The sequence below is a fragment of the Hemicordylus capensis genome, chromosome 6 (assembly GCF_027244095.1).
Source record: "Hemicordylus capensis ecotype Gifberg chromosome 6, rHemCap1.1.pri, whole genome shotgun sequence".
Classification (NCBI taxonomy): Eukaryota; Metazoa; Chordata; class Lepidosauria; order Squamata; family Cordylidae; genus Hemicordylus; species Hemicordylus capensis.
In genome coordinates, this window is record NC_069662.1 from 66,053,982 (window position 1) to 66,198,160 (window position 144,179).

The 144,179-nt window shown below is 45.2% G+C and overlaps 1 protein-coding gene and 1 long non-coding RNA gene across 10 annotated transcripts; both read left to right on the top strand.

The window, feature by feature from the left end:
• The first annotated feature begins 5,372 nt into the window (after window positions 1-5,372).
• On the top strand, window positions 5,373-78,739 carry VSTM2A (V-set and transmembrane domain containing 2A). 9 transcript variants are annotated; one of them, XR_008309970.1, is made up of 7 exons: window positions 5,373-5,951; window positions 8,108-8,274; window positions 12,425-12,475; window positions 17,439-17,772; window positions 64,977-65,115; window positions 67,546-67,738; window positions 78,386-78,512. XR_008309970.1 is itself a non-coding variant. In XM_053262477.1 (5 exons), exons 1-5 carry the CDS (start codon window positions 5,873-5,875, stop codon window positions 30,431-30,433), a joined length of 744 nt encoding a protein of 247 aa, XP_053118452.1. In that variant the 5' UTR covers window positions 5,376-5,872; the 3' UTR covers window positions 30,434-30,875. The 9 variants fall into 9 exon arrangements, 4 of the variants coding, with proteins under 4 accessions (XP_053118452.1, XP_053118455.1, XP_053118454.1 ...); XR_008309971.1 differs by lacking the exons at window positions 64,977-65,115; window positions 67,546-67,738; window positions 78,386-78,512 and adding exons at window positions 36,851-36,999; window positions 53,184-54,556 and having other exon boundaries at window positions 5,379-5,951; XR_008309972.1 differs by lacking the exons at window positions 64,977-65,115; window positions 67,546-67,738; window positions 78,386-78,512 and adding exons at window positions 36,851-36,999; window positions 53,322-54,556 and having other exon boundaries at window positions 5,379-5,951.
• A 48,364-nt stretch (window positions 78,740-127,103) lies between these two features.
• Window positions 127,104-135,973, top strand: LOC128330136 (uncharacterized). Its single transcript, XR_008309976.1, has 2 exons — window positions 127,104-132,218; window positions 133,030-135,973. It is a non-coding gene; the product is annotated as an uncharacterized LOC128330136 (long non-coding RNA).
• The last annotated feature ends 8,206 nt before the right edge of the window (window positions 135,974-144,179 follow it).

A 144,179-nucleotide genomic window follows, 5' to 3' on the forward strand; every position in this document is an offset into this window, starting at 1 on the left:
TTACTGATAGCGAAATGGTTACTGCTGGCAAAATGCATAGTAATGGCTATGGAATTTTTTCTATTTGCTGACATCTTATTAATATATGAGTTGAAGATTTGAAAGGAGTTCCTCTTAAATGCTTGAAAGGAACCAAATATTTGATCCAGCTCTCTGCAATTCCTCCAACAAATGATAACCACTTTTGACTGAGGTGCGAGCAAATTGGTGCCAACCATTTTTTTCAGGAGTGGAAGTGCCTTTTGAATGAAGTACATATTATTTAAGGACCACCACTGGATGCTGTGAGAATATAGATCTACTGCATGGTATGGATGGCATATTATCTTAGCAGCCTATTCATGGGATGCCATGGTTAATGCTACAATGCATCAGGCAGAAATCAAACAATGGGTGAACAACCATCAAACCATCCAGTCTGGAATGCTATAACAATTCCTTGCTCTGAGCAGCGAATTGGACTAGAAGACATCCAAGGTCCCTTCCAACTCAAAAATGCTTTATCAGGTGCATCCACAGGAAGTGATTTTGGATAGTTTGTGGATGCTGAATTTCAATCAGGATATTTTCTATAATAGTGTCATGTTAGAGAAGCACTCTGCCTTGCAGAGATGAATCAAGCAGACATTCATCAGGTGCATCTCCAGCAAATGAGGGGGGAAACCACAGTTGAACTTCTACCTGAATTTATTCTCTTCAGTCCACTGTTGAGCTGAAAGACCAAAGGAAAGTGTGAGTACATGGAGGCTAAGTTGTAAGCTTAAGAATTGGAGTGCCCTCCCAGAAAGTCTTCATCAATCTCCCTCTTTGACTAGTTTTTAAAAGAAGCTTTTAAAAACAATGCTATTGTATATTATTATTTTATTGTCATTTATTGTTTTATCATGGATACTATATTTTAAATAAATAAAGACAAAATGTGAGACTGTAGAGTGTGTTGACTAGAGGCACTTTAACTTACAATTCACATGCTTCTTGGTGCATAAGTGATTTTTTATTTATAATTTTATATTAAAATTAACATAAATATAACAATAATTAGAAATAAATAAAAATAATTCTAAATGAATGCATGAATGCATGAGTTAATAAATTAATAAACATGAGATGTACCAGTTGATTAACACCTGCAATATTTGAAATTAACAGCCAAAATCAAATAAATACATAGAAAATAAATGAATCCACACTGTGGGCTATTCACATGCTAGTTGGATGGGTGGGTAGTTGGGTCGGCAGGCGGGTGGGAGGAAGAAGGTTTCAACCTACCTTCCCCCAGATGAGCGGTCTGTGTTCCTTCGGCATGCGAGACGTACACGCACATGACCCGCGCTGCCGGTAGCAGCGCAGAGCACTATCCATACTGCTCCTGACAGTGAAGATTAACAGAGGCCAGGACATTTCCCCCTGGCCTCTGTGTATCCCACAAATCACCATGCAATAAGCATGGTGCCTTTGGATATTCCACCCCTCCCCCAGAAAGAACAGGTACACAGTCTGGGAGTGCTTGTGGATTCGAACCTCTCCCTGTTGTCCCAGGTTGAGGCAGTGGTTGGAGGTGCTTTTTATCATCTTTGGCTGATATGCCAGTTGCGTCTGTTTCTTGAGATGAATGACCTCAAAACGGTGTTACATACACTGGTAACCTCTAGGCTAGATTACTTCAGTGTGCTCTATGTGGGGCTGCCTTTGTATGTAGTCTGGAAACTGCAATTGGTCCAGAATGTAGCAGCCAGGTTGGTCTCTGAGTTATCTAGGAGAGATGATATTACTCCTGTGTTAAAAGAACTACACTGGCTGCCGATACATTTCGATATACAAGGTGCTGGTTATTACCTATAAAACCCTAAACAGCTTAGGCCCTGGATATTTAAGAGAATATCTTCTTCACCATGAGCCCCACCATCTGTTAAGATCATTTGGAGAGGTTCATCTGCGGTTGCCACCAACTCATTTGGCAGCTACTCAGGGATGGGCCTTCTCCATTGCTGCATCTGGACTTTGGAATGCTCTCCCTGTTGAAATAAGAGCCTCCCCATCTCTGGCAACTTTTTAAAAGGCACTGAAGACACATTTATTCACCCAGGCTTTTAATTAGATATATGGTTGTAATTTATAATGTTGGTTTTAAATGATTTGAATGTTTAAATGATTTTAATTGTAAACCTCCTGGAGATGCAAGTTTTGGGTTGTATAAAAACATGTTAAATCAATCAATCAATCAATCAATCAAACAATCAATCAATCTCTGAAAGTTCACAGACAGTGCATGAGATATGACCCTTGCTGTGTGTGACCCTTGCACTCAATACAGAAACATTCTACTGATGATGGGGCTTTATTTAACTACCAACTGCTAGCTGTTAATGAATCTATCTCCCATGCAGCTTTCTATTTTTTTAAAGCCATCACTTCTAGCATATCTTCTGCTAGTGGATTTTCTGTGTTAATTTTGTGTTGTGTGCCAAAATACTTCATTTTGCTTGTCCTAAAGTGACTGTAACATCAGTTTGACAGTAACTCACTCCTAAAAGGATCGTGTGGGCAGATTCCACATCATAAAGACAAGTCACGGTCCCTAAAGGCTTACAGTCTAAAAACAGAAAGAAGGGGAAAAACAGAGGAAAGGAAAGGAAGCTGAAGCAAGGATAAACTAGGAAAGAATATGCAGTTATTTCATGTGGAAATACATAAGCTTAGTTACAGTATAGCATAGGAACTAGGGGATTGGCCAAAACGTGTAAAGCAAATAAGAGAGCATGCATCACAGAGATGTTAAAGGAGGCAGTCCCAAGCATAAGGAACAGTAATTCCTTATAGGATTATACAATGTTTGCAACAAGCCTTGCAGAAATATCTATGCTATATTGTGCTTGTGCCACTGAAGCCTCTGATGGGTTGAACTAGTACAATGGCATGGAGTGTTCACAAATGCTTCACTGATCTGGGGGCCATATGCCTGAATATTTGCAGTCATTACTCTGTATGGAAAGAAAAGAAGTATCTGGTATCTAAACTTCACACAGGGTCAAAAGCATTTATTTAAAATATCTCACCTTTCAGCCCCAAAGGGCCCCACAGACTGTTTACAAAGCATCCATTAAAACAACAAATCAATAACAAATTCATCCTGACTGATTTCAAATTGTGCATCTTCAGTCTGAACCATTACCTTGGAAGAAAAAAGTAACTGATTATATAATAAGTTTATCATTCCTCTGTAATACCCTTTATGTATGAGTGATTGTTCCTGATTGATCTGAAGTGGTAAGGAAGCAGATGTGGCACATTTGCAATAATGATGATGCAGTAAAGAGAATTTACCTCTGTGAAAAATAACACAGAACAGCAACAATCATATCACTATTCTGAAAAGAAGAATTCTACAGTACTTTTCAATCAAATCAGTAGAAAGGAGCTATACGTCAGGTAGACAAGTGGTGGCAATTCTTTTCTTTTTTCCCCTTTTCACCTGTATGCCACAAATCAAGTCCAGAGTATGGCAGCCTTCCTTGGAATGGATTTACACGTAGTCTATTGAACCAGCAGAGCAGCAGAAGAGCACCGCAATACTGTAGAGTCAGGCAGGACTGTAAACTCAAACTTAGTCAATAGCCCTACTGCTCTTCTCCAGGTGTTCCACAAACTCTACTTCATGTACTACTCTGGGAATGCCCATGAGGTATCCAAGCCTTCCTGGTCTGAGGCAGGATTGTCCATCTGTTTATGCATGCCTGCACTGCACTGCACATGGATCTATCTATTGAATAATCAACCATCCAGCTTATACTGAGCCTTCACAACCAGAGAGAAAAAGAAACAAGCAGCTCTAATTAGAACAAGCGGAGCCTGCTTTCTTTTTTCAGCATGGTGACTCTTACCTAGGATTGCCTTTCATGTGCTGTGAATTTGGTTTGTATTGTTTATTAGAGGGACACACACACACACACACACACACACACACACACACACGAGAGATGATTTCATAAGCTTTCCCCCCTTCATAAAGAAGGCTAAAAATGGTACCCAACACCAGAAATAGCTGCATGGTTTAGCAAGCCATTTGGTAAACCAAGAACCTAAGTATAAATTATATGAGCCCAGAAACATGCATACAGTTCAAACATGATATGTTTAAATTCAGAATTTTTTATTTTATTTTATTTTATTTTAAAATGTGTAGACTTCTGTCCCAAACTTCTGTTGCCACTCTTTAACTATTATCATACTCTTTAAATATTATCATAGTTAAAGAGTAGTTCAAATATTTTCTCCCTTCTGGTGCTCACTGTGGTCCTGTTACTGGGTATTATTTAAAATGAGAAGAGTTGTTAGTGCTCAAAAAGTCTATTCTAACCCAGCCCAGCTTGACTTAGGCTGCTTGTGTGCTGCACCAGGAAAGGGGCTGATCTTGGTGCTGCCACCTCACCTAACTCAGCTTTTTACCCTGGCCTTTAGCTAGGGTTAATGGCACAAGGACATCCTTAACCCTGGCACAGGGGTTGTGTGTATGATTGGGCTGCCCAAGCATACACAGAGTCTGGCGCCTAGAGTGCCCAACTCCCAGGGGAATGCCCCAATGCACCATGCTCATTATACAGTGCACTAAGGGATTCCCAGAGGCCAGGAAAACAAGTCCCGGCCTCTTGTGGTCCACACACTTGGAGCAGCACAGATTGTGTGGGCATGCAGCAGTGCACTGAAGAGGACCTCAGCAAACATCTCCACCACCCTCCCCGCCCTGGGGGAAATCATCTGCATGATCTTATTGTCTTGGATGCATAGGTGAAAGAACATGCTCAGATGTGCTCTCAGTCCTTCATTCACACATTACAGAGTTGAGTTTTGGTGAAAACATTTTCTGAGATGGAGATCTGCTGAATCCTATTTCAAAATTAAGCTTTTGCATTTGTGTAAAGTGCGGGATTCCAATCTGCATTAGCAGTTTCTCATGTAAGACCATGTGGGACTAAATCTAGGTTCATTACTTTGAAATTAGAAGTTGTGATATTTTGTAGGTATGTGGGGGAAGGGAAATAGGACATAGCCCATGTCTCAAATAGCAGTGTACATACGTCAAACATCTGAGAATCCTGAGTTTTGCAAATCGGAATACATAACACCAGAAAGGAAAAAGAAAGCAAGCTCCATTCATTTTAATTATTCCCTCCTTGAGCTGTGTTTGTTTATGAAAGGGAGGAAGAAAGAAATAGAATAGGAGATATGATCATCAGTGAATTCACCGCATTGTCCTCTCACTCTGAGGTGGAGAGGTGGAAGATCCCCCATTAGCGCAATGGAAGCCGCTGCCCTCCACAATAATCCGCATCTGTATCTTCCCTCTCGCGTATTTTTCAGCACCATGGACAGCCGGCGGGGGGGGGGGCGAGCACACGCCACAGAGGAGCCAGCGTTAAGGCGCCATCTCAGCCATTCCTAGCGCGAGAGGAAAGAGGAAAAAAGTTGAAGTGCGGAAAGCGCAGCTAAGCTCCCTCCCTACTTTTTCCAAGCTGGCTAAATGTTTAGGGAGGGCACTCATCACGCAGTCCTGAGCAGCAGGGGCTGACGGAATTGCCAGGTAGCAACAGAGAAAGGCGCCTGTGAAGAATCCACTTTCCAACCACTGGGAGGGCTGGATCTAGACTTCAGGCATCCGACACCGCCCCCCCGCCCGCCGCCGCCTCTCTCTCTCTCTTGCCCATCGGAACCCGATCTGCCCCCTCCAGCTTTGCCAGGAAAATGCTGGCAGTGGCGCAGCCGGGGCTCCAGTGCCCAAGCGCCTTGTAAAATCCGTTGCTTTTCATTTCCTTGCGGGATTGTGTGTTTTATTGGCATTACCCTGATGTGACTCCCTCCCGCCACTTGCTCTGGAATGATGGGGGTCTTTTGGGCTTATGTTGGATACCTTTTCTTGTCAGTGTTGTATATTCAGCAAGGACTTTCTTCTCAAGGTAAGACCTGAGGGTTTTCTTTGCAAAAAATGTAGCCGGAGGGTCTGTGGTTGAAAGAATGGGGCTCTTTGTGTGTGTGTGTGTGGGGGGGGGAGACTGAAGCTACATACCTTTCTGTACAAACCTCACACCACTGGGGGTGGAGAGAAGTTTGCCCGAAGTGAGTATTACATTAATCTCCTGCAGTTGGTTTGCAAACATAAAAGAACGTAGCCAGCTGGATAGGTGCAATGTCGTTTATTATTAATAATAATAAAAGATGTGTGTTTGGATTATATATAGCGTATCGCACTGTATCGCCCATTCTTGTCTCCAGGATTCATACAGTCATAGATAGAGACAAGGAAAGGGAATTTTTTGTCTCCCCAAATCATGCTATCTTTTCAGAACTTCATGTTCCACCCCCACTCTTTTTTCCATAATCCTGTTGCCCATATCCCCAAACCTTGATTTTCATTCTTTATTTCTGCAAAAACAAAAAACCACCCTGCACGCTCTCCCCAATCACCCGGTCAAAGGCACTCCTTGCATTCCAAGTAGCCGTTGCTCTGCAGAATCCATCCAGTTATTTGAGACTTTGAGGGCTGCAGTGATCATTTTCAGCATCGTGGATAGATTCTATCGCGAGGCACCAGCAACCGCGTAAACACTGTTAGCTTTTCTCAGCTTGTTTATCCATTCTATCTCTAGACAAGGGTGGCGGGGTGGTGGTGCTGAGAAGACAGACTGAAAATGCAGAAACGTGATCTCTTTTCTTATTGATGAGGTGAATAGATATCACCAGCCAAATACTGTGTGTGTGTGTGTGTGTGTGTGTGTGTGTGTTTGTGCCTGTGGTGTGAGAGAAATATAAACATAAAGAGAGTCATAAAAAAGCTTTACACGTATTCGAAATGTAAGTACTTAAAAAGTAAAGGCTGGTTGGTCTAGTATGTTCTCATATAACACAGTTATGAGTCCCAGAATATGAGTCAACTCACATAAATAAAAAATTGTCTCTTAAGCCTTTTCAGTATGCCTCCAATCAACCTATATCAGAACAGAGTTGAAGGAAGTGGATAAAGTGGTGAATTATTACTTGTTTCTTATCCTTTATGGTTACCCTGAAAACAGAAAGGAATAATAATAATAATAATAATAATAATAATAATAATAAGTTTTGCCTATCATGTTATTGAGGGTTTCACAGTGGTTCACATTCCTTAAGTTCCTTATATGCATCAAGAAGGTTATGGCAATGATGATTTCTACTAAGGTCTCTTCTGGTATCCTGAAATATGTTGTTGAGATGCATACAATGGAAAAGGTAACCATACTGCAGTGCTAGGATTTAATTAAGGGATGAATTATTTTCAACTTGGGAATCTCCTAGACTAAAATATGATTCTTGGCTTGACATTGCAAGCAATTTTTTAAAAAAAAGATAATATAGAATAAGGAACCCCAGTAGTCAATGTGAAATGTACATCATGACAAACAGTGAATATAACCCACTCCTTAGACCATTCATCATTCAAAAGATCTATTCCAGTTACCTACAATGTATTTAATAATTCACAGGCTAGAACCTTACCTATGAAATACAATAATTTACCTGTTCTGATTTTCAAAATGGCTTTGCCCTGTATCCTTAAGTGAAAATGCTTAAATATTGCCTTCCACAGAATATTTAAATCTAATTAGCTGTAACTTCAAAAACCCAAGGGAGGTGTTGGTAGGGTGTTCAGCCTTTCCATTAACCAGATTGGAGGGGAGTATGGTGATAAGGATGGGGGAATATGGATTAGGGGAGGGGAAAGGGGGAAGTACAAAAATGTAAATCATGGTGATGAAAATATATATGAAAATTAGGACAGAAAAAGGAACTGGGAAAGAAAAGAAAAGACTGTGATCCTATGCACACTTACTCAGAAGTACATTCCTCTAAATTACTTGGGATGTACATTCCTCTGATCAGGAAACACCTGTCTGATCCTATATATGTTTACTTGTATGTAAGGCCAACTGAATCAAATGGTATTTGCATCCAGGTATGTGGGCACAAGTATGCAGTTGAAGGAACAGAAGCTAAGGGAGGAAAGAGAATTGAAATAGAAGAAAGAAATTCAGAAAACTGAGAGAGACCAATCCCAACAAGATATGCTTCTCTTTTGCAGCCAAATTTACTGAATTCCCTCGAAATGTCACAGCTACTGAGGGGCAGAATGTGGAGATGTCTTGTGCATTCCAGAGTGGCTCTGCCTCAGTGTACCTGGAAATCCAGTGGTGGTTTCTGCGGGCAGCTGAGGACCAAGAACCTGGAGCTGAGGTGACGGGCACTCAGGTACCAGTTTGCTGCCCCTGCAATTCTGTGCAAGCCTGCCATTCCCCAAAGGAGAGAGAAAATGGGGATTGAAAAACAGGGAAAGTTCTGGGTTTCCCCTAAAGGTTGAATCTCCTCATTGAATGTCAGCAATAGAAATTTACCCAGAAACAGGCACTGCTAGAGCCTTGGGCTTCCTTGCAATTTTTTGTTAGAGTTTTTGGTAGCTATTAAAATGTGCACATGTGGGTAACGTATGTTTTATCTTAAGGAATTATTTTTAATAAAGCAAAAGGTGTAGTGCACATATCCTCTTAGCAATGAATTCAGTTGCATGTGTAAGCGTAGCTGTGCAGATGTGCCATTGGACAAGAAGTCCTCATTTTATCCTACCATGAAGAAGGCTACTTGCTGTAATCCTTTCCCTTCAGGGAATCTCTTTCCCACCTGCATTACTTCAGAATGAAAAACACAGAAATAGTATTACTAACATACCATGCAACAACCTGTCATGTATATGATTTCTGAAAACCGCAGAGGACTACTTTGACTCAATACTAGTTTTGGAAAGAAATAATCTCATTACTTGGAAAGAAATAAACTCATCTGACCCCTCCCCCCCGAGGGCAGAGAGATCTGCCTTTTTGTGGGAATAATTCCTTGGATATACCCAGAATTCAGGTGGGTTTTTTTCCAGGGGTGGGGGGACATATGAAGGGAATCTGTTCTCTTGTTTGGTGTGATGCCCCAGTCTTGTAAGGCTGTCTCCAGTGATTGGTTTCAATGCAGTTTTACTTAATGCCTGCTTCCATAGAGCAGTCTGGTTAGAGTATCTTTCTGCCTATAGGTGGCAGGCACTGCATGTGAGTCTTTGTTAGGAAGTATCACCAGGCCTGATTTTAATCAGTATTTGCACAGCAATTAGTCCTCAGCTATGGGCTTGCTATGCATTACTATGTGAAGTTCATTTCTATGTATCAAAAGTTTGCAGCAGTGTTTATCTCTAGGTAAATGTCTAAGCAATTGTCTTTTAGTGTTAAGCAAATAATCTCTGGAAGACAACTCAACCCTTTCTCTTTAACGGGGGGGGGGGGGGAGGGAGCAAGACACCTAGGTAAAATACCACCCAGGGACTTTTTTGCATGGGGCAAAATAGAAATGTAAGAAATAAAAGTGAAATTTTGCAAAACCTAATGTCTGCAAGGCTAAAATTAATTTGCCTTCTTTGGTCTATCAGAATAAAATCAGGGATGAGCAAACTGACCTGGATTTGCTCTGACATTAATCCTGGATTCATTTCGAGGACATCATTTAGATCAATAGATTTTAGCTATTTTAATTTGAACTTATATATGTTTTAAGTTGTTTTAAAAATTGTTTTAATGCTATAAACCGTCTAGAGACTTTGGTAGTGGGTGGTATACAAATATGATAGATAGATAGATAGATAGATAGATAGATAGATAGATAGATAGACAGACAGATAGATGTCTGGAAATCTGCTCTGGACTCCCGATTGGATGCGGTGTGGACTGAGACTCTAAGTTCTGGTTTGTGGCAATGACAACACTGCCATGCACATCACCAAGGGAACTTAGGCCCTTATATGGAGTTACTTCAGGGAATAGCCTCCCCCCCCCATTATCTCTTCTTTAAGAATGTTGTTGTTAAAAAATGATATATAAATATTCTGAAGCACCATCATCATTGTCCACTAAAATGTTATGGCTGGTACAATAAGTATATTTTTTTGGACTGTGCCGGCATCCATATGTTCTGGGGTTCAAGCTGAAATGGATCTGGGAGAACATCTACAATTCAGTGTCAATTCAGGCTAATTTGCTCAAATTCTGGTAAACATGTCAGTTTAGAAGGAGTAATTGACATGAACTCTGTCTCTCACATACATACACATAAACATGGACCTAGTTTCTCCTTCCTGGTTAGTTCACACAATTAGTTTAAATGATAGCAACATAGGAAGGTGCCTCATTCTAAGTTGGTCCATTGGTCTGTCTACTGTAGCTTAGTATTACCTATACTGATTCACATGGCTTCTCCAAAGTTTCAGGCAAGAGTCTCTTTCAGCTCTAGCTGGAGATGCCAAGGATTGAATATTGATTGACCCTTCTGCAGGCAAAACATATACTTGGCCACTGACATGTGGCCACTGATGTGATAGACCTAGCCCCCTTTCAGTGTGCTAACAATGAGATAATTACCTATAATTAGATAATTGTTTCATGTGATGAGAGTTGGTTACCTGTGGTAGTTGATCTATGACAGTAGTTTCACATGTTGAGGGATGGCCAAGTCACCATCCTATATCTTGCTCCCCTCTCTCAGTGTGCTTGCTCTCGCTCTCGCTCTCGCTCTCGCGCTCGCGCTCTCTCTCTCTCTCTCTCTCACACACACACACACACACACACACACACTCTCACACCACCCGTTTGAATGTGCAGTATACAGAGTAATATTAAAGGGAAGTTGCACGTCAGAATAAAGGAGGTGAGATCTTTCTCTTTATTTCCTGTAGGATTTTTTCAGAAATAGGTTTTCCTTTTTAACTTTGTTTCTGCTCTTATCTTCCAAAGCTTAGTTTTCTACTGGGAGAACCTTCCACAGAGACTAGAGGGACATGGAGAGTCAGAGGGAAGTCCTTTTTCTCTCTCCTAGAACTGAAGCAATGGGAAGAAAAACCCTATGGGGGCGGGAGAGTCCAGAGATTTTGATTTTGACCCTGAAATGTCCTATATGGCTTCCAGAATTGAAATCTGAGATATTTCAATAATCCTTGATGTTTTTGTTTTACCACCTGTTCAAGGAGATTTTTTTAAATAGAACATTTTGACCAAATAACATTTTGACCAAATGCTATTACGTGTAAGGAAACCAGTATCTAGTTTGCATTTAGTTCTATGGCTTTGAGAAGACATGTTCAGAGAGAAAAATCTGCAATTGCATTCAAAATAATACATTTATGCAAGATTATCTGCTTCTATTATGATTATAATTAATAAAAACATTGAATTTTCATTTAACACTTTGGGGAGGAAAGATTGTAATAACAATTCTGGGGTGGAGGGGTGTATGTAATTGGGTTTTACCTAAGTGATAAACTATACAGGTTAAGGAGTTTCCTATGGTAGGTCAGAGGAACTAAGTGATAGCACAGCTGCCTAGTTCTCATAGTTCCAGAGCTTCCAGGAGCTTGCCTAGAGTTCACTAGAATTGTAAAAATCACCCTCAGAGGACATTTGTCTGGGCTGTGATTAATATTGAAGACTTGGGTGCAGAATGTGTTTAGACTAAAAGCATATTCCATGCATGTACAGAAGAAGAGCTGGTCTTGTGGTAGCAAGCATGAATTGTCCTACTTTGCTAAACAGGGTCCACCATGGTTTGCATTTGAATGGGTGACATGTGTGAACACTGTAAGATATTGCCCTCAGCGGATGGGGCCACTCAGGGAAGAGTATCTGCATGCTTTCATGCAGAAGGTTCCAAGTTCCCTCCCTGCCATCTCCAAGATAGGGCTGAGAGAGACTCCTGCCTGCAGCCTTGGAGAAGCCACCGCTTCATGTAGAACATGAAGGCACATCCTAGCACCTGATTTTCAGAGGTATATTGCCTCTGAGTCTGAACACAGAAGCTTCATTTAGCTATCATGGTTAAAAGCCATTGAGGTATCTATGCTCTCTAAATCTTTCTTAAGATCCATTACCACATGTTGTGGCAAAATCATCAAAATAGCCATGGGATATAGGTCAGGCACCTTTGTATCATGCTTAATAGAAGTCCTGAAGTCCCCCTGGAATCATTTGATTAAGAAAGCCTTCAATAATTATATCACCCATAAGCCTATTTCTGTTGACAGGAGCAACCTAACCACTATGGTCAATTCAACAGCCTTTGACTCAACTTTCATAATCAAGTCATCCTTCACTCTGGAAACTTCCTGAACAAAAATACTCCTGGCTCCCTGGAAGCTCCTACCCTGGCTCTGATATCCCATCATGGAGCTGAGGGGGAAATAGGGTGGTGCCAGATTACAAGAGGGTATGGAAGGTTACAAGTGGAGAATTGGAAAAGAAGAAAATAAATGATTTAACCCTTACACTGAAAGTTCCTTACCTTTGGGATGCAAAAACAGTTATCCATTCCTTAACAGGTGGAGCTCTTACCAGAGAGAGATCTGGACAACGATGGAACAAAGATAAGTGTAAGTGTATTGCAAAATATAAATCTCTAATACATTTTACATTGCTTTCCATTTTCTTTGCTTTCTTTAATTAGCAGGCACCCCAGAACTCACAGATCATGGATTGACCACATTAATAGCAATTACTTTCTGTGGCATTCCCCATACCCTTGAGATTACTTTCTGTGGTTTCCACATGCCCTTGATATTAGATTGCTTTCTGAAAGAGGAAAGCTGTCTCTTTACTACCTCCTAGATACACCACATCCATGTAGATAGTAGGGATGTGTGAATCAATTTGGGTACAAAACGATTTGTATCCAAATCTACCTGTTTGGAGTGATTTGTGGACAAAACAAATCACCCCTGTGCTAGCTGGCCAGATTCAAGTCCAAAACACATCACCAAGATTTTGGACTTGAAAAATTCTTAGATTCAGATCTCCATTTTGTGGCCTTCTCTCTCGCTGTCTCCATTTTGTGTCAGGAAATCTTTTTGAAAATCCTGCCCTCTCAAGCTTCCGATTGGTGACTTACAGTTTGTAACAATTGGCTGGCAATTCCCCCTTGGTTCCAGATTGGCTTGTTTCCATTCAAATCTTGTGTTGCCAGGGCTGACTGACAACACAATTCCCCGCATTGGCTAGTGGAAGGGTCAAAGAAGGGACATGGGTGCAGGGAGTTCGAAGGAGGGATGTTCAAAATCAAAACAGGATCTACCTGTTTTGGGAGATTTGTGGACAAAACAAATCACCTCTGTGCCAGCAGGCCAGATTTGTACCCAAAACAAATTGGGGGTGATACGATTCAGGTACAAATCAAATTTAAAAAATCGATTTGTGCATGTCCCTAGTAGATAGATTGTCAAGCAGAGTTGCAGGAATTCCAAAGAAAACAAAAGCTAATACCCATAAACATACAATGTTTTAGGGACTTTTCACATCCATACCTGGGACCCGCAGATCAATGCAAGTGGTTAGTCAAACTGAGTTTGGGTGTCACTTGCCTGTCACCAGAACTCCAAGTCTTTGGGGGAGATCAGGCTGGTGAAGGAACAGTCCATGCTGTGCTTCATTAGACAGAAGATATTACTGACCCCACAATGTGCTATATGCCTGCAGATGCATAAAATCTAGCACAGCTGTGAATGTCCCCAGGCCTCACTTGGCCATGTTGCATATGCACAAAGCTTCTGTAGCATGATGATTCCTTTGTACAATGTGACCTGGTAGAAGCCTCTGCAGTAAGGCCAGCAGCAGCCCCAGCATTTACTGGAACCTACTCTTATAGCCTGATAAGACTTGTTTCTGTTCTGGGACACCAACCAAATGTAACCAAGAAAGTTGGTGCAAATGCCTGTTGAGATGCAATGAAGTCAATCCTGACAACTTATGCAGCTGGCATATACATTTCCAGCTAGTGTGATGAGGAGAAAATATGGATCCATTTATCCATGGTCTCCCCTCATGGATACATTTTTTTATTCCAGGTAATAAAATTCTATCACTTCCCCTCATGGATAAGTATTTCTTTCCAGTAAATTAAATAGGTCTGAGTGGGATCCTTTTCCCACTCACTCAGATATATTTAATTGCTCTCTTTAATGATGGAAAGGAAAATCAGTATCTGCCTCAACACTACCCTTTCCCAGTTTCTTCATTCAGTTTTCTCTCCAGCTGACATTTTTAGGACCGTGCAGAATCTATGAGAAGTAGACTTGGCTATGGTGTCTCATCACTACTGCCAGCAATACAATGGTGTCCTGGGTAGAGGAGGTTTAAGAGAAGTCAAAAAGATTTCATGAACACAAGTGAAGTGTGTGTGTGTGCGCGTGCGCGTGCATGCATGCATGCATGCATGCATGCATATCCTTAGGTTGACACCAGATTTTGCTGAAAGCAAAATGTTGAAACAAAATTTTGTTTGTGTGTGTGCATAGAGAGAGGTGTTCTCCTCAGCTGGAACACTTGAGAAATTTTGAGGGAAGCCAAAACAAATGGATCATAGAACAAATGAATCCAGAATTTTCACTTGAGGCACAAATGACTGGGCTCAAACTATCATACTTCTGACATATTGTGTGAAAAGCCAGCTCCCTTGAGTCCATAATGCTGGAAAAAATTGAAGGAAAGAGAAGAGGACAACAAGCAGCAAGGTGGATGGACTTGATTACAACAGCAATGAATGCACCACTGAGAGACCTTAAAGGCCAAGTTGAAGACAGATCATCCTGGAGAGAATCTATCTATGTGGTCACTAAGAGTTGACGCCAACTGGACAGCACTTAATCAATCAATCAATCAAAACAGTGTAAATAAGAAAAGTGAAATTCATATGTTCAGCCAGTGGTAGTGATCAGGAGATAAGCTTAGTGCATCTTAGTTTTATGATGTGATAATTGGCATGTGGTGACCATTTTATATGAATGGTTATTGCAGTTCCTACAGTAATACTCACTTGCTGTTCATTCCTACTTATTCCATCAGAAATTACTTAAAATTGACTTGGAATTTATGTTTTGCCTAAAGACTTACACACAAATAAACAGACAGAAACATCATCACCACCACCACCACCACCACTGGACACCAGAATTAATATTTTAATGAATCATTTATGACTCAGTAAGTCTTTTAGACCCTGGCTCCTTTCCAGTGACATCACTAGAAACATTCCTGAATGTGTCGTGCCTCTCCTGGCACAGCTTGCCTTCCCAATTCTCCCCAGAGAGTCATCAAAGTGGAATACTTCAGGCATTCTGGAGTACATTTGATGGTATAATCATCATCACAGTGATTATATGATTTGCAAGTCTATAGCCTTTGGACATTTTCAGCCCTATTTAGGAGTTTCTAGACTTCACACAAACTCCAAGTTTGGGTTAAAAAAACGGGCCCAACAAATCCAATGGCAGATCCATCATTTTCTCCATAAGTTGTGGGACAATATTTCTGCTATGCATTAGTAAAAGATATACCAATATTGAGTGCTGCCATCTACATTTACTATGAAGTTTAAATTTAGTTGGTACCAAAAGGAGCCTTTTTTTGCTCCTGGATTCACACATCAAAATTCCATTAGCTTTAATGGAATTTTTACCCAGCATGAGAAGAACAAGGCCTTCAGAAAAGTTGTAAATTTTTAAATCAAGAAATAGGGAACATGCAGGACCTAGGCTTGCTTTCAATATTCTTTTATTACCTAGCTGAAACCCAATTGCATTTAATACAAGAAGTGTTATTTTCAAGGAGTTACAATGGCATGGGAAACACACACTAAATCTAAATAATGGAGAGACGTGGAAAAGTGAGGTCAAATCAAATCAAGCGGATTCAATTCAAACTCAAATCTGCAAACTCGAATCTGATCAGATTCAATCCAAGTTGGATTCAATTCAATTTAGATTCGGATTGATTTAGCCCACTTCTAAAGGTCCTAGGGGCACCATAATTTGATGGTGGGTAGGTCCCCATGGGTGCCACCAACTACCCAAATTTGAAGGCTGTGGGGCACTTGGTTGATTTTAATTATTATTATCATTTTAAGTTTTTACGGATTTTGTATATTTCTGCCATAGGAAATAATGGGGATTCGAAGTCACCCTATCCCTAACCCTAATGTGGATCCCCAGTTTTATTATATATATATTTAAGCTAAGCTCTAGCCCTTGTAGAAGTGGAACTATGGAGCAAAATGTGAGCCACTATTTTTCTAGTGTTTGGATTCTTTGGTGTATAATAACTTTTACTCATAATGAATCCTTATGAATCCATTTTTTCTGTTCATTTTGACTGTCATTGGACAGTGCCAACTACACCCCCCTCCACCTGCAAGGCAGTGAGATACTCAGTTTATATTTTAGGAATATTGAAGTGTTTAGATTCTTTAGCTTCTAATAACCTTTCTTCATAATGAATCCCTATGAGGATTCATTATATGCCTTCATTTCTTCTCTTCATTTTGATTGTCATTGGACAGTGCCAGCTGCCAAGTGTCAGGTGTCAACTACACCCCCCCACACACACACACTGGGGTACTTAGGATTTTTTGAAGAATTTAGATTCTTTGATGTCTTCATTACACACCTTCATTTCTTCAGTTCATTTTGTCCCCACTGGCCAATTCTGGTTCATTTTCAGTTCATTCTGTCCCCACTGGTGGATGGGGGTGGGGAATTAGCCCATGTGCCAACTACCCCCAACCCTCAAGCCACTGGGGTACTCAGTTTATAGTTTAGGAATCTTTAGGTGTTTAGACACTTTGGTGTGTCCTCATAGGGATTCATTATGAGGAAAGGTTATTAGATGCCAAAGAGTCTAAACACTTTAAAAAATTCCTAAAACATAAATTGAGCAGTACCCCACTGCCTTGCGGGTGGGGGGCGGTGTAGTTAGCACATGGCAGTTTACAGTTGGCACTGCCCAAAGACAGTCAAAATGAATAGAAGAAATGAAGGTGTGTAATGAAGGTGTGTAAGGAAAAGTTATTATACACCAAAGAATCCAAACACTTGAAAAATAGTAACCACACGTTTTACTCCATAACTCCACTTCTACAAGGGCTAGAGCTTAGCTTTTTCTTTTTCTTTTTTGATGAAAGCTGGCCAATCTGGCAGCCCAGCAACGAGCGATGGTTCGTGCATGGGGACAGTGGGCTAAGCCCACTTTCCCCGCACAAACCTCATCTGGCACTTCACACCAATCGTGTGAAGCACCTCATTCTCTTGCCGCACTGTAGTTACACTATTGCTCAACATCTCACATTGGCTATGAGCCTGTTAATGTGGTTTTAGCCCAGTGACCATCTCTCAGCTTCAGCCCTCCATTCATCTGCAATGTGAGGATAATAATAATGAAGTACTGTATAAAATATAAATTTAATATATGTGAAATGTTTGATGCTGTGGGGTGGGGGGAGTGTTAATCAATTCTCAATATTATCATATTGTCAGCATCTGAGATACGTTGTTTTTGGACATTTTGCAGACAGTGAAAGTACAAGGGAATGACATCTCTCACAAGCTGCAGATCTCCAAAGTCAGGAAAAAGGATGAAGGGTTATACGAGTGCAGGGTGACCGACGCCAATTATGGAGACCTTCAGGAATACAAAGCCCAGGCCTATCTCAAAGTCAGTGCAAACAGCCACTCTCGGCGAATGCAAGCCTTTGAAGCTTCTCCCATGTGGCTGCAGGATAAACCTCGCAAGAACATTTCAGCAGCCATCCCTAGTAGCATCCATAATTCAGCCAGTCAGCGTATGCACCCCACCTCCAGCCCTCCAGCAGATGCCAAAATTCCCAAACAAAGCCCACAATCAGGTATGAGAAACCATTTTGAGCCCTTTAAGGATGTTATTACAAATGACCATGGGATGTGAGTGGGTGCCATACTAAACTCTACTCTCATTGCCCTGATTGGGCCCTGCATGTTTGAGTTTTCTATCATAAATGACGCATCTGGGGCCCCTAATCTGTACTGGCACTGTGGCAGGTGAGAGGGAACACCGTTTGGTGTTCCCATGACACCAGTGGGAGATTTCTCCTGAGCCAATAGCAACTGTGTGGGAAGCTGACCCAGATTGGCACCACACTGAGGGCAAGTTAAAGAAAGCCTCTTACCCCCTGCCATGGTCCCAGTCCAGCTCCTGTGGAGTGTGATGTGAGAATAGTGCTTTAATGCTGATCATAGTCCCACTGTCATGGTTAACTAGGATTAAACTACAATCAGTAACCAACGGTAATTGAATCGTGATGAACCAGTGGCAATAAAGCATGCATTATCATGTCATGCTCCATGAGTCATGTCATGCTCCTGGCTCAACAATTATAGTTAATCCTTTAACTACTACTCTGCAGGTCTTGAGAACGTACAAGTATGGGGGTCAGCATGGGCTTTGATAAACCTCATGTTCTTGCTGCCTGCCTGGGGCTGCAAAAATAGGGCAGAAATGGTCAAGCACCTGACAGGGCAAATATCATTACCTGATCATCACAAGCTGCTGGTTTAAACAAAATCACAAAATAACACATCTCAAGGTCTTAAATAAAGGTGTTGTAGTGGATATAAACAAATATTGAGGTCAGACCCAGATAATTGCTCCCAAAGGTGTTTGGGATGTTACTTTTTTCCTAAAAATAAAATAAAAAGTGGCTGACATCCAGAGCAACACTATGGGGATGCTGCAGAGCTGCATCCATGCAGAGAGAAGCTGCTTATAAGGCAGTCAGGGATGGACAGGGGAGTGATTTTCACTGCTCTCCTCTGCCTTGGTAAGTGCTCTATGCTTTCCAAAAATATGTCCCTGGGGGCTGTGAAACCTTCATGGCAAAGGACACTTATGGGGCAAGGGAGAGCAATGGAAATCATTCCCCCCCTTCTCCCTGGCTGAATATTTACTTACTGCTTGGGAAGACCCTGGTTGAGTCGAGAGCATCCTCTCTGTGCAGGGACACAGCTTTGCTGCATCCCCAGATTGCTGTCTGGATGTCAGACACTTCCACGCCTTTCCACTTACCTGTTTATGTGTTTCTTGAGCATGCCAAGCTGAATCCAGTCCACCAACTCTGTTGTCTCCTGTGAGGTGCTTGATAACCCCTCCATCTGCTGGTTTTGCAGTTTCAGGCAATAACATTGGAGATTTAGCAAGTGCTTGATGGGCCACACCATGTGGATGGTAGATTGTGTTTGACTTGGTGGGCCACAAGTTGTGTAAGTCTGCTTTTGCTTACCAATTCCTATCACTTGCTGGCTGATGACTGTCTTATGTGGACTATCTTATGTGCTAGAATGCCTCTAGAAAGTTAAGTGGAGAGAAAGAAAGTTCAATGCTCCTTTGAAAGAGTTGAGAGGAGAGAGAAAAAGGCCCACTGAAGGTTGATATTTTGAAATGCATCAGTCTTCTAAGCACACACTTGGCTTCCCTCTGTCTTTGGATGTAATTCCTCTTGTTTTGGCATTGGATTGGTGTCCTGTCCACTTACTTGTATGTAACCACATGATTGGGCAAGGAAGTATGATGACCTTGCTGGAATAGCGTAGTAAATAAAAGACTGTATGATGACCTTGCTGGAATAGCGTAGTAAATAAAAGACTGACCTAGGAACCTGTTCTGCCATAAACTCAACAGTCAATGAACACCCTCTCAGCATCATACCCACTCCCATGGAATATGTGAATTAATAATAAATTTAGCATTCTCCTCACCACTCGGTAGGACACTCAGTTTACCAGGTGGTTGCACACATATGGGAAGTTACATCATGACAATTTGTATCCCTCTTTGAAATTTGGCTATATTTGTTAAAAACAAATTGCTATTTGGGCTTGGATTGGTCTAATAATGGCAGTGCCATGCTTCACAGTGCACAGAACTGATATCAACTGAAATGTGGATTTTTCTTGGAGATGTCACATTCTATTGCATGAATATAAAAGACTCATGCTATCTATCTATACTATACTATACTATATACTATACTATACTATACTATACTATACTATACTATACTATACTATACTATACTATACTATACTATACTATACTATACTATACTATACTATACTATAGCACCTTCAATTAGGGATGTGCACAAACCAGAAAATGTGGTTCAGTTTGAGTCAAACCAGACTTGAGCCGAATTGGGTCCAGTCTGGTTTTGTGCACACCTGAGCCAGGCCCAGTTCAACTCAAATTTGAGCCCAGTTGTGGGGCGGGGTATGGGGTGGGGTCGAGGCTGTACTGATAAAGTGGAATCCAGTAAGGATTCCCCTTTATAAGTAGAGGGAAAGAAGGAACCAGGGGCTTAAATAATAAGAATTGGGGTGAGAGAAAAGTAAAAAATTACCTCATAGTTGCTACCACCAGCAGTGGCTGCAGCAATCACAGGGGTGTTCAGGGGTGGCAGCAGGTCTAGTTTGGGCCTCTGTGTGCACAGAGGTTTAAAAAAGACCTTTTAATTCCTCTTCCACCCCAACTCTCTTTAGCTAAGCCCCTAGGTCCCCCCTTCCCCTTTACTGGTAAAGGGGACTCCTTATCAGATTCCCCTTTACCAGTATGCTCCAAGCCTGTTCAAGCCAGGCACGGTTCAGCCCTACCTGAACTCATTCAATCAATCAATCTTTATTACAGTCACAGACCAGCATAAAGTATAAGGGTGATTACAAGTTAAAATGAGAGCAGGTAAAAGTGATTACATGTAAAATGGTGCATAATAATACTAAAAGGACTAAGAATACTAAAAATAGTAAAAACAGATTTATGCTTGAGAAATAGTAAAATAGTCTATGCAATCATAAAACTGCATAAAAAGCATAAAAAGTTCAAGGGGGGGGCATAAAGTTGTATGAAGGTTAAAAGGCATAAAAAACCAGAAATATATAAAATATATAAAATCCTGAGTAATAAAACTAGAAAACAGACAAATTGAGGGTTAGGAGGAACATTAAAAGGGAGGAACGTGAGCAATTGCAAGGCCTGCCCAGAATCACTGGGAGTCAGATTAAGGCTGATAGGACTCACTGCCCGTCATCCGCCGACAAATACTGATCGCAGCCGCACAGTACTTGGTTATATGTGATGGCAGGCTTAGAGTCAGAGAGTAGCAGGGAGCTGTAGAATTAGCTCAGACAACCTGGATACTTGCTTAGCAGTGAGCAGTGATGAGAGAGGCATGTATGTCTCTATAGAATGAGCAGTATAGGAAAACATGCTCTGTAGTTTTGATCTGCCCTAAGCCACAGGGGCATAATCGCTCTGCAAGCGGGGTCCTTCTATTTATTATTTTTATTTATTTGATTTATATACTGCCCTTCCAAAATGGCTCAGGGTGGTTTACAGTTAAAACAAACCACTAAAAACAGTAATGAGCTAAAACAAATTAAAAACAATATAACAACTAACAATTTAAAAACATTTTAAAACAGCAATTAAATCATTACAGTGATTAAAACCCCTGAAATCGGGTTTTAAATTTTAAAATAAACCAGATTTTAAAAACCCCAAAATTTAGGATACTGAGTAAGCTTGGGTGAAGAGATGGGTTTTCAGGTGTTTTTTGAGAATTGCCAGAGATGGGGAGGATCGTATCTCAGAAGGGAGCGCATTCCACAATCTTGGGGCAGCGACTGAGAAGGCCCATCTCTGTGTAGCCACCAAACGAGTCGGTGGTAACTGGAGATGGATCTCCTCAGATGACCTCAATGGGTGGTGGGGCTTGTAATGAAGAAGACGCTCTCTTAGATACCTAGGGCCTAAGCCGTTTAGGGCTTTGTAAGTTATAACTAGCACTTTGTATTTTGTCCAGAAACCTATTGGCAGCCAGTGTAACTCCATCAGTAAAGGAGTAACATGGTCTCTCCGAGATGACCCAGAGAACAACCTGGCTGACGCATTCTGAACCAACTGAAGTTTCCAAACTACATACAAAGGCAGCTCCACGTAGAGCGCATTACAAAAGTCCAGTCTGGAGGTTACCAACAGATGTACCACAGTTTTGAGGTCATTGATCTCGAGAAACGGGCACAGCAGGCATATCAGCTGGAGCTGATAGAAAGCACCTGAGAAACCTCAGGTTTCTCAGGAGCACCTCAACCTGAGAAACCAGCGAGAGGTGTGAATCCAGAAGTACTCCCAGACTGCGAATCTATTCCTTTTGGGGAAGTGTGACACCATCTAGAATAGGTAGATCAAAATCGTCTCTGGAGTTCTGACCCCACACAATAAATACCTCCGTCTTATCTGGATTCAGCTTCAGTTTATTCTCCCTCATCCAGCCCATTACTGCTTCCAGGCAGGCATTTAGAGAGAATATGCCAGCTTCTGAAGAAGTTGGCATGGAGAAGTAGATCTGAGTGTCATCAACATACTGGTAACACCCAGCTCCAAATCCCTTGATGATCTCTCCCAGCGGTTTCATGTAGATGTTAAAAAGCTTTGGAGAAAGTACGGAGCCTTGAGGGACACCATACTTAAGCTCAGATCTCGAAGAGCAGCAGTCTCCAATAGGGGTGTGCACAGAACCACAGAGCTGCAGTCTGGCACTGGGGTGGGGGGTCCCCTTAAGGGCGGGGAGGGTTTACTTACCCCTCCTGCCGCTTTCCCCCCTCTGGTGCCCGTATTTCTTTGAGTAATTGGGGCAGCAGGATACCTCCCTGCTTCCCCTTCTCCGGCACTTTGGCAATTCTTTTAGTAATGGGGTGGCAGGATACCCCCCTGCCACCCCTTCCCCCGCTTGGCATGCAGTACTGTGCAAAAGGCTTTAAGAAGCCTTTTGTGCGTGCGTGCATGCATGTATTTCCTTGAGTAAATGGAGCGGCCGGATATTTCCCTGCCGCCCCTTCTCCCAGTTTGCCGCTCAGTTTACTCAAGGAAATACATGCGCGCACGCATGGGCACAAAAGGCTTCTTAAAGCCTTTTACACAGCACTGCATGCCAAGCGGGGGAAGGGGCGGCAGGAGGTATCCTGCTGCCCCATTACTAAAAGAATTGCCAAAGTGCTGGAGAAGGGGCGGCAGGGAGGTATCCTGCCGCCCCAATTACTCAAAGAAATACAGGTGCTGGAGGGGGGAAGCGGTGGGAGGGGTAAGTAAACTCTCCCCGCCCTTAAGGAGACCCCCCCACCCTGAACCACCCGAATCCGAACTGCCCATGTCTGGACCAGTCCGGAGGCCTATAGAATGGTCTTCGGACCAGTCCGGGCACATCACTAGTCTCCAATCAACATCATCTGGAATCTGTCCGAGAGGTAGGAGCAGAACCACTGTAAAACAGTGCCTCCCACCCCCAACACTCTCAGACATTCCAGAAGGATACTATGGTCAATAGTATTGAAAGCCGCAGAGAGATCCAAGAGGACCAACAGAGTCACACTTCCTCTGTCAATTACCAATTGGAGATCATCCATCAGGCCGACCAAGGCAGTCTTCACCCCATAACCCGCCCGAAAACCAGTTTCAAATGGGTCTAGATAATCAGTTTCCTCCAAGACCGCCTGGAGCTGAGAGGCCACCACCCTCTCAATTACCTTGCCCAGCCATGGGAGATTAGAAACAGGCCTATAATTGCTCAACTCTGAGGGATCTAATGCAGGCTTCTTTAGAAGGGGTCTAATGATTGCCTCCTTTAGACAAGGAGGCATCCTGCCCTTCCTCAGAGAAGCATTTATGATTTCTACCAGGCTGTCTACAACAGCCTCACTGCTAGATTGAACAAGTCATGTTGGACAAGGGTCAAGAGAACAAGTGGTAGGCCTCACCGCCCCAAGCAGCTTGTCCACATCATCAGGAGTCACAAACTGAAACTGAGCCAGTCGAATCGCATAAGAGGAGTTGCTGGACACCTCCAGTTCCGGCATGATATTAACTGTGGAGTCTCCATCTAGATTGGCCCGAATCCGAGAGATTTTATCTGTGAAAAACTCTTGCCAAAATAGCAGATTTTATCTGCAAAAAACACATCACAGCGGGTAACTGATGACTCCAAATTCTGGTTCAAGGAAGGGGGGGCGGATACCAGTCCCCTCACAACCCTGAACAACTCCGCTGGGCGTGAACTCGCAGATGCAATACGGGTAGAAAAGAAACACTTCTTTGCAGTACGTATTGCCTGAGCATAGATCTTTAAATGTGCTCTATGTCGTAGTCTGTCGGATTCAAGTCGAGTCTTTCTCCACTTGCGCTCCTGTTGCCTACCTTGCCACTTCAGCCCCTGCAGATCTTCCGTATACCAAGGGGCCAGTTCTGAAGTGGGTCGGAGGGGATGCTTGGGGGCAATCGTGTCTACTGCCCTGGTGAGCGAGTTGTTCCAGTTCTCAACCAGGGCATCAACAGGATCACCAGCAAAGCCAACACTGAATCCCTTCAAGGCTTCTTGGAATCTTACTGGATCCAATAACCTCTTCGGGCAGACCATTCTAATAGGCCCCTTGCCCTTGCAGAGGTGGGAAGTGGTTGTAAGTCCCACCTTATCCAGATGGTGGTCTGTCCATGACAACGGGGAGATCAAAGGAGTCCCCACCCACGAAACACCACCTTGATCAGAGTAGAAGACCAAATCAAGTGTGTGACCTGCAATATGCGTCAGTTCAGAGATCACTTGCCCCGGACAAATTGGTCCCAAAATGAACATTGAAGTCCCCCAGCACCAAAAGTTTGGGGGACTCCAATGTAAGTTCTGTGACCAAGTCTGTGAGTTCAGTAAGGGATTCTGTTGGGCAGCGGGGTGATCGGTACACCAACAGAAGTCCCCATCTATCCCTGGTCCCCAAACTTAAGTACACACATTCAATATGGTCCAATACCCTATCAGGGACCCTATAACAGCCTTCTAGCACTGCTGAGGGGAGGCCATGGCAGCGAGCTACAGTGAACACCCTTCTGTGGTTTGGAATCTCCAGTTGGGTGAGGTATGCTGCTGGGGAGGCAGAATATCTAAGCCCGTCACTGATATGAAATTTTGGAACTCTGCTGAGATCAGTTTGGTGCTCAATGTCTATAATGCGCTGCTTGATGGTTGCTTTTGCCTGATCGTGGCCCATGTTGAGCAAGGTCGGGGTGGAAGAGGCCCAGAGTAGCTATTTTAGTCTCAGTTGTCTGAATCCAGTTAGATTGGTAGTCATCATGTAGGGTTTGCGGGGCAAGACCAATTGAGCAATAGGATAATCTGAGCCAATAACAGAGAATAGCCACCCACACCCTAGCCTCCAACTTGATCAAGCCTGTCTCCAGGTGCATAGTGGCATTGGAGACACATCTCAGTACTTGGAGCTCTGCCCTCAGGAATTTAGATTGTACAAGTTCGAGAGTCGCAATGTTGGGGTAAGGGCCCAATTGAGCACCACAGAGAAGCTGAGCTATTGACTTAGCTGTGAACAGTTCAAGAGCCGTGGGTACATAATGGCCTCTTCTTGTCTGCAAGAATTTTAGAATGGCAGAGGAGCTTCTCTGGGCATTTAAAACCATGTGTTCTCCATGAGCTTTCCTAGAGCCACCAGAATGTAAAACTACTCCCAAGTATTTAAAGTGTGCAACTTGCTCAATCTTGTGTCCCTCAATCCACCAAGAGTGGATCTTGATACCCGAACCCTATCAAGCCAGCCGGTTCAACATGGAACCAGTTTGCACATCCCTACTTCCAATAACAACATCACCAGGGGCGTAACTATAATAGGGCAAGGGGAGACAGTTGTCTGGGAGCCCACTGCCTTGCCCCCCCAGAAGCAAGTCACATGACTGACTCCCCCAGGCACACACTTGCCCGGGCTTCCTTCAGTTGTATTCATCCTCCGAAATTGATGTGAGTGTTAAGACCTGGAGCTACCAGAACAGCATGTCTTTCTCTAGTACCATTAAATGACTTTCATCATCCACAATTTACAAAACCATATATATTTTACTATGCTTTTTGTTACTACTATTCAGCCTCATTTAAGGTTTCTTTACTTAATGAGCTGAGCTTCAGTGGGGGGGGGCGTATTTTAAAATCTTGTCTCTGGGCGCACTCCAACCTTGCTATGCCCCTGAACATCACAAATGGTGGTCTGCTGCCCTCTGCTAATATTAAGGTGGGATTTGAGAGGCAACCTAGTGACAGAAAGAAAAACACAAGAATACTCTCTTGTGGATGGATTAAAACTGTCCCACCCCAATCAAAATCATTGGTGTTTGAGTTGGGGCATTTGAAGAAGTGAATTCCCTTGCTTAAATGCCTGCATGTAGGATTGGGGCAAACAGAGCCCTGATCACAGCCTTCTGTGTATAGAGAAACAGGACTGTTCCCACCTGAATTCTGAGCTCTGCTGCTGTCTTCACTGCCCCCTGCCCCAATATCTCCAGAAGCTTACTTGGGCAAAAAGAAAGTAGTGGCAGGTGTGGTTGCATGCACTCCAAGCTCCAGAAGACCATCCTTTTTCCCCATGGGGAACTGGACTGGGACTGCAAGTCCAAGCACCTCCACTAGGATAATGACACTCCAAGTACCATTCCCAGCTAGGAGCTCTCACCTTGCTGGGAATGGCATGCAAAGAATCATTTTTCCACTGGGGATGCTGGAAGTTCCAATGAGTTCCCATTAGAGGGGAAAAACTCTACCAGGGCCTAGAGTGTCTGTCATAATCATTGCTGCCATTTCCCCCCTTTCCCATTGCAAGTTTCTGGGGGCCTTGGGGCATGGGAAAAGAGAGGCATTGGCAGAGGTGATCTGGAATGACCACAACTATCTCTGCTCCAAGGTAACCTCCCCTTCACGGTAACCTTGTTTCAAGGTTATCTTGATTCAAGGTAGCCTTCAGCTTTGGGATAGAAGGAGTGGGAGGTGGCAGTAGAAGCAGTAGAGGTGGTGGAGGAGGCGGGCACTTTATGGGCACTTTGTAAGAGCCTGCATTGGTCACTCCCACATCCTCTAGCACTTTCAGGAAGAGCAGAGGGATGCAGCAATATATGTTCTTTTAAGTCAAATGTGCAAGTTAAAGATGTGCAAATTCCCATCACTTTGCAGAGGGAGGCTAAATTCAACATCATGCTAAGAGCTATGTCTAACTTTAATGACACACATATGATTCTATTAATGCCAATGGATATAATTAACACTTTCATAGCAGATGCTCCATTTTTATTGATTTATGAACTGATATCATTAAGTGCTCCCAGTAAATGGTAAGAAGCTTTAAGGCCAGTACTACAGGGTTTAGTTTCCCTTGTATAAGCGAGCACTGGAGACTTATGGGGTCTTCATGATATTTGCTGTCCCTGTTCAGCAACTGCCCCTATTCAGCCCAGCATAGTGTCTCTCCAGTGGTTGTTACTGGTATCTCCTTTGTTATTTTTTTCTTTTCTTTTTTAAAAAGATCACTTTTGGAACAGGGAACCATTGACTCACAACATTTGCTATGTGAACTGCTTTGAGGACTTTCTTGAAAAGTGGTATATATAAATACGTCCATAGTGGCCCATATGATACACAGTATTACACCTCCAGAATGCTGCGCACCAGGGCTGCTGTGGACTCCTAAGCAGCCCTGACACTACTCTGAACAAGCCAATGCACAAGCAGGGCTACCACTGCTTCTCCTCATTGTTGTGAATGGGGGAAACTGGTGGCAGTGCTCTTTGCAGAATCACTCATTCAGAGCGGCATCAGAGCTGCTTAGGAGATCAGCAGCCCCACTGGAGCATAGCATTATCATGTGGGCCACTAATAATAATAAATGAAAATAATTGGCTGACATACAGACTAAATTACACCTAAGTAGTCTTATTGAAGTAAACCATCTTTTAGAGTAACTCCTGAGTAGTAGTATTTAGGGGTGTGCACGGATCAGTTCGGAGGCCATTCTACTGGCCTACGAACCGGTCTGGAGAAGGGGTGGTTTTGGTTTGGGAGGGTTAGGGTGGGGGGTTCCATTAAGGGTGGGGGGGTTTACTTACCCCTCCCACCCTTTCCCACGTTGGCGCCGTAAATATTGTAAGAAATCCGGGCGGAAGGATCCCTCGCCGCCTGCTTCTATTACCGATTATGGCTCTGCTCCTCTGAATTTTAAACATCGGGGGGCGGCAGGGTGCTTCCCTGGCGCCCCCTCGAAGCCCCCTGCTGCCGCTGAAGCCCCTTTAAATCTCACCCGGACCGGAGATTCCGGCGGAGAAACGGCGCTCGGGCGGGCGGCAGCGAGACGTCCGTCCTCCCGCCCGCTCCCTGCCTTGCCGAGTGCAAAGTGCAGGGAGCGAAGAAGGAACTAGGAAGAAGGCTTCCTAGTTCCTTCTTCGCGCGTGCGCAGAAGGCTCCCTGCACTTTGCACTCGGCAAGGCAGGGAGCGGGCGGGCGGACGGACGTCTCGCTGCTGCCCGCCCGAGCGCCGTTTCTCCGCTGGAATCTCCGGTCCGGGCGAGATTTAAAGGGGCTTCAGCGGCAGCAGGGGGCTTCGAGGGGGCGGCAGGGAAGCACCCTGCCGCCCCCCCGATGTTTAAAATTCAGAGGAGCAGAGCCATAATCGTTAATAGAAGTGGGCGGCGAGGGATCCTGCCGCCCGGATTTCTTACAATATTTACAGCACCAATGCGGGAAAGGGCGGGAGGGGTAAGTAAAGCCCCCCCTGCCCTTAATGGAACCCCCCACCCCAGCACCGAACCGCAGCTCCGCGGTCCGGTGCACATGACTAGTACTATTGAGTAATTTAGTCTGGATGCCAGCCATCAAAAGTAATTAAGAATCATTACGTTCTTCTGCCAAATATCTGATTCCCATCAGGTGATGCTTTAGGTAATAGCATGATAAAGTAATTAGTACAGCTGAGAATCACACTATTGGTATGCCCTGCCCTTCCTGTGGAAAGCTCAGACTGGATTATATAGGCTTCCAGTGGTCATCTATCCAGGCATTGTTCAGGCCCACACCCACTTAGTTTCAGCAATGTTAAAGCATTGACTACTCTCAGACCATTCACTGCCTCCTCCACCAAAAACAAAACAAACAAAAAACAAACATGGCATTCTATGACCATATAAATTTTTTGCTACAGAGCTGATTTCTCATTGTTGCTAATTATCAGTGTGGTATCGTTGCTTGATTATTCTTCTAAAGTGGGTTATTTTAAATAAGAGTGCCTAGATACTTTGATCTGTCAATGTTTTGTTGCAGAAAAGGTGTCAGATGAGTATGGTGGTGGTGGTGGTGGTTATAAAGTACTACCAGTGCCTGACATTTAGAGCAAGGAAGTGTTACTGCAGCAAAAGAGCAGGCTAATGGAACTCCCCAACTAACTGCACCACTTCAGTGGGGAAGTGGCAATTCTTGATGCCCTCTCTTTCCCAAGGAAGCCCCATGAACCATGTGAAAATATGTGCCTGAGGGTTGCGCAACTCAAGGTGTTTGAGTAGGCATCAGAGTCACCAGGGGATATGAGGGTTGTGGGGAAATGGGGTTCTCCAGTGCCAGTGGTCCACACTCGTTGGCCCCATCCTCTCCAGCTCTTCCATGGCCTGCAGTATTTGGGCCTTGTCACTCCCCCAGAGCAGATCTTGTTACTCTCTCCGAGAGTGGATCCCACACCCCTGCTTGTTCCCACTGACTCCACAACAGCAGGTTAGCGGCTGTCAGGGCAGAACTCACACCAGTCCCCAACTAATTGGCGGGTCTCTACTTGACCCATGCCACTCTCATGCGCAAGTCCACCAGCATCACCTGAATCTGCCGTCAAACAGTTCAGGCTAGACTGAGGACTCTGCCTAAAGAGTCTCTCTTCCTTTTCAGCAGAACCATCCTTAACCCCACCACTGAAATGACCAGCTAGAACACAGCCAAGGTGTATGCATAAGCCCAGGAAGCTCCCTTGCTCAAGCAGCAGATCTTTCAAGTGCTTGTTGCTGCACCTAAGCTCCAACTGAATATCATAAAATGGTCACTCCGATATAGCTCCAGCTTCCCCACATCTCACAAGGTTTTGTGAGGGGTGGAGGCAGTTGCTAATAACAAGCATAATCAAAACAAGACATCTACCTTTTCCTGGCTCTATGTAAAACTCCTCCTCTCTCACTTTGAGAAGGCCCCAATCTGAGAGAAAGAAAATGAGAATATACAGAACAGGACATTTCCATGCATTGTTCAATGAGTGCAAACTATTAATTGCCTGTCATTGTAGAAAGGGATAGAAAATACAGGGCTACATCACATATTTTGTAACTCAAGGATTTTTTAAAAAAATCAGCAAGAAGGAGGGGATTTCCCCCCCAAACACACTCAAAAACACTAATGAAAAACTAAATAGTTTTGGCAAAACCAAAATACAAGGTTTAGCATTTTATTTGAACAACTAAGCCAAGTGTGCAGCCAGGATCAGTCACTATCCAAGTCTTCCATTTCATTTGGTCACACTATAGTAAATGGCATCATCCACAACATTCGTCAAAGGAGAAGGGAGGAGGGAGGAAGGAAGAAGAAGAAGAAGAAGAAGAAGAAGAAGAAGAAGAAGAAGAAGAATTTTTCAGGATGATGATGATTAAAGCTTCCTCCTCCTCAGCCACCCTACTGTACTCTATCTGCCCAGCAGGAGTCCAGTTGGCTTTGATTAAATAGATCACAAATGGCAGGTAAAATGTGAGGGGAGGGAAGAAAGAAATTTAAGTGGGCACCCTGAGGAACTAAAGGATGAAGAGAGACTTCACAGAATCAATGCTCAATGCTTCCTGTCTCGGGGAAAGGAAAGAGGATCTGATTATATCATTAAATCCAGAGTTTAAATCCAGAGTTTCCTGGCCTGGGAGGACAATGCTCTTGGTCTTCTTGGCATGCTATTAGGCATGCTAGCAGTAAAGAGTTAGACAGAGTTACTCTGTCCTGGTCCAGCACACAGAGCCCAGTTGGTGTCATTTGTGAACCAGGCCATTTGTGATCAGGGGGGAGCTGGCAGGGGGAGGTGGAACCACTGGATACCCCCCTCTCCCATGGCAATGGCTGCACCCCCCCCAGAGGCGACGAGTTAAATGTTCTTTAATGTTAGAACCCCAGAAACTTCCCCTAGCTGGCTGGAGTGGGGTTCTGCTTGAGGTCAAGCCAGACCAGTTCAATGGTGAACTGGTTCGACTTTGAGCTGTTTTGCACTTCCCTACTAAATACCATTTGTAGCAGATCAATTGGTAAGCAACTGGCAAGCCCTCACTCCCAGCCTGTGGAATTCTTGGAGGCATCTGGTGGGCCATTGTGTGAAACAGGATGCAGGACTAGATTGGCCTTGGACCTGAACTAGCAGAGCTGTTCTTATGTTCTTAAGGTGTGAACTCACCACCTAGGAACTCACCTTAGAATTCACATAGATGGCCTTTCTGTCTGCCAGTGTATAAAACTCGCTGCACCAGAAAATGAGAACAAAATGTAGTATTCACTATGAAGAAAATGTAAAGGATTGACTATTCAAAATAAAATGACTAATGGAGAGGACTAAAGGGCAGGTTTACAAAATTATGTATGCAGAGACAGAAGAGAAAAGCATTTTTCTCCTACCCTCCTAATTGAATTTGGTTGGCAGTAGGTTCAGAGCTGAAAAAGTACTTCACACAATGTGCAATTAAATTCTCCATCCACGCAATGCATAATTAATGGGATTCACTGCTACAAGGTGTGGCAATGGCTATTAGCTGATATGGCTTTCCAAAAGGAATAGCCAAATTCATGAATGTTAGACTTCTCCATGACTATTCAACAGTGTGCCTGTTGGTACCAGGTGCTTTGGAAAACTACAGGAAAAGACCATCCCCCTTCATGCCCTGCTTGTGAGTTTCCTAGAGATTGCTAGCTAGTCGTTGGTGATGGAATGCTGACTAGGTCGACACTTGGTCTGGTACTGAAGGACAATTCTTATATTCCATCATTCAGTGCCACATACCTATGATGTTGCATTAGCACTGAGGAGATCCCTTTCTCACAATCAGGGACCTGGGCAGGTGGGCGGGGACAAAGGCCACAGAAGCTACCCCACAGATAACTGGGTCCCAGTTGCTGGGTATGTGGCTCATGCACCAAGCTGATCTGCTGGTGCCCAGGTAGTGTGGAATTGCAGGGGTCAGGATATGTTGTATCCCCCCTGGTGACAGGCAGGTGCCCCACAGAGTCTCAGCACCGGGTAAAAGTAACAAGCATTGACATATAGTCAGTTAAACAGGGTTAAGGCAATGCTCGCTCAAAGTTGTTTAACAGCTGGGCTTCATGGCCGGGTCTGCCACTGAGGTGCCACAGGGAGCTGTGAGGCCATGCCTGGGTTTGGCTGCTTTAGCCCTGTCTTGGCTGCTCATGAGAACAGCTCCACTGGGTTCTAACGGTGCAAACATTTTGGACTGTGTGTGGATCAACATAAATGATCATCCGATCTCACCATTATGATATGGTTATTAAATATTTAATATCATTTGTCTTTGGCCCTCCTCTCAATGTACCCAGAATATGCTATGTTTTGTTTGTTTGTTTCATTTTCACCTCAGGTTGTATTCAAGGCTTTTCATTTACAAGACACAATTGGATATTTCCGTTTCTGACAGTTCAATGTGTGCACTATAGTCTGCTTGGGGATTGTTTTCCCCTAATTTATTTCAAATGAATGAATTATGTTTCTACAAAAAAGTGTATAGAGGTAAACAAAAAAATTGATCATGAATGTGCTATGAACACAGCTCCTGTTCTGTGCTCTGCAACATTACAATATAATTATAAAATGAGAACAAGTATAAAATTAGTGACTATAAAGAGGGAATGCTCAAAAAATAATTTCCTTTTAACGAATCCTCCATCCTCACAACAAGCAGCAAACCAAGGAGATGCCTAGAAAGTGCCAAGGGAGAAATTAATAACTGGTGTGAATTAAAATTGCTACGCAGATTGCAGTAGAACTCTTCAGAATTCCACCTCTAGAAGTAATTGCCCAGTTTTTAACTCCTTGCTGCTGTGGCAAAGGGAAAGTTCTGCACATTTCCCACTAGAGCAACAGTGAAGAATACAGGGCAAATTAACCCACCCACCCCTGTTATCCTTGATGTCAGATGGCATAAATGTTGATGTTGAATATTATCCAGACTTCTCTGGCTACTCTTACATTCACCAGACATTTGCATCTGTATTCACCTTCCACTGATACTTGATTTCAATATCGGATATGTGACAGTTCACATTTGAAACTGATATAATTTGATCATCACTGTTAGGCAATTATATTTTGTATTTGACAGTACAGATCGCTGATACACAAGGATACATTGCTGTGCTTTTCAAAATTTCTGCTTTCAGAGAACATTTCCCACATAGCTTGGTCTGCTGAGGAACAAAGAGGGAAGGGGGAGAAAAATGATGCCGCACCAGCAATCAGAAATGAAAAGTGAAGGATGGGGGAGGGAGACCCAAAGGTACTGGTAGATTTCAATGGATTTATTTAATATATATTTTTACTGATGAAGCAAACAAAACTTTTTGTGGTCAACTTTATTTACCTCTGAAGATATACATCTCTGAAGTATATCTTTTCAGCTCAAAATGCCTTAGGCAGTACTGAATTTATTCATATGAAATGCATCAGTAAAAAGATATATTAAATAAATTCATTGAAGTCTACCAGCACCTTTGAGACAATTCCCCCCACCTTTTAATTACACTGAGGAACCCCTGTGCATTTGTCCCCATGCCCTGGAACAGAGACACATGGGATTTAAAAAGGGCCACAACTTCATTGTAGCTTAAGGCATTTGAAACAAAATAAACATGCCACCAAGAGTCCAACAAAACAGTGTGGGCTTCCTACAACACAAGGCAACAGATGGGAAGACACAGTCATGCTGCATACTTTACACAAATGCTCTTAGGAGTGTGCATGAAAGTGGTATTCCTAGTTCTGTTGAAGTCTGAATCAGACTCAAATGGAACTAGGCATGTTTGGTCATAATCCCCAAATGTAATGCACCTCGCTCCCCGCCAGTTTGGCTCAAATTCTAGCTGATCCAGGGGTTCTAACAATGTTTTTAAAAGAAACTCACTCCCTCTGAGGGGGTGCTGCTATGGCTGTGGGGGTTAGGGTCTCCGGTGGTTCTCCCTCCCCCTGCTGTCCTCCCCCCAGTCTCCAGGCAGCTGGTTTTGGGCTGGTTTAGTCTGTTTTTGGCTGATTCTGGGCCTCTTTGCACTGGCAGTGGCCATTTGGGAGGCTGCCGTGCATGTGCACTGGCCATCTGTGTGACCCTGGTGGTGAGGTGGTGATTTTTTAAAAAAATCATTAAACCACCCGGAATCTGGATTTGGCTAGAGTTCAAGCTGAACAGGGTCTGTTTCGGCTAGAGGGCAGCTGGCGGGGGGTGAGTCCTTGAGCTGGCCAAGTTGGATGGCAAACCAGTTCGAGCTTGAGTTGGGACTTGAATAGCAAGCCAGAAGTTGCCAGTTCAAAACCCCGCTGGTATTTTCCCAGACTATGGGAAACACCTATATCGGGCAGCAGCGATATAGGAAGATGCTGAAAGGCATCATCTCATACTGTGTGGGAGGTGGCAATTGTAAACCCCTCCTGTATTCTACCAAAGACAACCACAGGGCTCTGGGGTTGCCAGGAGTCGACACTGACTCGACGGTACACTTTACTTTAAAATGCCCCTATCCTGGCTCAAAGCACTGAATCACTCCTTAAACTGATCCATACTTTTTACAACCAGTTCACTTTAAAGATGTGCCAACGAGGCACTTGAATAATACAGTAGCTTCCTTACCATATCTCCCAAGCATGTCTCCTAAAGGCAATTGGCACTGAAAAAATCCTACTCAGCCTCAAAAGGCAACTAATCCCACACTGTGAGATCCCAAGGAAAGAAAGTGGAGCTCCCCCTGGACATGTTCCTAAAGAGGGGCAGAAACTGGCTTTGAACTGTGCCCCAAGCAACTTCTGCTAATAGCCAGAGCAGTGCTGCACTAAGAAAGGGCCTTCTGGCTTCTTGCTTATCTTGTATTCCTGTCCAGCAAAGGGTTGGACAAATCGGCCCCCACCCACAAGCTGCAGGGGAGCAATGTTGTCACAAAACTTGTGCATATTGTAGAGAATTCTGGGTGCATGTTCTAAGATATCTGCTTCATACTGGCCCTATCCACCCCCAGCACAGTACCTCCAGTGTCTGTTGCTGGTGTCTATCATATGTTTCTTTTTAGATTGTGAGCCCTTCGGGGACAGGGAGCCATATTATTTATTTGTTTGTTATTTCTCATTGTAAACTGCTTTGGAAACTTGTGTTGAAAAGCAGTATATAAATATTTGTTGTTGTTGTTCATTCAGGAACAAGAGTGTGTCCTAGTTGAGTTCCAACATTCCCTTGTGGCTGATCTTTGCAGTGGTGAGAAGTTGTCTTTTGTGGAAACATTTCCCCACCATTATTGATCTCATAGGAACATAGGAAGCTGCCATATACTGAGTCAGACAATCGGTCCATCTAGCTCAGTTTTTTCATCACAGATTGGCAGCAGCTTTTCCAAGATTGCAGGCAAGAGTCTCTCTCAGCCCTATCTTGGAGATGCCAGGGAGGGAACTTAGAACCTAGATGCTCTTCCCAGAGTGGCTCCATCTCCTGAGGGGAATCTCTTACAGTGCTCACATCTCTAGTCTCCCTTTCATATGCAACCAGGGTGGTGATCTCCTCACTGAATAATCTTTTATAAGCTTCCAAGAACCCAGGCTTCTCTGGAAGACATTTTGAAAGCCACTGATCTATCTTATGTGTCAATATTTGATATCTGTCATGGAATGCATCTGATAGCATGAGATAATGTGCAGTGACAATGAGTAGTTGGTGATATAGGAACATAAGAAACTGCCTTATACTGAGTCAGATCCTTGGTCTATCTAGTTCAGTACTGTCTACACTGACTGGCAGCAGCTCTCCAAGATTTCAGGCAGGAGTCTTACCCAGCCCTACCTGCAGATCTCAAGGATTGTACCTGGGACCTTTTGTATGCAAGGTTGTGCCACTGAGTCACTGTCGACTCCTGGTGACCACAGAGCCATCTGGTTTTCTTGGTAGAATATAGGAGTGGTTTACCATTGCCTTCTCCCAAGCAGTACCTTATTTTATCGCTGCTGCCCGATGTAGGAGTTTCCCATATCCTGGGAAACACACCAATGGGGATCTGAACCAACAGCCTCCTGCTTTCTAGGCAGGTTGCTTCCCCGCTGTGCCATTAGGTGGCTTTTGCATACAAAGCAGGTGCTTTACTATTGACCTATGGCCCCATCTCCCTTAACCATTGACAACTCATGAGATGTTAAATTCTGCCAAAACTTTGAATTCTATTAAGAGAGGGCAAAGAACTCTTAAGCAAATGTTTAAATTGCACATTTTAGGGGTACACATTTTTAAATTTAAAATGCAAGTTTGATTTCTCTCCCCCCCCCGCCCCCAGGTTTGCATGGTGAACTGGGAAAAAATGTAAATTTCAAATATTCATTTCAGCCCTAGAAGACTATGACAACACTTCAAACATTAAAAACAAGTGTTAGGTTTTCAAAAGTCATTATAGTTCTCACCTTAGCTACAAGAACAATAGATTCAGAGAAAATGAGAAGGGGGAGTAAGGTTAAGTTGCTCCATATGATGTTTTAAGGTGCCAGGGCTCATATTTAATAGTAAAAATAGCAGGTGCCTGGCTGCCCTAATGAGAGATAACAGCACTAGCAGTAACTAGAAAAGTTAGAACACTTCTTCTTGGCCCAGTTCAGATGCAATCTGACACATAAGGATGGCAGCCACATGACCACCTGGGAAGTATGAAGAGCAGCCAGAGAGCTTGTGGCTCTTCCTCATACCACCACCAATATAGAAATTGTGGTTGTAACTACAACACACCTGTGGACTTGCCAGTTCACACTACAACTGTATTAAGGACATAATTGTTGTGCTTCCAGGGGGAGGGAATTCCACAGTTTAGCACCACCAGAGAAAGGCCAAGATTCAGGGACCCTCCAAGAGGACTCCTTTGAGGAATCTTCACCAAGGAATCTTCACCAAGACATTAGCAGTAAGAGGAGCTAACATGAAAGAAAGTCCTCCCAAGGTATGTAAAGCCCAGACTGTACATCTTTAAAGATGATAACCAGCACTTTGAGTTTTGTCTAGAAGTATACTGACACCCAGGGAACTTGGCCAAAATAAATGTAAAATGGATTTTAAGTGCAGCTCATGTCAATAAGCAAGCAGCCTCGTTTTTATCCAGTAGGAGCTTCTGAAGGACTTTCAAGTTTAGCCTCAAAACTCATTTTCAGTGACAGGGTTCAGTCTGTAACTAAATAGAATGACAATAAAGGAGGCGGAGCCTCTGTAAGATACAGTCCCTCCCTCGTTACTGAGTAACAAATTGCCCCTCCATGTCTGGGCAAAGAGACAAAAATTCCAAGGTTGAACACATTATTTCAAAAAAGTCTTAAGATCATCTGAGAATCAGGGAGAAGCTTCAAGCAACTGCTGGGGATCAAGGACAATAGCCTGTTTGTAAATGGCATATCAACATACTTGTGGATTTAACCAGAGCAAATTCCCTTTTTCAAAATGTTCAAAACACCTCTCATTTTCAGTAATGCTTCAGAACCCATTGAAAACACATGCACCTTGTTTCAGTACTATTCCTCTTTCCTCTTCTCCACCTTCAGAATTCTTGGCTTCATATTCAGACTATTGTCTTTGAATCCTGTTGGTTGTGGTGACCCACACAAGTAAGATTTTGTCAATAACATAGCAGTGTCTTTGATGTTGTGGGTGATCATACAAATATTGTATGGGTTGCTACAATGAGTTGGATTCTATGGCAGCATCACCAAATGGGGCTGAGGATTGTGAAGCAAGGAAAAAGAAGGATGCTGAGGAGAATCGGCACAGCAGTAGGGGGAACAAAAGAGCTGCTAACAGCAGTGAAACAACATGAAAAAAGTATTATTGACAGCCAGTGAGGCACTGTGAGGTCTCCTGCTGCTAAGATCTTTTTTCTCTCATTTCAGAAAATGTAGCAATCAGGAGTGTGGGAGGAAAGGAATGGGTGCAATTAAGCTGTGTTTTACAATCTTACTCACATTTCTGCAACTAATCTGAAGGTCTCATAACCATCAAGACTCTAAATTGTTATTATTGTATTTTTTCACTTTAATTGTAAGGCAGTGAATATTATTTTCAGAGGCAGGGAATGAAAAGATTTTAAATCTTTCCACAATAATAGCCAGATGCCATGAAACTCCCAGAACAGACACACTAAGGCTGTTTTCACAGTCAGCCAAGCCTAGGCTTAGGCAGCCATGCCTGGGCTTGGCTGCCCGTGAGAACCAGTGGGATACATGCAGATCCCGGGGGCCACATGGTGCGAAACCCTGTGACGGAGCCTGGCTCATAGCCGAGGTGAAGGACACAAATGCACCCTTAACCTGACTGCCAGGATCACGTCAGCACAAGCTGCTTGCACACAATCCCGCCAGCCAGGTTAAGGGAGCATTTGCCTAGAGCACCTGTCTTAGAGCACCTGTCGCCTGGGGGAATCAGGGAGGAAAGGAGTTATGTGATCGACATCTCTAATTGCACATTATTTTAATACCTCCTTAGGTGCCCTTGAGCAAAGAGGCACCCTTTAAAAGTACTTAAAGGGGGAGGAAGCACAGTGCACTTTGGGATACTCAGAGGGCAGAATAATGAGTTCCAGCCTGTTTATCTGTGCAGCCAGGAGCAGTGCAGTCATCCACACTGCTTCTGGCAGCATGGGTTGTGTAGACTTGTGTGTGCCACAGGGGCTGCCAACAATTGTCTGAGAGAAGGTAGTTGAACCCTGCCTCCCTCCCCCGCACCCACCCACCTGCCTGCATGTCTGCATGCAGTCATGTGAATCCCCCTCTATGTGTTAACCTTGCCCTTCCAAGATGGCAAACTCCTACATAAATGCAACCCTCTGTGTTCATAAGAACTCATTGCACAGTAACTGCAGCTGGGATTCAGACCAAAGGAAGCCCTTCTTCACACAACACATAATTAATGGATAGAATTCACTGCCACAAGAACTGGTGATGGCTACTAACCTAGATGATAAAGGGGATTAGACACATTCATGGAGGGCAAATTTATCAATGGCTACATAATACTGTAAAAATACAACAATAACAATTTAGAGTCTTGATGGTTATCAGACCTTCAGATTACTTGCAGAAATGTGAGTCATAATGGCTATATTATTATTTCTTGTTTACACAGTCAGACAGGTGTTATTGACTGGTTTGTTTTATCCAGACATAGAGTCCTTCCCAAGGACCTGGGATGCCAGAATTTTATTGTCAGTTGTTATAGATATTGTTGCAGAATATAGGCTGTTCACAGTAAAGCTGCTTTTTGTAATTGGCTGATGGTGATTTCTGTGGCTCCTATGGTGTTGAGGTGCTCTTCAACTGACAATAAAATCAGCCAACTTTTGGAACTGCACCCAGGGCGCCAATTACCACTGGGATTATTTTGGTCTTTTTCTGCCACAGCCTTTCAATTGCAATTTGTAAATCTTTGTATTTGGTTATTTTTTCTATTTCTTTTTCTTCTATTTTGCTATCCCCTGGTATTGCTATGTCGATTATTTTCACTTGTTTTTCTTTCTTCTCGACTACAGTGATATCTGGTGTATTGTGTGGCAGATGTTTGTCTGTTTGTACTCGGAAGTCCCATAATATTTTTACATCTTCATTTTCTACCACTTTTTCAATTTTATGGTCCCACAAATTTTTGGCTACAGGTAGCTTGTATTTTATACAGATGTCCCAGTGTATCATCCCTGCTACCTTGTCATGCCTTTGTTTGTGGTCAGTCTGTGCGATCTTTGTACAACAGCTGATTAGGTGGTCCACTGTTTCATCTGCTTCTTTACAAAGGCGGCACTTGCTGTTTGTGGTTGATTTTTTGACTTTTGCTCTTATTGCATTTGTTCTTAGTGCCTGTTCTTGTGCAGCCAGTATTAAACCCTCTGTTTCTTTCTTCAAGTTGCCATTCTTAAGCCATTGCCAGGTCTTGCTGATATCTGATTTTCCACTTATATTGTGCAAATATTGACCATGCAGGGCCTTATTTTTCCATTTTTCTGCTCGGTTCTTGACTTGTTCTTTCTTGTAGGCCTGTTTTGTTTCATTGGTGTTGAATAGTTTCACGTTATTGACCATTTGAAGTGCATCTTCTTCACTGTCCTTAATATATTCTTCAAGGCCTCTTTTCTCCTCCACTACTGTTTGATGGACTTGCAGCATTCCTCTTCCACCTGAGCTGCGAGGGAGGTATAGCTTATCGACATCACTGCGGGTGTGCAGAGCATGATTGATGGTCATGATTTTCCTGGTCTTATGATCCAGCGTCTCTAGCTCTGCCTGGGTCCAGTCTATTATCCCTGCAGTGTATCTGATAACAGGTATAGCCCAGGTGTTTATGGTTCTATGGTGTTCCCACCATTGAGTTTGGACTTGAGGATTTTTCTAACTCTCCTGATGTATTCACTTCCATTTTTTCTTTTAACTTCAGTGTGTGCGATGTTATCAGCCTGGAGAATGCCCAAGTATTTGTAAGGTTCTTTCTCTTCCAGGTTCTTGATGTTGTTTCCATTGGGCAGTTCTATTCCTTCTGTTTTTGTTACTATTATTATTATTATTATTATTATTATTATTATTATTATTATTATTATTATTATTATTATTATTATCTACCTCCAAGTTCAGTTGCATCTGTTGCATGAGTATCAGAACAGTGAGGGATGGCTATTTGCCTACATTACCTACTTTTGGGCTTCCCAGAGACTTCTGGTTTGCCATTGTGTGGAACAGGATGCTGGAATAGATGAGCCTTTGTTCTGATCCAGAAGGACCCTTCTTTGAACTTGGAGTCAAACTATACATGATGCTAAAAGCATAATTGTGCTTCCTTCTTTTTTAATAGCATCCTTAGAGGAAGGACATTCTGAACTAGGATTGTGGCATGGCTAATTCTTTACCCCCACTGATGCTAATCTTCTCCAGCTGCTATTTGTTCTAGGAGAGAAGCTGCTTTTGATGTTAGTGGTAGCTTCCATCCCAGGACAAATAGTAATTTTTGCTGGACAATATTGTGGTGATTTCAGCAATGGCTGGAAGGGTAAACCCCAGGCTCTTCATCATTGTATCTGATTTAGAACAATCCCTTATGAAATCATTTTGCATTGAATGGTGCAACACCTTTTACCAGTGTTGCACCATTACACTAGTTGTGATCCTTACTAGAAAAATGTGACCTGACCCTACTTATTCCTGTTCAGATACATGGGTGGATCTATCACTGTGCAACTGTGTGCAGAGGACACAGGCCACCCAGTGGGACCAGGGCAGGGGGAGCCATACACTACATACAAAAACTTCTGAGGTGTGAATTCTCATTCTGTCATAGCAAATGAGATTTTTTTCAATTAAACAACTCTCATGACCCCACTTTCACTTTTTCACACTCTCAATTACTATGAATATGAGGAAGTGATCAATTTAGCACACTTCACCTTATGAAGACAAACCTCAGAAATTCACCAAAATTCACCCCCCTGCCCAATCACTCTGAAATTGGGGACAGGTGGTAGCCTTCACCCATTAGGCACTATCTACCAGCCACCCCACTCCTTTGGGGCAGATCCACTTTCTGCCCCCAATCTGCCCCAAGACACCAAAACTTCAAATATTCCTCTGCCCAATCCCCCTGAAATTGGGGTGGTAGCCTCCACCCATTAGGCACTACCACCCCACCCCACTATTCTGCCCCAGTCCCCACTTTCTGCCCCAATCTGCCCCAATCTGCCCCAATCTGCCCCAAAGACATGAAAAATTCAGAAATTTTCCAAAAATCAGCCCTTTGCCCGACCCCCCTGAAATTGGGGTGGTAGCCTGCACCCATTAGGCCCTACCACCCCACCCCACTCTTTTTGCCCAGATCCCATGCTATGCCCCCGAACTGCCCCAAAGTCACTAAAAATTCAAAAAATTCCCCAAAATCAACCATGAATCGAATCACCCAAATTTTTCAGGCCCGAAATTCGGGTGATTCGGCTCAGGCCCGAAAAATATCGGGGGACATCGGGGGTGATTCGGTTCGGCCCCGAATCACCCGAAATTGCTCATTTCGGGCACAGATCGTTCTGTGCCCGGAATTTTTTGCACATCCCTACTGGCTAGCCTCATTTGCCAGTGGCAATTGGATCTATTGATGCCACAGCTTGGTACTTGTCTTGTGGTAGCAAGCATGAATTGTCCCCTTTGCTAAGCAGGGTCCGCCCTAGTTGCATATGAATGTGAGACTACATGTGTGAGCACTGTAAGATATTCCCTTTAGGGGATGGAGCCACTCTGGGAAGAGCAGAAGGTTCCAAGTTCTCTCCCTGGCATCTCCAAGATAGGGCTGAGAGAGGATCCTGCCGGCAATCTTGGAGAAGCCATTGCCAGTCTGTGTAGACAAAACTGAGCTAAATGGACCAATAGTCTGACTTGGTAAATGGTAGCTTCCTATGTTCCTGTAATTAGACCCCAACAGTCAGGGAGGTGGTTAGTCCATGGCCAAATGAGGTCCAGGGATACAGGCAGGGAGGGAGGGAGGCAGTTGGGTGGAAGCTATCAGTGGCAGTGATGGCAACAGCGGGAGTCACAAAGAAAAAATCTAACTGCAGACTGCTGCCAACACCACTACACTAGTGCTCAGGTAACTTCTCAGCTAGATTATGATGATACACTTTATGTGGAAGTGTCTCTGAAGACTTGAAATCTTCATCTTGTTCAGAGCACATCTATTCATGGATGTATCTTGTTAAGGGGTTTGATGGGCTGCCAATATATTTCCAAGTACAATTCAAAGTGCCAATTCATTCTTTAAATTCCTAAATGGTGTGCAACTGGTTTTTTTGTGGGGTTTTTTTTTTGAAGGACCATCTATTCCCATATACAGAGAAGAGTTAAAACTGCTAACCAGGGAGAGGGCCTTTTAAATAGTGGCATTTCAACTTTGGATCTTCCTCCTCTTACCAATTCTCCTGGTGCCAGATATGACATCCATTAGAGAGCAAGCTGAAATGTTCCTGTTTCTGCATGTTTTATGTGTTCAAAGATCAAAAGTTGATATCCAGACTGAGGAAGTTCTGGTGCTACATGAGAAGCAACAAGGCTTCTGATGAGTTCCTGACTAATGAAGCACTGGTGTTCACACAGAAGACATGAATTTTACTATCTCTCCTTCCCTTAGAAAACACTCTGTGCAACTCTCAGGGACAAATTTTCATGCGACACAGTGTGCTCCTGGAAGAAAAGGAAGTTGTCAAAATTTGCCCTCCCCCATGTGATGGCCACCGCTCAGTTAGTCAAAGCCACCATGAGTGTTGCCATTTCTCATTTAGCATCAGTGCTTCCTTAGAGTGGACATCAGCTGATGTTGAGATCTTTTTGATGATAAGGTTGCTGTTTTAATTATTAATATTACTTATTACTGTTAGCCACCTATAGAATTTGTTAGTCACCTAGTGACTAAAATTTTATTTAAAATACTTTAAATAAATAATAAAACAGATGAAATAAATAATAATATAGTTGACTAGTGAAATTAGTAGGAATGTGCATGACACATTTCGTGCACATCCGGGGGATGGGGGAGAGAGTGGTCACTTTAACAGAAGGAAGGCAGGTCTTACCTGCCCCTCCATTGCTCCTCCACTGCCCCTCCCCACTGTTCGTATTAAGCAGCTGCGCTGTCTGTTTTGAAAAGCCACACCACCTGGCTGCTTCTTGCTTGGGAACAGAAATTTACCTGTTCCCAGCAGCCAGTGGGCAGTGTTGGCACATAAATGGAATCTTTGCATGTGTGGACTCCATCTTGAGTGGTCAGTGTGGTGTCAGACCTACCATCCACCTGTTAAAATAACCTGCTTGCCCCCACCAAAATGATTTGGCTGGAGCAACTCAAAGCATTTTGGCACCTCAAAATAGAGGCACCAAAACATTTCATGTATATCCCTAGAAATTGGTTCTGTTTTCTTGTGGCACAAGATGTGGAGGGACCAAAACAGGACTATATTGATGGAATCAATCTCTGTGGGGAAGAATCATAGCCTTTATAAACCACTTAACAATATATGAAAGGTAGAAATGCTAAATGCAGTTAAAATTATACTGCACCTGTTTATTTTTTCATCATGTATACCAGCCCCAAAAGGAAAGCTTTCGGTTATTCTTTTCATTCTTTGCAAGCATAGCTTCAGTACTGTTCAGTGTCCTTTTCCTCTTTGTCTCCTGCTTGTTGTTGCCATTTGTTCTTTGTCCTAGTTTTCTTCAGCTTGATTTACTCTCATTGCCATTTAATTTGACTTATTGTGTTTACTCATGTGATCCTCATGTTAGGTCACATAATGAAGATTGTGGCCCACAGCAGCCAAACTGATGAAATGGCGGAGCAAATGAAGCCAATGAAGACTGGCACACCCCTGTGTGTGAATGCTGGCAAAATATATAAAACTGGGGATAGAAAATATTTGGCTGCAATTCTATAGCAGGTTATTGTACATGACCTACTTCTGCAGAGACAGGGCATCTTCAGCTCTCCTGTTGAACCACAGAGCAGCTAATCTGCTGAGATTGTGTGGACTTCAGCTTGTGCCTCACCACAGCTACATAGGTGGACATGTGAGAAAAAGAAGGCACTGATCCCCAGGCAATAAGAAATTAGGGTAGGAGCAGATCAGCATCCAAGTTATAATCTGTGGAATCTCCCATACATTTCACTGTATAATGAAATGGTGCTCATACATTTCACATGTGCTATCTCAAAAATCCTTTCAACACCCTTGCAAAAGTTTTTATGCCCACGGATTACAGATCAGGGGCTGAGGCACAGAGATCGTGACTTGCATATTTTTATCCATCTCTTCCTTCAAGCTGCTCAAGGTGGTGTATATTGTCCCCATCATTTTATCCTCACAACAACTTTGTGAGATAGGTTTGGTTGACAGAAAGGGAGTGAACTAGCCCAAACTTCTAACCTTCTCCACTTTTCTGAGCTAAAATATCTCAGCCCTGAACCAAGGACACTCAAGATTTGTACCAAGAAATGTAAAATCCCACACTTTATGCAAATCAATCAGTTCATTTGCTTGTTCTGCATAAATCTGCATGCTTTGTTCCACTTAAGTTTGTTGGGCCAAACTGGGCATTGCTTCTAACGTGTGGCCACCACCACCTCTTGTCTCCTTCTCAGTAATGTTTTGCAGACACAGACACATGAAAGTCAGTGTGAGGATGTCATATGACATATCTGTTTTAACAAAACATTACCAGGAAACAGAGGTGGGAAGAGAGTGAAGAAACAGGCACACTTTTAAAGTGATATATAGTTTGGCCCAGGGATTGAAGTCCCCCCCCCGCCCCACCCAGTGATCTGTGTAGACACAGAACTCTACTTAATAAACAGCCCCACTGACAGAGCCAGCCAAATGGTGTCCCATATCCCGCCCTGCCTGCAGCCCCACCAGTGATGCCCAGTGTGCATGACGTCACATGCATGTGGGCATGCCCAGGATCTGGAGAGCTTTGAGCGAGCTCTCCAGAGCTCATTTCCAGCCAGTGTTTGCTGGCTGGGTGCATTTATTTCACTTCCTCTCCCTTGCTGCAGAGAAACAAAATAAATGCAGCAACTGGCAAACACTGGCTGGAAATGAACTCTGGAGAGCTCGCTCAGAGCTTTCCAAATCCCAGGCATACCCATGTGTGCATGATGTCATGTGCAAAAGGGGTGTGACCTGGGCTCCACAGAGCCCAAACAAACTCTCCAGAGCTCATTTCCAGTCAGCTTTTGCTGGCTGCTGCATTTAGTTCGCTTCCTCTCCATAGAGCAAGGGAGAGGAAGCAAAATAAATGCACCAAATACTGGCTGGAAATGGGCTCTGAGAGCTCACTCAAATAACAAATAAATGCATTTGGGAGGGCTGGGGTGGGCCCTCTGGTGATTGGGCCATGTGACATCATGTACACGGGGCATCTTGAACCCTATCACTCAGTGGTAGCTCCGCCCCTGAACAGCCCTGTAGTCAAGAGTGCTCTTCATATGCTGGGAGTACTATCGAGCAAATATTACTGGAAGTGGAGAAACACCCACACTTTTAAAGTGGTATATAAATTGACCCTATTGGGGCTCGTTCTTGAGTATACACATAACTTGTTATTTTCTCTTTAAAACTCATGAAGAAAGACTGTTTTGCTTTTATTCAACAGTGGCTGACATCTACACAAGAGCATGTTAGCTTAGTAACTTCGCATTTGTGCAATTTGCATAAGTTGTGCAAATGCAAAATGTGCACAAATCGCATTACACAAGAGTAAGCCCATTGGAAATAAGAACACAATTGGTGCAAATGCAATGTTATTAGGCTTCCATACTCTTGCACAGTTTGTCAGCCAATATGTTTATAACTTCTAAATTTCTCAGTTCACATAATTGCAATCTTGTTCCTAGAGACCCAAGCCTCAACATGAATACCTGAGCATCTAAGAATGTAGGCTACAGTTGAGGAGACTGTGAGCACTCAGGGGTTTCAAAGCTGATCATGGGAAAATCATGCTCTCACACACAATCTTCTGGATCACAGCAATATCACAAAAGCAACCATTAGGTATTCTAATGATAACACACTAAACATGTCCTGGACAATATTATCTCAAAGTAATGTACATTAAATGCTTCCCAGAGTTAGTGAAGACTACTACTACAAATATTTATATACTGCTATTCAACCAAAGTTCTCAAAGTGGTTTACATAGAAAAATAAATAATACTTAAATAAGAGGGTTCCCTGTCCCCAAAGGGCTCACAGTCTAAAAAGAAACCTAAGGCAGAAACCAGCAACAGCCACTGGAGGGATGCTGTGTTGGCATTAGATAGGAGCAGTTGCTCTCCACATGCTGAATATAAGAGAATCACAATTTTTAAAAAGTGTCTAAAAGGTTGAAAATAACACATTTATAATATATGAGATATCTTAGACATTATGATCTGAAATACAGGTATCATGAACATAATCTAACACAGAGTTCAGCACACTTCAGTTCACTGGCAGCTTCCAGCCTAAGTTAATCATGACCACTGGAATATATATATGTCTATTATATTTGTATACCACCCCAAACTTCCATCTCTGGGTGGTACAACAACATAAAACAAGTTAAAACATAAGTAGAAACCTTAGAACTAATTTATAACCACAGTCTAGTCAAAAAGCCATGGGGGGGGGGAGTATCTTTAAAGACTTTTTAAAAGTTGTTAGTGATGGGGAGGCACTTAATATAGCACAGAACACATTCCACAGTCTCGGGGAGGCAAGAGGTGCGTCACTGTGAGAAACAGGATGCTGGACTAGATGGGCCTTGGGCCTGATCCAGCAGGGCTGTTCTTATGTTCTTAAGAGAGAAGGCCCATTCCTGAGTAGCCATCAGACAAGCCAGTGGCAACTGTAGACAGACCTCTCCAGATGTTCTCAATGGATGATGGGGCTCATAGTGAAGAAGACACTCTCTTAAATACCCTAGGCCTAAGCTGTTTAGGGTTTTATAGGTTATAACCAGCACCTTGTATTTTGTCTGGAAACTTATCAGTAGCCAGTGTAGTTCTTTTAATATAGGAGTAATATGGTCTCTTTGAGATGACCCAGTGACCAAACTGGCTGCTGCATTCTGTTCCAACTGCAGTTTCCAGACTGCATACAAAGGCAGCCCCACATAGAGCACATTGCAGTAGTCAAGTCTGGAGGTTACCAGCATATATGCTGAGGTAGTTTATTTTAAGATATGGATGCAGCTGGAGGATCAGCCAAAGCGGATAGTAAGGTCCTCTGGCCACTGCCTCAACCTGAGACACCAGGGAGTGGTTTGCACCCAGAAACTTTCCCTGTTCCTTCCTTCTGGGGAACAGTACTGTGTACCTTTTCCTTCTGGGGAAGTGTGACCTCATGCAAAAGCAGCAGGTCCAAATTGTCTCCTGAGTTCTGACACCAAATAACAAGTTCCTCCATATTATTTGGAATCAGTCTCAGTTTGTTATCCCTTATCCAGACCATTACAACCTCCAGGCAAGCATTTAGAGAGGCTATGCCTTCTCCTGATGACTCTGACATGGATAAATAGATTTTGGTGTCATCAGCTTACTGATAACACCCTGCACCAAATCTCCTGATGATGTCTCCCAGCTGTTTCATGTAACCGTTAAAAAGCATTGGAGACAATATAGAGCCCTGGGGGATGCCATATAAAAGTTCACATTTCGAAGTACAACAGTCCCAAAGCGACACCATCTGAAATCTGCCTGAGAGATAGGAACAGAACCACTGCAAAGCAGTGCCTCCCACTCCCAACCCCCTCAGATGCTCCAGGAGGATATTATGGTTGATAGTTTCAAAAGCCACAAAGAGATACAAAAGGACCAACAGAGTCACTCCCTCTGTCAATTCCCCACTGGAGATAATCCATCACGCTGACCAAGGCAGTCTCCACCACATAGCCCACTCAAAAGCCAGTTTGAAATGGTTCTAGATAATCAGTTTCCTCCAAGACGTGGCTCCAAGAGGGCCACCACCAAAACAATTATCTCACGTAGCCATGGAAGGTTGGAGACAGGCCTGTGGTTGCTTAACTCTGAGGGATCCTAAGTGGGCTTCTTCAGAAAAGGTCTAATGATTGCTTCCTTAAGACAGGAAGGAGGCATCCTGCCCTCGCTTATAAGCATTTATGCATTTATATTTATTTTTACATTTTATATCCCGCTCTTCCTCCAAGGAGCCCAGAGTGGTGTACTACATATTTAGGTTTATCTTCACAACACCCCTGTGAAGTAGGTTAGGCTGAGAGAGAAGTGACTGGCCCAGCTAGTTTCATGGCTGAATGGGGATTTGGACTTGGGTCTCCCTGGTCCTAGTCCAGCACTCTAGCCACTACACCACGCTGGCACCATTTATAATATCTTCCAGGCCCTCCTCAGTAACCCCTATCTGATAGTATAAGCCATGTCAGACAAGGGTCAAAAGAACAAGTGGTAGACTGCAGTGTTCCAAGAAGCTTATCCACAGCATCAGAAGTCACAAACTGAAACTGATCCAGCCTAACCACATAAGAGGAGTTCCTGGACATCTCCACATTAGACTCTGCAATAATTGTGGGGCCTGAGTCTAAGTTGGCCCAAATACAAGATATTTTCTCTGCAAAGAACTCATTAAAAACATCAAAGCAGGTAACTGATGGATCCAAATTCTGATGCAAGGGAGGAGGGATATATATTAACCCCTCACAAGCCTAAACCACTCTGCTGGATACGGATGCACCGAAACCAGTCCAGAGGCCATTTTAGATGCCTCCGAATTGGTTTGAACGTAGCCCGGTCCTGCAGTTCGGTGCCGGGTGGGGGGTCTTGCTTTAAGGGCTGGGGGGTTGTACTTACCCCTCCCACCGCTTCCCCCCCTCTGGCATTCCATTTTCTGCAAAGTTTTGAGGGCGGCAGCGTTCCTCCCTGCTGCCCCTGCCCCTGTCGTTTGCAGGAAATAGTGGAAGTAGCCGCTATTTATATAGCGGCATGCACCTGGCATCGCTGCACGTGCGTCTGCCTCGCACGTCGCACATTGCGTGCACATGTCACACACGCAATGTGCAACATGCGCGGTGGATGCGCGCGCATGGCGCCAGGCACATGCACGGTGGCTACTTCCGCTATTTCCTGCAAATGACGGGGGCAGGGGTGGCAGGGAGGAATGCTACCGCCCCCAAAACTTTGCAGAAAATCAGAGTGTGGGAGGGGGGAAAGCAGCAGGAGGGGTAAGTACAACCCCCATGCCCTTAAAGTGAGACCCCCCTCGGCGCTGAACCGCACTTCCGCAGTTCCGTGTACATCCCTACTGCTGGACATGAGCTTGCAGATGCAATACGAGAAGAGTTAAAGTTTAATTTTAAAAGTTAAAGGGATTATTCCCAAGCCTGCAACTGCTTCTCAGCTGAGAAGTGGAACTGGCTCCTCATTTTCTTTAGCTTTTAGATTCCCAACCCCACAAATGAGCAACCAGTGCTGCTTCTCAGCTGAGAAGTAGTTGCAGTCTTAGGGATTAGGCATGTGCCCGAAACGTTTCGGAGGCCATTGTAAAGGCCTCCGAAACGTTTCAGGCTAGGGGCTGCTTCAGCATTTCAGCACTGGCAGGGGTAGAGCTTTAAGGGCGGGGGAGGGCGGACTCACCCCTCCCGATGCATTTCCCCCGCCGGCGCGCTGTCGGTTTTAAGCCCCTCGGGGCGGCAGCGTTCCTCTCTGCCGCCCCATTTCTGCCCTCGACCGGAAGTGGACGGAAGTCGCGAGTGCGCATGCGCACACCGTGCACACGCGCACTCGTGACTTCCGGCCACTTCTGGCCGAGGGCAGAAACGGGGCGGCAGGGAGGAACGCTGCCGCCCCGAGGGGCTTAAAACCGACAGCGCGCCAGCGGGGGAAATGCGGTGCGAGGGGTGAGTACACCCTCCCCCGCCCTTAAAGCTCTACCCCCGCCGGCACCGAAGATCGTCGTGCACATCCCTATTAGGGATAACCCCTTTAACTTTTAAATCTCCAACTCCTTCTCAGCTGATAGGTGGCAATGACTGCTCATTTGTAGGGTTGGGAATTCAAAAGTTAAAGAGGTTTAGCTTTTAAATCCATACTGTATGAAAGGGAAACTGCCTGTCAGCTGAGAAGAGGCTTCTCTTTCACCTATTTGGGATTTAAATCCCCAACATTGCAAATGAACAGCTCATGTTGATTATCAGGTGCTGGGGTGAGGATTTAAAAGGAAATTCGGCCCAAATAAAAGAGATTTTATCCACAAGGAACTCATTAAAACATCGCAGCGGGTAACTGATGGTTCCAAATTGTGATTCAAGGGAGGAGGGGCATGCATTCCTCTCTCACAACCCTAAAAAACTCTGCTGAACATGAGCTTGCAGATGCAATACAGGCAGAAAAGAATATCTTCTTTGCTGCATGTATTGCCTGAGCATAGGTCTTCTTGCACTTTATGTTGTAATCTGTCAGATTCAAATTGAGTTTTTCTTCACTTGTGCTCCAGTCATCTACCTTACCACTTCAGCTCCCATAGTTCTTCCATATACCAAGGGGCCAATTTTGTAGAGGTTTGGAAAGGACGCTTAGAAGCAATCATGTCTACTGCCCTGGTGAGTTTGCTGTTCCAGTTCTCCACCAGGGCATCAATAGAATCACTGGCAGAGCCAACACTAAATCCTTCTAAGGCTTCTTGGAATCCTAATGGATCCAATATTGGTTCTCGAGCAGGCCTCACCCCTGTGGAGATGGGACATGATTGTGAGTTCAACCTTAACCAGGTGGTGGTCCATCCATGACAATGGGGAAATCACAGGAGTCCCCACTCACAGAACACCACCCCGATCATAGTAAAAGACCAGATCAAGCATGTGACCAGCATCATGCATCAGTCCCCCTTGGGATAGGCCCATAGTTGAAATGGGATGTGCACGTTTCAAGCACACTAGGGATGTGCTTGAAACAAAATGTAAAATGCTTGAAATGTTTCATCAAAACAGCAGCCAAGCTGGCTGTTTTGATGAAACAAACTCAAAACAGTCCTCTGAAACAGGCCAACATGCCAAGTCTGGAGCGGAGGCCTGGTCTACCCACTATCCCCAATTGGTAGACTCTCCCTGGAAAAACAGCCCTCCAAAATGTTGCTCGAAACACTCAAAACATTTTAACTTGAAATGGGGTTGTTTTGTTTCGAGCTCAGAACAGGCCCTTTATTTTAAGGGTGTTTTGTTTTGAGCTCGGAACACTTGAAACAACATATGTCAAGCTCAAAATGTTATGCACATCCCTGCTATGAACTCCTGAGCCACCTTGGACAAATTGGTCTCAAAGTGAATATTGAAATCCACCACCACCATAAGTCTGGGAGACTCCAATGCCAACCCTAAGACCAATTCTCTCAGCTCCATTAGGGACTCTATTGGGCAGGGGGGTGATCAGTACACCAATAAAAGTCCCAGTCTATCCCTGGTCCCCAAACCTAAGTATGCACATTCAATATGGTCAGACAGGCAGTGATCCTAGTAAGGGAGACGTTATTCTTATAGACCACAGCCACTCCACCTCCCCGCCCACATCCTCAAATTAATGGGACTTTAGTCTTGACTCATTTGTCTCATTGATTTCAATGGTGCTTCATTATGACTAACTAGTCTGGATGCTGTCCACTGATTTAATTGGGCTTCAGTGCATCTCTGTTTTGGCTGTGTTTGAATTCAGCTCAGCATCTTGAACGGTGGCCTGCCAGGTGCTTGACACACACCTCTTCCTCATTTTTTCAGTCTCAGGCAGGCAGTGAAACCATGGGACATATTGAACCACTCATGGGCCACAAGTTGTGTAGGCTTGGTGTAGAAGTTGGCCATCCCTAATACAGAGTAGCATAAGCATTCGTGACTGCCATGTATTATTTGACCTGTGGTTATCTGCTTTGGCTAGTTGTGGCTCTCTGAAGCCTTGGGTGGATGGAATTTTTCCTTCCAGTCTTAATAGTTGGGTCCTTTTTAGTTTGTGAGGCCTGAGAGTGAATCTTTCTGTTTGTAAGCAGGCACTTTCTCAAAGAGCTTATGCTGCCTCCCCTTGAGCATTTTGAAACTTGTTTTAATAGATGGGAAAGGCACCTAACCTGTAACAAGGGAAAATATGCAACAGATGCCTGTACACATATTATTTTTGTCCAATGCACTGCCATTTTGTTTAAAGATACACAGTCCTGCTCATCTTGGCTTTCACATACAGCCCACCAGCTATATATGGTTGATACAGGGTTGAATAAAGTTTCCATTTTTGTAACCTTCTTTGAGCTGCAGAACTGGAGGTAAGGGTTTGTCAAGGACATAACAGGACACAATTGATGACTGCTGGACTGTGTTCAGCTCCATGTGTCACATGCCTTACCATCTCTTTAATTTTTGAAGGAAGTGTTTTCTAGTTGAAAAGAAATTCTTTGACAGGAGTTGACACCGCCTTTGCAAAATGACTTTTGTAACAAATACTTTGAAGTAGAAGGTGTTTCAATTTGTTCCTCTTGCCATATAATAATTTGATTACATTGCTGAAAAAAAAGATGTACTAGAAAACAAAGCAAAGAATCTCCATGGGACTGAAATATTTTGTATGTGTTGTTATTTGCAGTGCATGCCAAGACAGTCATGGGCACAAGAGCCAAGCTGGCGAGCTTATTAAGTATATAAATGTATATGTTTAAACAGCCTTATAAAGGAGCATTGGAAATCTGCAAGATGAGCGAATATCTTATAACTTCTTCCGCAGGTGCGAGGATAGCTACAAGCCATGGACTTTCTGTCCTGCTTCTTGTTTGTGGCTTTGTGAAGGGTGCTTTGCTTTAGTCTAAAAGTGCTGACTTTTTCCAATATCACTTTCTCTTCTTAAAGCAAAGAGCAAATCGCCTGTAAAACCTACGGAGCGGACAGCAAAGTTGACCCTAACTTCCAACCACCACCCTGCACCCAATGTACTCTAACTCTCTACACAAAGGAGCACCTTCTTCAGGACATACACACAAAAACAAAACAAAACATTAAACCAATTTTAAACAAGGAAAGAAGAGGCTATCACATGGTTTCTTCATGTATTACTTTCTTTGGAACATATCACTGGTCTTTTCTTTGAGAGGAACTGGCATGGTATAATAGAACATTGTTCAACTGGACATTACAGCAACATATTCTTTTCTCTTTTTCATTTAACAAAGAGAAGTGTTAAATTCCCTTGACTGTTCAGGGGTTGGTTGCAAATTTTCAGTGTTATCAAACTGGACATTTGCTTTCATATCTGGAAAAGCACCACTCTAAGCAGAAGACAAACAGAGCCCAAATCCCAACTTCAAACTTATTCAGCATACATACATGATGTATGTATCCATCTCCATCACAATGGATGGAAATATAGGTTTCCCCCCCCCCAGGTGACAAAACTTAGAATTCAAAGCTGCTAATTGCACAAGATGGACTATTTCTGGAAGACATGCAAGAAAGTGTTGGAGCCTCTCTTGGGCATTCTACTCTCATTTGACTTTTCCTCCCCTTATTGTTTCTTGCTTTTTTCCTGTTTGATGGTGGCAGTTACTGGCTCTGGCCAACCCCTGTGGAGCACGAAGGTTTCTATATATATATATATATATACATCTTTTATTTTTGTGTGTTCTCTACTAAGATGTGTTTTCTCTAATTTTGCAACTCTGTATATGCAAATCTAACTTCAATTCTGTAAATTGCTTACAGTATATGTGATATAATAACTTCAGAATAGACATTCCATGGTCCATCCTGCAAGCCAGTTTTGAATATTATCTCAATGTTGTGCCACCAACGGACATCTCTGTTTCCTTTTCGATGAAGCATTAATTTTAATTTAATTTGTAATTCAGTACTGTGTTGAATTTTCAGTACTGTGTGGAAAAATGCATTCACTTTTCTCTGGTCTGAGCCCTTGCAGATGGCAATGCAATCCTCTGTTTACTCTGCACATTAAAATTTGTTATGGTCTCCAAGCTGTGAATTATTTGAGCTGTGAATATGTCATATTGGAATTATTTGCTGAATGCCCTTTTAATTTATAATATGTATTAGAGATGAAGTGATTTTTTGACAGGAAAATGTATCTTCACAAATATCCCACTAACTGCAAAGAAAGAGCAAAGGAAAAATTGATTCTATGGGTGGGTGGCTTTTGCCCCCGAACCCCAGCCACAAGGAAGACACAGACACAATTGCATTTGGATTTAAGAGCCACAACTTTTATTAATCAAATAATTGAATAAGCGAAGTGCATGTGGAATAAACTCCACCCCACCCCCTAAACAGTGTGGACCTAACAAAGGCCGGGTTCAGACATCAAAGTCCTTCACCATGCCTTGAATCGGTGACACACCCTGGGGCTATTCTCACGATCAGCCATTATTTGAATAATTTTAGCAGTCCCTGCTGCACCGTAATCAGTCTTCTCTTCTCCATGCTAAACTTACTCCATTCCATACATTGCCCCACACCCCAATAAAGACACAAAAAAAGGTAACTGAATTGTAAAAGGACCACAACTTTATTAATAGAATTGAATATTTCCAGCAGGTCCTAACTGACCCACAACCTCTCCTTAAAGCATGATTACCTGCATCAGAGGTCAGAGCTACAAAGGGAGATCCATCACCCTCCATGTCAGGAGACCCCACTCTGGATATGAGTGGCATATCAGTTTTATGCTGCTCTAATCTCTTCCACTAGAGCCCTTTTTCATGATCCATGAGAAGGGCTCGAAGGAGTGAAGAGAGGAAGCCTTGAAAAGCTTACCCCCCCCCCCCACAGACAATCCTCTTCTTGTTGCTGGGTGATGATTGCCAGGTTCTGCCAATAGTTCAGAGGGTCGGGAGCCGGGGTGTGTTGCCCTGTGTCACCCTGCCCCCGGAACTCCCATAAAGCACTTCATGAGTGCACGGTGCATTATGTAGACCCCCCTGCCCTCCCCAAAGCTGGCTGGGAATCCCACGATCAGTAAAATGGGATTAAGAGAGTGCTCACTCTCCTAACCCCATTTAAAAGGGTGGCTCCGGAGGCGGGTTTGCCACCAAGGCACCACCAAGATCTGAAACGATCCCAGAGGTACACATGTGCATGTAAAACTGAACTGGGCTTCATTAAGCAGGTTTTGCCTGCACATGTGAATAGCTTCTCAATTTTAATAAAGAGTTGAGGAAGCTTTGGGAAGCATCTCCCTAAGGATATCTCCCACAGGATATCAAGCTTATGAGGTAGTTGATGCATTTAATACCTAAGGGCTAGCCCTTCTCATGCTGATCATGAGGGAATCTGAAGTGTTATAACTTCCCAATCTCAAATCTTCCAGAGTAAATAACTATTTTGGTCTGTGGATGTATGTGCCATTTTAGTGTCTACTCCATTCAAAACATTTAGGGCAACTACTCTACTCTTGCACAGTGCCAATGTTCAGGACAGGCCGTGATCCTGGTATCTCCTAGACACAACTTCTAAGCTGTCTTGTCAGTGCCCTCTCCGAGGCCTTTGACCCTGAATGGGTGGGTCAGAGAGAGGGGTTCTGTTCACTGCACTCAGAGGCCTCTAGCCCTAAGAGGCTGGTCTTGAGAAACTTCCTTTAGCAATTAACTGATGCCTCAGGCAGCCCACCAGACCCTATAATTCCTATTCCTCTACACTGCAATACAGGTGACCCTGCTAATTGTTACCTAATTAGTATTGCTTCCTCCTTGGCCCCCATCAGCAACTAGCTAATGTTACACTTAATCAAGAATATTTCTTAATTCTTCTCTATTCCCTCCCCCATGCCAAATCTTCTCAGTTAATATAGCTAGAATCAGGGCTGCCTCTAGAATAAATAGCACCCTAGACAAGGAGGCTATTCTCACGCATAGTGGGAACTGGGCTAAGGGAGCCCAACCCAGTTCCCACTGCGCATGAGAACTTCTAGGAACCGCACAGCTCATGGCGGTGGCAGCACGGAGGCAAACCCTCCTGGGTAGCCCGACACTTAACCCGGGTTTGGGGCACAAGAGCACCTGAAAAGCAGGTTAACTGCTTGTGTGTCACCGCAGTGTGGCTCCATGCCCCAGTGATCCAGAAGAAGCCCCCCGACCGGGTGGCCTCAACAAGCCTCCTGGCATCAGGGGGCACCCCAGAATGCTCCACACACTCACGCAGGTCATTCTGTGATTTCCAGGGGTTGGGAGGCCCACACACCCTGCCATCCCAACTAGCTCTGTGATGGAGCCAGTAATTGTCTGGGTGGCCGATCTGGCTGCCCAGGGAGGGCTTTTTGCTTGTGTGTGGGGAGAGCCTTAAGGAATTGTTTTACCATGGTTAGGTTTTCCCTAGTTCACTGATGAGAATACACTCAGTAGCAAGATGCCAAGCTCAGCGTGGCACCTACTATAGGTAGGGCCCTGGGTGACTGCCCAGCTTGCCCACTTCTAAGGCTGCTCCTGTCTAGGATTCACTTCTCTGCTTCTATAGACACAATCAGACCTTTAATTAATCCTATTTTTATTTCCTATTTTACATTTGTGTAACAACCTCCCTGCTTCTGCTCTTAAGTATCTTCATTCTGTCTGAAATACTGCCACTTATTTGATAGTTTCTGACAGACTTGTTAATATAAATATTATTCATTTATACTTCTGGCTTCTCACATTCAAACCTAAAACAAATCTGTTCACCCTGGCTTTCCTGAATTCACTTTCCTTCCCATTGACTTTACTTTTCCTTATCCCATCATGTCTTGTCTTTAACTGCAGGCAGGATGTGTTTTATTTTTTAATTTTTGTATAACAACAAATAATACTAACAATGCATGTAACAAAAGCACCCACTCTGTGACCTGGGAGCAATACCACCCTTTTACAGGCACCTGCTATGGAGTGTTCCAGGTAATGTAAGGCTTCATGGAAAGGCTTCATGACATTCATGGAAAAGGAAGAAACAAAGGCTTGTGGGCATAGCTCATTTGGACTGGCTCAGGAACCACATGGCATCTTCATTTCAAGTCTTGGACACAGATCTTCCTCTATATACCTTCCCCACTCATAGCAAGACTCTGACAAAGGTCTCTTTAACAAATAAACACTCACACCAGAGGGAATAACAGAGGCTTTGGCAGTCTTCTCCAATTATGCATTGGAGCAGACTTCCTTATGCGAGCCAAGACACAGACAAATGGGAATGAGCAGTTCCTTGCCAAAGGAGGGACTGAGGGGTGCTTTGCCCTCTGGCTTGTGTGGAAGATAGTTATGGGTGGAACAACAGTGCTGGTCCTTCAGAACTAATGCACTTCAAAATTCATTAGCTGTTGTTTAAAAATACATAATGCTATTAGCATTAGCTGCTGTTCAGAGCTGCAAAATTGGAGTGAACTGATAGTTGTTTTGCTATTTAATACATTAATTACTAGTAAAGTGCAAATGAAGGAAGGGCATGTACATTACAGAGAAATATATGAGAGGGGTTTGTAAAGCCCCAGTAGATCCATGTTGAGGAGTGTTACGCAGGTGGATCAGAATAGCCCATATTGCTGCAGACATCCGAAACACTGCCCGTGATGTGGTGGAACATCTCTGTTCCACTACTACTTAAAATTGCACAATCGTAGTTGCACAACAATATATCCACTGTTGTAGGATGTAGCATCAAGCAAGGGGTTCTGAACCAGTCGCATTATACTGCACAACATGTTAGCCAGTGTCTGGAGGTAGGGGCAGTTTTCCCCCATTCTGAACTGTCTCAGACTGCAGCCAATTTATTTTGTCATATAGAATTCAATGGGAGCCATTGAGAGTCAAGTTAGCCCACCGTCAGTTGTATTGCTTGACCATGCTGTAGTATAACAGAATGTGGGCAACTGGTTTATCTATCTATTAATCAATCAATATAACAACAAGTATTGTTTGGTGGAAGTTGACTAAGCCTGCTTGTATGAAGACCCTTGAATATTGTGGGAGTGATTTTCCATGGAAGTATCATGGAAGTTAAAACAGCAGTATTCAAAATTTAAATCTACCCTGGAAAATGGGGTTAGGTTCCTGGGTTAGATTCCTTTAACTTTTAAATCCCCATCCCCACACCTGATAAGCAGCATGAGCTGCTGATTTGCAGTGTTGGGGATTTAAATCTCAAATGGGTGAAAGAGAAGCTGCTTCTTAGCTGAGAGGTGGCTTCTCTTTCATGAAGTTCGGATTTAAAAGTTAAGCATCTTTAACTTTTAAATCTCCAAACCAGTAAATGAGCAGTCAATGCCACTTCTCAGTTGAGAAAGAGTTGGAGGTTTAAAAGTTAAAGAGGTTATTGCTAAGCTTGCAACTGCTTCTCAGCTGAGAAGCAGCACTGGTTGCTCATTTGCAGGATTGGGAATATACAAAAAGCAAATGAGCAGCCATTTCAATTTATCAGCTGAGAAGCAGTTGCAGGCTTGGGAATAACCCCTTTAACTTTTAAAATTAAACTAACTCTGCTTGTATTGCATCTGTAAGCCCATGTCCAGCAGAGTTTAGTGTTGTGATGGGGGCTAGTACATGTCCCTCCTCCCTTGAATCAGAATTTAGAAACATCAATTACCCTCTGTGATGTTTTTAATGAGTCGTTTGTGGAGAAAATCTCTTGTATTCGAGCCGACTTACACTGAGACCCCACAATTATTGCAGAGTCTTATATGGAAGTATCCAGGGAGTCCTCTTAGGTGCTTAGGCTGGATCAGTTTCAGTTTGTGACTCCTGATGTGGATAAGCTGCTTGGAACACTGCAGTTATCACCTATTCTCTTGACCCTTGTCCGACATGGCTTTTTCTAATGGGCAGAGTGGTTGTTGTAGAGGGTCTGATAGATATTATAAATGCTTCTCTGAGGGAGGGCAAGATGCCTTCCTGTCTTAAGCATGAAATCATTAGACCTCTTCTGAAGAAGCCCACATTGGATCCCTCAGAGTTAAGTAACCAAAGGCCTGACTCAAACCTTCCATGGCTGGGCAAGGTGATTGAGTGGTCTGGTGGCATCTCAGCTCCAGAAAGTCTTGGAGCTAACTGATTATCTAGAGCCATTTCAAACTGGTTTTCAGGTGGACTATGGGATGGAGATTGCATTTGTCGGCCTGATGGATGATCTCCAATGGGGAATTGACAGGTCCTTTTGGATCTCTCAGTGGCTTTTGATAGCATCAACCATAGTATCCTTCCAGAGCTTCTGAAGGGGTTGGGTCTGGATGTCTCCAGGAGCTTTCCCAGACAGCAGGCTTTACCATGGATTTTCTGTGAGGCTTTACTGCAAGTTGGAAGTTGCCCCCCAAAACCAATGTAAAAAGTGGATTTTTTTTTCTCTGTATACAAATCGGGCTACACTCTGATGAAAAACCTGAATTGTGTGTGATGTGCTCCCTGATGGCTTGCAGGGACTTTGGGGTAAATTTGGCTGATATGTGAATGCACACCTCCATTCCAGAAGAGATGTGAACTAAAAGCTGGGTGTGAAAAACTTCCTGGAGATTGGGGGAAAGCATATATGTTGTGCAAGCGGGTGTGTGTATGGTGCACACACATACACACACAAGTACCAAGCACACTGAGGAGAGAAGGGGAATATTTTATAGGGATTCTTTGCCCTAGAGGCAGAGTTAGGTGGATGCTGCTGCTGAAGTGACCCTCAATGGTTGGTAACAAAAGGCTTGATGGGATTTAGGGCAGTTGAATCCCCACTATTCCATTCAGGTAGTTGAACAGACAAAAGGCAATTATTCTCTCCCTCTTTGGTGATATTTATTTGACACATTTCTACACTGCCCCATATACAAATCTCTGGCTGGTTAACAATCTAAAACAAGTAGGCAATTCTTGAAAAATCTGCTTTACTTTCTGTAAAAGGAGGAAGGTATGCTGACCTTGAGTACTCCCTAGAGACTTCTGCTACTCTCATTGTTCAGATTTGGGTCCTCCCAAATTACTTTCAATACCTGTATTAGCCCAGGGTATTCTCAGATGATCAGTTCAGAACTAATCTTAGCCCTTTTGAATAATATTTTCCCCTCCAGGGTCACTAGGAAGGCCAAATCATGCTGATCATGTTCCCATGCTCAGAGGCCAATCATGGTTACAATGTGTAGAGAGACATACTGCCTTTAACAATAGAAGTGGTCATTCACAAGGCTGGGGATTTAAAAGTTAAAGGGGTTTTTTTTGGAAACACCAACACTACCTTGGGACAACTAAATTTGTATACTAGCAAATTGCCCATGAAAGGTCAAAAACACGAAAGCGAAATCTGAGGTTTTCAAGGGTCTCCTACATTCATGCCAATCAGCCTGCACAACTTGTGACCCAGCCAAGTCAAATGCAGTCCACCAGGAGCTCAATATACTTTTTGGTTGGCCTGCACGCTGTGAAAAATTTGATATGACCAGACCTGACAGGGAAATTGTCAGAAGGGCCAACATGGCCTTCACAAAACTGTCATTCATCAAAATTCCCAACATGTTCCCAACAGCATGTCAGTGGTTTTAAGGACTGCACAATAAATGGGGAGAGGGGGACAAAGACAATCTCCCAGAGGAAACCCATAGGGCCAGAGGATTCCTCCACAGAGTGTTTCTGTTGCCCCTTCCCTCCATTTCCAGGCAGCAGTACCTGGAGAGCAGCCCAAGTAAGGAAATTTCTACCTTGGCTGCTGAGCTGCTTTTTGGGGGACTACACCCTCGAAATCGTGGAGAGGAGGGACCTCTGGACCTGTGTATCTCTTGTGGAGGGTTGCCTTTGCCCACCCTGCCACTGATTTTGAAGGTTCAGTCCCCCAAAAGTAGCCCGACGGCCGAATTAAAGGTTACATGGCCCGTCAGTCTCTCAGCTGGCCATTTAACATGGTTCAATGCTACTTAATTTCCCCAAGTGGCATATCTGAAAGCCTCATTTAAAAAATATTAACACCCCCACACTGTGTGTGTGTGTGTGTGTGTGTGTGTGTGTGTGTGTGTGTGTGATATCTATCAACTGAGGATATTATCTCATTCATTTGACAAGGTGGGCATCAGCCCATATATGCTACAAGAAATGTACCCTCCTTTAAGGTGCTATGAGAGTGCATGTCCTTTTTACTACAGCAGTCTAACAAGGCTACCCTTCCAGAAACAGATAAAAGATACAGATCTGAACTTGCCCTACAAAGAGCCCTTTTTCACAATCTGTGAGAAGGGGCTTGAAGGGGCAGGGCAGGAAGCCTCAAAAAGCTGACCTCTCCACAGATGACCCATATGCTGTTGGTCTGGGTGTAGAGATTATGCGCCTAGATGTGTAGCTTCCTCCTCAGGCAGCACGGAGGTTAATGGGCCTGGACATGTTGCCCTGGCCCCCAGAACCCCCATAATGCACTGCATGAGCACATGGTGCATTGTGGGGATTTCCCTGATGCCAGCTGGGAGTCCCACAGTCGGGACTGGCAGATTAAAAAAATGTTTAAACTGGCGGTTTAAAAAAACAGGGCTAAGCTCTGTGCTAGCTCCTGTGCTAGCTACCTTAACCCCATTTAAGAGGGAGGCTGGCTTGTTGGGTTTGCCACCAAGGTGCCGCTGGGATCAGGTGTGATCCTGGTGATTCTCATGTGCGAGCAAGACCAGGCTTGGCTTTGTTAGCCCTGAAGTTTTGCCTGCATGTGAGACTGCCTCATAGTTAGGCAATCATTTAAACCGGGTTGCATATTTTAAAAAATGACTGCTTTCCCTCCTCCCTCGCAAGTGAAAATATTTTTTTTAAATGCGGTTGAGAGGAATATTTGCACTTGACTGTAAATGCCAGCTGTTGTTTACAGAGCTACGAACACAATCGAGGAATGATATCAACTTACACATTTCAAAGGTCATTTTATCCCAAGTAGCTTAACCAAACAATGCTAAGGATGAATAAATTGTTTAACATTTATCACTACAAATTACTTAAGCAATTTGATCCAATAGTGCTTTAAGATAATTTATTTCCTACATCTGAACCTTACACCTATGCCATCTTATTCATCATTACTTGAAGAGAAAGCTACACATGTTTCCCATGTGTTCTTCAAGGATGAGTTCCTTAGTTTAAGGCAGGCCAGCACAATCTGTGAAATTCTGAGCCACTGCAGGGCCAAGTCATATGGCAATACACAGGGGCATAACTACCATTAGGCAAGGGGAGGCAGTCGTCTTGGGGCCCCACAACCTCAAGGGAACCCCCAGAGGCACATCACATGACTCCCCACCAGCCCATGTTGCACCCCCTATGAATTATGCTGAGTTTCTTGGAGATCGGCAGGAGCAGAGAGGGAAAAAACTAGATTCAATGTAAACTAGATATTCACCTTATTCATAATGGGGATGTGAGTGTTAGTGCACTATATATTGTGAAGTGTGTTTGTGTGTGTTTATCAGCGAGGGGCCCATTTTAAAATCTTGTGTCTGGGCCCCCTCCAACCTTGCTATGCCCCTGGCAACGCACCATGAGTTTAATCAACCTGTTTTTGTTGCCCACCTGGTTGGCTGACTCCAGAGGGTGGCAAGATCAGGCATTATGCTATAAGCCCTACATAGGAAACATAGGAAACTGCCATATACTGAGTCAGACCATTGGTCTATCTAGCTCAGTATTGTCTCCACAGACTGGCAGCGGCTGCTCCAAGGTTGCAGGCAGGAATCTCAACCCTATCTTGGAGAAGCCAGGGAGGGAACTTGAAACCTTCTGCTCTTCCCAGAGTGGCTTCATCCCCTGAGGGGAATATCTTGCAGTGCTCACACATCAAGTCTCCCATTCATATGCAACCAGGGCAGACCCTGCTTAGCTATGGGGACAAGTCATGCTTGCTACCACAAGACCAGCTCTCCTCTCCAGCTATCCAAAAGAGTCCATCAGTCAAACTGTACTGCTGGTCTCATTTTCTATGGAGCACCCTAAAACGTAAGAGACAATGAGGCGAATCTCACAATCAGTGAGACCCACCGGAGGGGGTTCTGCAGGGAGAGCGGGCTTAGCCTGCTCTCCCCGCAGACGATCAAGGCTGCAGCCCTGGGCAGCCAGATTGGCCTCCCACACGACTGCTGGCTCCGTCATGGAACTGGTGGGGTCTGCGGGTATTGGGGGCATCGCGGCCCCTGGAAGTTCCAGGATGCCCTGCGCAAGTGCATGGGGCATGCTGGAGAGACCCCTGAGCCTGGGAGGCTGCTTGCAGCCTCCTGAAGGGGGTCTCCTCGTTTGTTGCCGTGGCACAGAGCTGCGCTGCAGCCATACACAATTGGAAAACCTGGGCTAGCGGAATGCTCGATCCGCTAACCTGGGCTAAGGGGAGGGGTATTTAAGCAGGTTACCCGCTTTGGTGAAACCAGGCTCACCTACAAGCCTGGTGGTTCCCATGGTCCGCGGAAAGCGGGCTAAGATCCCTTAGCCCGCTTTCCACTTTTTGTGAGAATCGCCTCAGTGTGAGAGAATTCTCATTTGGCATGTTCCACCTCTTCTTGGTTGTGAGTTTATGTGTGTGTGGTGGGGGGAGAGGCGTCAAGAGAGCCATATTCAATGACCTCAGAAATCTAGAAGCTGGCACTGCAGCCTGGGATTCCTAAAGCATGGAAACCAAACACCTAACAGACCACCATACATTGCTGGTGATCTCTTTAGCTTTTTGGTGGTAGGTGTACAAGTGTGGCCTTGTACAGGCCTGATCTAGGGCATGAATTTGCTTTGGTGTGAAAGACCCTGGGTTCAAGTTCCAGAGAAGTCTACGGCCTTGTGGAAAGGAAGGAACACGTTTTTCTTAACTCACTAGTGCAGCACATTCTTTGCAACCAGAAGGAGGTTTTCCAGAGGGTGATTTATTGTCGCAGAGTGTTCCAACAACATACAGCTAGTGTTTATCACAGTTCCTCCTCCAATAAACCTCCTCACCTCGAAAACTTCAAATTACAGTTCCAAGTTAAGTGACTGGCATCTTTAATTAATGGTGTCAAGGAAAAGACCCTTCTCTGCCTAAAGTCTTGGAGAACCTCCACTACAGTAAACAACACTGGGCTAGGTGGACTCTAAGGTATGTCTCAGGTTGTGACCAATTCAGCTATTTATGGAAATGCAACCTTCTGAAATAGAAGAGCTAAACTGTCCACTTGTTATGGTTTATATCACAGTGTGATCCACCATGGCACACTTAGACACCAGCTTGCCAATTGTTTCACAGCAATCCTGCTCTCCCCACCCCCCACCGCCAACAATTCAGACAGGCTACAAAAACGGGGAATGGGCAGCAAGAAGGGGAAGCTAATTGAGTCTCCTGGGTTCCTGGAAACCTATGAAATATGATCAAATATTAGCATTCATTTTTAAAATGTCTATGATGTTACATTTTTGTTGTTACTTCACTATGAGATAAGGCCACAGAATGTACTTCTTTTTAGATTTGACACGTTTCACACTGCACGTTGGTGGAATTAATTTTTATTGGAAAGGTCAGTGGGAAAGGAGAAGTGGATATTCCAGTGCTCTCTACAAGGGTCCATGTGAACATATATCTAAAGGCTGCAAAAAAAAAGGCGGGTAAGTTGTTTATGAAATGTTAGGAAAGAAGCAACAAAGGTAGGTAATTAGATGGCACTATGGAGGATGGCACCCAGTCAATAAAAGCCACCTAATGGCACAGCGGGTAAATGACTTGATTAGCAAGCCAGAGGTTGCCAGTTCAAATTCCTGCTGGTATGGTTCCCAGACTATGGGAAACACCTAAATCGGACAGCAGTGATATAGGAAGATGCTGAAATTCATCATCTCATACTGTGTGGGAGGCAGGGGCACACCAAAGTAATTCAGGCACCTGGACCACCCAGCCGTGAGGCCCCCCTCCCCCACATGCCCCCCCCAATCTCCTTTGGTGGGTCCGCCCTGCTAAAGCTCAGCTTAAAAAAAATGCTTACTGTGGCCAAGGGGTGGCTGTGGGGGGAGAAGAACAGTCCTTCTCCTTCCCTCACTCCCCTGGTGGTGGCAGAAGCAACCAGGATCGACACTGGACCCATCTGTTCAGGCCAATGTTGTTAAGAAACTGCAAGGCGCGCCTGCACAGTTTAGAGATTGCCGCAAGCCCGCGACAATTTCCTCTGCACAGGCGAGGCTCACAGTTTCTGGATGCTGTGAGATGGATGGGTCCAGCATCTCTCCTGGTTGCTGCCACCGCCACCGGAGGAGTGGGGGAGGGAGAAGGACTGCTCTTCCAACCCCCCCGCCCCGCAGCCACCCATAGTCACGGTAAGGATTTTAAAAAGTGGTGCCTTGGTGGGCGCAGGGTGTAGGGCGGCTGCCAGAGGCCCCTGGCCCTGGCCATTTGGAGGCACCCCTGGTCCTTGGAGGACCAGACCCGGTCCCCGAGGACCGAACCCAGTCCCCAAGGTCCGAGGTTTAGTATGCCTCTGGTGGGAGACAGCAGTGGTAAACCCTTCCTGTATTCTATCAAAGACAACCATAGGGCTCTGTGAGCATCAGGAGTCAACACTGACTCGATGGCACACTTTACCTTTACTTCAGTGCCTTTTAGCGCAAAGCTTCTCGCCTGTTCAGATACATGTTAGGGTTCTGATGTAACTACAGTCACTCCTAAAAACACAAGCATATCCCAACTTAGTGCTGGTTTGTAGCAGCCCATTTCAACACTCTCAATGAAGAGGGAGTCTGTGATTTATAAACAACACTAGCTGACCCGTCTGGCCGCCGCCGCCCTGCGGGGGCCGAGTGCGGCCACCGCCACCTCGCCTCCGCGGCCGGGCCCGGCCAGTCCCGCCGCCTCGCCTCCGCGGCCCGGCCAGTCCCGCCGCCTCGCTTCCGCAGCTGGGCCCGGCCAGGCCAGGCTACCTCTCTCTCTCCTCCCGCCCCCCGTCTCTGGTGGGGCAGAGTGCGGCCGTCGCTGCCAGCGGGCCTGGCCGGCCCCAGAGTGCTGCCGCCGATGCCACGGCCGGCCCCAGAGTGCCGCCGCCTTGCCTCCGTGGCCCGGCCAGTCCCGCCGCTCGCTGGGCCCCGCCACCACGGCCTGGCCCGCCGCCATCGCTCTGGGCCCGCCGCCTTGCCCCGCCTCACGGCCGGGGCCGCCGCCACCTTGCTGGGCCCACCGCCTCGCTGGGTTCCGCCGCCGCGGCCCTGGGCCCGCCACCTTGCCTCCGCAGCCGCCCAGCAAGCGAATTCTCCTGGGTGTGCTGCCAGCCAATCAGGCGCCCCCTGCAGCCCAGCCAATCAGCTGGGCTGCCGGGACGCATTTCTCCTGGGCACACCCAGGAGAATTATATATATAGATAGATAATCGCATTTAGAAAGTTACTGTTTTGAATCTATAATAAATAACCAAAATAGTGCTATGCATGAAATGTGTGTATAATTCTCTATTAACATTTCAATAGGCTAATCACATAAAAATGAATACATAACATGAACATGGTCTATGTCAGTATTGACCAACCAGTGTGCTGCCACAGAGATACTGGTCACTGTGTCCAACACATCAGACAAGGGGGGGAGGCAAATGTCCCTGGGCCACTGGAGTCAGGTGGCAGCTAGGGTTTTCCCTCTCCCTTCTTCCAGGGCACCCCCTTGTCCACCTCTTACACCCAGATGGAGAACAACACTTGCTGACTGGGAGCGCAAGGTACCCCTCACCTGCCCAGCCAGTGTTGTTCAAGTGCAAACTGACTCAGTGCTTCCTTCTCCGCCTCGCTGAAAGGCAGAATGGGCCAAAACTTCTAGGGATAGTAGACCCCTGTTTGGGTTGAGGGTAGACCCTTGTTAGACCTTGATAGTACAGGTTTCTGAGAAGCAGGAATCCCTGCTTCATATTTCTGCTTTTCTTATATGCTTGGATACTAACTTTACTTGGGTGCTTGGCAACATTGGTAGTTCTTTCTGAGAGGATTTTGTCCCCCAAAGTGCAGACTGGGGGTTTCCAAGAAGGAGGCACACCCAACTTTCACTTTTCTGCTTTGCTTCTGCAAGGACCCTGCTTCTCCTAAGAATCACGAGCCAAAAGCAGTGTTTTGCCTGAGACAGCAAATCCATTCTCACAACCAGAAAAAGGAGGATAGGAGCCAGTATCAGGATTCATGTTCATGTGAACCCACAGGAATCCCTCCAACCCTGCAAACTCAAATCTGGATAACACAGATCGTCCACCCTGCTCTTAACCCAGGTAGGACAAAAAGCAGCTGCTCCTACCATGATATCTAGGTGTGTTTGCCTTTGATAGTAGGTCTTGGGGAACAGCAGCAGCCATGTTTGTAATAGATCAATGTGACTACGGGGCTGGCTTCTGTGAATGTGCCACTGTGCAAAGCACACTCGATCCTTTATTTACAATGCCTTCAGTAGGGCTGGTCTTGCCTCTTCATGGCCAATCAGGGAACAGCTGATGAGATAATGAGGGTTCCTGGTCTCATGCTGGGATAGCTCTTTGGGTCTTCAAAGATTTTTTAAAAGATGGAGATCAGAGTTGCTTTTCTAATCTGGGTACTGGGCTTCCAGACCCAATGGAAGTTCTGCTCATCTGTGGAGACCAGGGTAGGAGTTATTTACACACACACACCCAAACCACCCCCATATGACTGATTGTGTGAATTGGCTCAGAGTCTAATATATTATTTCTGTTTACCTCCCCCAAAGTACTGTGATTGGAAGAGGACACAGATGCTTTCAGCAGCTGCAAGCCTGATATGACATTCAAGCAATGGCCTGTAACAGATGATGTCAATCAGATAACTCTTCTCCTCTCCCTCTCAGCATTTTCCATTTATGAAACATTAACCAATTTGAAAAGATACAAGCTTTGGGACCAAACAACAGAAAAGAAATCTGATCCTTTGATGCAGCCTGGTACAATACGGAAAATAATGGCCAGTATTGTGTTGGATGAAGCTTGCTATTAAGAAATTTGCATCAGAACAATATGATGCAAAAAAGTGTACAATACAAGCTGTATTAACTCAGGAACAATAATTGTTCTGATAGGCTGCAGAGCCATACTAAAACCAATGAATACTGTAATTCCCATTGATTTCAATGGGACTTAGTCATAACGGACATGGACTGGATTTTACCCATTGTCTATTAATTTTACCAATACTTTCAGCAGGAGTTGGTTAGAACACTGTTGTTTTTTTCCTGAAGAGACAATGATTTAACAATATTTAGAAGAGGCCAACTGCCATGGAAAAAGTAGCAAATGAAGTTTAATGGTGAAGTACTCAGGTTAAAACAAAATCAAACAAGCAAACATCAAATAACACAAATAATTAAACCTTAGTTCACTTTTTCTGTGATTAGTGTTTAAGCTAGGAACATCAACCGATGAAAGAATGTTAACTTTGCTAATTACATTCTTTTTAATCAAGCCTGCTCAACTCAGCCCCCCCCCAACTGTTTTTGGACTACAACTCCCAAAATCCCCAGCCACAGTGTCCAATAGCCAGGACTGGCTGTCAATAGGCTTCCAGGCAAAATAAAAAATGCTAGTTATAAGCACTTAAACAAGCTTAGGCCCTGGGTACCTAGGAGAACATCTTCTTCATTATGAGCCCCACCGCCCATTGAGGTCATCCAGAGAGATCCGTCTCCAGTTGCTGCCAGCTCGGCTGGTGGCCACACGGGGACACACGGGCTTTTTCGGTTGCTGCCCCGAGACTGTGGAATGCACTCCCTACTGAGATACAATCCTCCCCATCTCTGACAATTTTAAAAAAGCATTTGAAAACCCTCCTCTTCACCCTAGCTTTTTCAGTTCTTTAAAATTCTAAGGTTTTAATTTGTGGGTGATTTTTAAATTGTTAAATTGTTTTAAGTTTTTGTATATGTTTTAACTTGTTCTATGCTATTGTTAACTGCCCAGAGACGAAAGTTTGGAGCGGTGTACAAATTTGATAGATAGATAGGTAGATAGATAGATAGATAGATAGATAGATAGATAGATAGATAGATAGATAGATAGATTTGTAGGCCAACATCTGCAGGAGGGCCAAAATTGAGTAGCCGTTCTTTTAAAAAACTAATTGACATATTTGAAAAGAAGTATATGCAGAACTCTTTCAAAAGACTAAACTTCCACTGATTTTAAAGGATGTAGGGAGTGGAGCAGGAATGAATCCATTCCCCTGCTCCTCATCCTAAATAGTTAAATGTACACTTAGCCCCAGCTATTGTATTAGTGAGACGATCGCTACACAACTCACCCATTTGTGAATCTGGCTCCCGCTTCCAATTGTGCACATGCATATGAAGCCTGTGTTCATGTGAAGTGTCCCAGCTGGATAGGGGTGGCAACAGGGGCGTTGCTACACCCTCAATGGATCAGGAGCCTGGGCTCCATAAATGTTCTCCACCTTGTTTTTTGTTCTTGTCAGGGCCCAGGCTCCTGAGCCACCATGGGGGAGGCCTTTGTTGCTCCTACCATCACCGCCTTGGCAGCCTTCAGTGCTCCTGCTGCTGCCGCCGCACACCACCATGGAAGGGCCATCTCCAGCACTACTTCTGCCACTAGGTCCTCTGCTACCATCTTTGAAGCAGCAAAGTAGGAGGAGAGGCAATATGCAAGGTGGGGGAGATCTGGCCACCCCTCACAAACATTGGGAGCACATGCCCCTGACCCCATGAAACCACTGGGTGATAATATCTAGGTGCCATGAAACTGAAGTAAATGTAAGATTTACTTAAATGTGAAATGTGAAACGTGAATTTTATTTTAAAATCAAATACTAATTATTAGAAAGGCCATCTTAATAATTTTCTCCATTCTCTTTTATATAAACATTCAGAAATCAAACAGTATTTTAAAGAAGTATGCCTTTAACTCTGAGCCTCGATAAAAAATTTCCATTCCAGATTAAAATTTGCTGCCCAGCAATTACTGCTTTATTTTATTTAATACATTTCTATTTAATACATTTATTTATTTAATACATTTCTATACCGCCCAAACACAAGTCTGATCTACAAAAAACCAGTTAGAGTTAGATCTACAATAAACCAATTCAAGGATACAACCCAAGAATAAATGTGAATAGGGATTTTTCTTAGCTCAGATTTCTGCATCAGTCCCATAACTGCATTCAGTCACGTAATTAGGAGGTAGTGAAAATCAATTAAAGGAAGCTGTACGAGATAGGACGGCATGGAGTGCATTGATCCATAGAGTGACTGAGAGTCGGACACGACTGAATGGATAAGAAGAAGAAGAAACAAAAATCATTGTTTTAACTGGTGTAGGTTTCAAGAAAAGACACTTTAAAGTTAGCCTAGGAACAGTGGAAACTGAAAATTCACTTAGTGGCTGATGGAATTATGACATCACTTCCTTGTTCTTGTTCTGCTCTGGGGCGAGATACTGCAGCTTATTCTGCTGGGTTTTCTCTGCCTTTTTTGCTGTCAACTAGCAGTCCATAAAATTATTAAGGTGAGCAAACTACAGGACGGCGGGAGGTGGATTTACTACCAACTTTACTACCAAGTTACAAGGAGGTTGCAGCTCTGTTTTGAGTGGAATACTGCGGGGGCAGGAGAACTGAGAAGCTATCTGTGATACTGCAGTTGTTTGGTGTGTGATTGGAGGGGATACTGGAGAGAGCCTGAGCAACTCTTTCTCTACCACCATCTCTAGTGATCCTGGGGGTGAGGTTGTAGTGATGGGGGAGCAGAAGGCAAGCTACAGACAGCATCTTCACAAGGGAGTGCTCATTTGATTACACTGAAAGTCCAAGGAAGCTGTGTTTCCTGAGTCTGTCCCATGTTCCTAAATGGAAAATACCCTGAGCTGAGAGAGAGCTGGCCAGGAAATGTGTGGAGAGTGAAGTGCCTTTTACATGTTGTGGGTGGGGTGGGCAGGAGCCTGGAACTTCAGCTCCAGCAATATCAGGCAGATCTATGGTATCACTTAAATTAAGGTAGGGATAAAAGCACACCCACCACCCCTGCCAGTCACCTTAAGTAGCACATCAGGGAAATGCTTGACTAACAAACAGAAGGCTGCCGGTTCAAATCCCTGCTGGTATGTTTCTCACCTATAACACCTATATTGGGCAGCAATGAGATAGGAAGGTGCTGAAAGGCATCGTCTCATACTGCATGGGAAGAGGCAATGGTAAACCCCTCCTGTATTCTACCAAAAGAAAACCACAGGGCTCTGTGGGCACCAGGAGTCAAAATCTACTTGACAGCACACTTTACCTTTTACCACCCCTGCCAAGAAAGATTCCATCAGTGTTTGAATCCCTGCTCTTAAATCCTGGGTGTATGGTGGGAGGACGCTCTGCGGTTAACAGTAAGGCAAGAAACACAGTTCAACAGTTAACAGTGGGAGAAAGAAAAAAGCACTCTACACATGTGTTGGCATCACTGGTAGTTATTCTTGGACTGTTTCTTTCTTCCACCATTAACTGGAGAAGTGTCCTCCTAGGATTCAAGAGCAAGGATTGATTCATTTGACAAAGGAAGAATTTGAACTACACAAATTCTGTCAAATTTTGATTCATTTCTGTTCTAGTTTGAAGGAAAGAGGCAAGGATTTTCTTCAGCAGCAGTTGTTTGTGTTGTTGATTGATGGAATATCCAACCACATGACAGCACTGCAACAGACAGTTAATTGCACACAGAGAATTATCCAGCATCAGCACTTCAGTTTAGAGATTTTCCCCAGAAAAGGGCATACACCAGCATCTATTTAGCAAAATCAATCAGCATCAGCACCTGGAGCTACTTACTCTGTTGTTCTGATATTTCTTATTCTGTGGCTGTGGAACACCATAGATTACAATGGCAGATATGTGGGTAGATGATCCAGTTTGTTCCCAGGGGTTGAGCTGTGTGACTTTATAAGATAGACAAGACACTAAAGTTTTACCAAATGTGAAATTTAAAGCTAATTTGGTGGTTAATCTGTAAGAAAAACAAGGCCCTATGATATGCAGGGTATGAAAAAAAAGCTAGGGAACCAATCAGACTCAGAACTGTGGGGAAACTATTATATACTGATGTTACAAAACAAAATGAAAATAATAATAATAATAATAATAATAATAATAATAATTATTATTATTATTATTATTATTATTATTTATTAATTCAATTTCTATACCGCCCTTCCAAAAATGGCTCAGGGCGGTTTACACAGAGAAATAATAAATAAATAAGATGGATTCCTGTCCCCAAAGGGCTCGGAATCTAAAAAGAAAAATAACACTACACATAAAACTACAGTTAACTGGAATTTTTGAACAGATAGCAACAAGGGCAACCAGAACACAGAATTTAACTAAACAAAGGACTGGTTCAGATGATACTTTTCATACTCATGTGTCTAAGTGGAGGATACTCCAAAAGTACAATCATCATGTTGTTTTTCACAGACGTCCCAATGCCTTCCCGATGCATTCCTTTATTGTGTGCGTTCCTGTCTTAGTTCCTACCAGAGACAGGGGTGGGTCAGGGGTGAAATTTTTATGTTAAGCACCTGCACAATTAGTTCTGTTCCTCTGGTTGCAATACTGGGAAGGAGCTCTGCTTGAGGCAAAGAGATGCTACCAGATGCTGCCTATCAGAGCAGACATTACTAAATGAAATGAACAAATGGTGTGTCTCAAGAATAAGGCAAGCTTTCTATGATTTACACTATATGCTTTAGGAGGCCCCAAGTTCAATCCCCAGCATCTCTGCCTGAGATCCCAGAGGGATGCTACTGGTTAGGTTAAACAAGGTGAGGTCCTGTCACTCAGTTTTCTATGCAGAAGATCCCAAGTTAAATACTCCGGATCTCCGATTCAAAGTATCTTGGGTAGAAGGTGCTAGGAAATACATTTGTCTACAAATCAAGAGCCACAAGAACCAGTCTGAGCCCTAACTATGAGCCAGTCCTAGCCCTTAGGCTAAGAAGAACAATGGTCTGACTCAGTGTAATGCAGCTTCATATTTTCAAATTTTAAAAAATTCTGCATGTAGAGTGATATGTGTGGGAGAAAGGTTCTAAACTAACTTCTAAGTTGACGTGCTAATTTTTGATGTCCAGAGAATATTCTTGTATGGAAGTTCATTTAAAAACATAAGAACAGGTATTCTGGATCAGGCCCAAGGCCTATCTAGCCCAGAATCCTGCTCCCGACAATGGCCCACCAGATGCCTCTGGGAAGACCAAAACCAAGAGAAGGCATGCCCCTTCTGCTATTGCTCCCTTGTAACTGGTATTCAAAGGCATCTTGCCTCTGAACTCAGAGGTAATCTATAGCCATCAAGATTGGATCAGCTCCGCCATTCAGCTGGCCTCTGGACATGTGAAGGCCATTTGCTGAGTGGCAGAGCCAATCCTCTGACATAGTGGGTGCTGGGTGGCGTGCCGCTGCTCCAAGCAGCTTTCAGGTATGGCAGGAGGAGAGGTAAGCACCTACTTACAGTTAAAGGTACCTCCCCCCACCCCACCCACCCCCCACCCCCGAGGCCCCTACACCAGCCGCTGCTGCCATTGATAGATTTGTCCTCCATGAATTTGTTGAAGCCCTGCTTAAAGCCATCCAAACCGCTGGCCATCACCACATCACATGGTAGAGAATTCCATAGATTAATTATCAAACCCCACCATTTAAAGTCCACTGTACCTAGTCTGGTAAAGACCAGAAACATAAGAACAGCCCTGCTGGAACAGGGCCTATCTAGTCCAGCATCCTGTTTCACACAGTGGCCCACCAGATGCCGCTGGAAGCCACAGGCAGGAGCTGAGGGCATGCCCTCTCTCCTGCTGTTACTCCCCTGCAACTGGTACTCAGAGGCTTCCTACCTTTGAGGCTGGAGGTGGCCTATAGTCCTCCAACTAGTAGCAGATGATAGACCTCTCCTCCATGAAGTTATCCAAACCCCTCTTAAAGCCATCCAGGTTGTTGGCTGTCACCACATCTTGTGGCAGAGAATTCTACAAATTGATTATGTGTTGTGTGAAAAAGTACCAATGTACATCACTTTACACCTGCCAACATTGAACCGCATTGCCACTTCGTCGCCCACTTACTCAGTTTGGAGAGATCCTTTTGGAGCTCCTCACAATCCGTTTTGGATTTCACTACCCAAGAGTTTGGTATCATCTGCAAATTTGGCCACCTCGCTGCCTCCCCCTACTTCTAGATCATTTATGAATATATTAAAAAGCATCGGTCCCAGTACAGATCCATGGGGGACCCCAATTCTTACTTCCCTCCATTGTGAAAACTCTCCATGTATACCTACCCTCTCTTTCCTGTCTTTCAACCAGTTAGCAATCCACACATGTATTTGTCCCATTTATCCCATGACTGCTAAGTTTCCTCAGGAGTCTTTGATGAGGAACTTTGTCAAAAGTTTTTTGGAAGTCCAGGTATACTATATCAGCTGGATCACCTTGATCCACACACTTGTTGACACCCTCAAAGAACTCCAAAAGGTTTGTGAGGCAAGATTTACCTTTGCAGAAGCCATGCTGGTTCTCTCCCAGTAGGGCCTGTTCTTCTATGTGCTTTACAATTTTATCCTGGAGGATGCTTTCCATCAATTTGACTGGAATGGACATTAAGCTAACCAGGTCACCCCTGGATCCCTTTTTGAAAATCAGTGTTACATTGGCTACTTTCTAGTCCTCCAGTACAGAGTCCAATTGCAGGGATAAGTTATATATGTTAGCAAGGAGGTTGGCAATTTCATATTTGAGGGCTGTTGGATAGATGCCATCCAGCCCTAGCGATTTGTTAGTTTTCAGTTTCCCCAGACAGTTTAGAACAGGGATTCTCAACGTTGGGTCCCCAGATGTTATCGGACTTTAACTCCCATAATCCTCAGCCAAAGGCCACTGGGCCTGGGGATTATGGGAGTTGAAGTCCAATAACATCTCGGGACCCAACATTGAGAATCCCTGGTTTAGAACATCATCTCTTGTCACATCTGTCTGACTCAGTTCTTTAGCCTCCATCCCCAAAAAGCCTGTTTCAGGAACAGGTATAAGCTCATGCCATGAAGACAGACGCAAAGAACTCATTTAGCTTCTCTGCAACCTCCATATCCTCCTCAATAATCCCTTTCACTCCCTCATTGTCTAGTGGCCCAACCGCCTCCCTGGCAGGTTTCCTGCTTCTGATGTATTTAAAGAAGTTTTTGTTATTCCCCTTGATACTTTTAGCTAACTGTTCCACATACTCTCTTTTCGCCTCCCTTATTGTCACCTTGCATTTCTTTTGCCTGAGAAGTAGTGATGTGCGGTTCGGTCCGGATCCGGACCAGTTCGTCCCAAACCGGTCCGGATCCGGCGGTTCGATCCCGGACCGAATCGGGCCCTTCTGGGACCGATCCGGACTGAATCCGAGCCGGTTCGGTACCGAACCGGCTCGGGTTTCCCAAACCGGTTCGGGAGTGCGATTGAGTGTCTGGAGTGTCCCTTTAAAGTTTCAAGTGTGTCCTCCATTTTGTGTCTCCTTCCCGAAACTTTTGCTCCTCCTTGCATCCATTTTGTGATGCTTTTTCCAGGCATTGTATTGGCTGCGCTATTGATCCTTGATTGGCCAGAATGAGTCCTTTGGTCTGGTAGGCTGCTTGGCTGTTGCACTGTTGAGAGCTGGCACCCTGTTGGCCATGGGGGGAGTGCAAAGGTGGGGGCTCCCAAAGGAGGGAATTTCAAACCTATATAAACCCAAGCCTCTTCTCTGGAAACTTCTCTTGGTTGCATTTGTGGGATCATCTCTGAGACCTTGCTTGCTCTTTTGCTGCTGGTGTCTGCTGTGAGACCCTGACTGTGTGTCACATTAGTGTGTGTCTGTCTCTCTGCTCTCTCTGTGTGTTGTTGTGTGCCACCTTGTCCATCTGCCCTCTGTCTGTCTCTGTCCAAACCTCTTTAATACTTTCCCCTCAACTTTTTCCAACTTTTCCTGTTGTGTTTTCTGTTCTCTTCATCCTTTCTCTCTCAACCCTTCTCCCAAAGTTTTGGCTTGCCCTCCTCCCCCCCCACCCACCCCCCACCCATCTTCTGCATTGCTTTCCTGTTTTTGTGCCTTGCCTGACTTTTGTTCCACTTTTTGAGTTTCATTCAATTATTGCTTCTGTTTAAATTTATATATTTGCTGATTTTGGTTTTTAATTAATAACTTCTGCTATTGTTATTGCTGGCTGCCTGTCTGAGTTGTGTTTCTGAGGATTTAGTTTATATTATTGCTGCAATTTGATTCCTTGTGTTCTGATTTTGATTGTTAATTTGTTCCCCTCTGGCCCTGCTCCTAGCTTCCCCCCTCACTCCCTTCCTCCCACCCAGATAAGATTGTTTCCCTCCTGTGCTGCTGCCTGTTGAGTCTTGCATTCTTTGGATTTCTTTGTGGAATTAGGTTCTGGTTTTGGTTTTGCTCCCTGTGTGTGTCCCACCCACTCCCCCAGTCCCTCCCCCTGGTAGTTGTTACCCCCCCCCCCACGCCCTGAGACTTTCTGGCTGCCCTTTGGTTTCCTTTTTTTTACTTTGTGTATAGATTGTTTTGATTCAAATTTGATTGTTCCCCTGTGTGGTCCTGCTCCTAGCTTCCCCCCTCCCTCCCCTCCAGAAACCCACTCCCCCCACTGCCACCTCCTCCACTCCTGCCCTGCCTGCCCCCTCCCACCCAGACTGAGTGTTGTTCCCCATCCTCCCTGGTGCTGCTGCTGCCTGTTGAGTCCTGTCTTAGTTACTTTGGTTTTTTGTGTGAAATCAATTAGCTTATTTTGGTTCTGGTTTTGCTGTGTGTGTGTGTGTGTGTGTGTGTGTGTGTGTGTGTGTGTGTCCCATTCCTCCCTGCTGGTTGTTGTTGGTTCCTCCCCCGCCCCCCAGACTTTCTGCCCATTGGTCCCAGGTTTTCTTTTTTGGACTTTTTTTCATATTGTTTGGTTTGCTTTGATTGATTCATTGATTGTTCCCCTCTCTGTGTGGCCCTCTGCTCCCAGCTTCCCCCCTCCCTCCCCTCCAGAAACCCACTCCCCCCACTGCCACCTCCTCCTCCTCCACTCCTGCCCTGCCTGCCCCCTCCCACCCAGATTCATCCCCCTTTGCGCATACTAATCCCCCCCAAACACACCCTGCCCTCTGGTCTCTCCCCCTCTTGCCCCCCAACTCCCTGCTACATACCCCAGACCCCCTGAAACACACTCCACCCCCCAAACACCCTCTGTTGGTCTCTCCCCCTCTTGCCCCCCTGACTCCCTGCTACATACCCCAGACCCCCTGAAACACACTCCACCCCCCAAACACCCTCTGTTGGTCTCTCCCCCTCTTGCCCCCCTGACTCCCTGCTACATACCCCAGACCCCCTGAAACACAGTCCACCCCCCAAACACCCTCTGTTGGTCTCTCCCCCTCTTGCCCCCCTGACTCCCTGCTACATACCCCAGACCCCCTGAAACACACTCCACCTCCCAAACACTCTCTGTTGGTCTCTCCCCCTCTTGCCCCCCTGACTCCCTGCTACATACCCCAGACCCCCTGAAACACACTCCACCTCCCAAACACCCTCTGTTGGTCTCTCCCCCTCTTGCCCCCCTGACTCCCTGCTACATACCCCAGACCCCCTGAAACACACTCCACCTCCCAAACACCCTCTGGTCTCTCCCCCTCTTGCCCCCCTGACTCCCTGCTACATACCCCAGACCCCCTGAAACACACTCCACCCCCCAAACACCCTCTGTTGGTCTCTCCCCCTCTTGGGACCGTCACCGCTGCTGCTGCTGTCCTCCCACACCCGAATCCCCCTCCCTGCTGCTACATTACAGCTCCTCCTCTCTTCTTCCTCTTTCTCTTTCTCTCTCATACCTTCACTTCTTCTTCCTCCCACAGCTGCAGCCACACAGTATCCTACCTCCGACCTCACCTGGAGGTCCCCGCCATCGGTTTTTTTTCTTTTGAAAGTTGTTTTATTTCATTTGTCTCTGCTTGGGGGTGCGTTGAGCAACAACACATAAATAGTGTGGTCTCCTCACTTCTGCCCCTCCATCGTTGAACTACCCCGGTTGCCTGTGCCTCGTGCGGCCGCCCTGTTGTGTCCCAGCCCAGGGGGTTGGCTGGCGGCGGCGCATCCGTGACCAGCAGTGAGCGGCAGGAGAAGGACCGGAAGAAGAGGGGTTAGTGCATGTGCAATTGTGCACCTTTTGTTGCCCCCTTTCTCTCCCTAGCTGGTGGTTTTAAATAGGGACACCCCTATCTTGAAATGCATTTGGGTGTGAGGAGGAGGGAGAGGAGATGTACCATTGTAACTTGTGTCTTCATGCCCAATAAAGAAAGTGCTGCTGTGTGTTGTGTTGCGTTGCATTGCATTCATCTAGCAGGTGGTTTTTGAACAGGTGCCTTCTTCCAGAGTGTTTCCTTGCCTCTGGGGCAGTCTGAGTGGGGTCCTGGGCTCTGATGCTGCCTCTCCATGCTGGGCCAATGCCATGCCAGAGTGCTTCCTTGCTTCTGGGGCAGTCTGAGTGGGGTCCTGGGTTCCGATGCTGCCTCTCCATGCTGGGCCAATACACACATATGATGATGATCATGATGTTCAATCCATGAGGCTGCCATCAAGTGTTTGCTGCTGCTTGCTTGCCATGGCATTGGGCAGGCAGAGTCACAGAGTGGGTGGGTTCAACCTCTGTGTAGGTGCGACTGGGTTCTGGTTTTGGTTGTGTGCAATTTAGAGTCACTAAATAGGCTGCATTGAGTTTGATGCTCCCCCCACAGGAGCATTACTTGAGAACCACCCCCCAGAACCCACACTTTGTGTTCCAGTTCACTACATAAGGGTTTCCTCCTTTGATCTGCAGGTTCCCAAGCGTTGACTGCGTCCCTCCCCCACCCCCGGTAGGTGCTGTGCCCTCCCCCCATCCACTCTCCCCCCCAAAAAAATGTTAAAAACTTGCCACCCACACCACAACTACTCCACCCAACTGCCCGTGCCACCCACACCAGGGGTCCACCCTTTAACCCCCTATTTTTTTTTAAAAAAAAAACCCTCCCAGACCCATCTCCCCGATTGGCTTGGTTGACTCCCAAATTCTAAAGGGACAGGCTCCCCCTCACTTCAATTGGCTTCCCCCCCATATCCAAAAATCTTCCTTTCCCCCCAATTGGCTTCCTTTTTTAAAAACAAACTCCCCCCCCCCCCCCGCCGTCTCCAAATCAGCTGCCTTTTTTTTTTGGCCCCTAAGCCCCTCCAAATTATTTTTTTGACCCTGTCTGGCCTTCCTCCTAAAGTCTCCCTCCTTCTTACCTAGCAGCATGTCTGAGCGCCGTGTGGCTGGCAGGGCTCGCTCAAGCTTGACAGGCAGAGGTGGGAGAGGCCAGGTGTGGGGTGTGCCTGCGGCACGGGGAGGGAGAGGATGCGGGGAGCCTGAGGACACCCCGGTTCTCCCCATTGGAGAATTCTTCGCTCCAGCCCCATCTTTGGTGCGCAGGACTCAGTTCCCCCTGCCTGCTGCCGCCAATCGCGGCAGAGGCAGAGGCAGAGGCACCGTTAGGGCTGTGGCGGGTCCCTCCTCCCCGGCGGCACCAGGTGTTGCTGAGGTACCGCCAGTTGTTGTGGTGGAGGAGACTGTGGAGTTGGAAGAGCAGGTAGAGGGCGGTGAGGACTGTGCAGCCAGGTTCTCCCTCCCTCTGGGGCCCCTTCCCCCTATCCTTTTGCCACTCAGTGGGGCCCCCCCTCGTGAAGCCTGACACTCTGGTGGGGAGCGGTCTGGCGAGCTGGTGGAGGAGAGGCCTGCCTCTCCAATGCTAGTTGAGCTGGGCCCTTCCTCCGCTGTGGAGGGCGGAAGGGGCGGGTTGGGTGGCAGCAGTGGGCAGGCAGCGGTGGCCGCCCCCCCCGGACTGCAGCCACCCCGCGAGAAACGACCTAGGACGGCGCCCAGGGCGCAGGAGGCCAAGGGCAGTGGTGTATGGGTGCATTTTGAGGTCCCTCAAGATGCCCCATTCCACGCCCGCTGTGTCCACTGCAGGATGCTTGTCAGCCATGGAAGGGACCCTGAGCACCTGGGTACGACGCCTATGTGGAGACTTGTGCATCTGCCACTAGGGCGGGCAGCGGCAGTGTGCCAGCCAGCAGGCAGGCTACACTGCCCGTCCAGCGGTGGACGCAGTCCTCGGGCAGCCAGCGTATTGTTCGCGTGGACCATCATCACCTCACCCGCCTCATAGGGGAGATGATTTCCACCGATGACCAGCCGTTTCAGGTGGTCGAGAATAACGGCTTCCGCCGGATTCTCCAATACCTGGCTCCTGAATACAGTGGTCCCTCGACTTACAAACTACTCGACATAAGTATTTTTCGAGTTACAAACGGCAGTTTTAGATCCGGTTTTAGATGCGGTTTTTTCGACTTACAAATTTTTAGATGGGGTTTCCTCGACTTACAAATTTTTAGATGGGGTTTCCTCGGCTTACAAATTTTACATGCGGTTTCCTTGAGTTTCCTGCCTGTTTACTGCCTGTTTATTCTTGAAAAGAAATGTTCCTGTGCAGTTTGCAAGCCTTACTGGGGTTCTGGGTCTTTTTTCTAGGCTCTGGAACGCATTAATCCGTTCCCAATGCATTCCTATGGGAAACCGCTTTTCGACTTACGAATTTTTCGACTTACAAATGTGCATTCGGAACGGATTAATTTCATAAGTAGAGGGACCACTGTACATCATCCCCTCAAGGACCACGTTCAGCCGGAACGTGGTCCCCTCCATGTACCGCCGGTGCAGGGAGCTCGTGTCGGCCGAGCTGCGTGCAGCTCCGGCCGGGACAAGCGTGCATTTCACGACTGACCTCTGGACCAGTGTCAGTGGGATGCACGCTTCTTTCCTGGCCCTCACTGCCCACTGGTGGGGACCGGAGAGTGAGGGGACCTCCGCGGGCGATGCTTCCGGGTCTGGCGCGGCTCCCGCTGCACTACGGCACAGGTGGGCCATCCTGCACGTGGAGACGATGGACACGAGGCACACCGCGGAGGAGGTGGCGGCCGTACTCGACCGCCACATAGAGGAGTGGATTGGCGGGTGTCCACACCTCTCCCGCGGCATCATTGTCACCGACAATGGAGCCAACGTTACCGCCGCTGTCGAGACAGTTATGGACTGTGTGAACATACGGTGTATGGCACACACACTCCATCTGACCGTCAGGGACGCCCTTGGCCTTAAGGAGCTGAAGGCGTTCCAGGTGAAGGGGGCCCGCCCCATCCCAGCTGCTGTTGCTGCCACGGCCACGCTTGTGGATAAGTCTCGCAAGCTGGCCGCCCACTTCCACTGCAGCGAGAAGTCCAGGAGACTGCTTCGCCAGAAGCAGGATGACCTTGGCCTTCCTCGCCATCTCATCCCTACGGATGTGGAGACGTGGTGGAACTCCACCTTCCTCCTGTTCCAGCGCCTGTTGGAGCAGGAGAGAGCCCTTGTCGCCCTGGCGAGGGACGAGTCCTTGGATATCTGCGACTTCTCGAACGCAGAGTGGAAGCAGATGTCCGAGGCGGTGTCGGCACTCAAGCCCTTCCAGCTTGCCACGAAGGGCTTGTGTGGCGACACCACTCCCTTGAGCCAGGCGCTGCCCACAGCTGTTGGTCTAGAGAAGCTGATGGGTGGACTCCATATCTCTCTGACCCTGCCAGAGGGTCATGCTCTGGCTGGGAGGCTGAGGTCTGGGGTTGACAGGCGGCTCGTTGATGTGCTGGGAGACAGGGAGGAGTATGTCCTCGCTTGTCTCTGTCACCCAGCCCTCAAGGGCAATGCCGTGAGTGCCAACGAATTGCCCAGGTGGAGGCGAATCCTGGTCGAGAAGGTTAGGGAGGAAGAGGCCGCTAGGGCCCGCAGAGACCAGGGTGTTGGTAGTGGTGCAGGGGCAGCCCTCGCGGCCCAACCCGCACCCAGCAGCAGCATGGGCGGCCAGCCGGCGTCAGCTTCCCCTTCCCCTCCCTCTTCCCAGTCCAGCAGCGCAGCATCCCAGGCGGCGCCATCGCAGCAGCCACTTGCTACCGACTCGAGATCCGCCCAGTGGTTTCAGGGGTTCTGCTATGGTGCCATGCCTGGTATGCGGGAGGCTCGACCTGCCAGGCCCCCCTCCAGTGCCTAACAATGCGTTGCGCAGTATTTGGAGGAGCCTGTGGAGGGAGACGGCGTGGACTGCGCACAGTTCTGGGCGAGCCGCTGCCAAGTCTGGCAGGACCTGGCGGTGGTGGCTGTGCGCCTCCTCTCCTGCCCCCCAACCAGTGTCCAGAGCGAGCGGGTGTTTTCACGTGCCGGGGACGTGGTGACACCCTCTCGCTCCCGCTTGGACCCTGGTCTGGTGGAGCAGCTGGTCTTCCTTAAGGTGAACCTCCCCCTGTTGGGCTACCCCAAGCTGGAGTTTGAGCCGGGCGAGTGATTACCGTGGGTTGCCCCATGGTTGGTCACCTGCCTGGCTCGACCTCTGTGCTTATCCCTACCCTCCCCCCTTCCACCTCTAGCTGAGCTGACGTGACAGATGCTGAGCCGTGCCAGCCAGTCGCAGCGTGTAGTGTGCCCACACAGAGATGCAGTGGTAGTAGTAGTTGTAGTGCTGCGACTGGCCAGATGTTTACAATGCCCACGCCCACCTAAAAAGAAACCCAATGCTGACCAGCACAGGCCCTTTATCTCTCCACCTGTCAGCATTTGGGGACCTGGCGTGGGCACGGCACACCCCCCCAAAGTAGCACAGCCCACAGAGTACTAGACTTAGCTGCAGCGGCGGGTATATGTTCTAAAATGCAGTGTAAATATGTAAATACTGTATGTAAATAAAAATGTAAATAAATTTTTCTTTAAAAACCCCATGTTAAAATCAAGCCTCAAAATTATGCAAAAGAAAGAAAAAAAGGTGACAAAGGGATGACAAAATGATGAATGCTAAATGAATTGATTTTATTGAAAATGACATGTTACCAGAAATCATGTGTGGGGGGCTTGGTTTACATGGAGAAAGTAATTGGATGATTTTTTGTAATGAAACGAATGAATTATTATCATCTTATGTTCATCTTGATTGTGGTCTCACTGTTGATGTTGGCTGATGGCAAAAACCCCCAAACCATCAGAATAGCAATGAACTGGCTGCCAACAACACAACATATTGATTGATAACTGTGCAGGGGGGGAATTGTGTGTGTGTGCGTGTGTGTGTGTGTGTGTGTGTGTGTGTGTGGTGCAGGCTCAGTCTGTCTCTTCCTGTTGTGTGTCTGTCTGTCTGTCTGTGTGAATGGATGCCTAGCACTGTCTCTGTGTGTGGATGCTTTCTGTGTGTAGTGTGCTGTGTGTCTGTCTACATGTTTTTTTCCTCCCCCCTCCAACTCCCTCCCCCCATGCCTCCCTCCATCCCTCCCCTCTCATCCTCCCCCCTTCCTCTTCACCACCCTCCATCCTCCCTCCCTTCCAGCCCACCACCGCCTCACCTGCCCCCAACCCCGGTCTGGCAGATGATGAGAGTCTGGTCTCTCCCACCGAAGCACACACGTGAGCACGTGTGTGCACAAATATGTGGCTGACCAACTCTGAGCCGGACCCTCCCCCCCTTCAATCCCCTCTAAATCCCTCTCCCCCTCCCCTTTCCTCCCTCCTGCCTCCCTCCCTCCCTCCCTCCCTCCGTCCCTCCCTCCCCCCTCCTAGCTAGCAGTGCACACATACACACACAAAAAACACCTGTGGTGGCAAACACCACCAGCACACCTGCACTCACACTGGTGCCACCACCTCTGCCTTGGGCCTCTGTGTCCTTGAGCAAATATGTGGTGGTGGACCAGAGAAGCATTTCTTTCCAGCAAGGCAAAAGGCATGCACTCACTGCACACACACACACACACACACACACACACACACACACGAAAAAGAGGTGAAAAGACAAGAAGAGGAGGCAACTTCTAGAACCAGCAGCAGCAGGTGAGTGTCGTGTAATTGTGTTGCTTCCCAAGGCCACTGCCCATGCGCAATGCTCAGTCTGCTGAAACTAAAGAACTAGCTACTATCATCCTTCCTCACATGCAGCTCAGCTCAGCTCAGCTCAGCTGCACAGCACTGACTAACTAGACACTACAGCTGGTGGTAGAAAAAACAGAAGTCTAGATTCTAGAAGATGTCCTGGTGGATTTTAAACTTTCAAATCTGTGCAAGGATTGCCTCGCCTCCTCCTCCTCCTCCTGCCTGTAATTGTGCCCTCTCCCCTTGCAGTTGCGCCGTTGGTGATGTGCGTGCGCCGTCTACTTAGCTCTCTCCTCCTCATGTTGGCTGGGCTTGCTAGGCACTGGCTGGCAGCAGCTGTTGGCTGTGTGCTAGGCTCAGGCTGTGGCGCACGTGACTGGAATGGGAATGTTAGTGTAGCAGCAGCACTGGTTGTGGTGGTAGCAGTAGTAGTTGTTGTTGTTGCTGGGCTGGTGGCTGCTGGCCTGTGCTGACTCTGCGCACTTGGTCTGGTCTGGTAATTTGGATGCAGATGTAGGGTGTGTGTGCATCATCCATGGGGAGCATCGGAGCAGAGCAGAGCAGAGCAGGTTGGCTGGCTTCTGTCTGTCGGGCCTAGTCAGTGGCAGGCACTGAGTGAGGCGGTGGTTTCTTTGGGCATCACATCACCCATCATGCAGAGCGGCAGGTCTGCTGCTCTGCTGCTCCGCCTCCTGCTTCTTCTCTGTGTGTGTGCTCTTGTGCTTAGTGTGCTGCTCCGCTGCTGCTGCTGTGCTGGCAGGCAGCACAGCAGTGGCCTTTTTGTTAGATCAGAGAGTGGGTGTTGTCTCTCTGAGTGTTCTCCTCTTACTTGCTTGGATAGGAGTGGTGGGAGTAGGTAGGCATTAAGATGGACTGACTAGGTGTTACATGTTAGGGCGCACAGAGAGAGGGGCAAAAAAGACGGGGTGGCAATTGTTGGGTTGCTCCTAGTATTATTGGTGAATTTTTGAAGAAATTTTTTTCCCCCATTGGCTAGAATGGGGGCTTGGGGCTGCCCCAGACCCACCTCTGTGGGGTGGCAGCAACCCCATAGTGGGTCCGGGGCCATGGCAAAAATGGCCTCAGTCCCTCCCAGCAATCCCCGGAGAGATAGGAGTGATGGTTCTGTTGTTTCTGAGGTGTTCTGAGTGAGTGTGGATTCTGTGATAGCAAATGAGAGTGGATTCATGGTGTCTCATTGGAAATCTCATTAGCTATCATAGAATCTACACTCAGAATACCTCAGAAAAACAACAGAACCATCACTCCTGTCCCTCCGGGGATTGCTGGGAGGGACTGAGGGCATTTTTGCCATGGCCCCGGACCCACTTTGGGGGTGCTGCCACCCCACAGAGGTGGGTCTGGGGCAGCCCAAAACCCCCATTCTAGCCAATGGAAAAAATTTTTTTCTTCAAAAATTCACCAATAATACTAGGAGCCACCAATTGCCTTGGGATTTTTGGGGTGGAGGACACCCATGGGTGGCTACCACCCACCCCAGCTTTTTTGCCCCTAAGTGCTCCACATTGTGAGTTATGGGCAAAAATTAATTTTTTAAAAAAAATTTGTAAAAAATCAGAGGAAGGTCCAATCGACTTGAAATTTGGGTGGCAGGTAGAACACAAGGTCCCCTTCAAAACCAGCCACTTTTTGTGATCCAAACCAGTTCAGATCCGAACCGGACCGGGGGGGTGGTCTGGCAAAACCAAAACCGAACCACCCTGGTCCGGTTCGGACCCGGTTCGGACCCGAACCGAACCGGGAGAACCGGTTTTATGCACATCCCTACTGAGAAGACTTCCTGAGAAGACTGAGAAGACTTTGCCTGAGAAGACAAAATTGGAATGCCTGTCCAAATGAAGAGAACAGAAAGAAACACAGTCGTCTTCCCTTTTATGGCTTCCTTGATGGTACCTGTTAGCCATACAGGCATCCTCCTGGACTCAGTGGTACCTTTCCTCCTTTGGGTATACAGTCTAACTGGGCTTCTAGTTTTGTGTTTTTGAGTAAACTCCATGCACTCTGGAGTGAAATGACTCTCCTGATTTTCCCTTTCAGCTTTCTTTTCATCATACTCCTCATTTTGGAGAAGTTTTCTCTTCTGAAATTCAAAATGTCTGTGTTAGACTTCCTTGGTGATTCTCTCCCTGCATGTATGCTGAATTTGATCACACTATCGTCACTGTTCCCTAAAGGGTCAATGACACTGACATCACGCACCAGGTCCTGGGTGCCACTCAGGATTGAGTCCAAGGTTGCCTCCTCTCTGGTTGGTTCCAAGACCAACTGTTCTAGGGCACAGTCATTCAGCGTATCTATAAATTTGACCTCTCTGTCATTACCTGACTGTGAATTTGCCCAGTCCATGTGCAGGTAATTGAAGTCACCCATTATTACAGCCCTGACTCTCCTTGACGCCTCACTGATTTCCTCTTGCAACTCCCAGTCACTGTCAGCATTTTGATCCGGAGGGCGATAGCACATCCCCAGTAGCACGTTTCCTTTCAGGCCTTGTATTGCCACCCATGGGCTTTCTGTGGAGGACTCCAGTCCACCTAGGTTTTCTAACTTGTTAGATTCTATCCCTTCTTTAACATACAGTACTACTCCACCTCCAAGGCACCCCTCCCTGTCCTTTCTATAGAGTTTATATCCAGGGATAACCGTGTCCCACTGGTTCTCACTATTCCACCATGTTTCTGTTATGCCCACTATATCTATTTCTGTGTTAGCAACCAAGCACTCCAGCTCACCCGTCTTGGCTCAGAGGCTTCTGGCATTGGCATTTTAGCACCTGTAATCTTAAACTCTCACCTGGTGTATGCTATCTTTCTTTTGACTCTTTGACCAGCTGGCACAGGCTTCTGTCTGTGCTTTATGCGGTTCTGCTCTGTCCCCTTCTGTTTTATCTGAACTCTTTACACCCTCACACGTTAAAGGATGGCATTTGCCAAACCGGATACTGCCCAGCTCCTGTTGGCTGTTCCCCAGGCGTCATTTTAAAAGCTGCTCTGCATCCTTTTTTATTTTTAGCACCAGCAGTTTGGTTCCATCTTGTTTCAAGTGCAACCCATCCCTTTTGTACAGTTCTTGCTTGCCCCAACACCCCAGACTAGTGGTGTTGCCATTGCTCAAAGCAGCAATGCTACAAAAAAGCATTCATGCTCATACAAAAACAGCCCCAATTTGAACAGGCAAGTTGTAGAATCACTGCCTGGATGCATCTTTCCCCAGCCCAATCTCAAGCTGAAAGTGCAAGGCAAAGTGTGATGGCATGGAGCCTAGTTTTTAAAGCCAGCGTAATATATAAGACTTGACAAGATTTTACTGTTTTAGAAATATTTTACCTATTGTAATTATTAATATTTTTAATTCTTTCTATCAATGCCAATATATGTTAATTTTTAAGAGGGAACTATAGGTACCTCCTCTACATTGATATTGTTTCCAACTTCATGTTGTTTCAGTAAAATGGTTAATAATAAAATGGATAGCTGTATGTCCTTTCTTTTCCTTTCCTTTCCTTTCTGTCTTCAAAGTAGTATGTTTTAAAAGCTGTTAACAGAGGGCACAGCCTCTGAGCACATACAGACTGTGTTTCTATTTATATCTTATCCATATGGAGACACTTACTGGGTATATTTACTGGTATCTGCAAACAGCACAAAAAAGAAAAACACAATGTAAAAACTCTCAGCAGAAGCTAAAGAATTCTGAGCATATACAGAGTTCAATTATCTTCTTTAGGCCCTATGTTGAACAAAATACAAAGAGACTATCATTTGCTGGTGTCTCTAAGCAGCACAGAACTAAAGATGTAAAAATAAATACTGCAGTATAAAAGCTGTCAACAGAGTACTTTTATCTCATTTAAACTACAAGCTCCCACTTAATAGCTGGTGGCTGACAAGAGTACATCAGTCTAGTAATGTTATGCTTGCACAAATTGTATTACACAAGAGTAAGCCAAGCATTAAATGGTAGCAAGCATAAATTCATAAATTGTCCCCTTTGCTACGCAGGGTGCCTTGGTTTGTATTTGGAAGGAAGTCTACATGTGAGCATGGAATAGAATTGGGCCAGAGCTGAATGGAAAAGCATCTGCTTACAGAAGGTCCCAGGTTCACTCCTTGGCATCTCCAGGTAGGGCTGAGAGAGATTCCTGCCTGTAACCTTGGAGAGCCACTTCCAGTTAGTGTAGACAATACTGAGCTAGATGGACCAATGGTTTCACTCAGTATAAGGCATCTCCCTAAACCTATTGGAAATAAAGGACTTACTGTTATACAACACAATTTTTGCACATGTTTGTGTTTGCCCCACCCCCACCCATTATCCTTATTTTTACAGGGACCTGATTCTCCCACCTGCTTAACAATAGGACTTGCTCTGGATTAAACATGCAAATAAACTGCTGTAAACACCTGCTGTAGACACAAAAGAGACTGGGCAAACCAGCAGTCTGCTCTCAGATTACACACAGAGAACACTTGCTACAGAGTTTCAGTTGGTCCACACAGTTAAAAGCAAAGGCATGTGGCAGCCATATTTACTGAAGAAAAATCAGTCTGTCAGATTGGGTCTGCTTTTTGTCTTCCCTCTCCTAGTGCCGTGATGGGGTGCCCTGCTTGTGCTGCCACTTGGGATGTTTATGCTTGTGGAAACCCATGACTGTTGCCCCTGAGCAGCTGTGAGGCTTGACAGGCTGGCCAGTCCAGGATGGGGCATGTTGGTGTCCCTCTCGCCTAGCAACTCCATAGCTGCGCAGGGGCATGGCCTTCTTTCCAAGAAGTGCCAAAAGCATGGAGCAGCTGCGTCCTCGGGCCTCTATGATTGGAGTTTGGAAATGGGCGCTTAACTGTGGTTATGGCTGAGCCTGCCTTCGGGCATAACTGCTCAGCAGCGAAACTGCAGTTGTTGCTGGCAAAGCTTAGAAAAAACCTCAGGTTACTATTAGAGTTTGTCAGGGAAAACTGAAGTTAACTTTAGACCCTTAACAGAGGTTTTGTGCATTTAGGCGTACTACAGTTACAAACTGTGGCAGCTTTAAATGCAGTTTAAATGTATGCTTGAACCAGGCCAATCTTTTATAGAATTTTCAGCACCCTCACCAAACTACATCATTCAATCAGTCAGTGTCTGTGATTTTATATCTGATTTTATTTCATTGACTTAGCATAACCGCTGTGCATAAAGCTGTATGTGCAGAGGGTTCTTTTCATGCATTTAGGAGTGCTACAAGGGCCATTTGTAGAGTACTTGTTTCAGATACAGCTGGATATGGAGGGCCCTCCACACTTTTGAATGAATGTATATAGCTTGAAGACAGAGCTTGCTGCCCCTCTCCACACAATCTGTAGCCACGGATACTGAGTGACTGAACAGGACTATAAAGACTAGGGGAAGCCACAAACAGAGCAATATTAATTTACAGTGTAGATGCACTCTTGAATAAAATAAAGGATGCAATGCTGCCCTCAGTAGCAGTGTTTAATTCCTAAAGCCTTCATGTGATCTCTGCATAAATGAGGCCTGTTCTACACATGCAGGAGAATGAGCCAGTGTGGTGTTTTTGGTTAATCCATTGCTTGATCCAGGCCAGCTTTTGAATGGGACTTTAATTACTTGTATTCCAGTCCTGGAGTAGAGGTGGGGCCAAAAACCGGTCAGCAGCAAGAGCAAGGAACAGGAGTCTGCACTTGCCACACTGTACATAATATATCTATTTCATTAAACTATTAATATTCCTGATTCCACTCCACTGCCTGGTCTTAGCATATCACAACTCTTTCCCTTGGATTCTACAGCCGGCAGAATGGTGAGGCAATAAGGCACTGCTTTAATTATGATTCCCACTAATGTTAGCCAAATCTTAGCCTTCTAAGATTCTATAACCTTCTAAAAGAAGTAGCTAAAGGGAGCAAGGCCCTTCTGACCCTCCTATATTTCAGGTACTACAGTATGGTGCTCACTGTACCTGCTAATTGGGCAAAGAGGCATCTTTTAAAGTGGTCCAATTTATTGGTTACTTTTTAAAGTAACCAATTTATTCTTACCTCATTCTGCTGAATGTGTAGACCAGTACCCAAGAGCTGTGGAACAGAAAGATGATCGTGTTTACTTCTATCTCAGATTTGCATATTGTAAATTTAACTTGCTTTGCTAATTTGGCATCCTTCTCCCCCTGGCCGACTAAACATGGGTAGTTATAATCAAGCACAGCATTGATTTTATTTATTTTTTCCTCCAGCATTTTTGAAGTTCAACGAGCTTTCCGTTCTTGATGTGCTTCGCATTCTGCCTCCTCATAATTAGGTAATGTTCCAGGATCTTGGGCCATTTGACACGACAAACAGGTGCTTTGTTAGTACAGTATCATTACAAGAGCCCTCCAGCCTATCTTCTTTTGGGATTATGAAAAGCTCTTGTGAACTTGTTGGGCAATATTGAGGACTGTGAATCAGAGGTGAAGTAGAGCAATTACTTATTAAAACCTCCTGCAGTGATTACTGGAGTGGCAGGCATCAGGAGGTTGTGTCTTCTCAAAGAGTGTTGGTAGAAATGTTGTGCACTTGAAGTTTAAAATAAAAAGGGAGCCTCATTAAGCAAAGGTGTATAATTGGCTATAAGAAGAAGCATTATGGAGAAGAAAGAAACATGGATTTTATAGGTCCATCACTGAATGTAGCTAGAACTGGAGAGTAGCAAAGTTAGCTCATGGCATTCAATGCTGCTTATATTACTAGAAGAAACTTTAATGTCAAAATTACATCAATATCTGTAGGGTGTTTTTAAAAATTAAAACCCATTTTACTAGCCATCAGCAAAAAAGCAAGATGTTAATTATTATTATGTGTTATTTACTTAACTTGCAGTATACCCTGAAATCAGACCCTCAATATAATTTACACAATACAAATTTTAAATTTTTTTGTAACCATCATGGTTTTTTACCCTGAAGCCTCCATAACAATAATATAGCTTCATTCAGACACTGAGCCTGTTCACAGCCAGCCTGGGGGCTAGGCTGCTCATCTGAAGTGCGAGAATGAAGCCCGATCTGAGTGCTGCCCCCGCACTTAGCCCCACTTATGGACCTGGCATTTAGCTGGGGTTAACCAAACCTGTGGTTTGCTTAACCTTGGACAGTAGTGGTGTACACGATCACTGCTGTGCAGTAGTAGAGTCAGGCCAGCGGTGACCCATGTCCAGCCACCCTGCCCCCTATGTCTGATGTCAGATGTGCGTGTTAGCCATGCCCCCATGTCTGCCGTCAGGCGCGGGGACATGGTCTGGCTCCCAAATGGTGCTAACTCCCCATTCGGGAGTTAGATCCAGGCCAGGGCCATTTAACTCCCAAACAGGGCCACGTGGCCCCACTTGGGAGCTAAACGAGCCCCCACCACGTCTGATGTAAGATGCGGGGGGCATGTTGGGGCCATGAGGCATGGCCCCTGAGGGGCAGGACCCTGGGTTCTTTGAACCCGGTCATCCAGTGGTGGCTATGCCCCTGCTGCTGGGTTCAACTGCTTCCCCCCAGCCCACTGTCACTTCTAGCAGTAAACACTGGAGGAAGGAGTGGCTGCACTGAGCACAGGAGCTGCTCTAATGTGAGAAGCTATCATGCTTGTAGTGTGGGACACCCTCGGATGTGGGAGGAGAAAGTCCTCCCAGTCCCAGCTCTTGCCTTCGCTGCAGGGGTGTAGCTAGGGGAGAGGCGCCCCGTGTTTGCCCTTCTCCCCAGAGGCCCCTTGGAGTAAGGGAAATAATGAAGAAAATAGGAAGGGGTGGAGCTGGGGGCCCCTTCAAGAACTGAGGGGCCCAGGTTCTTTGAACCCATCAATTTGACTTCAATTATAGGTACACCCCTGCTTCGCCATACTGCTGTGGGGACGTGGAATAGCGAAGACAAGAATGGCTGCTGTGAAAGTGGCAGCTGAAGACTGTTGCATGACCTTATTATGTTTTGTGTACAGATATATTTTCATATGTACATGCTTTTATATGAATTATTGTACAGGCATACATTTTTAGCATGAAAATGATGGGTCCCCTCAAATGTAAGGAACAGACAGGAAGTATACTGTACTGTATATAAATAACTGGATGTTTTTGGTGATCAACCTTCATCAGGAACACAAAATAATTTTCTGTTGCATGGATTCCCACAAAGGACAGAAATGCATCACTTTATTCTCTTGGAATCAATGTATCCATGCAACAGAAGGAAATCCTTTTGTGCTCCTGATTAAGCTTTATCACATTGTGTACACAGGGCAACACTTAAGACAGTCATGACTAAGCACCATTGGAATCAGAGACTTAAATTAGTCATGACTAACTTGTTTCATTTATTGCAATGGTTAGTCATAACTAACTAGTCTGAAAGTTGAAATCCACATATCTCCACATATCTGTTTCTGAAGGAAGCTTGTGGCTTCAGTGGGCTGGCTTATCATGGAACATAGGAAGGAACATAGGAACCTTTGTTAGGAACATAGAAGGGAGGAGAGCTGGTCTTGTGACAGAAAACATGAATCTAATTTGCTAAGTAGGGTCCACTCTGATTTGCATTTGAATGGAAGACTACATGTGTGAGCACTACAAGATATTCCCCTTAAACCAAACAGACCCCACCATACTATACAAAGACCATATAATAAAGATTCTTTAACAGGCACTAATAATGTGAAAGAACAGTAACAAAATTCACCTTGTATGAATATAATGAATTACACAGAGCTAGAAATACATTCAACATAATATGGTACAAAGTATCCGTTCACTTGCTGGAAAACATACTTGTCAAACATGAACTAAATTTATTCCCCTTGGAAGAATGATTCAGTCCATTATGAAGAAACCCACTCATTCTGTTTCATATAAGTCCACTACGGTGATCTGGTGACCTCTGTTGTATTTTAATTTTTATCAAGTGGAGAAATATCATGGAAAGCCCCATAGAAGCACTAAATATAGTCAAAATGTATAGTCAAAAGTATCTGGTCAAAATGCTGCAAACTCCAAGCTTCCAAAAAGACAGGAAAAGCTCAGTTACCGTCTAGATCAGGGATTCTCAATGTTGGGTCCCCAGATGTTGTTGAACTTAAACTCCCATAATCCCCAACCAAAGGCCACTGGGGCTAGGGATTATGGGAGTTGAAGTCCAATAACATCTGGGGACCCAACATTGAGAATCCCTGGTCTAGATTATGATCATGTATTGATGGCTATCACTAGGGGTCCCACCCAGACTCCATGTATGCTCTAGCAATATACAAAGGAATGGTGAGGAGGCTAGTGCTGTAGCACTAAAGAGTCTAGTCCTTAAAGTGGCCCATGAACAAACTGGAGAGAGAGAGAGAGAGAGCGCACACCCAAGACTAATATAGAAATGCAAGCTTTATTGGAAAACTATAAAATCATTGTTGGAGCGTCTGAGCAATAAATACTAGGGGTGTGCAATTCGGTATTTTCGGTGTTTCGGTTCGGACCCGAACCGAAACACCCCTGTTCTGTGCCCGAATTTTGCTCACCCGAATCACCCCCGATTCGGTTCGGATTCGGATTTACCCGAATCCAAATCTGAATTGATTCGGGTAAGAAAAATGGGTCCTGGGGCCAAAAGAGTGGGGTGGGGTGGTAGTGCCCAATGGGTGGAGGCTACCACCCAAATTTCAGGGGGATTGGGCAAAGGGCTGATTTTTGGTGAATTTCTGAAGTTTACGTGTTTTTAAGGTTCCCCCCATTAGGTAGAATGGGGGGTGTATCGCTTCACGTCGGGGGGAAAGGGGTGGCCTAGAGCGGTGTGGGGTTGGTGGTAGTGCTGGGTAGGGGCAAGGAAGCTACCTGAATTTTTTCAAAGGATCTGGGCAGAGGACTGATTTTTGGTTAATTGTTGAAGTTCATGTCTTTAAGGTTTAGATTCTATGATAGCAAATTAGAGTGGATTCATGGTGTGTCATTGAAAATCACATTTGCTATCATAGAATCCACACTCAGAATACCTCAGAAACAACAGAACCCTGTACGCCATGGGTTAGAAACCCATGGGGGTGGTTGGCACCCTATGTGCACTACACCACCACTCGCTCTGGGCCACCCCAGCACCCCCCAAGTGCACTTATGGGGCTGCTGAAAGCTCCATTCTATTATAACTTATGAGGAAAAACTTTAAAGATGCGTAAACTTCAACAATTAACCAAAAATCAGCCCTCTGCCCAAATCCTTTGAAAAAATTCAGATAGCTTCCTTGCCCCTACCCGGCACTACCACCAACCCCACACTAGGCCACCCCTTTCCTCCTGACGTGAAGCGATACACCCTCCATTATACTTTATGGGGGGAAACCTTAAAGACGTGTAAACTTCAGAAATTCACCAAAAATCATCCCTCTGCCCAATCACTCTGCAATTGGGGTGATAGCCTCCATCCATTAGGCAATACCACCCCACCCCACACTTTTGGCCCAGATCCCACGTTATGCCCCCTATCTGCCCCAAAGACACTACAGAAATTCACCAAAAATCAGCCCTTTGCCCAATCCCTCTGCAATTGGGGTGGTAACCTCCACCCATTAGGCACTACCACCCCACCCCACTCTTTTGACCCCAGGACCTTTTCAATTAAAGTAAAAGGAAAGCAATTTCTGCATTGAAATCAATGAAGGCAAAAAGGCGGGAAATTCAAAGAGACGTCAAACTGAATATGGAGGGGGAAGAGGAAGACAAGGCTGGCACTTTTCTAGGGCACAAAAAGGAGACCTGAAACACCCAAAAAATTCGGACCCGAAACAGGGGTGATTCGTTTCAGGTCCGAAAATTATCGGGTCTCATCGTGGGTGATTCGGTTCGGCTCCAAATCACCCGAAATTGGTCGTTTCAGGCACAGATCGTTCTGTGCCCGAAACGTTTTGCACATCCCTAATAACTACAAACAACCTTAGGAATCAAAAAACATAGAAGAACAGTCCTGGCAAACTATGTGTTGAATGCGTGTAAGCAGGATCTTAATCTAACCGACCAAATCAGACATTTCCCAGCAGCGAGGGGAGGATGGGGAAGACAGACAGACAAAAGTGGAGGGAGGAGGAAAGGGGGGGGGCTTGTTAATCAAGTATTTTCCCCACTGTGCCATTAGGTGGCTGAGTGTAACAGAGTGGAAACTGAGGCTTAAGTTTATTGAAGAAAGTTACTAAGGTTTATGACTTAACTTTTACCAAATCATAAACAACAGTCCTACTTTGAGTGAAAGATAATCCTAACTGGAAAATGACAATCTCAAGCATCCAGTAAGATATACTGTACAAACTGGCCAGTCTACAAAACTGATGATTGAGACGTTCTAAACTCTACCCCAAGGCTATACACAGATACAATACATCTATACACATACATCAGTGGCAAGAACAAAGACAATGTATATTCACATACATCCCAACAGTGTCAACATTCACCTGCACTGTTATTGATCAGATGTTTTGTCATCTATGATAACTGCATTGGTGCAGCATGTGTCTGTACTCTGTTCAGAAAGATAAATTGTACTTCACTGTGGGATCCCTGTCAGTGAAAGCCAAGAAACTCATTATCATGAGCATGGTTGGAAGATGTTGTGCTTATGACTGTAATAGCACCTCACAAGTCCAGCACCTCCCTGCTGCCACACCGCCATTTGATTATATGGGGGAAATTGGTACACTATTGGGAATATAATCAGGGTGGGAACTAAAGCTTCTTGCCTACTCATGGTGATGACAATCACTGATGATAATGCCTCATGTATTCAACGCTCTCTCCAGGATTCTGCTTCACAGCCATGCCACAGTGTGATGAAATGCAGGGAAATAGTTTATATCTGTACAGAGATAAGGAAAGAAATGCAAACATGGTTTTGTTCCTAGAACATTTCATTCAGGTGCCATAATATGCCCCTGGTTAGGTGATGTGACTTGATGATCAACCAGTATGACATTCTTAGCATAGTGGCTCTGTATATGTAGTTTAGTGGTGATGTACTTCATGTTCTTTCAGAATACATCACAGCTATGGAAGGGTCATTAAAAGAGGAGACTTATAGGGACCATGCAATAATGAGGGTCACAGATGGCTTTACAGCATCATTCTAACTCAGAGGCATCCCTGTTAAAATGAATGACTACTCCCATTAAGAAGCAACCACTGCTGATAAATTTGCTATAGTTATGTTCCCTGAGAGATGTCCTGAAGCATCAGAAATTCTGAACAAGAGTGTCCTGATTAAGTGGGTACTGATACTGATTATCTTCTCTGTAGAGCTTGGATCCAAATGACCGATGGTTTAAAATACCCATCTTCTTATGACTAAAAATACACTCTTGTTGTCTGACCATCTCTTCTCTATCTCATATGGAAGGCCCTAGTCCAAATGAGATCAATCCCTATTATCCTCTTCCACTTCAAAGAGATTGCCAATAGCTAGCTTTCCAGATTTTGAGAATTATTACTAACTTTTGCAAGATTGTGCTCCTGGCTTTTATGACTAAGCAGGATGACAACGATGACAACAACCAAGAAGAAACAACAGCAATACTACTATTACTCTGGAATTCCATCATGGAACATGGAAATGCCACTGAGGCCTGCTGTTGAAATTAGTTTGAGATCAGGGGATGCATATATCCTTTCCTTTTTCTTCTATCACTGCTGTGTAGCTCTGATTCATGACCTACCAGCAAGGCTGGAGAACTCTCCAACAAATCAGGCAGCAAGGCTTACAAAATAGCTGGGGAGCTCTCTTGGAGTCACACAGAAGGTTAGGAGCTCATCAGGACACCAGCTGAGCAGCTTTCTATCCTGTGGCTCCAGCCCTTCTTGGGACATCAGTAAGGACCTGGGAGAATACATTCATTCTGGCTTCCTTCTCTCAATTCAGAGATGGGAGACTTCATACTGCATGTGGGGCACTATACCTTCTGGTCTGGGCTTCTTCATGGACCTGTCTCCATCTCTAATCCTAAGGTCTTGTTCAATGAAACCAGTCAGTGTGTAGTCCCTATATCTGCAGCCTCCCCAACAGCTCTGAACGAATGCATGGTAGTTACCATCCCCCGTGGCTATGTTTTGCTCAAAGTGGGGGAAACTAGCTTCAAATGTGTGGAGTTCAGTCAACAGCAATATTAAAGTACTTCAGGAAAACTGGCTATGGCATGGACGTGTTGCAAAGGATGAAAGAGAGTAGAAATGTGCCTTGAAAACAAAGAGTTTCTTTATTGAGAGATAATAGGGATACAGAATGTGAAAAGAGGTTGGTTAGCTTTAAAGCACATAGAGCTGGAATGAGGAAAGAGGCTTGAGAGTGAAAGATAGAGAAAGAGGAAAGCCATTTTTCATAGCTACCTGCTCTAGCTATGGTCTTTCTCTCTGGTGGTTCAAGCACAAGGCGAGCAATGAGTTGCATGTGAGCAATGTGGGGTGCAGAGTCCGATAGTAGAGTGCAAATGCAAGATTATTGACACAATGCAAGAGATCGATGCCATCTTGGGGTGGGGGGGTTATAGGCAAAAACATATCCTGAATCATGATTGGAGTGCTTTGGGGGAACAAGCATCGATAGGAGATTCTTTAGGAAACTTCTAGTGTTTTGGAATTCTTGCTCCAAATAAGGAATAGATATCAAATATTGATTAGGTTATGTTTGGGGTGTCATCCCTGTTGGGGGTTTGACTTTGTAATTATTTAGCAAAGTGCCAAAAGGAAGCTATTCACTCCAGTTACAGAGTAGAGTGCAGAGTTTAGTTGTTGCACTTATTTGAAGAACATGCATGGAGATTTGTATGTTTATTGTGGTCACAGACCAGATTAACAAACAATAACAATTAATAGCATTGATAAGAAAATTCAAAAATTTCAAAAGTTTACAATATCATAAACTATTCAAATTACTGTTACAGTCTTTATGGAGCTTCAACGCCACAAAACAGAACTTTGCCACATTATCTGAAATTACAGGTTTAAAATTGGCCAGCATAATTTTCAAATAAAAGTGGTCTGTGTGACCAGGATAAATGGCTAAAATAGGAGCAATACATTTGGTGCGAGCGTCCTTATAAAACTGGCAATAAAGAATAACATGGGTAATAGACTCTATATCCCCTGAGCCACAGGGGCAACAGTGCTGATCATAAGGAAGCCATTTGAATTTACCATCAAGTATTACTGAAGGGAGAACATTCAATTGCGTGAGGGTCAGAAATCTCCTAAATTTTGGTACCAAGATCTGGTCTAAATATTCAGCCGGTTTATAGTTAAAAGTTTGAGAACCTAAATAAGTTCCCTTAGGTAACCTTGCGGACCTGCAAATCTATATCTCGGAGCTGTTGCTTCACAAAGCAAATCGCCTGCTCTAATCCTCGCCCAATAAGATCTTCTTGAGACGTGCCCAAGTGATGCAATTTTAATTTCAGAGCTGATTTCCATTTGGAAACGAAACTGTCTGATAACACTAAAGGGGCAAGACCAGCCGGAAAGAAGACCAGACTTAACCAAAATTTAATTATGCAAAACCATACTTTTGCTTTCAGAGTGGTGACCCCTGCTTCCCTAAGAAGGACGGCATTTGCTGCACCCCTGGGCACCTGAAAAATAGCCCTCAGGAATTTGGTTTGTACTGTTTCAAGCTGAGAGAAATTTTCCAGGGGACCGATCTGCACCCCGTAAAGAATTTGGGGATATATCTTGGCCTTCAACAATTTTATAGCCACTGGTACGAAAAAGGCACCCCTAGAGTAATAGAAGGACTTAATCATATTTGCCATCTGTTGAGCACCTTGGGAAATATAATCAAGATGGGCTTTACGTGTTCCAGTTTAGTGGAATACTACCCCCAAATACTTAAAAACCTTAACCTGTTCAATACTATGCCTGTTTATTGTCCATTTAAAGATTTTGGGGTGCTTTGAAAACACCATTATCTTGGTCTTAGAATAATTGATCGCTAAAGCCTCCTTCTCAGTATACTTACCTAAGGAGGTCAAAGCACGACTGAGACCTATCCTGGTTTGAGATAAAAGGGCAATATCATTCGCATAGAGTAATAATGAAACATGTTTGCCAACAAGTTGGGGGGGGGGGTACAAATCCAAATCATTAAAATGTGAAACTATTGAGTTTATGTAAAAATTAAACAAGACTGGGGCAAGGATGCATCCTTGCCGAACTCCTTTATAGATAGAATCTCAGACAAGAGGTGCCCTTTTCTAGAGCATTGTACTCTGAGACGGGTATTACCATGGAAATTGTAAATTAGTAAAAGTAAGCAGCGGTCTATAGATGATTCCTTTAACTTTAGCCAGAGTTTGTCCCTAGATATGGAATCAAATGCTGCCTTAAAGTCTATAAAAGCAGTAATCAGGGACAATTTAGGCCTAAAGGAATATTTTTTCAGCCAAAAATTGCAATGTAAATACTTGATGAGTTGTAGAGAAGCCTTCTCGAAACCCCGCTTGCTCAGCCATTAGGATACACTGATCATGCAACCAATCCTGGAGTTTCCTCAAAAGATGCCTGGCATATAACTTGCTGACAATGTTAAGAAGACTAATTGGTTGGTAATTATTTGGATCCTCCCTTAATCCTTTCTTGTAAAGTGGTACTATTATTGAAACACCCTAGTCCTCCAGGATTATAACCAAAGAGTAGGTAAAAAGGGAAGCAAGGAGGGGAGCCCACCAATCAAGGGTATTACTAACAAATTCAGTTATAATACAATCAAGTCCTGGGGTCTTTCCCTTCTTGCAGTTTTTAACTAGTGCTTTGATTTCTGAAACAGTAACCGGGTCCCAATTTGGCAATTGACTAGGATTATAATCTACTATTGCAATATTGGGTCCCTCTTTTTGATATAAATTGGAAAAATGATGTACCCATATTTCAGCTGGTATCACGGATATAGGTGAAGAGAGAACCCTACCCATAGAATCTGTAATTAGATGCCAAAATTGAGTTTGGTTTTTAAGTTTGGAGGCAGCAATAAGTTCATCCCATTCAGCCCTTTTAGCCTGTAATTTCTTGTTTCTTACCAGAGTCTTATATTGATTCTTAAGAGTTATTATAGTTGATGGTGCTATGTTAGAAGTACCTGTGTCATACAATTTAAGGCACTGCGTAAGTTTTTTCTTAGCCTCCAAACATTCCCGATCAAACCAGGTGTACGATGTGTATTTAATAACCTTTGAGGGTGCTGGATTTATAGCTACTAGAGCTGATGTAAAAAAAGCAACCATTCAGTTGTATAATTCGACTAAAGAGGAACTTATACCATTTTGAGAACCTGTAATAATATCTGCCCGAAGGTCAACTACTTCAGAAGAAGAGATTATTTTATCTACACATAGCTGGAAAACAGGTGTCCATCTAGATCTAATCCAACCCGTTTCCATCTTCTCAGCAAGAGGCTGACAAGCCTCTAAGCGGAATGATTCATTGAATGACAGCAACAGAATCAGAGGGGAATGGCCACTTTCAATACGTGTAATAACCCGAAAATCCTTAAGGTAGGGAAGCAGGTTTCTAGAAACTGCCATATAATCCAGAAGAGATGGCCTAAATCCTGCCCAATGCAAATATTCTGCCAGGTAATCTGGGGCAAGAGTTCCATTTAGTAAATGGAGGTCAGCTCTTCTAAAGGTTTGAATAAGATTTAGACCCGCAAAATTCCCCACAACATCCTTAGATTTCCTAACAAGTAGGGGGGTGGGAATATCATAAGGTGGGGGATGCTGATGAAATTTGGAAAGGAGCAAAACTGGTGTATCTAAGGAAAATAGCGCCTAGGGCAAACACTGAAATTGCGCCCCCTGTGCAAACATCTGACTCCCATCTTTCAGATAACTTTACCATAATATCAGCTGAAAAATACAAGTCAGGCTCGTTAATCTTTTAATATTTCAAAAACTATTTAGCAGTGGACTTAGCCAGAACAAAAAATGCTGGGAAACTACAAATTTCAATATGCTGGGGCTCATGAAATACCCAAATACTATGTGGAGGTGTACTTGGAAAACTAAACAGAAGTGCCTGTCTAATTCTCTACTATGCATTGCAGCATCACCATTACATAAGTTTTAAAAATAAATGGAGAATTTGACTTTTCCCAGATACTCTGAAAATAATTAAAGGATATGCAGAGTAAACTGTGTCACTGCTTGGAATATATTCTAGTCTTTCAGAAAGACAGTTAAAATGAGAGAAAAAGAGCAAGAAACTCCCAGTGGGCCTTAATACTAAGGATTTCGCACTGATTCAAAGACAAACTCACCATTAATAGTCATATTAGCAAAACATCACATTTAACTCACTTATCACAAGAAGCAAAGTAAGAGCAAATGAATACAATCCTAGCTCATAAGCTTCAGCTCAGTATTCACAAGCCCTGATTCTCTGTACATACAGGTGAAACTCGGAAAATTAGAATATCGTGCAAAAGTCCATTAATTTCAGTAATGCAAATTAAAAGGTGAAACTGATATATGAGACAGACGCATTACATGCAAAGCGAGATAAGTCAAGCCTTAATTTGTTATAATTGTGATGATCATGGCGTACAGCTCATGAAAACCCCAAATCCACAATCTCAGAAAATTAGAATATTACATGGAACCAAGAAGACAAGGATTGAAGAATAGAACAATATCGGACCTCTGAAAAGTATAAGCATGCATATGTATTCAGTACTTGGTTTGGGCCCCTCTTGCAGCAATTACTGCCTCAATGTGGCGTGGCATGGATGCTATCAGCCTGTGGCACTGATGAGGTATTATGGAAGACCAGGATGCTTTATTAGCGGCCTTCAGCAATTCTGCATTGTTTGGTCTCATGTCTCTCATCCTTCTCTTGGCAATGCGCCATAGATTCTCTATGGGGTCAGGTCAGGCGTGTTTGCTGGCCAATCAAGCACAGTATACTGTATACTTTTCAGAGGTCCAATTTTGTTCTTTTCTTCAATCCTTGTCTTCTTGGTTCCATGTAATATTCTAATTTTCTGAGATTGTGGATTTGGAGGTTTTCATGAGCTGTACGCCATGATCATCACAATTATAACAAATTAAGGCTTGACTTATCTCACTTTGCATGTAATGAGTCTGTCTCATATATCAGTTTCACCTTTTAGTTTGCATTACTGAAATTAATGGACTTTTGCACGATATTCTAATTTTCTGAGTTTCACCTGTAGTGCCAATCTGAATATGTGTACAGTGTCTTATATTATATATATATATTAACCTGTAGCCCCTTTGGGGGGCTTCCTAAAGGCTGTGGGTTTTTTTTTTTTGCAAAGGTTCTCCCTCCCCCGCTGGCCTCTAGAGCCTTGCAGAGACCATTTGAGCATGTGCGGGGCCATTTTTAAAAATAATCTTTTTTTTAAAAAGGCCACTGAAAACAAAATGGCCATTGCACATGCTCAAATGGCCTCTGCAAGGCCTGGCATGACCTAGGGCCTCACAGAGCCCATTTGAGCATGCACGGTGGCCATTTTGTTTTAAGCAGCCATTTTTAAAAAAAAAAACAATTTTACAAAATGGCGCCCCCTTCAAGTGGTGCCCGGGGCACATGCCCTGCCTGCCCCACCCTATATACGCCCCTGGCAAAATGTCACCTGCTGCTATCCTAGCATTAAAATCTCCTGTTACAATTAAATATGAGTTATTCTGGGTTATTTGGAGCTCATTCATAAACAACTCCATTTTCTGCCAGGTCGATCTAATTGGGGGCATGGAGATGGTTGTACAATCTAAACCAAATAGATTTATTGGTGAAGTACATTTAGATAGGAAAGACCTAGTCCTAGCTACATAATGAATAGGAAGGCAGAGAGAGATGTTTCCATCTACTCTCCAAGAGGAAAGGAAGAGGACTGACTCTCTACAGGAAGTACCTGAGGAGTCAAGGGAGGGGTCATACAGTAGATGCAAAGCATGGACAGGTAAGGAGACACTCACTAACCTCTACTCCCAGTGCCCCTAGTAGTCATTAGGATAGTTGGTGCAAAGGGTCAACATTGGAACTCCAACAGTCCTCAGTATGCTCCTTAAACCAAGAAATATATCATGAAAAAGATTGCCGAGAGCAATCACCTGAATAGAGATTGGAGGGGGTACATTGCACCTTCTGTCATTACTCATCCATTTTGATAACAGGGGAGGAAACAAGGTGAGAAGTTTTACTTAGCCCTAAAACTCCTTAAGGTATATGGGAGAAAGAGAGCTTGCATTCCTTTCCTTTTGTGTCTCTTTTACTTTAATTTGGGTCTGCCCTGCTCTGTTTATGCTATTATGCTCAGATGCAATCAGACAGGAACCAGTTCAAATTGAACTGTGTTTGATTCGAACTGGCCCAGTTCTACCATTTCAAATGAACTGAATTGGCCTCAAAAAAAGGAGGCAGGCCTGAGTTCAAACCGAACTGGGCTCGGTTCATTACAGACCAGTGTGACCCCTTTCGACGGGTGATACTTGTAAAGAGCAAACCGGTGAGTATTCCTCTTTACAAGCAAAGGGGAATCCTGCCTTTAAAAGGTTTCTAGGCAGTCAGGGGGAGGGCAAGAGGGCACCTTACTGGCAGCAGTGGCAGCAGCTCTTCTAAACCCTGTCACTCCCCTTAGCAGCACAGCCCATGCAATGGTGGTGTGATTCCACAGAGGCCAGAACCACGGCACTGCTGCCATTCAGGCCATGCTGTTAGGAGTGCCAGGGGTTAGAGGAGCTGCCACCACTGCTGCTGGTAGGGTGCCCTCTTGCAGCTGCCCCGGCCACCCTTAGAAACCTTTTAAAGGCAGGATTCCCCTTTTCTTGTAAATGGGAATCCTCTCCGGATCTCCCTTTACAAGCATAGCCTCTCGAACCAGCTCAAACTGGTTCGCCACAGTTCAGCTGAATGGACCAGATCACAGGCTTGTTCTCCAGTGGTTCAGTTCAAATTTGGTTTGAATTTGAACTGAACCACCAAAAACAATTCCGTGCACACCCCTCAGGGGTATTTGCTTTAGTCCACGACAGCATTTTGAAGTGACCTGAAAGCACCTTGAGGAAATAATGTCAGAATGACCTCTTATCTGGAATGCAGACAGCTACAGCTTCTCTTCCAAGCCGGTTAGGAAGATGGCTAAGTTTTTCTGGTTTGAAAAGTGCACGGAAGCACCCCAAAATGGCATAGTAGCATAATCCTAGGTAGTGAGAAATGTCAGTGTGCAGAGACACTGATGGGGTTGAAGCAGAGGAGAGCTGGTCTTGTGGTAGCAAGCATGACTTGTCCCCTTAGTTAAGTAGGGTCCACCCTGGTTGCATATGAAAGGGAGACTAGGTGTGAGCATATTCCCCTCAGGGGATGGAGGTGCTCTGGGAAGAGCAGAAGGTTTCAAGTTCCCTCCCTGGCTTCTCCAAGATAGGGCTGAGAGAGATTCCTGCCTGCAACCTTGGAGAAGCAGCTGCTGTCAGTCTGTGAAGACAATACTGAGCTAGATAGACCATATACTCAGTATATGGCAGTTTCCTATGCTCTTCTTCCATGATGGTCTCAACCATTTCTTCTGTGAATCTGAAAGGAAGGTAATGAGGTAAAACAGATCTTGAGACTGAGCTGTCAGCTATCAGGAGCTACCTGGTTCAAATCTTGGCCCTGTCATGGACTTGGTGGCCTTAGATAAGCCACTCCCTTCTCAGGCTCAACTCCTCAGCAGCAATATGGGGACAATAATATTTATCTCACAGATTGACCATGAGGATTACAAGATAATATGTGTGAAATGCTCAAAGCATTTTGAACACTTGAAAACACTATACTCTTAACAGCCTGTTCTCATTCCCCCTTGTACCAGAATACAGGTACATAATAAATGAGAAGGGTTTTAGTTACAACACTGTATGAAACAGCCACCAAATTGTACACGATACTTCATTTGTCTTTTTTAAAAAATGCATTGAAAGCTCCAGTTTCATGGAAATAAATCTTTTCATTTGGCAGACACTAAGCACATTTGGTTATCATATCTTCAGACTCTTGATTTTGTGGGCATGTTTATAATCTTCCTAAGAGATCACTGTGGTAAACAGCAGAATTTCTAAAGTCATAAAAAAGACACAAAGATGAAATAGTATTTGTACATGTGACAAAACAGGAGCTTCTTTCCAGACATTGCTTATACTGCTATTCCGCTGACTTGTGCTCTAATATGTCAATAAAGTGACAGCCCTATGATAATGCTTGGCTATCATTACAGGCACTTTGGTAAGAAATTTCCAAACATCCAGTGCTTCAACATTAATTTTATAAGGGCCAGGGTGGGGGAGGCGGGATAGCATTAAAATTGTAATCTTATTCTTGCTATGTTCACTGGACTGCAGACTTTACAGAGGTTCAATGCAATCAATGTGCATTACAACTAGGGGTGTGTGATACACCTGTGACTTGTGTTGGATTGGCCTAGAAATAAGCCAGGCCATTTCTCAGAAAATCAGAAGATGCTTGAGAGATGCTGTATATCAGAATTGTCCAACCTGCTAGATGGTCCAATAGTATGACTCAGTGTAAAGCATTTATATATGTTCCAATATTTATAAAATTATATAAAGGTTACTATTACTACTACTATGAATATTTATATACCGCTCTTCAACCAAAGTTCACAAAGCGATTTATATAGAAAAATAAATAATACATAAATAAAATGGTCCTCTGTCCCCAAAGGGCTCACAATCTAAAAGAAACATAAGGCAGATACCAGCAACAGCCACTGGAAGGATGCTGTGCTGGGGCCAACGCTGCCTGAAATGATGAGCTAAGAGCTCGCTTGAGCTCTCAGCAGCCCAGACCATGGCCCTTTGTGTGTGATGTCATGCGCAAAGTGGGCATTGCCTGGGCTGCCGAGAGCCCAAGAGAGCTCTCAGCTCATCATTTCCAGCAGCGTTGGCTGCCTGATAGGACATTTTCCCCTTTCTCTCCCTCCCAGAAAGGTAGAGAAAGAGAAAAACGTCCTATTGGGCAGTCGGCACTGCTAGAAATAACTAGCGGAGAGTTCTCATGGGCTTTCAGCTGTCCGCGTGTGGGAGGGGGGAGTTTGCTCTGAGATCCTCTGGAGCCCAAGCCACGGGGCTTCAGCGGCCTTTTTCATTGGCTGCCTGGGTTCTTTGAACCCATTCACACAATGCTGGCTCCGCCCCTGCCTAGGGGCACCAAAGTGGGTTGAGTGATACGGCATAATGGGTGCTTCCTACCTCCCAGCCCACAAAAGAACTGGGCAAGCAGGCAATTTATAAAAAAATTAAGCTTTCCCCCAAACCCCCATAATAATCTTAGGGGATTTGGGGAAAGGGTTAACAGTTTTCTAAAAATCACCCACTTGGCAATTTCTTTTGTTGGTTGGGAGGTAAGTAGCACTCATCACACCAGACCACCCGACTGACTTTGGTGTCCCTAGGATCTACGCATGGGGAACAGTGGGGTGTTTCAAGTTCCTCATTATTCCCTATGGCTGAAACAAGCAGAGTGCACAACTTTTGCAACCCTGCCTTGAAAAACACTGCAGAACAAAAGCACACAGTCCCTCCCAACACAGAACACCATATTTTGCCAAACACACAGTCCAAAAATGGCCCCAAAAAGAATCACTGAACCAGAATCCAATGCCAGCCACAGTGCTGGCGTTGTAGTTACATCATTGGCAAGTGGCTCTCTCACACACAATTATGACTCCATAAGTCATTCACCCTCCATGACCACCTTGGGATAGCCCATGTCAGCATCCATGCATGCACAATGGGGTGACACCATTCCCCCAGCCATGAAGAATACCCTCTTGCTTTGGATGCTGGTTGGCAAGCATGAGAGGAACCATCGAGCAATCACCACCAAGTCCAGGCAGACTTGGCAATGCATTGCCCCAAACAGGATTGGCTCTGTCTCCCAGCCTGCCACCAGCTCCACACACTGCTCAGCACTGCTGCAAGGCTCAGTGGGCTCTTCCCGAACCCCTGGCAAGGTGCCAAGGAACCCCTCAATGAACCATTTGGTGAAATGTGGAGGCGAAACCTCTGGCTCACAAAGCCCTCCCAGGGACACCACGCTGCTGGACTGGGAAGCAGTGGTGATGCTGCTAGTAGGGGTGGAATGTAGCAGCAGGCACTCCAGCACCTTCCTACTGGTTGTGCCCCAGCCTCCTCTTCTCTGTTTGCCTAACCTTTGCAACAAGGAGGCACCTGGGCAGCTGGTCGGGGTGACCGCCTTGCCCTTCATCCTTTATCTTGCCAGATCACCCAAGGGTGTACTGAGCTGATCCACCACTCCAGTCCTCAATCGACTCTCCGGTCCTCAGCCAGCTTGCCAAGATGATTGCTTCCCCAGTAGTCAGCATGGTCTGGAGCTCACCCATTGTCTCCTCAAGGAGAAGAGTGACAGGCAAAGCCTGACTCAGTATTGCAGTCTCAACACACAAGTGCTGGAATGCCAAGATAACCTTGGAAAGGAGTGCCCAGTCCTGATTGTATAGGTCTCACACTACCAAGCCACACCTCCTTGGCAGGCCATGCATGACCAGCTTTTTCTCCTGCAGGCACAAAACCAAGAGAAAGGTACAATTCCACCAGTTCAGAACATCCAGAGGGATCAGGTGTTCTTGTTGGTGGAGCTCAAGCTGCATCTCCTTGAGTATCCACCTACCCTTCCCACTCCTGTGGAAGAAAGCTACTATCTGGCAGTGCCTCTCCACTAGAGCAGCCATGGCAGCAGCAGGATGGCACCCAGTGCCTGCAGTGGGGATGTCTCACCTGGTCACAACCCCAGAAGCCCTAAGTGCATGCTGCACAACCAGGTTCAGAGTGTGTACTACACAATGGATGGACACAAATTGACCATGCTGGCTGCGTTAGTTATGTTGGCAGCATGGTCAGTGACCATGAATTCTTGGCGAAGGTTTGACTGCCCAAACAGCCATCCCCCCACATGGCAATCCATGGCCTCCAACATAACATCGGCTGTGTGCAGCACCTCCACATGCAGGACAGCCCCCAGTGCTTTGCTGCATGAGAGGGGTTGGCTACGGCACCAGCAGCAGATGTCACCTTGCTCTCCTGCCCCAACCAGTGTGCCGTGAGGGACAGGAAAGCAACATGCCTCCCACTGGGACTGGTCCACAGATATGCAGGGAAGTGCACGGTGGTGTCAGGTGCTGCTGCACACAGCAGCCCTGAAACAGCCCCCCTGTACAACCAGTACAGAGAAGGTACCACCTGCGTGCTGAAGGTGGTACACGAGGGGATGTTGTACTTGGGGGCAAGAAGCCAGAGGAAGCCAGAATCCTCCACCACCTGGAATGACTGTTCGTCAAAGGTTCTCATGGGTGACCAGAGTGCTTGTCCACTGACTGCACCCACTGCACAGTCAACTTCCCCTGCTTGGGAGCAGGAGCAGAAGCCTTGCTACTACTCAAGGACACACAAAACATATTGCTGCCAGCAGGAGTACGGACCCCTGGGTGATGCCATTGCAGGTGCTGCTGTATCCCCCACAATTATTTTAAAAATTAAGCCCTAATTCAGATGGGGGGGGGGAGAGAAGTGCCTCTAAGGGGTGTGTGGGCCTTGTGTTCATAGCACTGTGGTTCACATACAGAAGCTAGAATTTTTTTTAAAAAAAAACCAAATAAAGAAGCAAGATTTATTGGGGGGGGGACTTTTTAAAGTGGACCAAGCAACAGTGGGGAAGGCACTTCTAAGGGAAGGCAAAGGACAGGGAATTAGTGTGGCTTTCTAATCCAAACCCATCCCTATCTTATTAGTACCTAAACCCTAGCCCCCACCCCAAACCAGGCCCCATTTAAAGAACTCTATAACCTGACCAAAGCATGGGATTCTCACCTTCTGGCATCTTTGGCTGGAGCCTGCCAGGTGCTGCTCAAACTGAACTGATTTGAACTTGACTGGGCATGTAAGGTTTTGTACCCCAAACTAGATCCCTGGCTGTGGCAGCCACGGAGCCGCAGGAGGTCTCGAGTGGTTTCCTCTCCTCCGCCTGCCCTCTAGTGGTTTCCCCTCCCCCACCTGCCTTCCCCAGTCTTCTATGGACTGGTTAGCCCATTTCTGGGCCATTTCAGCCTTCTCTGTGGTCATGGCGGTCATTTTGGAGACCACTGTGTATGTGCCCTGGCCATTTTCACATCCCTAACTGATAATGTTGGAAACTTCTAGAAACCAAGGAACATGCTGAGATCAGAATTCCTTCTAACAGGGATTCCCAGGTGTTGTTGACTACAACTTCCAGAATCCCCAGCTGTAATGTCTTTTGCATGGGAATTATGGGACTTGTAGTCAAAAACATCTGGGAATCCCTGTTAGAAGGAACACTGGCTGGGATATTGTGAAACCCCTCTGAACTCCAGTAGGAAGTAAAATGTTTCAGAAAACACCACCACAGTAGTAGATTGTCAGTATGCTATAGAGAGCTGTAGCGCCGCTGGGGGACACAGAGTGAGGCACCTTTAAGGATGAATTAGAAGGTACTTACCTCCACTCCAGCCACACTTGAAAGCTGCTCCAAGCAGCAGCATGCCTCCCAGCACTCCCTGTGGTGGGGGATCAGCTCAGCAGAAGCCAGGTAATACAGAGACATCCCCCACCACAGGGAGTGCTGGGTGGTGTGCCGCTGCCTGGAGCAGATTGCAGGTGTGGCCGGAGCGAAGGTAAGCTGTGGAGGAACAAGGCCTAGACCTCTTGGGTTTCTGTAAATAAGCCTCTGTATTGTATAGTGTATTAATATTCCTAAACCTCTTTTCATAAATGAGCCCAGATAAATGAATTGTGTTGTATTATATTCCTAAAAACCTCGGTATTGTTGTAAATAGGATTTCTGTGCTTGCAAATCCCTATGCATGAATAAGGTGCAGGGTCAAAAGTTCAGTCTTGTTTCACTGTTGTTTTAGCATTCTAACAGTTGATTTTGGAGGGAAACGAGATTTCAAGAAACGGAGGGGATTTTTGTTTGTTATTATTGGATGGCTTTAAAAACTGTTGGGCCAGAGAAACTGTCTATATTGGGAGCATTTTGAGAGGGAGGTGAGTGAAGTCAACAGAGTCCTGAGAGAGCAGTCTGCTAGTCAGAGTCCTGGAAGGAGAATTCAGATCAAGAGTCTGCTGGAGAGAGGACTAAAGAGTCTAAGAAGTCAGAGTCCTGGAAGTCAGGGAGAAGTCAAAAGAGTGTGCTGGGGCAAGTCAGAGTTGGAGTTTCTAGAAGAAGCAGACTGCTGGAAAGCCAGGTATTGATTGTGTTTTTCCAGTTTTTATTTTCCCCTGACCTGCTCTGTTAATAACTGTTTTGAAATTGTATTTCCCCCCTGCAAATGTAATGCTTCACTTGAACCAAATTTTCCCTAAAAGTAAACGTACTTGTTAAAAAGAATTAGAAGCTTGTTCGTCTGTTTCCAACACATGCCTAGAAGCCTTTCCACACTACTGAGGGAGGTTTTTGTGGGGAGGGGTTGGTAAGCATTGACAAACTGAAGGGCTTTGTTGCTGTCCTTGCCCCCCCCCCCACAGCCCCTTCTATATTGCTCAGTGTCAGTCACCCGCTCTCACTTGCCCTGTACCCACCACACGCTTGCTTACTCTCCTCTTCCCTGCCTCTCACTCTCTCTCACCCCTTCCCTGCTGCTCAATCGCCTGCTCCCCTCCACTTGCTCACACACTGCCTGCTCACTCACTCACGCATGCTCACTTGCTAGCTCCCTCCCTGCTGCTCTCTCTCGTCCCCTCCCTGCCACCCTCTCTTTCTCTTGCCCCCTCTTCCACTCTCTCTCTCATGCCCTCCCCGCAGTATTCTCGCTCACCCGCTAAATGCCTCTATCTATCTCTCGCCCCCTCACTTCTGCTCTCTCTCACCCCCTCCCTGATGCTCTCTCATCCCCTCCCTTCCTCTCTCTCTCTTGCCCCTTCCATGCAGCATGCTCACACACCTGCCCCCTCCCTTCACTCACTCAATTGCTCCATCTCCACCACTCTCCCCTCCCAGCTCATTCACTCACTCACTTAAACCCCCCCACCACACTCTCCCCCCCAATGCTCTCCCTCCCAAGGCTCCCCCCACAGTCCTCCCTCCCTTATCTGCTCCTCTGCCACTCTCCCTCAGCCACTCCCCCTTTCTCACCCCACCACTCCCCCTACCTTGCCCCACCACTCCCCCTCCCTAGCCCCCTCACACCCACCACTCTCCCTCACTCGCCAACTCACCCCACTGCTCTCCCTCCCTGGCCCTTGCCATTCTCCCTCTGTCGCCCTTGCCCTCTGCCCTGCCATTCTCCCTCCCTCCCTCCCTTGCTCCCGCCACCCTCCCTCCCTCCCTCCCTCACCCCCACCGCCTTCCCCCTACCCCTCCCTCGCCCCACCGCCCGCCACCCTCCCCCTCCCTCGCCTCCGCTGCCCTGCCCTCCCTCACCCCCACCGCTCTCAGTCACTTGCCACCTCACCCCACTGCTCTCCCTCCCTCGCCCCTGCCACTCTCCCTCTGTTGCCCTTGTCCTCTGCCCTGCCCTCCCACCCTCGCCCCTGCTTCCCTCCCACCCTTGCCCCGCCACCCTCGCCCCTGCCCAGCCACCCTCCCTCCCTCATCCCTGCCTCCTCCGTGCCCCGCCCCTCCCCTTGCCCCCTCTTCGCTGCTCACTCACTCATTCTGTCCCTGCTCACTTGCTTGCCCCCTCCCCACCCACTCACTCACCCCTTCCCCCCCATTCTCTCACTTGCACTCTCCCCACTGCTCGCTCACTCACTCGCCCCTACTCACTATCTGCATATGGAATCCCCACTGCCATAGGTGCTTCTGTTCTGTTACCTCCGATTGGTAAAATACTGTGGGCAGGACTTGCCACGTACCACCTTAGTGTATTTTATATATATCAATGTACATTTTTGTAGGAGTGACTTTATGTTTGTTATTTCTAAAAGTGAACATTTATTTATTTTCCATATTTGTATACCACCATATCTCTCTCTCAGCAGTTCACACAAAACCAAACAAAACAGGAAGTTAAAAACAATCAGCAATGAATTTTAAAACAGTTTAAAATTTAACTGAAAGCCTGAAGAAACAGGTGTGTGTTAGAAGTTTTCTTTAAGGCAGCCAGAGATGAGGAAGCTCTTTCTCTGACAGGGAGTGCATTCCAAAGTCCCAGGACAGCTATAAAGAGTTTCCACCAAATGAGCTGGTGGCAACTGCAACTGGGCCTCTCACTATCATCTCAACAAGTGGTGCAATTCATGATGATGAAGGTGCTTGGTCCTGGGCCCAAGTCATTCAGGGCTTGATAGGTGATTACCAGCACTTTGTATTTTGCGCAGAAAGCTATCAAAAACCAGTATAATTCCCTTAGATTAGAGATGGTATGGTCTTTTTTGGTTGCTCAAGTGACAAACCTGGCTGCCACATTCTGCGCCCATTTCTGCACTATGTACAAAGGCAGCCAATTATAGAGTGCATTGCAGTAGTCAAGCTGAGAGGTTACCAGCACTGACTGATTAAGTGCCATCAAATCGGTGTCAACTCTTAGCGATCACATAGAACTCTCCAGGATGATCTATCTTCAATTTGGCCTTTAAGGTCTCACAGTGGTGCATTCACTTGCTGTCTGGTCATCCTTGCTGCTGGTCATCTTCTTCTCTTTTCTTCAACTGTTGCCAGCAAATGTGCCCCTATTTTACAGACATTTATCTCCAGAAATGAATGTAGCTGGTATATCAGTTAAAGCTGATAAAAAACCCCAACCATGGCCTTGACCAGAGCTACTAGGGAGAGGTTTAGAAACAGGAGTACTCCCAGACTAGACACCTTTATTGCCATCTTAAGCTCTGGCACCATGCTGGGGCTGTCATTACCCCTTACATGGGACACGCCCCCATATAAACACCTGTATTAAGGTACTGGGCCTGCCAAGCCAGCTCAGTCTCCCTCACCCACTGTCTTCTCCCTCCTAAGTACACAGGAATGGGGTTTTAAACCCTGTTCCAGCTTGTCTACCAATTGCAGTGTATGACTTTAAACATGTAAGTTTTAGGTGTCCTATTATTTTGGGAGAAATTCTTAAACGAATGTATTATTTTTCCCTTCACTTGGCACTTTGAAAACCTTGCAGTCTTATTTGATTAAATACTCTGTTCACAACCAAGCTGATTATTAATTTATCAAGTGTTGAGTAAACAGCTCCTGATCTATAGATATCTGCAGCTGCGCACTAACATCTGCACTGGCTTCCAGTTCTTTTCCAGGCACAATTCAAGGTGCTGGTTATAGCTAATGATACACAAGCTTTCCCAAATAGTTTACTCCATTTTATCAGTTTTTCTGAGGTCTCCCAGATAATTCTTGGGCTTTGGGGCTGGAAAAGATATCCAAAAAAGCTCAGAACATTGTCACACATGGGGAAGCTATCAACCTTCTATGCTGATCTGACCCATTTCCTAAAAGGTTAATCCTTGTTATCAGGGTAGACTGGCAGCATGGAGGAATGACTGGCAGAGATCATATAGGAGTGCCACTTGGATGCGTGGAAATTATTTTTTCTCCCAATGCCCTCTCTTATTTGTTTGTTTTACTTTTTCTGTTGGTATTTTATCAAACAAGAATCATCATCATGAAGCACTAGAAAATTCAATTATCAAGCACTCCCAAAGCAATAGACATTCCCAAGTGTAGAATCCCAGGGAAAGAGTTGTGATATACAAAGACCAGGCAGTGTAGTGGAATCAAAAATATTAATAGTTTAATGAAATAGATATTATGTACAGAGAGGCAAGTGCAGACTCCTGTTCCTTGCTCTTGCTGCTGGCTGTTTGTTAGCCCCGCCTCTACTCCAGGGCATTTTCCAGATTCCCCGCTGCAATGTAGTTGCAATGTGTCCCTGAAGTGCCCCTGCGTATTGCCTGAGTGTTAACATCACGGTCTTTGCATTGTCTCCAGGGTGCCGGTGCTGTCCATATTTCCTATGCTTTGTTTCAGCTTTTATTGATGCATTATAGCCCTATAACATGGTAAATGATTTGCTGGACAGTAGTGAGTTTTTTCCATTGTAGGGAGGCTTGCCCCGTAGTTTATGCAGTATAGCATGGTGTGGGCGGTTATTTTCATTCCTCAAATAATTTTTATTTGACTGGTGTGTGTGCGTGCGTGCGTGCAGGGAGAGATCACTCATAGTCACCTAGCTCTTTGAAATTCAAAGCTTTCTCAAACTTTTGTTAAAAGTTAGACTTGCAACACTTACAACAGCTTAGTACAGATATTTGTTCTCAACCTGTAACCACCCCAAGCTCCCCACTTTTATTTTTTTTAATTTCATACATTTCTATACCGCCCCAAACCAAAGTCTCTTTGCCTGCCTCATCCTCTCCTTCCAGCCTGGCGCTGATGGGGAAAGGAAGCGGTGGCTGTGGCGAAAGTCCAGGCAACTCCTGGGGCTTGTGAGCCCGGCCGGGAACCAGGCCCCCTGCCCACGACTCCCAATCCCAGAGGAGCTGCCTCTGTTCTTGCTTCCAACCAGCGCACTCACAGGGCGCAGAGACCAGGCCTCCTCCTGGGGAGCCCGGGCAGTGGCTGCATGCTTCTCTCAGCCCCACGGAGCAGAGCCTTCAGTCCCCTCTTGTGTTGTGAACTACACCTGATTTCACACTCCATACATGCTCAGAGGGAAAGAGGCAAAGTCACATCATACACAAACTGAATTGGTTCTTGGAGATGGTGACCATGTAGGATCTGGGCATGCAAACAGAGATAGAGAGAGACACACTCAGAAAGTTCAATGGGCTTTATTATAGAAAGTTGCTTATCAGGATAAAATAATCCACATTAAAAACATGTTTCCGATTCAAAGTGTAGTGTAATGTGCCTAACTAACATATGTGTGTGCAATCAGTAAATACAGCTATCTAACAATCTAACAAATCCTAAATAAAACATTTAGAGAGAAGCAGAGAAAGAAGAAGGAGGAAGGAGAGGGGACTTAGGAAGGGGGTAGCAGTGATTAGTAGGAAGGAGGGAAGAGGGTTGTGAAGGCAGCATATTACCCAGATCAGAGGCTTGAGAACGGTGGATCTTTCAGCTGAAGGAGCAAGGCTGTGGCTGCGGACAGGAGCTTTTGAGAGCGGTGATCAAGCATGCAGTTTGCTCAGAGCATGGCTGAGAGTCAGAGCACCATGGCTGGGGAAGTCTTGACTTCTCACTGCACAGCAGAAGTCACAGAGAGTTCCTGTCCATGGACAGAGTTCCTGCTTGTTGCCCTGCGGCTTAGCAGCAAACTCTGGGATGGCTCTTGAGCAAGTATGCTTGTTAGGCAAGATTGCTAGGGAGTATCATGGCTGGAGAGTTGACTTCTCACTTCGCAGCAGAAGTCACAAACAGTCCCTTCTCCCATGGAAAGAGTTCCTGCCTCTAGCCCCACGGCTTGGGCAGCAAACTCTTGGATTAGTCATGAGCAAGTCTTGCTTGTAGGCAAAAGACTGCTCGCTCTCTGTCCAGTAAGCCTCATTCTTTATAGTTGTATCTTCCCTTTGATCCCCATAGAGTCTATTTGAAATCTCCTCTCCCTTCTTGGGTCCCCAGAAAGGTGACAATGCTGTTACCTTCTGGATAATGTCTTTTAATTATTCAGGATATTAGCCCAGTCCAGGGAAATCTTAATCTCATCTTCTGTTAGTTGCTATCTTGAGGAGGGGACATTGCTCAAAGAAAATCTGCATCTCTGAGCTGCAAATGGGCATCTTCTCTTGTCCCAGATTTGCTAGCCTCATCCCATGAGGTGTTAGTAAAGTAAGAATTAAAGTCTATAGGTGTTTTCTTTGTGTGCATTTACCTATGTTGAATTTCTATAGAGAGCAATTGAGTATAGCAGAGCAGTCATTGACAAGGATTAACATGGACTTCTTGCAACAGGAAAGGGGAGATCAGTCTCTGGCCTCTTCCACAGACATTATCTGATAGTGAGTTAGATTTTAACATTTGGATTGTTCTGGCCTGGCTTTTGTGCTTCTTTGAGTACCCATTTCACAATACAATGCTGGATTGCCTCTTCCTTCACAGAACAGTTCATGAGGTCTGGGTGTCAGTTCACCCTGAGTTCAGGCATTTAATTGAACTCTTATAAAATGGAATCAGACACAGGCCTGGGTTCCATATAATTCTGGGTTGGTGGCTCTGGGTCTAATGTTGGGGGGGGGGGGTGCGTCCCCAATGGGGGGCATCCCCAACACTTGCTGCCACCTGCCACGCTCGTGTGGGTGGGGGGCACAGAGACTCGGCCTACTCCCAGGCAGCCCAGGCAGAGGCCGCCTGCCTCCCCCAGCCACGCAGAGTAGAGCCTCCAGGCAGGGGCAGAAGGCACAGGGCCTGGGCTGGGCAGCCACTTGGTCCTGCTCCCTCCAATTGTGACCCCCACCATCATTATCATTATCGTTTATTTATTTATTTTTATTTTTAAATTTTATTGGTTTTTACAATATCTTAACAATCCCATTACATCTAATTAAGTAAATATTGACTTCCCGCTCACCAATCTGTGCGATTCATTAACTATACAAGTCAACCATTGCTATAGTAATTCAAAGCATATACCCTACACATTGTGAGCTCGATTTTACTCTACCCGACCTGCTATTATTACTAAATTTCAAACCCTGCTGAAAAAATCAATATTAGAAAAGTAGTTCTCTAAGTATAGTAAGAACGGTTTCCAATCTTCTTTAAAACATTCCAAGTTTTCATCCCTTATCAGTACTGTAAATTTTGCCATCTCAGCATATTTCAAATTTTTTATCAGACAATCTTCTTTTGAGGGCATTTCATTGTCCTTCCATTTCTGCGCATATACATATTCTGGCCGCTGTGGTTGCATACATAAAAAATGTTAAGTTTCTTCTGGAAAACTCTCCTTGCGTTATTCCCAGCAGGAAGGATTCTGGTTTCTTAGGAAATGTCATTTTTAACATTTTCTTCAACTCATTATATATCATATCCCCAAAGGCCTTTGCCTTCCCGCAAGACCACCACATATGAAAAAAAGTTCCTTCACAGTGTCCACATTTCCAACATTTTGTTTGGAACATTTTTATACATTAATGCTAATTTTTTGGGTGTCAAATACCACCTTATAATAATTTTCTTATAATATCATCATCTTATAATAATTTTCTTTTAAAGTATAACATGCAGTAAACTTTAAATCCATTTTCCATAATTTTTCCCAAGCTGCGATATCTATATTATGACCCACATCTTGAGCCCATTTTATCATAGTCATTTTAACCACTTCATCTCTTGTCTCCTCCAGAAGCAGCAGCTTATACATCTTAGAAACTAATTTTTCATCATTTTCACACAGCTCAAATCTTGACATTTGATCCTCAAATCCAACTTTAAGATCCTTCTTATAGATTTCATTTAACTGATGGTACTGAAACCAGTTACTAACCAAATTTTGTACTTCAATTAGGTTTTTTAACTTACAGCCCTTTTCTTGGAAACATAACAAATACCTATAGGTACCCCATTCAGGCTGCATATTTATCTCTTTACGTGCTTAAAGCTTCAATCGGGGATAGCCATAATGGAGTTTTAAATTCCAACCATTTTTTATATTTTACCCACACTCTCATTAGACTCCTTCTTACATAGTGATTAAGAAAATCTTTATGCACTTTACTTTTATCATACCACAGATATGAATGTCATCCAAACCTTCTATCAAATCCTTCCTTCATTTATTTATTTATTAACGCTGGAATCACTTGTGCAAGAGTGCAATGATATAAATGAAAGCAATGATTTTTGGGGAATAGTGCTTTCCCCTGCTGGCAAGTTTGCACTAGGCAGTTGTGAAATTAACCCCCACCTACACACACACACACACACACACACACACACACACACACACACACACACACACACCCTGCTACTCCATTGGTCCAAATGGAACAGGAAGAGGGCAGTAGTGATGTGCGGTTCGGTCCGGATCTGGTGGTTCGGTCCCGGACCGAATCGGGCCCTTCTGGGACCGATCCGGACCGAATCCGAGACGGTTCGGTACCGAACCGGCTCGGGTTTCCCGAACCGGTTCGGGAGTGAAATTGAGTCTCTGGAGTGTCTCTCTTAGTCTCTTTAAAGTTCCAAGTGTGTCCTCCATTTTGTGTCTCCTTCCCGAAACTTTTGCTCCTCCTTGCATCCATTTTGTGATGCTATTTCAAGGCATTGTATTGGCTGCGCTATTGATCCTTGATTGGCCAGAATGAGTCCTTTGGTCTGGTAGGCTGCTTGGCTGTTGCACTGTTGAGAGCTGGCACCCTGTTGGCCGTAGGGGGAGTGCAAAGGTGGGGGCTCCCAAAGGAGGGAATTTCAAACCTATATAAACCCAAGCCTCTTCTCTGGAAACTTCTCTTGGCTGCAGTTGTGGGATCATCTCTGAGACCTGCTTGCCCTTTGCTGGCTGCTCTGGTGTCTCTGTGAGTCCTCCCTGACTGTGTCCTGTGTCTCTCTGTGTGTGCTCTAATCCTTTGTCCACCTGCCCTTTGTGACTCTCTGTGTGTCTCCTCTCTCTGTCTGTCTCTTGTCTGTACTGTGTGTTACTTCACTTTACTTTCTTCTTAATTTCCCCCAATTTTCCCTGTTCCTTGTCTGTCTGCTTTTCTCCCCCCCTCCCCCCTTTCCCTTCTCATCCTTTGGGCCTACCCTCCCCCACTCCCACCCACTGTATCCTCATTGCTTTAAAAGTTCTTCCATTTATTATTGCTCTTTCTCCTGCCTTGTTTTTGTTCAACTTTTTGATTTTCACATTGCATTCCATTGGTTTCATTTATATATTGCTTGCTGGTTTTGCTTAAATTGTACCATTTTGTTTGTTTCTGCTGCTGCCCTGCGAGTTGGTTCCCTGAATCCCTCCCCCCCACCCCCAGAGGATTCTGTTGTTGTTTCTTGTTGTCCCATATAATCAGTTTTGGTTCCCTGCTCCCAACTTGCCCCTCCAAGTCCAAACCACACCCCACCCCAACCCCACCCCATCCAGCCTTCTCCCAAATTTGCTGCTGCCAAACAGAGTCCAGTTTTCTTTGCTTGCAGTCCCACTTATTTATTTGCTATTATTAATTTGCACCAATTGTGGTTTCATTGTCTCTGTTCACTTAGTGGCCCCCCTCAGAGTCTGTGTTTGGTTCCCCCTCCCCACACCCCCACCCACGAGTTTTTTCTGCTGGTTAGAGTCTTTCTTTTCATTGGTTTTTTTTTTAAACTTCTGGCTTGTGTTCTCTTGATATATATTGCTTTATATATTTTGCTCCCCTCCTCCTCCTCCCCCCTGCCTGCCCCCCCCACCCACCCTCCTCCCAGACCCTAGCCCAGGCCCAGCTCCTCCCCCAACCACCCCATCCAGCCTAATCGCTGCTGCTGCCCGAGTTGTTCCAGTTTCTCCTTTGCTGTTTGTTGTTGCCCCCTCCCCTTCCCCCCAACACCCCCCTGCCACACACTAGCCCCCAACCACACACACCCTCTCTGCTCCCCCCACCCCAACCCTTTTTTCTCCTTGCCCCTGACTCTCTCCACTTACCCCAGGCCCCCTGCCACACACTAGCCCCCAACCACACAAACCCTCTCTGCTCCCCCCACCCCACCTCTTTTTCTCCTTGCCCCTGACTCTCTCCACTTACCCCAGGCCCCCTGCCACACACTAGCCCCCAACCACACACACCCTCTCTGCTCCCCCCACCTCTTTGGACCACTGCTACTGCTGTCCTCCCCCACACCTGAATCCCCCCTCCCTGCTGCGCTGTGCTCCTCCTCTTTCTCTCTCTCATCTCTCTTTCTCCTCTCTCTCTCTTTCTTTTCTCTCTCTCACCTCTCTTTCTCTTTGTCCCTGCCCCCCCTCTCTTTTCTCTCTCTCTTAGTCTTTTCTCTCTCTGCTCCCCTTCACTTGCCACCTCCTCTCCCACAGCTGCAGCCACACACAATAGCCTACCCACCTGGCAGCTGCCATCGGTTTTTTTTTTCTTTTGATAGTTTTTGGTTGATTTTGTCTCTGCTTGGGGGTGAGTTGAGCGACACAAATAGTGTTGTCTCCTCACTTCTGCCCCTCCATCGTTGAACTACCCCGGTTGCCTGTGTGCCTCGTGCAGCCGCCCTGCTGTGTCCCAGCCCAGGGTGGCTGGCTGGCGGCGGCGCATCCGTGACCAGCAGTGAGCGGCAGGGGAAGGACCGGAAGAAGAGGGGTTAGTGCGTGTGCAATTGTGCACCTTTTGTTGCCCCTTTCTCTCCCTAGCTGGCGGTTTTAAATAGGGACACCCCTATTTTGAAATGCATTTGGGTGTGGGGAGGAGGGAGGGAACCTTGGAGAGGAGATGTACTGTTGTAACTTGTGTCTTCATGCCCAATAAAGAAATTGCTGCTGTGTGTTGCATTGCATTGCATGCGTCTTGCAGTTGGTTTTTGAACAGGTGCCTTCCAGAGTGCTTCCTTGCCTCTGGGGCAGTCTGAGTGGGGTCCTGGGTTCTGATGCTGCCACTACATGCTGGGCCCATGCCATGCCAGAGTGCTTCCTTGCCTCTGGGGCAGTCTGAGTGGGGTCCTGGGCTCTGATGCTGCCACTACATGCTGGGCCCATGCCATGCCAGACTGCCTCCTTGCCTCTGGGGCAGTCTGAGTGGGGTCCTGGGCTCTGATGCTGCCACTACATGCTGGGCCAATACACACATATGATGATGATCATGATGTTCAATCCATGAGGCTGCCATCAAGTGTTTGCTGCTGCTTGCTTGCCATGGCATTGGGCGGGCAGAGTCACAGAGTGGGTGGGTTCAACCTCTGTGTAGGTGTGACTGGGTTCTGGTTTTGGTTGTGTGCAATTTAGAGTCACTAAATAGGCTGCATTGAGTTTGATGCTCCCCCCACAGGAGCATTACTTGAGAACCACCCCCCAGAACCCACACTTTATGTTCCAGTTCACTAAATAAGGGTTTCCTCCTTTGATCTGCAGGTTCCCAAGCGTTGACTGCGTCCCTCCCCCACCCCCGGTAGGTGCTGTGCCCTCCCCCCATCCACTCTCCCCCCCAAAAAAAGTTAAAAACTTGCCACCCACACCACAACTACTCCACCCAACTGCCCGTGCCACCCTCCCACACCAGGGGTCCACCCTTTAACCCCCTATTTTTTTAAAAAACCCTCCCAGACCCATCTCCCCAATTGGCTTGGTGGTTGACTCCCAAATTCTAAAAGGACACCCTCCCCCTCACTTCAATTGGCTTCCCCCCCCCATTAAAAAGTCTTCCTTTCCCCCCAATTGGCTTCCTTTTTTAAAAACAAACTCCCTCCCCCCGCCGTCTCCAAATCAGCTGCCTTTTTTTTGGCCCCTAAGCCCCTCCAAATTATTTTTTTGACCCTGTCTGCATTGCGCAGTACCTGGAGGAGCCTGTGGAGGGAGACGGCGTGGACTGCGCACAGTTCTGGGCGAGCCGCCGCCAAGTCTGGCCGGACCTGGCGGTGGTGGCTGTGCACCTCTTCTCCTGCCCCCCAACCAGTGTCCAGAGCGAGTGGGTGTTTTCATGTGCCGGGGACGTGGTGACACCCTCTTGCTCCCGCTTGGACCCTGGTCTGGTGGAGCAGCTGGTCTTCCTTAAGGTGAACCTCCCCCTGTTGGGCTACCCCAAGCTGGAGTTTGAGCCGGGCGAGTGGTTACCGTGGGTTGCCCCATGGTTGGTCACCTGCCTGGCTCGACCTCTGTGCTTATCCCTACCCTCCCCCCTTCCACCTCTAGCTGAGCTGACGTGACAGATGCTGAGCCGTGCTAGCCAGTCGCAGCATGTAGTGTGCCCACACAGAGATGCAGTTGTAGTAGTAGTTGTAGTGCTGCGACTGGCCAGATGTTTACAATGCCCACGCCCACCTAAAAAGAAACCCAATGCTGACCAGCACAGGCCCTTTATCTATCCACCTGTCAGCATTTGGGGACCTGGCGTGGGCATGGCACACACCCCCAAAGTAGCACAGCTCACAGAGTACTAGACTTAGCGGCAGCAGCGGGTATACGTTCTAAAATGCAGTGTAGATATGTAAATACTGTATGTAAATAAAAATGTAAATAAATTTTTCTTTAAAAACCCCATGTTAAAATCAAGCCTCAAAATTATGCAAAAGAAAGAAAAAAAGGTGACAAAGGGAGAACAAAATGATGAATGCCAAATGAATTGATTTTATTGAAAACGTTACCAGAAATCATGTGTGGGGGGCTTGGTTTACATGGAGAAAACGATTGGATGATTTTTTCAAATGAAAAAAATGAATTATTATCATCTTATGTTCATCTTGATTGTGGTCACTGTTGATGTTGGCTGATGGCAAAAAACCCAAAACCATCAGAATAGCAATGAACTGGCTGCCAACACAACATATTGATTGATAACTGTGCAGGGGGGGAATTGGGTCTGTGTGTGTGCGTGTGTGTGTGGTGCAGGCTCAGTCTGTCTCTTCCTGTTGTGTGTCTGTCTGTCTGTCTGTCTGTGTGAATGGATGCCTAGCACTGTCTCTGTGTGTGGATGCTTTCTGTGTGTAGTGTGCTGTGTGTCTGTCTACATGTTTTTTTCCTCCCCCCAACTCCCTCCCCCCCATGCCTCCCTCCATCCTTCCCCTCTCATCCTCTCCCCTTCCTCTTCACCACCTTCCATCCTCGCTCCCTTCCAGCCCACCACCGCCTCACCTGCCCCCAACCCCGGTCTGGCAGATGATGAGAGTCTGGTCTCTCCCACCGAAGCACACACGTGAGCACGTGTGTGCACAAATATGTGGCTGACCAACTCTGAGCCGGACCCTCCCCCCTTCAATCCCCTCTACATCCCTCTCCCCCTCCCCTTTCCTCCCCCCTGCCTCCCTGCCTCCCTCCCTCCCTCCCCCCTCCTAGCTAGCAGCGCACACATACACACACAAAACACCTGTGGTGGCAAACACCACCAGCACACATGCACTCACACTGGTGCCACCACCTCTGCCTTGGGCCTCTGTGTCCTTGAGCAAATATGTGGTGGTGGACCAGAGAAGCATTTCTTTCCAGCAAGGCAAAAGGCATGCACTTACTGCACACACACACACACAGACACACACACACGAAGAGGTGAAAAGACGAGAAGAGGCAACTTCTAGAACCAGCAGCAGCAGGTGAGTGTCGTGTAATTGTGTTGCTTCCCAAGGCCACTGCCCATGCTCAATGCTCAGTCTGCTGAAACTAAAGAACTAGCTACAATCATCCTTCCTCACACGCAGCTCAGCTCAGCTGCACAGCACACTGACTAACTAGACACTACAGCTGGTGGTAGAAAAAACAGAAGTCTAGATTCTAGAAGATGTCCTGGTGGATTTTAAACTTTCAAATCTGTGCAAGGATTGCCTCGCCTCCTCCTCCTCCTCCTGCCTGTAATTGTGCCCTCTCCCCTTGCAGTTGCGCCGTCGTGATGGGTTGGTGATGTGCATGCGCCGTCTACTTAGCTCTCTCCTCCTCATGTTGGCTGGGCTTGCCAGGCACTGGCTGGCAGCAGCTGTTGGCTGTGTGCTAGGCTCAGGCTGTGGCGCGCATGACTGGACTGGGAATGTTATTGTAGCAGCAACACTGGTTGTGGTGGTAGCAGTAGTAGCTGTTGTTGTTGCTGGGCTGGTGGCTGCTGGCCTGTGCTGACTCTGCGCACTTGGTCTGGTCTGGTAATTTGGATGCAGATGTAGGGTGTGTGTGCATCATCCATGGGGAGCATCAGAGCAGAGCAGAGCAGGTTGGCTGGCTTCTGTCTGTCGGGCCTAGTCAGTGGCAGGCACTGAGTGAGGCGGTGGTTTCTTTGGGCATCACATCACCCATCATGCAGAGCGGCAGGTCTGCTGCTCTGCTGCTCCGCCTCCTGCTTCTTCTCTGTGTGTGCTGCTCTTGTGCTTAGTGTGCTGCTCCGCTGCTGCTGCTGTGCTGGCAGGCAGCACAGCAGTGGCCTTTTTGTTAGATCAGAGAGTGGGTGTTGTCTCTCTGAGTGTCCTCCTCTTACTTGCTTGGATAGGAGTGGTGGTAGTAGGTAGGCATTAAGATGGACTGACTAGGTGTTACATGTTAGGGCGCCCAGAGAGAGGGGCCAAAAAGATGGGGTGGCAATTGTTGGGTTGCTCCTAGTATTATTGGTGAATTTTTGAAGAAAATTTTTTTTTCCATTGGCTAGAATGGGGGTTTGGGGCTGCCCCAGACCCACCTCTGTGGGGTGGCAGCACCCCCAAAGTGGGTCCGGGGCCATGGCAAAAATGGCCTCAGTCCCTCCCAGCAATCCCCGGAGAGATAGGAGTGATGCATCTGTTGTTTTTCTGAGGTGTTCTGAGTGAGTGTGGATTCTGTGATAGCAAATGAAAGTGGATTCATGGTGTCTCATTGGAAATCTCATTAGCTATCATAGAATCTACACTCAGAATACCTCAGAAAAACAACAGAACCATCACTCCTATCTCTACGGGGATTGCTGGGAGGGACTGAGGGCATTTTTGCCATGGCCCCGGACCCACTTTGGGGGTGCTGCCACCCCACAGAGGTGGGTCTGGGGCAGCCCAAAACCCCCATTCTAGCCAATGGAAAAAAATTTTTCTTCAAAAATTCACCAATAATACTAGGAGCCACCAATTGCCTTGGGATTTTTGGGGTGGAGGACACCCATGGGTGGCTACCACCCACCCCAGCTTTTTTGCCCCTAAGGGCTCCATATTGTGAGTTATGGGCAAAAATTAATTTTTTTAAAAAAATTGTAAAATATCAGAGGAAGGTCCAATCGACTTGAAATTTGGGTGGCAGGTAGAACACAAGGTCCTCTTCAAAACCAGCCACTTTTTGTGATCCAAACCGGTTTGGTTCGGATCTGAACCAGTTCGAGACCGGACCGGGGGGGTCCGGCAAAACCAAAACCGAACCACCCCAGTCCGGACCGGACCCGGTTCGGACCCGAACCGAACCGGGAGAACCGGTTTTATGCACATCCCTAGAGGGCAGATAAACACGTTTCAAGGAGAATACAGACAGTCCAACCCTAAACACATTGCAGTGAACAGAAAATTGCAGTGAACAGCCACCAGCCTATACAACGCATCATTGAACAATGCTTTACTCTTGGTTTTAAACCATTTCACTATCCCATCACACTTTGCAATTCTTTACCCATTGCAAATCTTGTAGTCCAGGACTGGAATACAATGTAGCCCAGGACTGGAATACAAGTAACTAAAGCCCCATTCAAAAGCTGGCCTGGATCAAGGAATGGATTCACCAAAAATATCACACCAAGTATGCAAAGCAGTATCCAGGCCTTGATGGTGACACCTGTAAAGCCTTTGCTGTCACCACCAGTCACATTCTTCAAAGGTGGTAAATGTTCAACCCCCCCCCCCACCATATGCAGCAGAGATAACTTGAATTAACCCCACCCCTCTCTTAAAAAAACCCTCTCGCATTCACTCAAAAATCAATGATAGATAGATAGAGAGATAGATATTTGCACTATAACAAAGAGTAAACAAATAGTAAAAGTCAGAATTCTGCTTTGGAATTCCCAGCCCCCACCACAATAATGCAGCCACTAATGGGGAAACTGCTCCAGCTAGGAGGGTGGAACTACATCTCCCAGACATCCTTGCAGTTCCCAGCCAAGTAAGGAGCTTCCTCTTTGACACTCGCTTCTCACCCACCCCCAGACACTCTCAGGGAGTACTGCAGCTGCCCAGGTTTGCCCATGCCACTACTGGGCAGCTTGTAAAGAGTCCTCCACCACCACCCTACTACCTGGGGCAGTTGCCCAATGAGTGGCTGCCTCCTTGTGGTGGGGGCTGGGAATTCCAAAATGGAATTCCAACTTTTATTGAAGTGCACAGTTGTAATTTTTTAATCATATCATCTTAGTGGAGTGGGCCTTCTAAGCCATCTAATCATTCTGCTGCTCAGTGCAGGAAATCTAAAGTTAAAGCCAGGGACACAGGAAGGTTGGAGTGGGCCCAGGTAAAGATGAACCTCTACCCTCTGCCCTTCTTCAGAGAGGCATGGGGTGGGGTGGGGAGGGCAAGCTGTCACTCAGTAGGGGTTTGCACAAAACCTGTTTTCCCAGTTCAGTTTGAATCTGAACCAGTTTCAGACTGGACCAATTTAATTTTGGCCCCCCTCTGAGCCAGCCCCCAGTTCAGTTTGAATTTGAACTGGTTCAGACTGGCTCAGAGCCCTACCAGTAAATGGGAATCTGGCGAGGATATATATATTTTTTAACCTCTGAGCATGTGCACAGGCCCTTTGCATGACTATGTGTGGTCACACAAATGGCCTGTGCACATGCGCAGAGGTTAAAAAAATGTCTCCATGCCTGTGAAGAGGCCCAAAACGATGACCAGCGGAGCTGCCATCCCTGACCAGCTCCTGTGGTGGCCAAAGCTGGTGCCGCTGCTGTGACTTGGGAGTACATCTATTTACTCCCCTATACCATTAGGGAAGCACCCCCCATGCCCCTTTACTGGTAAAGGGGCATCGTTACCAGATTCCCCTTTGCTGGTAGGGCTTCAAGACAGTCCAAACTTGCTGGTTTGGTTTGAACTCGAATCGAACTGGGCCCATTTCAGCTCAAGTCCAAGCATTCAAGCCAAGCCAGCTTGAGTGCGAGCCAGCTCAGTTTTGAGCTGGCTCATACTTCCCCATCACTCAGCTGCTGGGCCCCGCTTCCTCAGGGGCTCAGGTACATTTAATTGTCCAATTGTAGCTATGCCCCTGGCTAGAGTATCCTCAACAGATGGCTGTCCAGCCTCTGCCTAAAGCACTGTGACAAAATAGTCTCCATTGTTGAACCACTCTTCCCATCAATAAGTTTTTATTAATTCCCAACCGAAATCTACCCTTTTGTAACTTTATACCATTAAATTAAGCTCTCTTGGACAGCAGAAAAGTCTTTGACCTCTTCTGTGTGATAGACCCTGGTAACTGAAAAATGTTATCATTTCCCCCTTCTGTCTTCTGTTCTCCAGGAGAAACATACCCAGTTCCTTCAACCTTTTTTCATAGTGCTTGTTTTCCAGTCTACTGACCACCTTCATTGCCACCATCTGAACCCATTCCAGTATGTCTTCCTTCTTCTTAAAGTGCAGTGCCCAGACCTCTACATAGTATTCAAGATGATGTCTGACTGGTGCAGGCTATATTGGAAATATGTTTTTCATCACTTGGAGATTATGGTTCTACTAATGAAGTCTAACATTGCAAAAGCCTTTTTAGCAACTGCATTACACTGCTGACTCTGTGCTGATCAGACCTCACGTGAAATCTTGTTTCCAGTTCTGGGCTCCACATTTTAAGAAGGACTTGTATAAACTGGAATGGATTCAAAGAAGAGCAACAAAGATGGTAAGGGGTGTGGAAACTGTCAAGCCTGGAGAAGAGATGACTAAGTAAAGATAAATATGATTGCCCTCTTCAAATATTGGATTTGTTCTCTGTTGCTCCTGAGGGTAGCACTAAGTGTGTGCACAGTTGGTCCAGTGCTCTCTGAGGCAGTGGGGGGGGGGTCTGTGGAGGTTCCCCTTCCCCCTGCCAGCCTCCCCTTGGTCCAAAACTGGACAATATAGCCATTCTTCAGTCCTTCCCCTCCAACATGGTGGCCATTTCGGAAGCCACCACACCTGCGCTATGGATGGCCTGGCATGACCCAGGCCATGCAGAGGCCCACAGGGGGTGGTTCGGTTTGACTCTGAACTGTTGAACCTGTTTGCACATCCCTAGGTAGCACCAGCCCAATGGACTGAAATTATAAGGAGGCAAATTTGAGATAGACATTAGGAGGAATTCCCTAACTGGTAGAGATTTTTGACTGTGGAATAGCCCGCCTCACCTAGTGGTGGGCTATCCTTCTATAGAGGTTTCTAAACAAAGATTGGAAAGCGATCTGTCAGAGAAGCTGTAGAGTTTGCTGCTCTGAGCAGGGGATTAGACTAGAAGGCATTCATGGTCCCTCCCAACTAAAAAAAGAATTATATGATTCAATGGCACATGTTTGTGGTGTTAATCCATTCCTTGATCCAGGCCAGCTTTTGAATGGGGCTTTAGTTGCTCATATTCCACTCCTGGAGTAGAGGTGGGGTTAAGAAAACAGACAGCAGCAAGAGCATGGAAAAGCAGTCTGCACCTGCCTCTGTGTACATAATATTTCATTAAACTATGAATATTCCTGATTCCACTCCACTGCCTTGTCCTTGCACACAGCAACTCTTTCCCTTGGATTCTACAGTGTTCAGCTTGTGATTGATTGCAATCCTAAGAGCATTTTCACATATGCAACTGCCAAACCAAGTAACCCATGCATTTGATTTTGTTTAAATTAAGTGCCAAACTGTGCATTTGTCTCTGTCAGATTTCATTTTGTTAGTTTCAGCCCATTTTCACATTTAGTCAAGGCCATTTTGAATTCTACATGCAAGGGGTGTATAAATAGTTCCAAGAGGTGTGCATAAGAATGAATAGGAGAACAGACGTTGAGATACAAATCCATCTTGCATTTTTGAAGGTCTCCACTTGTATTACTATATTTTCAAGTAGTCTTTTATCAGATATACTAACCTGGAAAAACTAATTCGTTAGTTTCAAAGGGAAAGAGCAAAGCTTCTCACTGCTTGTCCATCGCTGCATCAAGAATTGCTATAGGATATTTGGTAGTGTGCATATGTATGTGTATACACACACACACATGTGCGTGACACTACTCATCTTGGAGGGTGTACACCATGCAGCTGGTTCTCCAACTGCAGCAATAATTTTCAATTATTCCTCTATTTAAAGTTAAATTCAACAGCTGCATTCACATCACATGCAATAAAGCTCAGCTGCCAGATTACAGTACATTTGCAATCAGGAAATGGCTCATTTGATGGTACTTTTTTTCCTTACTAAAGGACCATTGACTGAGAATAATACAGGACCCACCTCTGCAGCACATGGATAATACTAGGGATGAGTGGATTTCCCCTGTTCCATTCCAATTTTGTTCCATGCACTGGCTCTGCTCCATATGACACCCTGCTGACTTAAGTTTGAGAATGTCTACAATTAATTCTGGAATGAGTACACTGTATAGAGTTTGTAACATCTTTCATTTTCTATTCATGTTAATTTCCATTCAAACTTCTTATTCATGTGCCCACCGCCCACCGACCCCTTGTTCTGGTTACTCATGTGCCTAATTGCTTGTGCACATTAATTAAACATTATGCAAAACAGTATATTGATGTGATTTTGCGCACAATTGCTACGAGATGTGCAGTGTGTTAAATCCATGTGTACAATAACTTGTGTACATCACATGTCGCAGATACAAAATGCTTACTCCAATTTGGTCTATTTGTTTCAAAAGTGAATGCAATCCCTGAATACTGGTTGGTAGGGATAATCATCATGCGAACTGTTGCCTTCATGTTTGTAGCTTTCCCAGAGACATGTTGCTAGTTGCCCTTGCAGACAGATGTCATGAGGTGGAGGCAGGGGTTAAGGGAAAGACAATGTGTCCTGGAGAAAAGACAGCAAAGAGGTCATATGGGGTCACTACCCATGCTCATATAGTCTTTAGGTGAGCTGAGCCCACAGGAGGGAATAAATTGTGCCATGGGATTTGTTGTAGTTACTTTACTCTTTCTTTCTTTCTTTCTTTCTTTCTTTCTTTCTTTCTTTCTTTCTTTCTTTCTTTCTTTCTTTCTTTCTTTCAATCATTCATGATCCAGTAACAGTACACTTTAAGGAGAACAAATCTATTTCAATGGTGAAACGTAACTGGAATATTTATGATCATGGCCATCCTTAAGCAACTTGATCAATGGCATTTTGATTTAGGTTTGTATAAAGCACTAAGTGTTTGATGTATTCCAGTTCCAGTTATTTGATTAAGCAGTGAACAGTTGCTGACCTGGATTGTCAAGATTTTCCGTAAGTACTCAAATAAATTAATACAGATTTGTTTTGATAACAATTGCTGCCTCCATGACATTGTCTCCAAAGTTATGTTAATTTGCTGCCATAGGGGTAAAGCTGAATGATTTCAGAGCTTAGCAAGAGACTTTACATAAACTTTTTTAAAAAATAACATGTTTGCTCTCTAATGCCAGGTAGCTCACACATACGAAGAAACATCAAAGCAATGCAGCAAAAAGAAAGAGATTTGTTTGAAACTCAGGATTCTTAAATCTTTGAAATTAAGCCTTCCTAGTAGATTTTCTGATCCCTAACCTAATCCTCACTTAATTCTTGTTCACTTTTTGACTTAGCATTGTGCAGGGGGAGGGGGAGACATTTCAATATGAGATCAAAAACTAAATCATGGTTCCTCTTTTTCATGTGGTGCATTTTTCCTCTTTATCACGTGGCTGGGGGATGAATAAGAGCCAAGGATGTAGCAAGGTTGGAGTGGGCCCTGGGACAAAATGTGAAGATAGGCTTTAGCCCCACTCTGCCTTCTTCAGAGAGGCATGAGGTAGAGCGTAAAGAGCAAGCTGCTGCCCTGTATACATACATCTACCCTATAATTTTTTAACATCTACACAGCATGTGCATGCACATGTATGTGCCTTTGCTTTGTGTGATTGTCTGTGGTTTGTGTGTGCCTGAGAGTTTGGGTTTCTGCTGGTGTGTTCATGTGTGTTGTGTAAGCACATGAGTTTTTCTGTGCACATATGCTTGTGTTTGGGCTGTGTGTATGTGTGCATGTGCGTATGTATGCACATATGTGCAGATGTGTGTCTGTGAGTGCATGGGTGGTTGCGCACATGTGTTTGCACAATTTCTTGTGCATGCATGTTTGTATGAATGTGTTCACATGTTTCTGCATATGTGCTTTTGTGTTATATGCACATTTGTATTTGTGTTGCATGCATGTGTTTATATGTGAGTGTTTGTGTGTTGGGCTTCCCTGCCTGGTTAGGCTGCATGTGAGAACAGCCTCCTTGACTTTTTGAAGAAAAAAAAATGGTATAGAAAACTTTAACAAATAAATAAAATATAATTCTAGACTGAACAAATGGTCTTTAAAATACTTTTCCTCTGATCCTTCCCCAATGTTTTCAGGAAGCTGACAGCAGCAGACACAAAGCAACTGGAAAATGCAATAATTAATATGTTATGTTTGCATAATAGGCTAATTAGGCTGACCACCTAATTAATCATGACAGGTTTGTGAAACTTGAATATGGCAACCCTGCAATCACACCCTGACATGATCATTAGTACTAGTTTCAGAAGGAGATTTCTCAGCAGGTGTTTCCATGTTACGCTTCAAGAAATTGAGCCTGTTTTCATGACCATATGGGAGTGGGCTGGAGGAGGGGCACATTCATACCCTGTGTCTCTTAAAGCTCCTGGCTGGTTTTACTTACCCAACCTCCACACCACTGGAGTATTTTTTTTTCTTCCAGGAGGAAAGAAAAATCCAAGCTGGGTCTCCCAGTATCCCACAGTGAAGCAAGAGCAGTGGAGAGGCATCCCCTTAGTATAGGCAAAACAAAATAAAACCCGTTCGGATTCAACAATATATCAGAACATTTTAAAAAAGAATCTAAATAAGAAGCCCTTAGTACAGGACCAGCTTTACTCTCCCTGGACCCGTTCCCCACCTGATACTATGGTTAACATGGCTGCCAGGAACCTGGAAACAGTTTAAAATGTGCCAGTGCTGCAGACAACCAAAACAAACGGTAAGACAGGAGTAGTAAGAGGGACATTGAAATGTACCTATATCATCATCATCATCATCATCATCATCATCATCATCAATCATCAACAGAAGACTGTGATTTTTCACCAGTCTTCCTAGGCTTCATGCTCACAGAGCATGGGGTTTGGGGAGAGGCGGGGCATGCATTTCCACTTTAACAACGACCAGTTCAGGATTAAAAATTTGATCATCAGGTGTGATGAATGAAATGAAGTCAGTATATAAATCAAATAAATAAATAAAATCATCAAACACTGGCGGTGGTAGGGCCTGTTTAGAATGGTTGGGTAGGGCAAGAAAGCACAATTTATATCAGACCGCTCTGCCTGCTGGCATGTTAGGACATGAAACACATGAAATCTGGCTCCATGGAACATCTAACAGAATCTCATATTTACATCATCACAGAATACATGGAACATGGCATTGTTAGTCTGAAAACTGAGAGAATGCAGAAAGCTGTGACAGTTAGAAAATGATATTTCTGTGGTGCTAGAAAAATCTATTTGTAAACTGTTGCATTAAATGATGCAGAGATTTTTCATCAGTGTGATGACTCAAGAATTTGCAGATAAGAAGATTAACACTGCAAGAATCTTTACCCTACTAGTTTTTGCTAGTCTTGTTACAAAACATGTACCATTAAAGAGCAAGAGAGATATGGCTCATTTCGTCACTGAAGCCATCATCAGAATAATACAGGACGATGCAAGGGCTTATCTTAGAGTTACTAGTAAGGTTTTTTAGAATTACTAGCATACTAGCTAACACATCTATTTTTATATTTACAGGATAATGACTATGGTGTATTTTACTATCTTAGAAGATCAGCGTGGACAATCTACAATCTACAAACAATCTACACACTTTTAAATGGTTGCTTTTCTCAGGTTAAAAATAAAATATAAAACATAAAGTAAGACTGTTAATTGAAATGCTTTTTTAAAAGATCGTCCACTAGAGGACAGCAAAACACAACACAACACACACACACACACACACACACACATACACACACTTCTTATTTAAAATAATGTGTATATGATACAAATATGCTACACGCAGTTTTTAAAATGTACACTAGATGGCAGCAAAGCACATCTTAAAAGCATTTCCGAATAAACTGCGCGGGACTATGTATTTTAATATCTGGACATGCACGTGGTATACATATCTTATTAAAATGCAAAATGAGAGCCAGAGTGGTGTAGTTGTTAGAGTGATGGACTAGGACCAGGGAGACCCACGTTCAAATCCCCATTCAGCCATGAAACTAGCTGGGTGACTCTGGGCCAGTCACTTCTCTCTCAGCCTAACCTACTTCACAGGGTTGTTGTGAAAGAGAAACTCAAGTATGTAGTACACCGCTCTGGGCTCCTTGGAGGAAGAGTGGGATATAAATGTAAAAATAATAATAATAAAACACTTTTACACATTTTCTGTAATTCTTGCTGCTGAGAGTTGTTATAATCTAGGAGAGGTGAGAACATGGTTTTTAGTGTTGCAGAATTTCTCCCTTACCCCCAACGCACACTAAAACTGTTTTTTAAAAATTAATCACAGACCTGATTCATTATTCAAATTTGGGTCCATATTTGTAGTCTGCTATGAATAGAAAATGAGAGGAAAACCTTCATTACAAGAGAGAGAAAGAAATTCTACACACACACACACACCTGCATTGAATAAAAAAAGCTGGTATAAAAGTTGTACTTACCGCACACTGGGGCTATCCCCATGATCAGGCAAAATCGGGCTAGGGGAGCCTAGCCCAATTTTGCCTGATTGTGGGAGCCACCAGGCTCGCAGGTGAGCCCAGTGGCTTCCTGGCGGTTAACCCGCCAAACTACCCCTCCCCTTAAACCGGGTTTGCGGAGCGAGCACTCCGCAAACCTGGTTCTTAAAATCGTGAGTAGGCACAGCACAGCTCCAAGGCGTGGCTACTCATGAGGAGACCCCCGACCGAGAGCCTCAAAATTAGCCTCCTGGCTTGGGGGTCTCTCCAGTATGCCCAGCGCACTTGTGTGGGGCACACCGAAGCTTCCAGGGGCCATGCGGCCCCTGATCCTCCCAGCCCCCGCTGGCTCCTTCATGGAGCCACCAGTTGTGTGGCTGGCCAATCCTGCCGCCCAGGGCTGCCGCTCTGCTCATCTGCAGGAAGAGCGGGCTTAGTCCACTCTCCCCGCTTACCTTTGCAAAGTGGGTCTCACTGATCGTGAGACCTGGCTCACTTGGTTGGAATCATGATGGGTTGTGTGATGTTTGTCAGCAAACACTTGTGGATATTTATACCGTTTGAAGCTCATACTTTTAATTACATCAGAGGATGTCTGTTTGGACAGCCTTACCAAATTTTCACACACACACACACACACACACACACACACCCATTGACATGCAGAGGCCCTGAGAAAATATACCTAACAGCATGACAGCCTAAGGAATTAATTTGTTTTGCATAATCCTAACTTTATATTTGAAGTTAAAAGATGTTCATGTTGATTACTGTGATATAAGAAATTATATTTACTTGAGAAAGGGGTGACCATTTTATCATTGTGATGTTGATTAGTGTGATATAAGAAATTATAACTACTTGAAAGGAGAGCAACCATTTTATCAGTGTATATAATTACTTAGCATATTGTGCATCACAATATGTTTCATATTAAGAAGAAAATGTAGAAAGTTCATTTTCCTGACCTGAACCAAAACTCTAAAGATAAGCTATACTCCACATTTTTTCCCCAGCCCTACCAAATTATAAAGCCCCCCCCCCGAGAAACCAAGGGGTCCCCCCACCCAAGAAACCATTTTCATGTATTCATCAGAAAAGTTTAATATGGTCTATTTAAAATTACCTTTTTTCCCGTGTGCAATAACATATGTGGATCACAATCATTTCTCAGGATTTGATGTAAGCATTTAGAAGCTGCTTTCACATAATCCTAACTTTATACTTGAAGCTCAAAGATGTTCGTGTTGATTAGTGTGATACAAAATGTCCCCTTAATCCATCCTCCTAAACTGGCGCATAAACATGTTGCCATTTTGCTGTACGCCGATGACATGGTCATTATGTCTTTGACACCTATTAGCTGCTGCATACTTAAGTGAAATCACTTTTCTTAAGTTCATGCGGGCTCTATTTCTAGCACGTTTAAATGTGCTACCTACAGCAATACTTTATGGGAGATCCAGCAGGGTCCCTTATGCATCTTGCCTTTGCCCTTGTGGGTCAGGTGTTACTGCAACTACTGAACACGTCATTTTATATTGCGACCGCTACAAGGGTGATCGTTCAAATCTTACCTTGCCATATCTTGGGATGTTCTCGGGTCATTCAGATGAATGCCAACTAAATCTTTTATTGTCCAATTTTAACCACAAATTTACCAATTCAGCGGCTAAATTTTGTTATATTTTATGTAAATTATGTTATTTTGTGTGGATGATGCTTCTGGTCAATGACTGAAATAAACTGACTGAGTGTGATACAAGAAATTATATCTACTTGAAAAGAGGATGACCATTTTATCATTGTGATGTTTAGTGTGATATAAGGAATTAAATCTACATGAAAGGAGAGCAACCATTTTATCAGTGTATTTAACTAGTTAGCGTATTGTACATTACAATGTGTTTCATATTAAGAAGAAAGTTGAACTTTGATTATTTTGCCATGTTATAGAGTCATGAAGTTTTTATAATAAAAAGAGGTCTAAGGAGCTCTCAGCCTTGTCTTTTTATTTTCTTTTGGGGGCGTGTAGGTGGGTGAACTTGTGAATATTATTTAACAATCTTCTTGTTACCAAATGTAACAACTTTATTAGTAGAAATCATATGTTATCCTTGAGTTCAGAAAGTCAGTCCTGGCCCCTACTTGAACCCTAAGCCATATGTGTTTTCCTCTGTTGTCACAAGCCAAAAATGATATATGCGGTTATTGTTCAAACCTGCCCCCCTGCATTAACCATATGTACCAACATAACATAATGTCAGTGCCATGTGTGGTTTCACCTTTTGTTGATTTCCCATGCCCCCCCAAAAATAAATGATAAAGTATATGAACGGCTGTTCAAACCTGCCCTGGCTTCACTTGACCTCTAGCCAGATGTACTAACATAACATAATGTCAAAGATGTGTGGTTTCCTCTTTCCTGTTTTCCCAAGGCCCTACATGATTGATTAGATGTGTTGGTTGTTGAACCTTTTGCCCCTTGGGTTCACAATAGATATGCATCATGTTCAAGTGTCCTGAACCAAATTCTGCATTTTTTCCAGCCCTGCCAAATGATAAAGACAATGAGGTTTCTTCTCCAGAGAAACTATTTTCATTTATTCACCAGAAAAGTTTTATATGGTCTATTTGAAGTTACTTTTTCTGTGTGTAATATCTGTGGATCACAATCATTTCTCAGGATTTGATGTAAATACTTAATACAGACTGCTTAAAATTTGAAAATAACAGCAGCACCAAATCAATAGTTTCCTGGTTTAATATCAGACAATTTGAAGTGTAACCTAAAACAAGAACCACATTTATGACTCCTTTGTAAGGTAAATAATCTAAGATCATTATCAGTTTGTCTTCATAAAATACATCCTCCCAGAACATTCATGAGAGGCCTGGGCTGGGGTGAAGTTTGTGCAGCCTTCACAAAGATAAAACAGCAGCTCCTTGTAACAATGGTTCAGAACACCAAAAACGGTAGCATGGACCAGAGAATTCTTGGCAGCTTGCTGTTGCAGAGGTGTCATTTCATCTGATTCATCATAGATATATAGTCTTAACAATTTTCTTAAGTTAATGTGTGGCTCAAATGTCTGCTGCTGTGAAACCGCCTTCCACAGTTCTGTAGATCTTTCTGCTTCTATAAGCAGTATGTCAACCTGCTGGAAAAAGAAAAAAAAAGCCTTAATTTTGTACCATATCCTAATTTACCACACATCCCATCCTCCCTATAAGGAAGAGAACAATTGCTTGCTCTATGTGGGCTCTCTGGTATGACAGCCACATTTGACATCTCATTCCATATTTCTGCCATTTCCCAATCTTGCACTGTGGCCGAAGGACTCAGCTCCTTAGACTCTTCTAGAATGGTAGACTCAAAATTCACCACCATGGGAGTAAATACCACAAAGTTCTGTGCTGCTCCCTCCAAGACTGCCCCTTCTTCAATATATGCAGTCTATTCTGCTCTCACATGCTCCCATTACCCAATAGGGATTTGCATGAACTGGTCTGGAGGCCATTATAGAGGCCTCTGAACTGGTTCAAATGTGGCCTGGTCCAGTGGTCTGGCGCCGGAGTGTGTGGTTTTTTAAGGGCGGGGTGGTTACACTAACCCCTCCCACTGCTTTCCCCCCACTGGCACTCCATTTTTCTGAAATGTTTTGGGGGTGGCAGCGTTCCTCCCTACCGCCCCTGCCCCCGTTGTTTGCTGGAAATACTGTGAGTAGTGATTGCACATGCGCCCGCCACCATGCATGCACCTGCCATGCACGTTGCATGTGCATGTCACACAAACAATGTGCGACGTGCATGGTGGGCATGCGGGTGGTGGCAGTGGGCGCACATGCGATCGCTACTTCCAGTATTTCCAGCAAACAACGGCAGGGGTGGCAGGGAGAAATGCTGCTGCCCCAAAAACATTTCAGAAAAATTGAGCGCTGGTGGGGGTAAAGTGGCAGGAGAGGAAAGTTCATCACCCCCACCCTTAAAGGGAGACCCCCACCAGCACCGGACCACACCTCCAAAGTCCGTGCACATCCCTATTACCCAATTAAAAAACATCCTGGATGTGTCCAGCCAACCACACAGATGAAAAACAGAGTCAAGGGCCTATAGACCTACATGCCTATGACACAAGTGTGATCTCCTGACCCTAGGGTAATTAATCATTTTGGAGATAAAGTACCTCACTCTTACTACTAATAGGCAGTGTGTTCATCCTACCTCACCTTTAACCTGGATAGCAGATCAGCAGAGGCGTAACTAGGGAAAACGGCGCCCAGGGCAAGCACTGAAATTGCGCCCCCCCCCAGTCGTGCCCCCCCGCCACCCCCCCCAACATACATCTGACTGACACACGTGTATTTTCCTCACAACAACCCTGTGAAGTTGGCTTGTATCTCAAACATCAGAATTATGATGCAATGGGGATACATACTACATTGTACTTAGGTTTTTCCTCACAACAACCCTGTGAAGTTGGCTTGTACAAGCCAACTTCACAGGGTTGTTGTGAGGAAAAACCTAAGTATTATGTAGTATGTATCATCATTGCATCATAATTCTGATGTTTGAGATACAAGCCAACTTCACAGGGTTGTTGTGAGGAAAAAACTATGTATGTATGTAGTATGATACTACATACTACAACTCTGATACTGCAATTGTTAAAAAAAAAAATCTGACACCCTATCCTAAATGCAACTACTTGGCAGTTGTTTGGTGGTTGGTTAGGTTTACACTGATTTCTTTTTGTAAGTATTATGTACTCCGAAGCTGCAAAATATGAAATCCAGAAAGAAACACATAATTACAACACAAACCGAACACAAATGTGTGCTAGATTCATGTCGTGTTCTGGAAGCTGAGGGCTTTCGAGTCACATACTTGTCTGTAAAGAAAAATGGGATTATAGATTTACAGGACTTAAAAAATGCAATACAACCAGACACAAGCTTGGTTTCAGTGATGACTGTGAATAATGAAATAGGAGTGAAACAGCCAGTTAGTGACATTGGTAAAATCTGCAGTTCCCATAAAGTTTTCTTTGGTTCAGATTTGTTTGCTTCATTGAGATTGTATCACCACAGAATTGATGCTGAGGTATAAGACACAAATGAAATCTCTCCTTCCTTCCAAATGGAAAAAAAAGGATTGGACTGAAAGTGAGCACTAAGAGCAGATATGCTATGCTAGTATGGTAACAGCCTCATGCAAAAACTGTAGAATACAAACTGGCCATGCAAGTCCTCTAAAGGTTATGGGAAATCTCCATGCCAGCTGCCACCAGAAATGCAAGCATGGTGAGATGTGATGGACTGAATTAAATTAAAATTAAGTAACTGTGGCGAGATTAGTAGCAGAGCAAAAACGGTTATTAAAAAGAGGAAAGGGAAGGGAACTGGGTAGATCACAGACTGCCGAGCTGTTCACGTATATTTTTGGAGATTAGTTTACATCTTTCCTCCTCGGGTCCTCCTACCCGCTCCAGCTTTTTTCTGTTCTTTTCTCTTTTCCTTTCCCCCCCTAAATCGCGGTCAGAGATGACCGGGAGCCTCAGGGAAGAGCGCTGAGGAAGTTTGCTGCTGAAAAAGGACACAGGTCATGCAGCTTGCGCCAGTTCCCAGGATGGGGGAAAAAGACAAGCTTCATTAGGGGGCCGGTTGGTTTTCCGGCACCCAGTCTGATGAAGCCACTTTGCGACTGGGAGCTGGATATCGCCCCAAAACACCTCCCAGTCCCAAGATCAACCCAGCAAAAAGACACAAGTTCCAACCACCTTGGCTATCGGGCGGGCGGGTGGTTTTGTTCGCAGTGGTGAATCCCGCCCCACGGCGCGCATGTTTGCAGTCACTTTTGCCTTTAGGGGAATCCAGGGGCTTGCACCCACACAACCGCCCGGAAGGAGCCGAAAATGCCAAGGCAACGTGCTGGCAAATGCTCTTTCCCAAGTGCAAGGGCGATCCCATCTCGCCCCACTAGGGGGGAGGTGGCAGTCAACCCATTTCAAAAACAAATGCAACCCACCCCTCTTGAGCCTGTGCTGGCTGAATCCAGGCGAAGGAGCCGCTCTCCTGCTCTAGCCAAGCACGCCTCTTAACAAGCAGAGAGATCGACTTCCAAGCAGTTTGGGCCAGATCCATCCTGGTGGGGATACACTTTCTCACAAAAAGCAGATAAGCATAACACAAAAGCAGCATCGGCGGGCGCAACAGCCAGGTTGGTGTCTCCTGCCTCAGATGGGAAACTTCTTGGAAGTTTGGGCTTGCTGGTCTCTGCTTCGCCTCCAGCCTGCAATAACTCCACTTTAAAATGCAGCTGGGGTGCTGGGCGGGGGCCGCAGCAGAGAAAGGGCACGCCTGGCCTCCTGGGGAGGGCAGGGAGGACTCCAGATCTCGGCGCCCCAGCCATGGGCTCCTTCCCTCTCGCCCCCTCCCTTTGTTTGCAAGGCGCTTCCGTTCGCACTGAGATCCCGTTTCCTGCTCCTGCACGCCCCCTCTCCCCCCCCCCCGCATGTCCCATCTGGGCGGGGAATCCAGAACCCACAAACCAAAAGTTGGAACGCAGAACCCACAGCCACAAACCAGAACCCAAGGCGGTTTGCAGCGCACTGCTGCGTCCTTCTCAGAAAACTTTAAGACAGTACACACAACTTTAAATTATGAAGAGAGACTCTCGTCTCTCGTCGTCTGTTTCCCAAATCCTGCCGTCGAGTAGGCGTCGGTTCGGTCCTGCTCCTGCTCCTGCTGCCTGCAGGTGCCCCGAGCCCCAGCAACGCTCTCCTCGCTAGCTCGGCGACCGCACCACGTGCAGAAGGCCGGCGAGCAGAGCTGGGAGGACGGACGGGACGTTGTCGCGCACGCATGCGCAGCGCGACTCATGCGTGCGTGATGAGACCGGCTGGCAAGAGGGCCTCGCGTCGCTCGTCTTTGAACTACTGGCGCCCGCCGCGGTGCCCGCCGCCAAGCTCAGGCCAGCATTATTTTTAAAAATTTTTTTTAAATTTTTTTTTTACATTTTTGGAGAGCGGCAGGGGTCATGGCGGCGCCCCCCACGTGACCGGGAAAGATGGCGCCGGGGGCACGTGCCCCCCCCAGCCCCCCCATCATTACGCCTCTGCAGATCAAGGCTACCCAGATTTGGAAATGCTGGGTTGGGATGACTCCTGCTGCCCCAGATGATCACAGGTTCCTAGGAAAACCCTCTCCAATGCAGGAATCTGCAGTCATAAGAACAGGCTCATTATTAACTAAGATAAAAGTAATGGAATTGAGAGAGAGATTAGCCCTGTTGACACATTATGAAAAAAAGAAGTGCTCATGCTTACAGCTCAGTGAGTGGGAAGTAATTCCTGCCCCAGCGCTGTCAGTCACCCTCTTGAACCGGCCACTCACAGTTATGGCACTGTTTGTCTGAAGTGGGAAGTGCGGAAACCATGATGGTCAGCACTTCCATGAACAATAAGCTCTCACCAAAGGCTGCTGCTCAAGGAAGTGCTGGCCATCATGGTTACAGCATTTCTCCCTTTAAACAGTACCATAACTGAGCAGCAAGCCTGACAGACAGAGGTGAGTGACAGCTCCAGGACAGGACTTCCTCCTCACTAGCCAAGCTGTAAGCATTGCTTGCACTCAACATATGAATAGGGCTTGACTCCTGTCTGTGACTTATGAGGAATCCTATCAACTCTTATAAGCTGATTTCCATATTCACTGAGACTGAATGTAAAATTGCTTCTTTTGACTTGAAAGACTAAAGTGTATTTGCTTTAACATACAGGTACAACATTCTCAATCAATTCAAAGCACGTACATTTGCATTTTTAAATAACATAATTGCTATTGTCAGACAATTCCATGCTACTAGCCATTTAGTAATTTTTTATCCCACTGTGAAAAAAGATAGCTCTGCCCTTTTAAGAATTAAGATTATTGGTCCTAGGCTGCGGTGTGACATCCACTACAGGTTTTCTATTTGTAGTTAAAAAAAAAAAAAAGTTTCTACAGTCAGTTAATGGAAGCAAATGATCCCAGTCATGAGTTCTAGTTAGATCATAAGAAGAGCCCCACTGGATCAGGCCCAAGGCCTATCTAGTCCAACATCCTGTTTCACATAGTGGCCAACCAGATGCCTCTGAGAAGCCCACAGGCAAGAAGTGAGGGCATGTACTCTCTCTTACTGTTGCTCCCCTGCAACTTGTATTTTGAAGCATATTGCCTTTGAAACTGGAGTTGGCCTATAGCTACCAGATTAGTAGCCACTGATGGCTGTCCTCCATAAATTTGTCTAGTCTCTTTTAAAGCCATCCAAGCTAGTGGTCATCACCGTAAGCCATGATAGAGAATCCAATAGATTAATTATGCACAATGTGAAATAGTACTTTCTTTTGCTGGTCTTAATTTTTCCAACCTTCAGATTCATAGGATGACCCCTGGTTCTAGTATTGTGAGAGAGGGAGGAAAAATTACCTCTGTCCACTGTGTCTAATGAATGAATAATTTTATACACCTCTATCATGCCTCCCTGTAGTTCCCTCTTTTCCAAACTAAAAAGCCCCAGATGCTGTAGTCTTACCTCATAAGCAAGGTGTTCTAGGCACCTGATCATTTTGGTTGCCCTCTTCTGCACCTTTTCCAGTTCTGCTACTACAACTATTACTATTTATATAACACTTTTCAACAAAGGTTTACAAAGTGATTTAGATAGAAAAATAAATAAATAAATAAATAAATAAATAAATAAATAAATAAATAATAATAATAATAATAAACATGATGCCCTGTCCCAAAAGGCTCACAATCTAAAAAGAAACATAAGGTAGAATCCAACAACAGCCACAGGAGGGATGCTATGCTGGGATTGGAGAGGGCCAATGTCCTTCTTAAGATACAGTGACCAGAGGTGTATGCAGTACTCCAAATGTGGCCACACCATGGATTTATATAAGTTCATTATAATATTAGCATTTTTATTTTGAATTCCCTTTCTAATGATTCCTAGCATGGAATTTGACATTTTCCCAGCTGCCACACACTATGCTGTGTGGCAACTCATGACAGTTTCAATGAGCTGCCTACCATAACCCCAAGATCTCTCTCCTGGTCAGTCACTGATAGCTCAGACCCCATTAGTGTATATGTGAAGTTGGGGGGGTTACCCCAATATGCATCATTTTACCACTTGCTTACATTGAACTGCATTTGCCATTTTGCCTCCCATTCACCAAGTTTGGAGAGATCCTTTTGGAGCTCCTCATAATCTGTTTCGGATTTCACTACCCTAAATAGTTTATTGTCATCTGCAAATTTGGCCATTTTGCTGCTTACCCCAACTTCTAGATCATTTATGAAGGTTAAAAAGCACTGGTCCCAGTACAGATCCCTGGGGTACCCCACTTCTTACTTCCCTCCATTGTGAAAATGGTCAATTTATTCCTACCCTCTGTTTCATGTCCTTCGATCAGTTACCAATCCAAACATGAACCTGTCCCCTTATCCCATGACTGCTAAGTTTACTCAAGAGCCTTTGGTGGGAAACTTTGTCAAAAGCTTTTTGGAAGTCCAAGTATAATATGTCAACCGGATCACCTTTGTCCACATGATTTATCCCCTGTTTTTCCAGGGACCAGTGCCAGACGTCTCCTACCTCTCCTGCCTGCACCAGTGCACTGTGAGGGACAGGAAAGCAGCGTGCAGCCCACTGCAGCTGTTCCACAGATATGCAGTGAAGTACACACTGGTGTCAGAAGGAGGGCACCACCCGCCTGCTGAAGATGATGCATGAGAGGATCTTATAGTTGGGGGCAAGCAGCCGGAGGAAGCCAGTGTTCTGGACCACCCAGAATAGCTGATTGTCCAAAGCCAAGAAGAAACAAGATCTTCACCATACTATGCACAAACCATACAATAAAGAGCATGAAACAACTTGGTCCAGTGTAACTATGATCAAAGATATTCTCAAACTAAGATAAAACAAAAGATAACAATTGGAAATCAGAGAGATGAAACTAAATATATTGCACAAATAATGTGTACAGCCACCTAAGTTACTTCCAGAAAATTCACTAAGAGAACAACATTATTGTGGTATTCTAATGAAAAAAACTAACATCGAAACAGGGGGTGGTCACTGTTGTGGATTTGTGACTTCTTTGCATCAGACTATTTTACTCACCACACAATGGACTTCATCATTTCTCCAATGCAA

Coding starts and splice junctions, on each gene's coding strand:
- VSTM2A (XM_053262477.1), top strand. CDS start 5,873: ATGATGGGGGTCTTTTGGGCTTATGTTGGATACCTTTTCTTGTCAGTG. Junction 8,275..12,424: donor CTGAGGTGACGGGCACTCAG/GTACCAGTTTGC, acceptor ATTCCTTAACAG/GTGGAGCTCTTACCAGAGAG. Junction 17,773..30,320: donor CAAACAAAGCCCACAATCAG/GTATGAGAAACC, acceptor GTCACACTATAG/TAAATGGCATCATCCACAAC.